This window comes from Pseudophryne corroboree, chromosome 1 (assembly GCF_028390025.1).
Source record: "Pseudophryne corroboree isolate aPseCor3 chromosome 1, aPseCor3.hap2, whole genome shotgun sequence".
NCBI lineage: Eukaryota > Metazoa > Chordata > Amphibia > Anura > Myobatrachidae > Pseudophryne > Pseudophryne corroboree.
Window position 1 is genome coordinate 423,618,011 of NC_086444.1, and position 144,179 is coordinate 423,762,189.

At 46.9% G+C, this 144,179-nt stretch overlaps 3 protein-coding genes and 1 long non-coding RNA gene across 5 annotated transcripts in view; 1 reads left to right on the forward strand and 3 right to left on the reverse strand.

The window, feature by feature from the left end:
- The window catches only part of P2RX2 (purinergic receptor P2X 2), a 290,430-nt gene extending 286,045 nt beyond the window's left edge, over positions 1-4,385 (reverse strand). Inside the window, exon 1 of the mRNA XM_063913402.1 lies at positions 4,313-4,385. The gene's annotated coding sequence lies outside the window, so the exon portion shown is untranslated. The remainder of the gene's footprint in view (positions 1-4,312) is intronic.
- The window catches only part of PLA2G3 (phospholipase A2 group III), a 41,882-nt gene extending 34,049 nt beyond the window's left edge, over positions 1-7,833 (forward strand). The window contains exons 2-5 of the mRNA XM_063941582.1: positions 1,379-1,482; positions 3,033-3,165; positions 7,129-7,263; positions 7,464-7,833. Of these exons, the coding sequence (XP_063797652.1) occupies positions 1,379-1,482; positions 3,033-3,165; positions 7,129-7,263; positions 7,464-7,833 (742 nt within the window). The remainder of the gene's footprint in view (positions 1-1,378; positions 1,483-3,032; positions 3,166-7,128; positions 7,264-7,463) is intronic.
- A 4,518-nt stretch (positions 7,834-12,351) lies between these two features.
- Positions 12,352-94,248, reverse strand: INPP5J (inositol polyphosphate-5-phosphatase J). 2 transcript variants are annotated; one of them, XM_063913407.1, is made up of 13 exons: positions 94,060-94,248; positions 70,378-70,921; positions 42,312-42,419; positions 42,107-42,215; positions 39,418-39,534; positions 38,618-38,793; positions 28,580-28,691; positions 17,659-17,768; positions 17,359-17,542; positions 15,132-15,269; positions 14,968-15,054; positions 14,752-14,856; positions 12,352-13,126 (listed from the first exon to the last, which is right to left on the reverse strand). In XM_063913407.1, exons 2-13 carry the CDS (start codon positions 70,866-70,868, stop codon positions 12,680-12,682), a joined length of 2,184 nt encoding a protein of 727 aa, XP_063769477.1. In that variant the 5' UTR covers positions 70,869-70,921; positions 94,060-94,248; the 3' UTR covers positions 12,352-12,679. The 2 variants fall into 2 exon arrangements, with proteins under 2 accessions (XP_063769477.1, XP_063769476.1); XM_063913406.1 differs by having other exon boundaries at positions 70,378-70,925.
- A 699-nt stretch (positions 94,249-94,947) lies between these two features.
- LOC134889847 (uncharacterized) lies at positions 94,948-114,957 on the reverse strand. Its single transcript, XR_010171295.1, has 2 exons — positions 114,253-114,957; positions 94,948-97,509 (listed from the first exon to the last, which is right to left on the reverse strand). It is a non-coding gene; the product is annotated as an uncharacterized LOC134889847 (long non-coding RNA).
- Positions 114,958-144,179: the final 29,222 nt, after the last annotated feature.

A 144,179-nucleotide genomic window follows, 5' to 3' on the forward strand; every position in this document is an offset into this window, starting at 1 on the left:
CCTGCTTGGCTGACATATAAGATTGAGTGAATAGTGATTGGGATACGGTTGGTGTAATAAGCAAGAAAATATATCCTTCTAAAGAATTATATAGTTTCCTAAATTCTAAAGGTGTATCATATAATGTGCTCATAATATTTAATTTTATTTCCTTTTAACTTCCCCTTGATGCTAGACATGTCCACTATCTGGAAAGTCTTGGGGGGAGGGTGCTGCTGCCATGGCCCATGGCTAGGGTATCCGTTCACATGGTCGACCATGTTATGGTCGACAGTCATTAGGTCGACCACTATTGGTCGACATTGGCATGGTCGACATGGACACATGGTCGACACATGAAAATGGTTGACACATGAAAGGTCGACACATGAAAAGGTCGACATGAGTTTTTTACTTTTTTTACTTTTGGGGAACTTTTCCATACTTTACGATCCACGTGGACTACGATTGGAACGGTAATCTGTGCCGAGCGAAGTGGCAGCGGAGCGAAGGCACCATGCCCGAAGCATGGCGGGCGAAGCGAGCCATGCGAGGGGACGCGGTGCACTAATTGGGGTTCCCAGTCACTTTACGCAAAAAACGACACCAAAAAAAGTAAAAAAACTCATGTCGACATTTTCATGTGTCGACCTTTCATGTGTCGACTATTTTCATGTGTCGACCATGTGTCCATGTCGACCATGTCAATGTCGACAAATAGTGGTCGACCTAATGACTGTCGACCATAACATGGTCGACCATTCATACCGGAACCCATGGCTAGACCTTACACCTCTGGTGCTGTCCATGTGGGGCCACTAGAACAAATTTTTCCAGGGCCGCTTTTTATTCCCAATCCGCCCATGAATACTGTTGAATACTAGATTTATGTTGTGGGTGTGAATCTTCTTTAATTCTAAGTGCAAATCAAAATAAGAGAGCACCTGCTAATCAACTGCCTGAATGTCATCACCCAGGACTGAAACAGTTAATAAAAAAAAAAAAATCACAAGGGAATAGGGTGACATTGTGGGCAGGGAAACCACTATATTACACATTACCTCATATCTCTTAAACTACTATAAAAGCATCATCTACAGCTGTCCTCTAATTCATGAGAGGTAGTAATTATGCCTGCTACATAACACTGCAGTTGCCTGGGTTCATGAGCAGTAATGATGCAGATGTTGTAGAGCTGTGTGAGCTCTGTGGACTATTATTGTATGGCAGATATTTTGTACAGTTTATACCAGCATTGCTGTATATGTCTATTCCGGAGATCCTTGTCTGTGCAGTGTACATAGGGTCTGTGGATCTCCAGTGTCACACATTTGGCTAGAACCATGCTGCAGAGAACCTGCTGGCTAGTGGCATTGCTTTACCTGTCTGCTTTATATAGTGTAAGTGGAGAGAAATACCAGTCCAGGCATAAACGCAGCTGGATGATGCCCGGGACACTGTGGTGTGGAGCTGGGAGCACGGCGGAAAACTTTACCAACCTAGGTGAGCTAAATACACAGCATACATACACTGGACAGCTTCAGTGACAAATATACACATTGTGACCTGCACACATACTGTACTTGCACATACAGCAAAATCAACTAAGAGTGTTCTACGGTAAAGCTCAGAAAATAAATCCATCTTGAAACAATCACTAATTCATTGTTCAGAAACACACATAATGCACGTGCACATTACACATAATGCACACGCACATTACACATAATGCACAAGCACATTTACTGGCCACAAAATTAGACTATAAAACTGTTTTGGAATGCAGTGAGGCTTTTCATGTTCCTAGTTCCTCTATTTAAACACATTTGGTAGGGAAATTTTGTTCGTTGAAGGTGGCAGGCACGTTCATTAATATTTAATACCCCTTTCAGACATCAGACCCAGGAAATTGCCGGGTCAAGCAAGCAGTCAAATTCCCGGGTCTGATCTCAATGACCTTGGTCAGGAAAAGGGTCGCAGACCCGGGACTTAGCCTCGGTTCTTTTGCATTCAGACATACCAAAGTCCCAGGTTGATTTGCGTTCATGTGCATCAACCCGGGATTTGGATGCAAGTCTGAAAAGGGTATTAGACTCTCATATCAGCTGATTTTTTAGTCTCTTCATGTGTAATCCATGACTTTATTCTTGCCTCTTTTCTGGGGTTTTTGATAAAATTTGATCATAAGTGCTTTTAAGGATACTGTTCTTCAACTTTTCTTACTCCATCAAATTGTTTCATAGTTTTATTTAGGCCATTCGTGCTATGCTACTATCTGTGTTCTAGATTGTGCGAAGTTAGCTTTCGGGAAAGTCAGTAACCCTATCACCAAGGAAGAAGGCCTTGGCTTGTTGAGAAAAAAAATATTCTCAATGTGATATTGCAAACAAAAAAAAAAGAAAAGAAAAGAAAAAGTCCTTGTTGAAAGACCTCTGTAACTATACTCACAATGGGGGTGATTAATCAAAGCTTGGTGAGAGATAAAGTAGACAAAGTACCACACGATCAGCTATCACTTTTCAAACACAGCCTGTAACATGACAGGTGGAAGCGTATTGGTTGGTACTTTCTCTTTCCAAGCTTTGATAAATGTCCCCCAATGTTATGTACACTCATATCCCATTCCTAGTACACAATAATAATTACGTATATGAATCACCTACTTCATTCTGATACATATTCACACGGTATACGGATACCGGCTGTCGGGATCCCGGTAGCTGAAATACTGACACCAGAATCCCGACACCCATTAGAACACCAACACCGGAATCCAGAACAGGTCAGGATCCTGATGCCGGAATCCTGAAGGTAAGCATAGCCAGGAGAGTTAGGGTTTGGCTTCATGAGGGTTAGGTTTAGGCACGACCTGGGGGGGGTTACATACTTACCTCGCCCCTTTTCGGGATCTTGACTATTGATACTGTGAACGCCGGCATCCCATCTGCCGGCCGAGATCGCATACTGATTCCATTCACACAAGAAGTCCTGCTAACATCACCATTACAGTATACATATTACACAGATTCACATTGTAATTTTTCTGCTCCTAGGTCTGTTCCGTGGGGTGGATCTTTGCTGCAGAGAACACGACCATTGTTTCCCACAAATCCAAGCATTTGAATATCAGTATGGGATTCGAAATTACCGTTTACACACGGTTTCACACTGTGACTGTGACGACAGGTGAGTGCTACACACCATGGGAGACAACTTTTTAAAATGATTGTGGTGCAGGGCAGAACTAATACTGATGGTGCCTGAGCACTCACAGAGCTGGCTCCAAGGTTACCCACCACTCCAATGCTTGCAATTAAATTAGCTGTTATGCTAATGTCCTTACCATATTAATGGGGCTTTATAACACCAAATATTCACTCACTTGCAGTGACCTTACTGTCTGTTGTATGAGAAAAGAGTGAGATGCAGCATCCACATTAGAAAGATGATCCCAAGTATATAAGCTGGATGATGAGGCAAATCAGTAAATAGTAAATACAAGAACAGATCCCACACAACAGACTTATACAACAGACACAAGAGTCATATAAAGCCATGAGTGGCTTACCCACCCTTATCATGCTGGAATCTGGTGTACCGGAACATAGCTTTTATTAGTAAGAAGATGCATCGCATTCTGTATCACCTCCTCTCCATAAATGTATGCAAGAAAAATAACTATGGTATTATGCAGAAATATATATATGATTAAGCATATGCATACCCTATGTACAGTACATAGTGTAAAATAAAAAGTATATATAATAGAGGACTGAAAAGTGTTTATAAAACCGCGGTGTAATGCAGAATAAGCAACTAATCAAAGAAATAAACAATCATTTAATTGTTTTCAATAAGGTGAAATGAACAACTAATTCTGATTCATGTGCAAAACAACAAATTCATATAATACTGTAAAAAATAGTGCATCCATTTTAGAGAAATCAATGTTCTGTAACATAAACTGTACAAGACACTATTTGGGCAGCCTAACTAGCTATGAAGGATCATCCTGTTGTCTGTGTAGAAAATGCAAAGAGAAACTATAGAGGAGAAATAGTGATAGCATTTAATAATAAAAAACAGCAGAGAACATATACAGTAGCGCCGTCTATTTTCAATAGGAAGCAGCAAGTGGCATAATATAAATTGAGAGCTCAACTACACTCAGGCTGTTATTTTGTGATGAATCTTTATTAAACCATTTACCACAGGTAGAAGACAAGAATCCATTATAAATAGATGTTTGTACTTTCTAAGAATAAAAAAAACAATAGTGTAGCATCATATTGTCATGTAAAACTATAATCTAATGAGTCAAGTGCAAACTCACAGGTTTACTGATAGTTATTTGTACAGATGCTGGAGAACCCTGCGCTTTGTCCTCCCTGGCTCCTGGCATTGACTGACGACTGAGCCACTTCCTGGGTCAGGTCTCATAAGTCACTGCTGGAGAGCACCTGATCTGGCTGTGTTTCTTGATTGGCTCATCATAAGGAATGGTGTTACTCGTGTCATACCAGTCATCATAACAAAAAATAATCCTCAGCGTTTGCAATCTTAACAGAATTGTACAAAGTTAAACATATCTCATTATCAGAACATTTTGTTCTGTCTGTATGAAAGTAGTAAATAATTAAAGACACGGATGAAAAGATTTTTAATTATTTGAATACTATTTTATTCATTTATTATATACTTCCTAATTTTGTTGTGCTTCTCAAAAAAATTGCATTCGGATGTCGTTATATGGAAACAAAATGTTCTGTATTGTGGCTTTTAACAGTTTTGAAGTCATACATATATATATATATATTGAGTTCACAAGAACACTAAAACAGATAAATGATAAAATTGGTATTACTAATACCCCTTTTACACTGACCTGAAATCCCGGATTATTGCACAGAAATACAGGATTTAGGTCAGTGAAAAAGGGCCCACCCGGGTCCAGTTACCTGGGAATGCTTCCCGGGTACAGTACCTGGCAGGGTTTTACCCAGGAACGTCCTGGGTATACTTGCTGACGTCCTGGCTGCTCTCTGCGGGAGAGAGCAGCCAGGTCGGCTCAGCAAGGGGGGGCAGTGCCAGGGCAATGACGTGTTACAGGGGTGGAGACGAGGGGCAGTGCAGGTGCGTGGTGGCCAAGACACATCATTGTAGTCACGCCCCCGCTATATAATGCCAAGTTTATCGCCTATATACAGAGGAGGGCGTGGCTATGATGACAAGATTCAGCAAGACTCGCAAAGTGGGACGGCCAGGTCCGGGGAAAGCACAAATGTAGGGAGACTTGTCCAGCCTTCCGTTGGGGCGGGATAGTCACCTGATTTTCGGGAGCCTCCCGGCGGATCTGGGAGAGTAGGCAAGTGTGGTCCTGGGTGAGTGGTAGTGTGAACGAGTAACCTGAGTCGTCCGGCCAGGGACCCGTTTACAGGATGGGGGGAGCCACTCTCCCGATGAAAGTGGATGACGCCATCTCCAGTCGAAAGCACTGTACCCGTCTGCAGTGTGAGCGGTGCCAATCAGGGAATAATCCATACTGGGGCCGTGGTGGAAATCAATCTTGGGTAGCGAGCAGGGATAGACCCGGTAACAATCTGGGTAACAGGGCAGTGTAAATTGGTGAGCCAGGTCATGAGACCCAGCTCATGTTAAAAACAGAGGGAGCCAGCTCACCAGCACTTGAGATGCAAGCGCTGGCAGAAAAGAAACACACTGCACATGGGTGCAGTGAGAAATGGGCCGACCTAGGAATAACACGGGTCGAGGCAATGGTGTAAACAGGGTCTGATCCGGGTTGGAACTGTGTACAAAAACCCTGGTCAGACACAGGTTTTTAGGTGTAAAAGGGGTATTAGTTTGTTACTAACACCCCTTTCAGATCAAAATGCCAGTTTGCACCCAGGATTTTGTATACAGATCTGACCAGGCTGAGACCCCTTTCAGACAGGTGGCTGGACCCGTCTTCTTACCGGGTCTTCCTATGCTGTAAACGGGTCCAGGGTCGGATCGACCCAGGTTACCCTTTTACACTGAGTCCTTCCTGGGTCCTTACTGGGAAAAACCCTGATCACTAGTGTTTTCATCCCACGTATATTTTTCAGGGTGTATGCCAAACCCCCTTACTGGGATGTTTTCAAACACAAGCCAGCTTGAGCACCCCAATATTTGTCTATGTATGGCATATGGATGAGGGTAATGTGACCAAACCCCAATCATTATAAAAATGTACCTATGAAGACTGCGGAACAATATACAACTTGAAGTGCACCGACAACCCCTATTCAATGGACGGCCACTGCTGTCAGCGGCTGCGCTGACAGCAGCGGCCAGGAGTGCAGATGGTGGCGGGCGTGAGCGGGATGGCGGCGGGGGTAAGCTGGGCCGCGGGGGGAGCAGAGATCGGCGGCCAGCGGGGGGAGCTGACTGCGGGGGGGACATGTCTGCGGCGGCGGGGGGAGGCGATGCAGGGAGAGAGGTCTCCCCGCAGCGCCTTCCCCCGCGCCGCCGCAGACATGTCCCCCCTGCAGCCAGCTCCCCCGCCGCCCGCCGAAATCTGCTCCCCCCGCGGCCCGCAGCACCGCTTGTCTCCTCACCTCAATCCGACTTGTTTTCAAGTCGGATTGAGTTTGTCGGAAAGGGGGCCAAAACCTGTCAGATTTGGCCCCATTTCCGACAGAAGCACGTGGATCGGCGGCTATTCCACCAATCCACGTGTTTTCCGACAAGTTGGGAATTCCGACTTGTTGGAAAAAAATCAGCCCCTACTGAATAGGTCGGAACCCCTTCCGACCTATTCGGTCGGAAGCTGCTGTCTTTCCGACAAGACGGCAGCTTCCGCCAGGTATTGAATACAGCCCTATGTCTCCAAAGTTTGCAAATGACCCTCAGAATTTTTAATGCTACCCATAAACACAACCGGTCAGATGCTGTTTTATGCAGCTGCTGAGCTCAGATAACGCAACGTAAGCAGTATCCCTATTGTGTGATTGGCAAGGTGGTTTGCTAGCCTAATTAGCCAACTACCTCTCTCAAGTTTAATATTCTATATCTACAAACTGCTTACCAACTCAATCTCTTGCTGTCCAGGTAATGAAACCTATTCATTTTTTAATGCCACTCTTGTTTTCGGTATTACCCATTTAGGTTTAGGCTCTGCCTTCAAGCTATCAATGACGCAATTTCCACACTTGTCGGCATCATGTTTTTCAACGTTTTGGAAATGCCCTGCTTCAGCCTGAGAGAGGAGGAACAGTGTGTGGAGTGGCACTGGTGGGGCGGGTAAGTGTGTACCATCCTCTCATTGCTGTGTATAATAATGATCCCAATGCCAGCTCTGTTTTACTATGAAAGCAGTCAGCTTGGTCTGGTCCCTACTCTGCAGCTACAGTGCTTTTAAGTGCTTAGGTCACAAGAAGTCCTTGGTGTGAGCAGTGTTAGTATGGCGCTGTATATTTTATGTTTCTTATATTTTTTTCCAGTTGTAAAAGAAATAGCATGGTACCTAAAGCTGAACTTCAGAAACCAGCCATTTTCAATGATACCAATCCTGAAGGCAATTACAAATTTGGCCCGTTGCCTCGCACAACTAGCCACCCACTTAAGTACCCTTCGCTATCAAACAAACTTCCATCTGACACGTCCTCCTCTCCATCCTTACGCAATGCTAAAGAAAGAAGACTGCAGAGGAAACTACGGAAGGCACAAAGAAAGTTTGAAAGAGCGAGAGGAGGAATGATAGAGGAAAGTTATAAAGCAGAAGAAACCCAGGGGACAGAAGTAAAAGGACACTCTGTTCTCAAGAAACGGACAAACAAGGCTTCTAAGAATAGAAAGTCACAACCCAAATGATGATAATCACAAAGAGACAGTTGGACAAAATGACAAATATTCACATAAATAATCATTTATTGAAGGTTAAAGAAAACAACTGACAACAGGAGCAGACATTTACTTCGGGAAGAGGTCTACTGAGAAATATGATTTTCAGTGAAAAGGACAGCTGGACAACCTATGTGACATGGCTCAGAACATGGCTGACCAGCTAGTAACCTGTGCAATAGCTGCGGTTCTTCCAGACTTCAATTATCAACCCTGCCATTTATATCAACCCCTGCAGACCCCATTATACAAAATTATTTTTATAGTATTTGGATTGTGAGCAAGTAGTTGTAGCTGCAACAGCACATGTGGCCATCTTTATGTAACACTTTGATACTGTAGCTCCATTCTAGAGCAATGATAAGGAGCTGCATAGTGCCTCTAATAAATGCTTACCAGGGCCTCCATCACGGGCGGGGGCAGTCGGGACTGCCCGGGTAGCAGCAGTGTGGATCGGGGCCAGGTCAGCTGCACTCCGGTAAGCAGCCACTTTGGTATTTAAAATTTGGAGCTTGCAGACTGACAGCCAATCAGGAGCTGTCACTCGGCTGTACTGTGACCTCTGCATCCAGATCTCTTCAACAGCATCTAGCGCACAGAATGGTACACTGCAGGGGGAGCGAAAAGAGAGGCTGGAGATGCTGAGGGTGGTGTGTGTGTTTGTCTATGGGACAGTGTGTGTGGGGGGGGGGAGGGGGGACTGTGTGTGTGTGTATGGGACAGTGTGTATGTATATGGGACAGTGTGTATGTATATGGGACAGTGTGTATGTATATGGGACAGTGTGTGTGTGTGTGTGTGTGTGTGTGTGTGTGTGTGTGTGTGTGTGTGTGTGTGTCTGTCTGTCTATAGGATAGTGTGTGTGGCTATGGTGCAATGTGTGTGGCTATGGGGCAGCGTGTGCGGTGAGGGGGCCCTGCCTATTGTGTCAGTCCCAGGCCCCACAATTTCTGCTGGCAGCCGTGATGCTTACACCTGAACAGACAGCCATGTGTCTTCCTAATACAATGTATCTACACATATCATATTGTAATGCTTTTGTTTTTACTTTTCAACATCAGAGATCCTAAAACCAAAGCTGTTGGGGTGGGCAGTTGTAGAACTTAATTGTATGACAGAAATGTTTCCGGTGGTAATATAGGCATGACATAATGATAAAAACTAGACAACTTTCTGATGACAAGTTGAAACTATTGAATTGCTTTTCATAGTGAGATATTTCTGAACCCTTTCCTTAACCGGATAGTTACTGCGTATTACTAGCATTTATAATGCTAGAAAAAATACATTCCAAAACCAACATTTTTGAGATGTATTTAGAGCTCACTTCCCAAGAATTTACATGTGGCTAATGTAGAATAGGGAAGAAGTCACTTTCCGAAACTGTAACGGTGCCACTAGATCAGGCATGTCCAAACTGCGGCCCTCCAGCTGTTAAGAAACTACACATCCCAGCATGCCCTGACACAGCTTTAGCATTCTCTGACAGCAAAACTGTGTCAGGGCATGCTGGGATATGTAGTTTCACAACAGCTGGAGGGCCGCAGTTTGGACATGCCTGCACTAGATAAACTGAGTTCTAGTATCAGGCCCATAAAATGCATTTAAACACCAGTAAGCAGGAGCCCTCAGAGCACAATATGAAGCACAATGCTACGTTTTCTGTATCAGAAACACTACCCTGGAAGAAAGGAACACATGTCTGAGTCTGGCTGTATATATCACTCATCAGGCAGCGTCTGAGAATAAAACTGTGTTGCAGTACTGGATGGTCTTTAGATGGGTGTAGTGCCAAATACCAATATGGTCTGAATGATGACATTCAGAATATTGACATAAACGTTATTTAGACATGCAGGGGCGTTTTAAGAGAACAGCGCTGTAGAGTCTGATTTCTCTACCGCACATGCGCAAACCTCTGGGAAAATGGTAGTCGCGCCATTTAAAAGGAGATTTCTGCAGCGCTGCTGCCATCGATGTGGGACTCAGGAGGGGTAAGTATTCAAGAAACGGGTGCACCCATTATAAGTACACCAGTGTAGACATGTCAAATGTGGATATTCACTATGTCTGCATTGCCAGAATACTGACATTGTAAATGTAGACAGTCGGCATGTTGTCACAGTGATTATAGCCCTACCCCGCAACACTAATGTAGACTGTAGATGTTCTTCCTCTGGACAGTCACAATGTCGACATTATGGCCGTGTCAAAAAAATTTCCATGTCAACATTGTGTTGTCGACATTGTGTATATTTACATAATGACTGCATACCCTGTTGTGCATATAATGTGAATTTAGAGATGGAGCAGGACTATGAGCTCACTCAGAGGGATCAGGGAGACTTCGCAATTTAGCCTTTAGGGTCCGATTATTTGTAATAAGGCCCCTGTCTAACTATGGAAGTTTGAGTTGTATTTTTGGCTTGTTGTAAAATGTATGTATGTTTATGTAAATATGTAACATATATGTACAATGTATATTATCACTCCTAAAATGTAAATATTTTTCTATCTGTCCCATTAAAAATCCATTAGTGATGTTTCATATGTACAAAGTGCTAGCTTCCTGCTTAGATGCTATTAGCGCTCACCACAATGGTACACAATTATTTTCTTCGTTAAAAGCGCCTTTTGTCTGTTTAATTGATATCTGTGAAGGTTCCACAAACCGCTATACACAAAATAATGCAGTCCATACAAACCACACACAGGAGGAGAGCCTCCAGCTTTCACAGTATGTGCATTTATCTGCTGCCGTGTCATGTGTATTACATCACATTACATAGAAAAGTGTTCTGTACATTCAGTCCATAAGGTACACCACTAGAAATGCAAAACAAATGATTAACACAAAAGAAAAGGACTTTCCAGGTTATGGTTGTGTAGTGCACGGGTGTGGTTCGTTTTATCGACAGTATCTAGGTCGACAATGTTTAGGTCGACCACTATAGGTCGACAGTCACTAGGTCGACATGGATGGAAGGTCGACAGGGTTTCTAGGTCGACATGTGCTAGGTCGACAGGTCTAAAGGTCGACATGAGGATTATTATTTTTTTATGTCGTTTTCTTCGTAAAGTGACCGGGATCCCAAATTAGTGCACCGCGTCCCCTCGCATGGCTCGCTTCGCTCGCCATGCTTCGGGCATGGTGCCTTCGCTCCGCTACCGCTTCGCTCGGCACTCTTTACCGTTCCAATCGTAGTCCACGTGGATCGTTAAGTATGAAAAAATAAAAAAAATGTGAAAAACTCATGTCGACCTTTAGACCTGTCGACCTAGCACATGTTGACCTAGAAACCCTGTCGACCTTCCATCCATGTCGACCTAGTGACTGTCGACCTATAGTGGTCGACCTAAACATTGTCGACCTAGACACTGTCGATCTTCAGACCGGATCCCGTAGTGCACATACCCACACAGTCATCTCTAGTGCAAAGCGCAGACTGTCTCTATACCCAGTGAGCCTGTTTGCTTTATACAATAAGTAATTCAGTAGTACAGTGCACATGATGGGTGAGGCTCATTTCTGACCACACATAGGAAAGGACGGATCAGTGCATTTTGGGGTTGTGGTCAAAGTTCCTCTCAAAGGGGGTAATTCCAAGTTGATCGCAGCAGAAAATATTTTAGCAGTTGGGCAAAACCATGTGTACTGCAGAGGGGGCAGATATAACATCTGCAGAGAGTGTTAGATTTGGGTGGGTTATTTTATTTCTGTGCAGGGTAAATACTGGCTGCTTTATTTTTTTCACTGCAATTTAGATTGCAGATTGAACTCACCACACCCAAATCTAACTCTCTCTGCAAATGTTATATCTGCCTCCCCTGCAGTGCACATGGTTTTGCCCAACTGCTAACAAAGTTCCTGCTGCGATCAATTCAGAATTACCCCCAAAATGAGATGGCAAGCTACGTGAATAAGCTATTTTACAATACATATTGAAACATAGGACTTAAATATCCAACAATAGATAGCGATTCCCAGTGAAAAATTAATATTATCATTTCAGTATCAGTGTCATAAATCATAGTATATTCCATACTTTAAATAAATTCATAGAATCACATATCCACTTGTATAGCTGTTCTCAATTCATCTCGACATTTCCTTCTTACTCTTCATTAATTAAAAACCAAGGATAGTTTTCTTACCCGCTGCCTGATAGCGGTTTCTCGTTCAAACTCCTGAATTATCCGCCTGAGCCAAACAATGGGGGTAATTCCAAGTTGATCGCAGCAGGAAATTTTTTAGCAGTTGGGCAAAACCATGTGCAGTGCAGGGGGGGCAGATATAACATGTGCAGAGAGAGTTAGATTTGGGTGGGTTATTTTGTTTCTGTGCAGGGTAAATACTGGCTGCTCTATTTTTACACTGCAATTTAGATTGCAGATTGAACTCACCCCACCTAAATCTAACTTTCTCTGCACATGTTATATCTGCCCCCCCTGCAGTGCACATGGTTTTGCCCAACTGCTAAAAAATTTCCTGCTGCGATCAACTTGGAATTACCCCCAATATTAGAGTCATATTATAGCACAAATGGTGTTAAGATTAACATATATATATTTTAGAGGTGGGTTATATTAAATGTCAATTTTAATGAGACTAGAATGACACCTAGTGGTGATCTCTGAGTATTGTAGTGATTTTAAAATTGACATATGGTGACACCATACATGTTATATACTAGGTCATAAAAATACCTCTATTTTACTGCCTAACTTTCAGATAAATAATAAACATTTATCCTAGTGCAAAGGATCCCACAAGCCCCTCTCTACTTAGCTTCTGCTGGCTCAGAGTTTGGTTTTGTCAGTCTGTTTGTTTTGAGGGAGTAGAGACTCGCAGGCTGGTATCTCTCCTAAGTGAATTAGGGGAGACAGGACTTGTCACGATTGGACTAAAGCCTTGGCCCACAGCTTCAGGTCTCACTGAGGGCACAGAGATGGTGTGGGGCACCTGAGGACTGTGCACTTTAATACCTTGCGTCTCACGGACAGGATCCCTAGATCGGGGCCTTTGAGGCCTTTCCTGTTTGGGACTCTTGGCCCTATGTGGGGATGGACTGCGACTCTTCTGACGGGACGAGCTGGGAAGAATAAGGTCGTGCAAACGTGCAAGGGCTGGACTTCTGCTCCGTGGGCTGGGGCTAGGGCTGCGAGATTTGGGTCGGAGCAGTACTTGCGTGCTGTTATCTTCCTCTGAACTGGAGTCTGAGCTGTCAGACGAAGAGCCTGCTTCAGAACCTGGCAGAGAGATCTGGTGCAGGGAAAGACATAGAGAGAGAAATAGTTGGACACTGAAAAATTACTATAGTGTGAGCTTGAGGATTTGAATACACTGTAAGAAAACTATAGGCTGTATGTACTAGTTGCTTCTGTACACACAGGCCCAGTGCTTGGTTTTTTCTTGGAACAAAGCGATACCTTATATAATATTGGGGTATAGTTAATAAAAAAAAAAGACATGAAGTATTCCCCATAGCAACCAATCAGATTCTAGCCATCATTTACAGCATATAGTACATTATATAAAACTATAGCTAGAAACTGGTTGTTATTGGCAACACCTCCATTTTTTTTTTTTTTTTTTTCGTTTTAGATGTTTTAGTCAATCTGCCCAATGGACTTTTAATTTATAAAGCAGCTCTGCTCAAAACCAGACCCCTGCCTGCTCAGAGTTGGTAGAAAATGTTGGTGCAGGGGTAGGGTGTCAGCAGCGCAACACTCAACATGATCATATGGTAATGTTTAATCTCTCACCCATGCATGCACACCCATGCTATAATCTGATTCCTCATGCCGCCATAACACCCTGCAGATGGTCCAGTATAAATATGGGGGAAAGGGTAGTTGGATGAATGAAAATTTGTTTGCATAAAACAAATATTCCCATGTGCACACCAATAATACATTTGTATGTAGAACCCTTACACATGTAATGGTGGAATGGGGCATATGCCAAGTACATAAGGGCATATTTACATACTGTACGTGCAACATTATTAGATGTGGACACATCCACATATAATAAACGTTTTAGGAGGCTGTTGTAGTGCGATCATGATGACAACCACCAGCAACAGTATTTAGCAGCATCTGATTGGCTATTTGCATATTGAGCCCTTCAGCTCTACTTAATTCATTAGCGATGCGACTATATTATATCAGCTATATTATATAAAGTCTTGCCCGTCTGTTCAGATTACACGTCATTTCCATTTGGACTGCTGCAGGAAAGAAGTGGAACAATGGCTGACAAATCTTGAAAGAAGTCAGAACTATGGCTACCTTGCTTTCTCCATATATTCGCTGGACAAATGTATACAACTTTATATGAGGATCCATAGGTTTAGCAACCTAGGGGGGTAATTCAGATCTGATCGCTGCTGTGCGTTTTCGCACAGCAGGTGGTCAGATCTGAACAGCGCATGCGTCAGAGCCGCACTGCACCGGCATGTTGCACAACAGAAACAGGCATCGGTGCCTAGCGACGGGATGGTGCGAAAAATCCAAATGCACGGGTGTTCACAAGGTGATTGACAAGAAGAGGCCGTTTGTGGGTGGCAACTATCTGTTTTCCAGGAGTGTCCGAAAAAACGCAGGCAGGACCAGTCGTTTCAAGGGAGGATGTCTGACGTCAGCTCCGGCCCCGATCAGCAGGATTCCATCGCACATGAAGAGTAAGTCCTGGGCTGCACAGAAACTGCACAAATTGATTTTTGGGCAGCTCTGCAAAAGAAGCGAACGCACACTTGCACAGCGCTTTTCCCCTCCCCCTGTAGGCGGTGACTATCTGATCGCAGGGCAGCAAAAAACACAGCCCAGCAATCAGATCTAAATGAAGCCCTAGGATTGTAAATCAGAGTAAATGCAAGTACTCACTTGGAAGGGCTCAGTAACACCAATTAAGGTGCCCATATTGTTGCTGTAATAAGCTAGGAGATATTCTCCAGTGCCCTTGGGAAGCGATTCTTCACTGAACATCACCTGAAATTACAGATATAGGTGCAGCTACTGGATGTCACACCATGAAGACTGTACTGTAATCAGCTTATATCTGATCGCACACCCTTATATTGAATACATGAGGTAAAGTACCTGGTGCTTGTGTCGTCCTCCATCTGTATCATCTTCAGCTTTCACCCACACATAAGACACATAATCTTTATGATGCCGAAATCCGACCTGAAGTTGACACAGAACAAGGTGTAAAACTTATGGAAGGGATCTGATGAGCTCAGAAATTTCCCAACGTGTCTCACCTTATAAAGTCCAATCCAGTCCCAGGAGCTCTTCATGAATATGGGAGACCACTGGTAGGTGACACAAGCATCTACAGGATGGAGCCACTCGTCCCGTACCCAAATGTGTACCAGTGGGGCAACAAGAGAGGCAGAAAACTGAGGAGGCACAAACAGGCAAACGTTTCACTAAAATATGATGTTCAGAGCCGTAACTAGACCTTTTGGTGCCCTGTGCCAGAAAGAGAACTGGTGCCCCCTCCACTGCATTTAAACTAGGGACAGTGCACAACACAGCGTGTGTGCCAAATATACAGGGGCGTGGCTTAATGAGAAAGGGGCGTGGCCACCGAATAATACCAATTCACATTACACCACACAGTAGTGTCCGTTATTCAACTTACACAGCACAGTAGTACTCCTTACACACAATACACCACACAGTAGTACTCTTATACATGCTATGCCACACAGTAGAGTAGTAGTGTGTCATAAACTATCCCCCCCCCCCCCACCTTCTCCCTCCCGAGCAGCTATGCTGCGGCTTAATTTTACTAAGCTGAGCAGCAGCATGTAGCAGTAGCCAGCTCCACTGAGTACCCGGATGCCAGTGTAGACACTGCAGAAGAAGAGGAGGGGGGCGGTTTAGAGCACAAGGGGGGGGGGGGAGAGAGACACTTATAGACTGCCCAGCGCTGCCTGCTGTAATATTAGTAGCGATACGTCTGGCATGGAAGGAGCCAGCCGCAACACTACTATTATACATTACAGCTGGTAGTGCTGCAGCTGGTGGCGGCGTTAGTCAATCGGGGTGAATGCGGACGGTATGCCCACACGCAAATGTAATGTGCTAAGCACCACCTGCACCACCCTGATGACCACCCTATGGCCCTGATGACGTTGGTCAAAATAATATAAAATAGCAAAGGGATGGATAGTTCTGGCACTTCTTGTATGTCCATGTGTATTTAATGTGCATTACTCGATGTACATATAGGAATATTTTTAACAAAATCAAATAAAAGCACACTGAAGTATAATATGGCCCTTTTAAGATAAAAATGAATACTCACCCTGTTGGGATGATATAAGGGTGTTGGACAGTTCTTACACTGATGTCCTTCGGTGGTGATCATGTATATATCACACTGTTACTATGTGGGCATGCCCAAGTATGTGGCAGCATAGGCATGCCCCACTGTGAATATCAGAGCCTCCAACATATTCTATGATGATGTAGAGCTGAAGGGAGTGTGAGTTTACCCCGACAGACGCTGTCCCCATTCTTTGCACTCCTGCTTGAGAAGCACAGTTGTTGCAGCTCTGCCTGAAATCCATAGTCCCATGTGTGTGTGAGCACCCCAGGTATTTGGTTTGTGGTCTTGGGACTGGAAGCACACTTCCCAGAGAGGGAGATGTGCCCCATGGTGATACAACTTTTCAGCAGTAAGTATAATGCTTCTTTAATACAAGGAGGATTTTGATGAGTACACTCCATTATTGGGCAACCCAAGGCTGTTACTAGCTTAGTCCACACATTATTTAAACAACATGGACAAATATACTTGTAGGGAGTTATACAATTAGTTCAGAGGCTATAACAAAGATTGGGTAGAAGCTGAAACTACAATACAGCTATAAAAACCCTTACATAGGTCTTATTACTCCACCATAAAGCTATACAGATTCCTAACCCATTCCCAAACCTCTACATGATTGACAGTAAAAGAGAATTCATGCCCATTTTTGACAAGGTCATTAAGTGTAAGGATTTGGGGAATGGCTCTGTTATCTGCCAGTGATGTCTAGGGTCAAATGTTTTGTTTCTAGTGGACATATACTTTATTCAGGGGCCGCCCCAGTATGCCATCTGTACAAAGTCCATAACAAAACTCTATATAATTCCAGAATTTTCAGTCATGGCTCCCTATAACATATGTTTACAAGATCCATATATTATCTGCATAAATCTTCTGCCCCCATGAAAACTACCATCACTTTGGATCCAATGACTACTTATATGGTTATGAGTTGTATGGCATTTATCCAGCAATCTACCATGCTTATTCTGTCCCCTCAATACTGTTGCCCGCACTTGTCTAGTCATAGAGGTGTGCAAAGATTGGTCAGTGCTTTCCTTGATAGCACTTTTACTTCTGTTCTCATTCTTAATCAAATAAAGCAGTAGATGTGTTATGACTATGTCATTCACTGGGGAATTACTGTGTGATAACAGTGGCAGTCTCACCTTCACAGAGAAGATAGCAGATACAGGCTTGTGGTCACTCTCTGTGTAGTGCATATGGCTCCCGTAGCTCAGCAGTGCCACCGACAGATCTTTGGATGCACTGCTGCTTGTGTCTGGCTGTGAAACTGGATGTTTCATTTTCCATAGAATACGGTCAGTCCAGGCGGGCTTCCTCTTTTTAGAGCTGAGGAAGAAATCAATCATCTATTCACTGCAGAAACATGAGTGCACTGTACTGGACAGACTGACACCTTATAGAGAGAGCTTTTTAGAACTTTGAAGATGTATGCACTTTCTTACCTAGTGTCATATGTATTAGTCCCAACATCATATTTGTATGTAGGAGGGAAGGTCAGAGGCCCCTCCATAAACCCAGACAGCACAGGCTCATAACTTTTTGCCATGTTCAGCTGTAAGCAAGATTAACATCCGTTATCTTACAGATCAGTGTAAGTTAGAGGTGACTTACATTTCTCTAGCCAAGTACTGCTGCCTTTTAGAAAAAACATCAACATATTTATTGGGCTTCAAAAGATACACAGTAACAAAATCGGTTAAAAGTAATAAAATACAGACAATCCCACTGGCATAGGTAAAGTAATAATGAATAATGATCAGGTCATGTGACAAAATATAGCACCAATATGTAAACTGCAGCCAGATTCACTGATTAATGCAGGCCATAGGCAATGATGCAGGTGAAGAACTGACCAATTGTTACAAAGAACTGAGTGACCCAAAAGACATCTCAGCCATATGGTTGTACATACAGTAACTGATTCAGTGAATAATCTGTTGTCAATGCCACCAGATACTCCATGTCAGTGTGCTGTGAATGTGGCGTACTACTGGTATCTTAGATTTGACCCAGCACTTATGAATCCACACCACTATTAAATTGTACAGTGGTGACTTCTGTTGAATGGGGCACCTAGTATTGCTGCTTGTTATTCACGACCCAGTGCAATATTGCTAGTTTATTATTTATCTGCCAAAATACTACATCACTTTCCACCCTGCATGAATTGGGACCAATATTTTGGCCTGTGTGGTGCGAAAACTTGAAGACAGGAGAGTGCTCCTCATTCATACTTAGCCCCTCATACCAACTAGCCATGTCTGCCATCAGCTACTAACAATGCATGTGTGGAAGCCATTTCCGACATCAGCCACAGCCCCCATAGGATTCTGTGGGGGATGCAATACTGTCAGATTTACCGCTCACAGTAAATTTTGTGAAGTATAGCCCCAGGCTACAACAGCACAATCTTTAGATGGCTTTAGCTACAGGAGACAAACTACATTTTGGAGTTTGGCAGCCACATCTAACGACATCTGAAGATGATCCTGTTGTAGCCTATGGGCTGCACTTCACTAGATTTACTGTGAGTGGTAAATATGACAGCATTGCATTCCCCTCAGAAACCTATGGGGGCTGCAGCTGCTGGCGGAAATAGCGGGACCACAGCAAATCCCTCATTCATACAATGGGACGATACTTAATAGTTGCAAAACACAATTTTTGGGGAATACAACGAAATATTTAATGATAAATAGCCCGTTGAGCTGATGTCCTTCTTGGATGCTATCCTGCTTTTGTTTTGTGGGGCCCTTTGCTTGACTGTCAAGCTCTCTAGTCTGTAGGTGTATTTATTTATTTCCTTGCCAACATTATTGGAACTCTGTTTACTATCTTTCATGACGCTTGACTGCCCCACAGATCACTCGCACCTGGGATAATTAGGCTTTACAATCAGGATGCCGGCCGTCAGTATACCGACAACGCCTTCCTGATCGTCAGTATGCCTGTAGCGGGGCGAGTGCAAAGAGTCCTCACTGCTCTCACCACAGGTTCTATTCCCACTCTATAGGTGTTGTGGACTCCCATAAGTGGGAATAGCCCCTGTTAGCCAGGATTCTGGCTGTCAGCATTGTCAGCGTTCGGGATTCCTGCATCAGTAACCTGACCGCCGGCAGCTGAACTGCATACTCTGCAGCTGCCAGTATGACAGATCTGTTACAAATAACAGGGCTTACCGATTCAGCTGCTTTTACTTTGCGTGCAAGTCTGATTCCCTAGACTGTCAGCACCTGCTTCTGCTGGGGACTTTGTCACCACTGCATCTTTGTATATGTAATGCACACACCTTGGTCCCTGAGCTGAGCCCTGAAGATACCTGCTCCTATAGGTCTGGCTGCTCATCTCTGACGTCCCTTTGATCACCGACCAGCAGCCTCCTGAAATAGAAGTGACTATCTCACATCACCTGATGCTGAGTGTTGATTTCCTTTTGTGCACTCTAGTACTGCCTCTATATGCTTTGGTCTCTTAATCTGGATTGCTTTCAAAACTGTGTGCCTTCTATAATACAGCCATGCTCGCCACAGGTTATATTCCTACTCAATTGGTGGCGTGGATGCACGAACCAAGTGGGATTAGCGGGCAGCAATCAGGATTCTGTCTGTTGGTAAAATGGCTGTGTTGGTCTCCTGAACGCCAGGATCCCGACAGCCGGCATTTTAACTGCATCCGTGTACCTTAAATCTCAATATTGACAAGGCATTCTGGAGTGAAACATACTGTCCAGTGACAGAAAGCTCCGTATCAGGCTCAAGTTATGTGTCCTCCTACAGGATAATGACCCAAACACACAGCTAAAAGTACCCAAGAATGGATAAGAAAAAAAACACTGAACTGTTCTGAATTGGCCTTCTATGAGTCCTACTCTAAATCCTACTGAACATCTATGGAAAGAGCTGAAACATGCAGTCTGGAGAAAGCACCCATCAAACCTGAGACAGCTGGGCAAGCTTGCTCAACAGTAGCCCAAACTAGATGCAGTCTCATTGGGAGCTACAGAAATAGCTTGAATGCAGTGATTATCTCTACAAGTTATGCAACAAAACATTAGGTTAAGAGTCCAATAATGTTTGTCCATGCCAACTTCAGTTGTTTTATTTATTTTTTATATTCTGTTGAATCGAAAAGTTATTTCAGAGAACAATACAGGTTCTACTCTTCTCATAGAAGGATACCAATAAATGTGTCCATGTTTGTATAATTTTGCCTGAACTGTACCTTATCTGACTGGTATTTTCTATATTAGAGACTCTAGTGGCCTGATGTAATGATGCCCGAGTTCAGCGGCCGTGCGGGATGCCGGCCAAACTCGGACATTTTTATAAAGGGGCAATCACTTACAAGGAGACAACATGCCTTGTAAGTAATCTCCCCTTTAAAAAACGCACGAGGTTTCGTTTCTACCCATGATTACACCAAACTTTATAATTCCTTTTATTGTAATTCCACCTTTGCCATCTAGTGGTCAACTTTATTAATGCGCACAACTTCTTTATCTTAGATTTAAACAGCCCCTCATGGCCAGAGCCATAACTAGACTTTTTTGGTGCCCTGTGCCAGAAAGAGAAATGGTGCGCCCCCCCACCCCCCCCCCCCACCACCCATTTTTCTAATAGGGACATAAGGCGCATGCCCCGCGAGGAGAAATAGAGTTATTGACGGTAAGTCCACCATAACTACATATTTCTCCTGCAGGGTCCACAGGTTATCCACAGGATAAACATTGGGATGTCCCAAAGCAAATTTAGTGGTGGGGACGCTCCTGATTGGACAGGAGAATCCTTCGCCCTATTTCAGCGTCATGAGAGGCAAAGGTATCAAAGGCATAATGTGTACTGAATGTGGCTGCCTTACATATATCGCTGCCTTCCATGTGGCTGCCTTCCATATATGTTCAGCGGAAGCACCACGTTGTGCTGCCTATGAAGGACCTACTTTACGAGTAGAGTGTGCAGAGACATAACCCAGAATAGGGAGATCAGCTTGAGAATATGCTTCTGAAATCGTCATTCGAAGCCACCTCGCCAGTGTCTGCTTGTCAGCAAGCCATCCTCTCTTGTGAAATTCGTAGAGAACGAAGAGAGTGTCTGTCCTTCTGATGGCACTGGTACAATCCACGTAGATCCTTAAGGCACGGACTATGGGGTAATTCCAAGTTGATCGCAGCAGGAACATTTTTAGCAGTTGGGCAAAACCATGTGCACCGCAGGGGAGGCAGATGTAACATGTGCAGAGAGAGTTAGATTTGGGTGTGGTGTGTTCAATCTGCAATCTAATTTGCAGTGTAAAAATAAAGCAGCCACTATTTACCCTGCACAGAAACAAAATAACCCACCCAAATCTAATTCTCTCTGCACGTTATATCTGCCTCCCCTGCAGTGCACATGGTTTTGCCCAACTGCTAAAAATTTTCCTGCTGCGATCAACTTGGAATTACCCACTATGTCCAATGATGCATCTCCTGCAGAAAGGTCCGACCAGGACCATAATTTCTTTGTTAAGGTGGAATTTAGAGACCAACTTAGGAAGATAACCAGATTTGTTTCTGAGAACCACTCTATCTGGATGAAAAATCAGAACAGGAGGATGGCATAACAATGCCTCTATATCTGAAACTCTTCTAGCTGAAGCAATAGCCAGTAGAAAAAGAGCTTTAGCTGTAAGCAATTTAAAATCCACTTGCTCTAGTGGTTCAAATGGGGCAACCTGAAGCACCTTTAGGACTAAACGTATATCCCAAGGCACTGCAGGAGGTTGGATGTGAAGCATTTCCTAGAAAAAAGTGCGAACATCCTGTAGGTTAGCAATTTTTGTTTGGAACCATACAGTCAATGCTGTCACCTGCACTCTCAAGGAAGCCACCCGTAAACTTTTGTCCATCCCTGCCTGAAGGAATGTTAGGACTCTGGAAACTCTGAAAGACCTAGGGTCAAATTTCCAGTCACTGAACCATTGAATATAGGCTTGCCATATTCAGTGATAAATACGAGCTGAGCATGGTTTCCTTGCTCTGAGCATTGTTTGAATTACATGTTGTGAGAATCTTCTTGCTTTCAGGATGGAAGTCTCAAGAGCCAAACTGTCAAAGACAGTCGATCCAGGTGCTTGTAATAGCAAGGACCCTGAGACAGTAGATCTGGACGTTGAGGTAGTAGGAATGGAGCATCCATCGACAGCCTCTGCAGATCTGTGTACCAATGTCTTCTGGGCCAAGCCGGAGCTATTAGTATCACGGTGCCCTTTCCTTGTTTTACCTTTCGCATCACCCTGGGCAACAGGGCGATCGGTGGAAACACATAGGCCAGAGACCATCTTACTGACAGGGCATCCACAAACGTTGCTCTGGGATCCTTTGTTCTTGACCCGTATGCTGGAACTTTCTTGTTCTGACGAGACGCCATGAGATCTATCTCCGGATACCGCACTTGTCTACCAGAGTCTGGAAGTCCTCGGGGTGTAAAGCCCATTCGTTTGCATGGCGTGTCGACTGAGAAAATCCGCTTCCCAGTTTAGGACTCCCAGAATGAATACAGCAGACAAGGCTGAATGTTGAAGTTCTGCCACCTTAACGTGCGGCTTACCTCCTTCATTGCTTTTTGGCTGCGAGGTCCTCCCTGATGATTGAGGTACGCTACTGCTGTTGCATTGTCCGAGTGAATTTGAACTGGTCTTCCTTGAAGAATGTCCTTTGCCTGAATGAGTGCCATATATATGGCCGGGAGTTCCAATATATTTATTGGCAGGCAACTTTCTTCCTCGGTCCACTGCCTTTGGAAGCAACTTCTTCCTGACACTGCTACCCAGCCCTGAAGACTGGCATCCGTTGTCAGAACTTCCCAATCTGAGATCCAAAAGGGTCTCCCTTTGTCCAGATGGGATGTCTGTAACCACCAGGCTAATGACCTCCTTACTTCCAGAGGAAGGACCATAGTCTGCATTTTTATTGTCTGATTTAACCCATTCTATTTGGAAAGGATCAGATGTTGTAAAGGCCTCAAATGGAATTGAGCATACTGCACCATGTCAAATGTCGACACCACAGATCCCATCACATGCATTGCTGCATGAATGGATACCCTTTGACTGTGTAGCAGCTCCTGGACCCTCGACTGAATTTTGGATATTTTGTTTAGAGGTGGAATTACTCTCTGAAGACTCTAATCAAACACAGCCCCCAAGTGAGTCATCCATTGTCATGGAACCAGGGATGACTTTGCCCAATTTATGAGCCAACCATATCTCTGCAAACAAGCTATTGTCTGTTGCAGATGACACTGAAGCAATTCCTGAGATTGTAAGTAGTCGAGGTATGGAAAATTCCTTATCTCCTGCTGACGGAGATAAGCCGCCATTACCACCATAATTTTGGTGAACACTCTGGGAGCTGTGGCCAGTACAAATGGTAGGGCCTGAAACTGAAAATGTTGCTGGAGGATAGCAAACCTGAGATAGCACTGATGGGACAGTGCTATAGGAACATGTAGGAAAGCATCCTGGATATCCAGGGATACCATAAAATCCTCCGGCTCCATGGCCAAAATAATGGAACGTGAAGTCTCCATATGAAAACGAGGCACCCAAATGTACTTGTTCAGCACTTTGAGACTGAGTATAGGCCGGAACAACCCATTTAGCATCTGGACAAGAAACAGGTTGGAATAAATACCTTATCCTCGTTGCGCAGGAGGAACTGGAATTATCCCTGACTGAAGCAACGGCTGAACTGCCTCTTGTAAAGCCCTGGCCTTCGTTTCCACTAAAGACGGGTTGGTACAAAAAAAACTTTGAGGAGGGTGTTTCTTGAAGGCAAATGCATAACCGTGAGATACCGCTTTTTGCACCCAGGTATCTGTGGTGGACTGCTGCCAGATCTACGCAAAATGAAGAAGTCGGACTCCCACCCTGGGATTTCCCAGGTGGAGGCCCATACCATCAGGCTGATGGCTTATCTTCTGGCTTGGAAGCTGACCCTCTGGTAGCCCAATGCTGTTTAGTATTACCAGACTTGTCAGATTGAGACTGTTTGCAATAACCCATTCCTTTTGCATATCCCTGGGTCCGAAAGGGCTGAAAAGCTGGAAATCTAGGCTTGGATTTGTGTGTGGAAGGAAACTTCACTTTCTTGGAGTCTGCTTCTGACTCCAAAATACTGTTTAATTCTTTACCATAAAGAATATCTACAGTAAAAGGCAAAGACTCCAGAACCTTCTTGGATTCTGAGTCAGCTTTCCATGTACGTAGCCAAACCGCTCTGCAAGCTGCTACTGCTGAGGCTGATGCTTAAGAGGCAATTGTACCCATATCCAAGGCTGCTTCTTCCATAAAAATAGCCGCCTGTTTAATATGTGCAATATGGGATTTTTGCTCTCTAGATGCCAATGAAAGATCATCCTCCAATGCATCAGCCCAGGCTGCCACTGCTTTTGCCATCCAGGCTGAAGCCATGGCTGGTCTTATGATTGCCCCAGACAAGGAGAAAATGGTTTTAAAAAACCCCATCTATTTTCCTATCCGTGACATCATTTAATGATGTTGAAGGCAGAGGTCATGTAGATTTTCGCACCAATCGAATGACATGCGTATCTACTTTAGGAGCCACCTCCCTGTTTAAACAGTCCCCAGCTAGAAGAGGATAATAGGAATTCCATTTCTTTGGAACTCTAAACTTCTTACTGGGTGTTACCCAAGCCTCCCTGCTTTGCACCATCATTAAGGATCGGAATACACAGAAACTGACAGAAATAGTAAAGTCAGCAATCACACTAGCAATCAGTCACAGGTTTTACATTAGTATAATAAGCAATATGAGCACATATTCAACTACAGACACATTTCAAGTACAGTATGTAGGAGAAACCTATTACTGCATTACCTTATATAAGACTTTAAACATATTCAGTCGCACAGCGAAAGAAACAGCAGCAATAGTTTAGACTCATATTGATCAGGCACTTATCCAACTACTCATACTTATTGGTAGGTAGAGACTTAATGCTGTATCACCTGGCTTGGGAGAGTGGGATACAGGGAGACTTCACCCCTGCTTCCAGGATCGATCAATACGTTAGTGAACGCTGAGTGGATCCAGACGCTAAAATCGCACACAAACGCCCAGTAAACCTACAGTGAACACAGATGCCCAAGTGAACACCAACGCACCAGTCACACAGCCGCATATGCTACGACTGGGTCCTTTTAGATACACAGCATCTCAGACGGAAGCGGGAAATCAGTTCATGGCGGGAAACCTTGGAGGAAACTGGTCATTAACCAAGGGGGAGGGGCAACCAGGGGAGCGTGTTACTCCCCACTGCTGACATCAACCCCAGGGATCGCGGCCTCACACCAATCCCTGGAGCCTATGATCCCTGGGGCCTAGCACTGGTGCGCCCAAGGTGGCAGCCGCATCAGCTACTGTTCAGTTGTCTCCTCCCGAAAACAGTGCAGCTGTGTCTTGTGTCTCCCCCGCTAAGCGGAACCGACACCTCACCTTCTCCCTGTGCTCCAGCCACAGCCTGGTAACGTCCGCTGGACTTGCTAGTACATCCGACACAGACACCCGCCGAAACAGCACTGTACACGTGGGTAAGTGTTGTCACGACCTGGCGGAGAGTTGTTGGAGTGACTCTTTTTAAGGTGCGTGTAAGAAACTTAAGAAAACTCACTCAAAAAACGTAAGACTATAAAAATAAATTAAATAACAAGCTTATGGCTGCCAAAATCAGCAGTCCAAAGATCGTGGTCCGGCTTCTGCCGCACCAACAAAAAAACTGAATTGCCTGAGCCAGGAGACGGGGATATAGGGGACTGGCCCGTTGCATTCTGGGAGGCCGAAAGCTTTGATCGTTGGTGCCAATCCGCTGACTCTACCTCATATCCCAGTGTTTATCCTGTGGATAACCTGTGGACCCTGCAGGAGAAACTATGAGATTTCTAACTATATGAAGCTACCTGTAAAAAAATAACCAGCACCATAATCGAGCAGATCCATGCAGTGTGCAGTCACACATCCAATCCTTTGTAGCCACACACTACATAGATCTGACAATCAGTAAAGCTGATCACCCCTTCACAAAGTACATGGTAATCTTAAAATAGTTAAAACTCTCCAGCTTGGAATCCTCTAGCTTTCTATCCAAGGGCAGATACTGTAGCTCAATAAATAGAGGTCTATTGGCAATGTCATAGGCAACGGGTTCGAATCCCGGGCACATCAGCATCGTGAAATGTAATAAAAGACAGTGCGACTGAACAACAAAGAGCTATCAAGTCAAGTCCATGAATGCTGTATAGATATTAGCGATAAAAGGGGTGGGGGTAGGAGACAGGGACGGTCAGAAGATGGTGGGCTTCAAAAAGAGGGGAAGCTGCAAGTGAAGCAATTAGATAATTGATAACTGATCTACTCAGCAGCGCTGTGTGCGGAGCACACTCCGCACACACCTAGTTACGGCTATGCTCATGGCACACCAGGTCCCATGAGAAGCTTCTAGCATCGGACGTCTATTTTGTGGTTTGTTTGTTTTTGTGTCTTGGCCGCAACGTGAAACGTCTAGGAAGCACCAGGAGACTGTGCTGATTTGATCATTTATATGCCATTTGTACATCTGTGTGCAACGGAGTCTCTAAAAATGTATATGAAGTGCTACAATATAGCAGCCTCAGGTTTTTTTCAAATACAAGTTCTGTTGTGCTCCATATACAGACTCAATATATAATATACAAGTGTCATATCTAATTAATCAGCCCTGTCTTCTCATGCATTCTGGTTGCGCTGCGTTGTGACTAAGTTGCATTATTGGCAAAAAATTACATCCAAAGAAAGCAGAGTTGCGTGGGACTTGGTAACACACCTATGCCAGGAATCTTGTGATACATGGCGTATTGAGGCTATGGGGTATATTCCAACCTGTCGGAAGCTGCCGTCTTGACGGAAAGACGGCAGCTTCCGACAGATTTTGGTCAGAAGGGGTTTCCGACCTATTCAAAAAATGCATTTTTTTCCCGAAAGGTCGGGAATTCCCGACTTGTCGGAAAACACATGGATCGGCAGAATAGCCACCAATCCGCGTGCTACTGTCAGAAATGGGGCCAAATCAAGTCGGATTGAGGTGAGGAGACGGGGAGCACTGTGGCGGGCTACAAGGATGTGAGGTACCTTGCCTGGCTGTCCCCAGGCTAGGCACCTCTCTCCGTGCAGCGCCTCCCCCCGCCGCAGACATCACTCTCCGCAGGCGCTGGCAGCTCCCCCCGCCACCATCCAGCTCCCGCCGCCGTCACCTGCCGCTGTCACCTGCCACCCACCGCCGTCACCTACCCCCCTGCCAGCTGCCGCTGTCTGCTCCCCCCACCAGAATAGCGCCACAGGTACGGCCAAATCCGACAGTCATATTTGGCTCAAATCTGACAGTCGGATTTGGCCGGCCATTAAATAGGGGTTGTCAGATCCATTCCGACAAATGCATGTTGGAATGGATCCGACTTTTATTGAATATACCCCTTTATGTATGAGTACACACCTGTAGTTCCCAATCAGCACATGCCCATCTCCGAGATCTAGAACAGTTTCCTCAAGCGCAATCATGGATTTGCCAGAGGAAATTTGAGGAAAAATTACTTCACAGAAAGGGTAGTGGACAAGTGGATTAGTCTCCCATCAGAGGTGGTAGAGGCCAAGGCAGTAGAGCAATTTAAAAATTCATGGGATAGACATAAGGCTACCCTTACAAAGAAATAAGGATCAAATTAGGTTGAGATAAAAATATCGTAAAAAAAGGGGGCAGACTAGATGGGCAAAGTGGTTGTTATCTTACGTCAAATTCTATATTTCTATGTTTCATTGTGACCCTTCTGCGCTGTAATTAGAGTAGATGGATATGAAATTTGATTTCAGTATTCTCCACGTAGGAATATTTCTCTTTTGGTTGTAGACTAACACACTCAAATCAACTATATACCCACCAGTGCCTTCAGATTATACACAGTTAATGATTTACATGGTGAGAGTCAAGATAGAAGTAGATATATATAAAAAAAATATTAATGCCATGCCGGGTTAGCGTCTTAATAGAGCTGTTTAGTCTTAAACATATTATATTCCCCATCATGAATGATCAGAAAACACATATAAAATAAACAGGTTATGACATGGGACTGGTAAAAAAAAAAAAGAAATGTGACATTAGGCACGGTAATAAATGTATCTATCTTAACGGATTTCATCTATGGCCTCAATCCAATTAGCTGCAACTTACTCGCGACTCTGAGTAAGTGCGGAGCAGTGGCAACATTAGTGGTAGGCTGGCATCCGATTGACCCCTACATGCCCCTTACTAATAGTCATCCTTTTTGCCCCCTCACCTGATCTTTCTCCCAGAGAAGAGACAGCTTGTTTCCTTGAATGGTAGACTTCACAAAATATAAATCAAGGTCATCTATTCGGAAATTCAGATCTCCAAACCAGAACACCAAGCTGAAGTGAAATACAAAAAAGTGTGAGATACAAGTGTATGCCACAGAAATATACAGACACTAGCAAAATAACACACTAAGGGTCTAATTCAGACCTAATCGCAGCAGCAAAATTGTTCTCTAATGGGCAAAACCATGTGCACTGCAGGGGGGGCAGATATAACATGTGCAGAGAGAGTTAGATTTGGGTGGGGTGTGTTTAAACTGAAATCTAAATTGCAGTGTAAAAATAAAGCAGCCAGTATTTACCCTGCACAGAAACAAAATAACCCACTCAAATCGAAATTTCTCTGCACATGTTATATCTGCCCCACCTGCAGTGCACATGGGCCCTCATTCCGAGTTGATCGGTCGCAAGGCGAATTTAGCAGAGTTACACACGCTAAGCCGCCGCCTACTGGGAGTGAATCTTAGCTTCTTAAAATTGCGACCGATGTATTCGCAATATTGCGATTACTAACTACTTAGCAGTTTCAGAGTAGCTCCAGACTTACTCTGCCTGTGCGATCAGTTCAGTGCTTGTCGTTCCTGGTTGACGTCACAAACACACCCAGCGTTCGCCCAGGCACTCCCACCGTTTCTCCGGCCACTCCTGCGTTTTTTCCGGAAACGGTAGCGTTTTCAGCCACACGCCCCTGAAACGCCGTGTTTCCGCCCAGTAACACCCATTTCCTGTCAATCACATTACGTTCGCCGGAGCGATGAAAAAGCCGTGAGTAAAATTACTTTCTACATAGCAAAGTTACTTGGCGCAGTCGCAGTGCGAACATTGCGCATGCGTACTAAGCGGGTTTTCATTGCGATGCGATGAAAAATACCGAGCGAACAACTCGGAATGAGGGCCATGGTTTTGCCCATTAGAGAACAAATTTGCTGCTGCGATCAGGTCTGAATTAGGCCCTAAGGCCTTTCGCTCAATCTGGTGTGTCCAGGTGCACAATCACTTATTGCTTTACTTTCATCTCCAAATTAGGCCCTTATCTGCACAATAAACAATAAATATCCAAGTACTTGAGGAACACAAGTGAATACCTGGGTGGATGTCTGCAGCAATGAAAAAAGGGGTGATTGCCAACCTCACGTAGAAACAATATTGAAAAGCACAAAGATCTGACATAAAGCAAATAATTATAAAATTCTGTATAGGAAAACTGATGCTAAAGCAGTATATGTCCAAGATACCAGCTGTTGGGATCCCGGCAGTCAGAATACCGACGCCGGAATCCCAACACCCGTCAGAACACCGACGCCAGAATCCCAACCATGGCAACATCCCGACAACCGGAAGCCCAAAAGTAATTTTAGCCGGAAGGGATGGGGCAGAGGTTCTCAAAAACGGTCCTCAAAGTATATCCATGCTTGGCCAAGGGTGACATAATTAGTACCTCAGTCAATTTGATTTAACCATCTATGCTGAGCCATGGATATACCTAAAACCTGGACCTTTGGGGTGCCTTGAGGACCACGTTTGAGAACCTCTGGGTTAGGGGTTGGCTGCAGAGGGGAATTGGGCTAAGTTTAAATGCCACCCGGGGTTGGGGGTTAGAGTTACGCTTGGGGAGAGGGGGTGTTAAGGTTAGGCTGCATTGGGGTAGTTAAGGTTAGGCACTAAGGGGGGAGAATTAGGGTTAGGCTGCGGAAAGGGGGGGTTAGGCACTGAGGGGGGAGGTTAGGTTAAGGCTGCAGTAAGGAAGGGTTAGGGAGGTAGGCGGTGTTAGAATACTTACCTCGCCCCTGTCGGGAATGTGACCATCAAGATGTCGGCATCCTGTGTGCCAGTCACGTATACTGATCGCACAAATGCAATGTTAGACTTTATTAAAAATAATAATTTGTATTAAATTTACAGTTTTATTGTATTTGTATCAGTATTCCTAGAAAGGTTTTTACATTTATATTTATTTGCTGTATGTCATGTTGGGCCTGATTCATGATTATAAGTAGAGCAAAAAAGCACACATCTGGGCAAAGCTACGTTGCACTGCAGGTGGGGCAGATGTAACGTGCAGAAAGCTTAAGATTTGGGTGGGTTATATTTTTTCTGTGCAGGACACGGGCATATCAGGAGAGGAGGAGGCCCATGTGCAGACTCCATCTGGGCCTTTTCCTCTCTTGCCAGCAGCGTTGTAGACTCTGGGCACTAGGCAGTGGCGTATCTAGAGAGGAAGAGACCCGTGTGCAGGTTCCGTCTGTGCCCCCTCCTCTCTTCCCTGTGGCAGTGCTGTGACTCTGGGAACTAGGGTCCCTAGGAAACCAGGAAAATGGCACTGCGCCATTTTCTCCGTGATTTCTGCAGCGCTACTGTTTTGCCGCAGTACTCTGGAGGGTAAGTATTACAAATAATGGCTGTAGGGTGTATGGTGTGGGCCCCCCTGGACCCTGTTGGCACGTGTGCACCGCATATGCTGCACCTATTATAAATATACCAGTGACACTAGGGTCACTAGGGAACTCGAGCGGTGTCCCAGAGTCTTGTGCGCATATGCGGGTCTCCGGGAAAATGGCGCAGCTGTCATATTCCCAGAGATTTTCTTACTGCGCATACGCAAAATGGCCAAGCCATATTCCTGGTGATATCTGCTACTCCGGAGGGTAACTATTGAAAAAAATGGGTGCAGGGTGTGTGGAGTGGGCCCCCCAGCACCCACTATAAATACACCACTGGTGCAGGGTAATACTGGCTTCTTTTGCATGTAGCTTACGAATGTTAGAGAACATTAATTTTACACTCTAATATATATATATGTATATATATAAATCTATCGTGAATCAGGCCCTTTATACACACGTCCACCCTGTGCACAATGGGGGTCATTCCGAGTTGTTCGCACGCAAGCTGCTTTTAGCAGCTTTGCACACGCTAAGCCGCCGCCTACTGGGAGTGAATCTTAGCATAGTAAAATTGCGAACGAAAGATTAGCAGAATTGCGAATAGACACTTCTTAGCAGTTTCTGAGTAGCTCCAGACTTACTCGGCATCTGCGATCAGTTCAGTCGGTGCCGTTCCTGGTTTGACGTCACAAACACACCCAGCGTTCGCCCAGACACTCCTCCGTTTCTCCAGCCACTCCCGCGTTTTTCCCAGAAACGGTAGCGTTTTTTCACATACACCCATAAAACGGCCAGTTTCCGCCCAGAAACACCCACTTCCTGTCAATCACACTACGATCACCAGAACGAAGAAAAAACCTCGTAATGCCGTGAGTAAAATACCTAACTGCATAGCAAATTTACTTGGCGCAGTCGCACTGCGGACATTGCGCATGCGCATTAGCGACTAATCGCTCCGTTGCGAGAAAAAAATAACGAGTGAACAACTCGGAATGACCCCCAATGACGGGCAAAGGACGTAACCTCTGTCTGTTGAACATGCATTCCAAATTTTTATGCATTTTGCCTGCTTGCAACCTGCTGATACGTGGGTACAAAAACAGGATTTTGATACCTACCGGTAAATCCTTTTCTCCTAGTCCGTAGAGGATGCTGGGGATGACATCAAGACCATGGGGTATAGACAGGATCCGCAGGAGACATGGCACTCTAAAGACTTTTCATTGGGTGTGAACTGGCTCCCCCCTCTATGCCCCTCCTCCAGACCTCAGTTGTAGGAACTGTGCCCAGGGAGACTGACATTTCGAGGTAAAGATTTTCTTAAATTAGTGGTAAGATATCTACCAACTCACACCCTCAACCATGCCGCACACATGGCATTCAACATAACACACGCCAACAGGCATGAATCAATTGCAGCAACATGCTGAAAACTAAGATAACACAACTTGTGTAACTAATAACTAAACTGCAGGTAAAGTTCGCACTGGGACGGGCGCCAAGCATCCTCTACGGGGGTGGTCTTCGGTATGCCGGCGGTCGGGCTCCCGGCGCTCAGTATACCGGCGCCGGGAGCCCGACAGCCGGCATACCGACACCTATTTTCCCTCGTGGGGGTCCACGACCCCCATAGAGGGAGAATAAAATAGTGTGGCGCGCGTAGCGCGCCACCTTGCCCGTAGCGTGGCGAGCGCAGCGAGCCCGCAAGGGGCTCATTTGCGCTCGCCACGCTGTCGGTAAGCCGGCGGGCGGGCTCCCGGCGCCGGGATGCTGGTCGCCGGGAGCCCGACCGCCGGCCAGCCGTAGTGAACCCCTTCACGGACTAGGAGAAAAGGATTTACCGGTAGGTATCAAAATCCTGTTTTCTCATACGTCCTAGAGGATGCTGGGGATCACATCAAGACCATGGGGGTCTATACCAAAGCTCCAGTACGGGCAGGAGAGTGAGGATGACCCTGCAGCACCGATTGACCAAACTTTAGGTCCTCTTCGGCCAAGGTGTCAAACTTGTAGAACTTAGCAAATGTGTTTGACCCTGACCAAGTAGCTGCTCGGCACAGTTGTAATGCCAAGACCCCCCGGGCAGCCGCCCAGGATGAGCCCACCTTCCTAGTGGAATGGGCCTTCACCGACGTCGGTAACGGCAAACCAGCCGTAGTATGAGCTTGCTAAATCGTATTTCTGATCCACGTGCAATAGTCTGCTTGGAAGCAGGACACCCAATCTTGTTGTGAGCATACAGGACAAACAGGGCCTCTGTTTTCCGTATACGGCCGTTCTAGCAACATAGATTTTCAAAGCTCTAACCACATCTAGAGATTTTGATTCAGTGAATGTGTCAGTAACTACTGGCACTACAATAGGTTGGTTTATGTGAAAAGATGAAACCACCTTAGCAAGAAAATGTTGTCGAGTTCTCAACTCTGCCCTATCTTCATGGAAGATCAGGTAAGGGCTCTTGTGAGACAAGGCCCCCAATTCAGACACCCGTGTTGCGGATGCCAAAGCCAGAAGCATCACCACTTTCCAAGTGAGAAACTTCAACTCTATCTTTTGTAGATGCTCAAACCAATCCGATTGAAGGAACTGCAATACCACGTTAAGGTCCCATGGTGCCACTGGAGGCACGAATGGAGGCTGGATGTTCAGAACCCCTTTCACGAAGGTCTGAACTTCTGGAAGAGAGGCCAATTTGTTTTTGGAAGAACACCGACAAGGCCGAAATCTGGACCCTGATTGATCCCAATCGGAGGCCCGCCTCCACACCATCCTGCAAAAATGGAGGAAACGCCCTAAGTGAAACTCTTCCGTAGGAGCTTTCTTGGATTCACACCAAGACACATATTTTCTCCAAATATGGTGGTAATGTTTCGACGTTACTCCTTTTCTGGCCTGAATAAAGGTGGGGATGACTTCCTTGGGAATATCCTTCCTGACTAGGATCCGGCATTCAACAGCCATGCCGTCAAACGTAGCCGCGGTTTGTCCTAGTACACGCACGGCCTCTGCTGCAGCAGGTCCTCTCGAGGAGGAAGAGGCCGAGGATCTTCTATGAGCAACTGCTGAAGATCTGGGTACCAAGCCCTCCTTGGCCAGTCTGGGGCAATGAAGATTGCTCGAAACCTTGTTTTCCTTATGATCCTGAGTACTTTTGGGATCAGTGGAAGTGGAGGGAAGACATACACTGACGGGAAAACCCACTGGGTCACCAGTGCATCCACTGCTACTGCTTGATGGTCTCTCGACCTGGAACAGTATCTCTGAAGCTTCTTGTTGAGGCGAGACGCCATCATGTCTATTTGAGGAACTCCCCAAAGACTTGTCACCTCTGCGAAGATTTCTTGGTGGAGGCCCCACTCTCCTGGATGGAGATCGTGTCTGCTGAGGTAGTCTGCTTCCCAGTTGTCTACTCCCGGAATGAATATTGCCGACAGAGCTTGTAGATGTTTTTCTGCCCAGCGGAGGATTTTTGTCGCCTCTGCCATTGCCGCTCTGCTTTTCGTTCCGCCCTGCCTGTTTATGTACGCGACTGCTGTTATATTGTCCGCCTGGATCTTGAAGAAGATGTACCGCTTGTTGAAGGCCGTTGTAAATGGCTCTTAGCTCCAGTACGTTTATGTGAAGGCAGGCTTCCTGATGTGACCAACGTCCTTGGAAGTTTTCTCCCTGAGACACTGCTCCCCAGCCTCGGAGACTCGCATCCGTGGTTACCAGGACCCAGTCTTGAATCCCGAACCTGCGTCCCTCTAGTAGGTGAGAGCTGTGTAACCACCACAGGAGCGAAATCCTGGTTTTTGACGACAGGATTATCTTTCGGTGCATGTGTAGGTGTGACCCCGACCACTTGTCCAACAGGTCCCACTGGAATACTCTGGCATGGAACCTGCCAAATTGTATGGCCTCATAGGCCGCCACCATCTTCCCCAACAACCGAATGCACTGATGGATCGACACACTCAATGGTTTCAATATCTGTTTTACCATGTTCTGGATTTCCAGAGCCTTTTCCACCGGAAGAAATACTCTCTGAACTCTGTGTCCACAATCATCCCGAGGAAAGACAACCTTGTCGTCGGTTCCAATTGTGACTTTGGGTAATTTATGATCCACCCGTGTTGTTGGAGTATTGACAGAGAGAGTGATATGTTTTGTAACAACTGCTCCCTGGATCTCGCCTTTATCAGGAGATCGTCCAGATAAGGAATTATATTGACTCCTTTCTGATGAAGGAGGACCATCATTTCCGCCATCACCTTGGTGAATACCCTCGGCACTGTGGAGAGGCCAAAGGGTTACGTCTGGAATTGGTGATGGCAATCCTGAACCGCGAATCTCAGGTAAGCCTGGTGAGGAGGATAAATGGGAACATGCAGGTACGCATCCTTTATGTCTACCGACACCGAGTAGTCCCCCTCCTCCAGACTGGCAATCACCGCTCTAAGTGATTCCATCTTGAACTTGAACCTTTTCAGATAACAATTCAGATCCTTTAGATTTAGGATCGGTCTGACCGAGCCGTCCGGCTTCGGAACAACAAAGAGGCTTGAATAAAAACCCCGCTCTTGTTGTGACAACGGTACCAGGACTATAACCTGGTCTTAACATAACTTTTGGATTGCCGCTGTTACTGCTTCTCTTTCTGGTGGAGAAACTGGCAAGGTCGATTTGAAGAATCGGCATGGTGGAACGTCTTGAAACTCCAGTTTGTATCCCTGGGATACTATTTGCAACACCCAGGGATCCAGGCCAGACAGAATCCAACCTTGGCTGGAGAGTTTGAGACGTGCCCCCACCCGAGCGGCCTCTTGCAAGGGAGCTCCAGCGTCATGCTGAGGATTTTTCAGAAGCAGGGGTAGACTTCTGCTCTTGGGAACCTGGAGCCACTGTGGGCTTCTTTCCCCTTCCCCTACCTGCAAAGAAGGGGGAACCTCTCGTCTTTTTGTATTTATTGGGCCGAAAGGACTGCATTTGCGGGTGATAGGTCTTTTTTGCCGATGAAGGCGCATGGGGCAAAAATGTCGACTTACCTGCGGTAGCTGCCGAGACTAACGCATCCAGGCCATCGCAAAATAAGGCTTCACCTTTATATGGGAGTGCCTCCATGTTTCTTTTGGAATCTGCATCCGCGTTCCACTGGCGAATCCACAGCGCCTGCCTAGCCGATATTGCCATGGTAGCGGCTTGTGAACTCAAGAGTCCAATATCCTTCATTGCTTCCAGCATGTAGGCGACAGCGTCCTTGATATTCCATAACTTAAGGAGTATCTCATCTTTATCAATCGTGTCAATTTCTGATGACACGCTTTCTGACCATTTTTCAATAGTGCGACTCACCCATGCGCAGGCAATAGTGGGCCTGAGTAGTGTACCATTGGTAACATAAATGGATTTCAATGTCGTTTCCATTTTGCGGTCTGCCGGCTCTTTAAGAGAAGCCGTGCCAGGAGCAGGGAGAATTACCTTCTTTGTCAACCTGGAAAGCGCACTGTCTAACACAGGGGGTGACTCCCATTTTTTTCTGTCCTCAGCCGGGAAAGGGTAAGCTATCTGAATCCTTTTGGGAATACGAAATTTCTTATCAGGATTCACTCACATCCCTTCAAACAGAGCATTTAGTTCATGTGAAGGAGGGAACGTGACTTTGGATTTCTTTTCTTTACATAAATAAGCCTTCTCCTAAGGTACAGGAGTGGTTTCTGTAACCTCCAACACGTCCCTTATAGCCATAATCATATATTGTATACTTGTTGCCAATTTATGATCTATCTCTCTGGAGTCACTATCGTCGACACAAGAATCTGAGCCCGTGTCGGTATCAGTGTTTACAACATTCGCAAACGGTCTCTTATGTGACCCAGTGGGGCCGCCCGCATAAGGAATAACAGCATCCTGAAAAATCACATCTTCCATAGATTTTCTCCAGCATGCAGCCTTAGATTCAGACTTATCTAATCTTCGGTTAATCAGATGCATACTGTCACGTATCTCTTTCACCCATGCAGGCTCTTGGTGTGCCGGTAGCGCCACCACATTACAACTCTGTGTCCCTAAAATGGCTTCCTCCGGGGAGGAACTCCCTGCCTCAGACATGCCTCACACGTGTACAGTACACTCACAGACACACTGGGACTTATTTGGGGACAGACCCAAAGTAAAATCTGTCAGAGGGACACAGGATAGGAGCAGCCAGTTCACAATCCCAGCACCACTATTGCCTGTGAACACAGTATGCCCACAGCCCAACAGCGCTTTTAAACAGTAATTCACACTATTAAAATGCACCACAATCGCTTTGTGCCCCCCCTTAATAGCACCCTGTACTTGTCAGAAGTGGAGGAGAGGACCAGCGTGTTCTCCGCAGCCTGAGGAGAGAAAATGGCGCTGAGCAGTGTGCTGGCTGCCTGAGGAAGAAGCTCCGCCCTCACAATGGCGCGTCCTTACACTCAGTATCCATGATATTTATACTGGCGGGGGTAGGGCTGTGCCAGCGGCATCTTATGCCCCCTTTTAGCCAGTTTGAGGTATATTTCTTGCTGCCCAGGGCGCCGCGCCCCCCCCCCCCAGCCCTGCACCCTGCAGTGCCTGTGTGTGTGGGCAGCAATGGCGCGCTGCGCTCCCGCCAGCCACGCCGCACCTCAGCCGTCACTTACTTGATAGAAGATCATTCTTCTCATACTCACCTGTCTTCTGACTTCTGGCTCTGCGAGGGGGGTGACGGCGTGCTGTGGGAGTGAGCATCTAGACACAGCTAGCATTCAGTTCCCTTCAGGAGCTAATGATGTCCTGTCAGCCAGTAGCAGAGCCATGAAACTCTTTAGGAAGTTGGTTCTGCTTCTGCCCCCTCAGTCCCACGAAGCAGGGAGTCTGATGCCAGCAGATCTCCCTGAAAATAAAAAACCTAACATAAGTCTTTTCAGAGAAACTCAGTAGAGCTCCTCAGAGTGCATCCAGTCTGCCTGGGCACATTTCTAAAACTGAGGTCTGGAGGAGAGGCATAGAGGGAGGAGCCAGTTCACACCCAATGAAAAGCCTTTAGAGTGCCCATGTCTCCTGCGGATCTCGTCTATACCCCATGGTCTTGATGTCGTCCCCAGCATCCTCTAGGACGTATATGAGAAATAAATGTATTATATAATGATGACAGGCATTTGAATAGATTTGTATGGGGCTGTAAGATCTGCTCTTAGACTTCCTCTTCTACCTAAACTACCTACTGATTTCCCTTTGCCTGTTCCTAGCATTGCTGATTTGCATGTGATGAAGTACCGTGTCCACCTGCTCGGGCATGTCACAGGATGTTTCATAGAATTACAGATTTCTGGCACTGACCGCTATAACTGCAGTTAGGATAAAATAAGTTATATGAAGCCATTGCTTTTTTTTGTAAAGAAGTGATACATAGGTTACTGACGGTAGTCCTAATCCTGATGCAGCAATTCTGATGCCCAAATGAAAACTGTAGAGATTCACCTATTTCCAAGTTATACAGGGAGCAACATGGGAATTAGAATGGAGATGTTGTATTAAGAAGTAAAAGCAGGTACCATCCCAATATCTATCTGAGATCTGTTTGTGTGTCTCAGATAAGAAACATACTCATGGTCCAGGACACCATTCGCCAGGGGACCCTGGAACTGCTGAAGCTGCAAGATGCTCTCAAAATTATCCACACGCTGGTCAGAATTCTCCATGTGAGCAGGCAAATGACAGTTCAGAAAGCACACCATGTGACCAAACAGGGATAATCGGATACTGACTCCACCTTTGTTACCCTATAAAAGTAAGGAAACATTGGAAAACAGAAAAATAGAAATTGCAAATGAAAATCATAAGTAAAGCACACTCTCTAGCTATTTAAGTGTCTCCCCTGGGATATCCCAAAGGTAACGTCAAGGTGGGCATCGCACGGAGTGTGGTGCCTCAACTGAAATCATCTCTTCCGTTTTCCCTACTGTACAATATTGCAATATGTAATTGGGAGGATGGGTGGCAGGGCCACAGTGATGCGATTCACTGCAAATAATCTCATCAAATCCCTAGACCGCCCATTTCGCTGGGAAAGTGAGAGGGATAAAGGAGTCTGATCTACTCTCTGAAGCATGCGAGAAAGCTCTGTGAAATTCAGGAGTCCCCCAGACATTCCTGGAGATAGAGTGACCATATTATCCCTTTTACCTGGGACGATCATGGATTACACAGGTTCTGTGGCTGTTTAAAACCAGCTGAAACGTAGGCTTGAAGTCAGCCAGCCACAGAACCTGTGTAATCCATGGGCGTCCCAGGGAAAAGGGATATATAGTCACTCTATTGGAGAGTACTATGTAAAGATTAGTGGAACACACACGTACATACTATTAGTGTAAGGAGTTCTCATGAAGAAGAATACATTTACTGACCCAGTAACCTCCCAGGCCAGTCCTTGTGCAGTCAGTCTGAACATCACGCAGGAAGGGGAGGTGGAAATACTTGGCAAATACTAGCAGCAGGCAGCCTTGCATCCTGACAGAGCTGACCTAAGACACATGGGAGTAAGCAGCAGTCACAAGCAAGTTTCTAACATGGAAATGTTCAGTGGAAAACTTTAAGCAAAGCACATCTTACACATATCAATGTGACTGCTACATAGAGCAAAGTAAACATTGGCCCTCATTCCGAGTCGTTCGCTCTGTAATTTTCATTGCATCGCAGTGAAATTCCGCTTAGTACGCATGCGCAATAATCGCACTGCGACTGCGCCAAGTAATTTTACAATGAAGATAGTATTTTTACTCACGGCTTTTTCTTCGCTCCGGCGATCGTAGTGTGATTGACAGGAAATGGGTGTTACTGGGCGGAAACACAGCGTTTTCGGGGCGTGTGGATAAAAACGCTACCGTTTCCGGAAAAAACGCAGGAGTGGCCGGAGAAACGGGGGAGTGTCTGAGCGAACGCTGGGTGTGTTTATGACGTCAAACCAGGAACGACAAGCACTGAACTGATCGCAGATGCCGAGTAAGTCTGAAGCTACTCTGAAACTGCTAAGTAGTTTGTAATCGCAATATTGCGAATACATCGGTCGCAATTTTAAGAAGCTAAGATACACTCCCAGTAGGCGTAGGCTTAGCCTGAGCAACTCTGCTAAATTCGCCTTGCGAGCGATCAACTCGGAATGAGGGCCATTGTGTCAAGATGTGAAATAAAATGTGAAGCATGTTTTGGATACAACATTGTTTTGTACAGATGTGTCCACATACATCTTTGCTATATCCCGCCATGTATGGCACAGTTTTGCATGCCATAGAATGAGATATTTAGCCATGCCTTGTTATTTTTCTTAATTTGCTTCTTTAATATGTTACTTTATACATATTCTATTATGGCAAACAAAAATTTTAAAATTCATCCACTCGATACTCGTGGAAAAACAGCTTAGCCGTGTTTTGCATGTTGTGCCAAATTTGTAAAAAAGCAAAGATGTAAGTGGACATACAGTAACTTAAATTAAGCTCTTCAAAAAACACACATCTGACACGTGATATTTTATTTCATGGAATCTATGCTAGTTAATAAATCAATAAAAGTACAGTTAGTGCTACAATGACCAGCACAGAGACGCATATTTGTAAAATCTATTTGTCTATGTGTTGGTGCAAATAAGCACCGATTATGATAATGAGTTCTTAACACACCCTAATAGAATCACACTGTGAGCCTGGTTTTGAGTTGGACGCAGTTACATCTGTCTTATGCTAATGCCATGGACGATTTTCTAAAAACTACGATGTCCACTTGCAGCGTCTTGAGACAGTACATTTCCATCTCAGAGTATCTTTAGACACGCCATTGGTGCACCATCACAACTTGCACAAGCACTATGCTCACTGTGCCACTGGCAGAGGGACCTCTGCTTCTTGTTTCCCTCCCACAGTGTCTGCCGTGCAGCCAATCACAGCTGATCGGTCAACCCGGTTGCACCCCTTACCCCACCACACGGCTGCAAAGATGAGTAGCCACTGGGGGAATGTAAAAAAGCAGCACTCATCTTTCCTGTGAACACCCGAAACGCTGCAGAGAGGAACAGCCGGGAAAATGTAGAGCCACAATGGTCCGATCATCGATTGTCTGATATCTCACCCACCGGTTTTTCATACCGATGTTTATTGGGGGAAAAAGTGTTGTTGTTTTTTTTGTTTTGCTTTTTAAGTAAAACAGTGTTGGATTTGTTTTTTAAATAAATGTTCCTTTTTTCATAAACAATTTAAATTAATTTAAATAAATCCTCTTAACCGAATTCAATCATAAAACTTGCTGAGCATTTTTGAAAAAAAATAAAATAAAATACTAGCCAGGTAAGTGGTTAAGGATTCATCACAGATCATACTGTATATTCAATCACATCTGTGTCTTAATTGGTGATAATACAATACACCATAAATCAGTTCTGCATAAACTTTGGTTATGTGTTTGACTAGACCACTGGTGGCTTCTTCAGGCAGTTTATATCTAATTGTTTTTTGATGGTTGAAATCCCAGAAAGGACTATGTAATGGCGATATGTAGCATATCGCCATTGACCACATTTCCACATTCATGTAGACACTGATGAATATTATTACAATGGCGACAAAACTGTGTGTCCAGGTGCAGTGCTCACTTATTTGATAGTGGGTCTCTGGTGGCATCTGGCAGTCAGGTGATGGTGATTTCCAGCTGTCAACTAGCAGTATCGGCAATAAGTAACACTAACCCCTATACCTAATCCTAACCATACCCTCCCACAGCCTAACCGCTAACCCTCCCCTCCTGCAGCCTAACCCGAACTGTTGGCTTTCTACTGAATGTTGACATTTCACATGTCGATACTGTGAACATGTCGATATCATAACTGTCAACACTGTGTTGTCAACATTATAACTGTCAAAATTGTGATTGTCAACATGGTGACTGCATCCTGAATGCGTGACGCATGGAAGGAAAACTACAAAGCAAATGGCAACAAAACAATTGTATATGAAATGAGTGTAATACCAAGGCTGACCACAAAATGAAATTGTAGAGAGTAATAGACAGACATTAATTTAAGTATCTTTCTGGTACGATTCTCACCAGCACGTAGCTGAAGGGGCTCAAGACGTCCATGAACATCTCACTCCACTGATCTGAAAACAAAGCATCCTTCAGACGCTTATTGATCATGGAATTGACCTCCTGTAACCTGTAGAGATAGATCATGGATAGAGTGATGTTATGGACTAGTTTTTAGTATTCATTAGAAGACTGGATAGGATTGGTGGAGAAATAGTCGTCTTACCCAATAACAAACATATCAGTCTTGCCATCTCCAGCATTAAGGCAGAGCAGGGAAGTGAGATCTGTAGGAGGCACGGAACAGCCGACATTCCATGTTATCACATAGAGCCTGCAGAAATACACAGCAGATACTATCACCAATATCAAAGTAGCACACTTTTGTTTTTTATAAATTCTTAATTTTCAAGTACCATAGTCATAGCAAAAAATCAGTATATATATCGTATAAAAACAATGGTACATAATAAAACATTAGAACAACAAAGAATGATGCTATAATTCTTAGTCAGTACTCCAAACTAACTAACGCCATATAAAAAAAAAATGGCACGCAAAAGGCATCAATCAGGTAACTAATAAAAAAGTAAAATGTAAGTAAAGGAAGGAAAAAGAGAAAAAGAGTTAGAAGGGAGAGATTCCACTCGTCATCGGACAACAAATTCTGGTGAGTCAGAGCCTCTTTTGAATAGCCTGATTGAACCTACTGTATGAGTTAATGTTAAAACAGAGGATGTCATCTACAACTAATCCTGTGACCTTGTCAATCGTATCAACCAAACAGTCAATCAGTGAGTGAGTCAGTGAGTGAGTTAGTGAATGTCTGTAGGTACTAAGGGGGTCATTCCGAGTTGATCGCTAGTTAAAAATGTTCGCTGCGCAGCGATTAAGTGAAAAAGCGGCACTTCTGTGCATGCGTAAGCGGCGCAGTGCGCACGCGCGACGTACTTTCACAACGGGTGATGTATTTTTACACAAGGTCTAGCGACGCTTTTCAGTCGCAATGGCAGCCGCAGAGTGATTGACAGGAAAGAGGAGTTTCTGGGTGTCAACTGACCGTTTTCAGGGAGTGTTCCAAAAAACGCAGGTGTGCCAGGAAAAAAACAGGCATGGCAGGCCGAACGCAGGGCGTGTTTGTGACGTCAAATCCGGAACTGAATGGTCTGAAGTGATCGCAAGCGCTGAGTAGGTCTGGAGCTACTCTAAAACTGCACAATTTTTTTTTTGTAGCCGCTCTGCGATCCTTTCGTTCGCACTTCTGCTAAGCTAAGATACACTCCCAGAGGGCGGCGGCTTAGCGTTTGCACGGCTGCTAAAAACAGCTATCGAGCGAACAACTCGGAATGACCCCCTAAGGCCTTATATGAGTAGGACAATTTGAACTCCAACCACCCAAACCAAATAGACATATATTCACCATGGTGGAGTAAATTTCATCCATTGCCATGTAGAAGTCCATATGTTGGCACCAGTCCCACATGGTAGGTGGAGAGGTCGAACGCCAGCGAACCGGCAATATCGCTCTTGCTGCATTATTCATATGCCTGAGTAGTGACTTTTTGTATTTAGCTATAGGTATATCTGATTGGGACAATAACCAAAAGAGCAGGAAAACCCAGTATCTCCGTAGCCACCTATCTGACATTATCCCAAAATGGGATGATCAAAGAACAATCCCACCAAATATGCATTCATGAACCCTGCTCCTGACCACACAGCAGAAAGGGAACACACCAGGGCAAAATTTATGAACAATAGTTGGGCAGCAATACCATCTCGATAACAGTTTGTACTGGGACCAGGCCCGGCGACAGGGGGGGTCATAGGGGACAACCGTCCTAGGCCCCATCGTTATGAGTGGCCCCAAAGTCCAGCGGCGGCAGCATGTCATAATAAATGTAAATAATTCTATAACTCGCGGCACCGCACCAGCCATGTGCGGCTCGCTGTGTGGTTAAGAGTTTTTATTTTATTTTTTTGCGGCTGAGGCGCCCCCCCCCCGAGCCGTGTGTTTACCCCTCAGTGCACTGCCCCAGCCAGGTCAGCTGTCAGCCTGAGCCAGCCAGTCCCCGGCCGTGCTGTGTGCTGTGCACTGACGTTGCACCAGTCACAAAGCAGGACGCTCGTCCGGACCGCCCCTCCTCTTCGAGTCCTCACCGTACGCCTCCCTCTCCCTATCTCTGCTGTAATCATGGGCAAAGTGATTCACTGAACTGAGTTGAGACACATGACTCAGTTCAGTGAAGTGTCTCGAGTCAGTATCTCGGCACATGAGTCATGACTCATTTGTATTTTAATGTATTGCAGAGACTGCACATGAATCAGTGAGTTGCCAGTGCTGGACTCATGGAGGGAGTTATTCAGCTGCAGTGATTGTGCAGTGTATCTGGGGGAGGCAGCTGCTTATGCACTGATTGTTAATAATATATTAACATAGATTCAGTGTTATGTTGATATATGATTAATAACCACTTATTGCATACTAGCAGAGCCGGCCCTAACCAATATGATGCCCTAGGCAAGATTTTGGCTGGTGCCCCCTAGCACCACCGCTGGTTCCACCTCTGACCTTGCACCTCTTTCCCAGCACCATCACCCTTCACCCACAGCAGTCCTTATTTTGGTGTTTGTACCCCTATATTTTAAATAGGAACAATTCGCACATTTGGCACACAGCCCAAAAAGGGGTGTGTTTTTACTGGCAAGGGGCATGGCCACACAATAGTGACCCCAATTCCAATTACGCCACACAGTACTGCAACTTTATTCACATTTGATCATGCGATAGTGTCCATAATTCATATTACATTCCACAGCAGTATCACTTTACCTTATAAACGTTACTCCTCACAGTAGAGCCCCTTATTCACATTACATCACACTGAATTGCTCCTTATTCACATTATACCACACAATATTGCTCTTTATTCACATTAGACAACACAGTAATGCCCTTTCTATACGCAACGCCACATAGTAGAGCACCTTATACACATAATGCCACACATTAGTAATGCATTTATACACATAATTCCACACAGTAATGCTTCTTACACATATGAGACACATTATTAATGTCCTTATAAACATAATGAGCCTTACACATTATGACAACCTTTATTAATGCCCTTTTACGCATAATGTTCCTTACACATATGCCGCACATTATTAATGCCCTTAAACACATAATGACACACATAGTGCCCCCTACACATTTGCTGCACATTTTTAGTGCCCCCATACACATGATACACATACAGTAGTACCCTGTTACACATATGCCGCAAATTATTAATGCCCTTATACACATAATGACACACATACAGTAGTACCCTGTTACACATATGCCGCACATTATTAATGCCCTTATACACATAATGACACACATAGTGCCCCTTACACATATGTTGCACATTGTTATTGCATTTTTACATGACACACATAATGCTCCTTACACATATTCCGAACACTACTGCACAACCAACCTACTCACATGCACACAGCACTCACACTGCCACTAACACTGTCATCTCTGCCTCTGCTTGGATACAGATGTGTCCTCATAAATCTTGCCTCAATGCTAACGTCGGGCACATTTTTATGAAAATGCATCTTATTTGCATTGCTATGTGGCTAGGATGCACAAGCAGCTTCTGCTGATTAAAATGATATGCAGCATGCCTATATACTGTGTGAGACTGTCGCTGTATCTGCATATGAAATGCTACATACAGAATATAGGCATGCCGCATATCATTTTAATCAGCAGAAGCTGCTGATGCCCCTAGGCATGCCAGATGCCCTAGGCAATTGCCTCGTTTGCCTATGCCTATGGCCGGCTCTGCATACTAGTTACAGAATATGCACATTACTTCTGGTTGAGGAGAGAAAGCTTAACAGCCATGAAACACATCATTCAGTCTGTAACTAAACCAAATAAAAAAATTTTTTTTTTACTTTGCATACTTTGCTAATTGGATGATTTTTAGGTGGGCTTTTTTTTAGGTGGGCTTGGATTTATTATATTATCCACTATCTAGCCTCCAGGGAGTTTGCCACCCACAATCACATTGAGCAGGAACAGTGAGTTGAGAACACTGTACCACAGGGGCTCCACCTCCTGCAGGCTTATGCTTCATGAATCAGATCCATCCACTGAGTCACTGAGTCTACACAGTGTACAACTGTCTCAACTCACAGGCAGACTCAGGATGAATCATGATTCATGAAATGGATCAGGCACAGCAGCACAGCACTCACTGACTTGTGAGTCGTGACTGCTCCCTCCCCCCTCCCACTGGGTGTCACCTGGTATAGCCTCTGGCCAATCACAGCTAAAGACACTCAGCAGAACACACTGACTGACTGAAGGACACACTGAGTTTCCTCCCTCTGGCTGAGAGAGGCTGCAGCTGTCTCGACTCATTAAACAGTGAGTGACTCGAATCATTCATACTTCCTGATGATTCGAGTCACTGTGTTGAGACAGTGAGTCAGTAGCCATCTCTACTCTGCTGTGTGAGCTGCGAGGAGCCGGAGCGCCAAGCAGGAGCAGCCTGGACAGTACTGCGGGACTCTGATCCTGGTCAATCAGTGGCACTGGCGGCTGTGTGTTGCTGCTGGTAAGGTTCTCCAACTCCAGAATGTTTAGGGATTTGGGTTTGGTTTGGGGCATTAGGATTGGTTTGGGGCGGGCTGCGGGCAGGCAGGCAGGCATATTATGCACATTATGCATGCAGCATTCTGCACATATGGATGCATCTGCATGCATGCATGACAGATGAGATCAGAGCAGAATGTCTGTGTGTGGTGGTGACTGGTCTTTCAGGCTCAGCTGTTGCTCAGCACAGACAGTACAAAATGCCTGGCCATTGTGGGTCTGGGAATCTTCATTTTGGAAAGGGATGATCCCATTATATCAGTATTGTTTAAGGCAGGCGGGGTTGGGATCAGGTGACCGGTAGTCGGGATCCCGGTGGTCAGCATACCGACGCCAGGATCCCCACGAGTGTGAATATGCCTGGCCTCCCTGTCGGCGTTCTGGTGTCAGGGATCCCGGCGTCTGTATGCTGACAGCCAGGATCCCGGCCACCGGGATCATAACTACATTCCAGGGAGGTGCATGTGATGGTCGTGGGGAAGAACATAGTGCAGACAATGTTTTTAGGGCTGGGGGGAGGGGCAGAGGTATTAGTGTACGGCGCCCAAGATTTCTGTTGCCGGCTTGGACTGGGACTCTACTACATCCATACTAGACGAGCAGACACTGTCCCAATTTCCTTGGATTCCCTTAAGAGTGAAACCTCTATCCCAGGATACTTGATATGACAGGATAGGGGGCAAAAGAGCCGTTAGGAGAATTTGATATATGTTGGATATAACATAGGTCGGGGTGTGCGATTGAGTACACAATTCTTCAAACGGGGTCAGATCCCTGGTTCATCCAACAGGTCTGCCCAAAGATAAGATAAAATGACAAGCCTGTAGATAAAACCAATAATCTGCTTTAGTTAGATCTGACTCCTCCAATAGCGTCTCAAAGGATTTGTTTGAACCAGTTGAAATCAAATGGCAGACTCTGGTAACTCCCGCTGACTTCCAAGATGCAGTGGTTCTACCTGAAGTACCTGGTAAGAAGAACAGATTATGCACTATGGGAGTCAGTGGAGACACTGCTGTTGAGAGGTCCAGTTTGTCCCTCAACCTTTTCCACATTGCCAAAGTAGGACCCACTGTCGGGTGATCAATGTAGCCCACTTTTTAAAATGGTTGGGTGTGCTCATATTCCCCCCATTCCACTTATACCTGAAAAATACCCTGCACCAACATGGGTAGTGGCTCAGCAGCACAAATATTTGGGGTGCACCAACATGGATAGTGGATGCAGCAGCACAAATATTTGGGGTGCACCAACATGGATAGTGGATGCAGCAGCACAAATATTTGGGGTGCTCAAGCACCCACAAAGCTGGTTCCGGTCAGTAACACAACTAAAAATTAATTTGATCTCAGCCTTTGTTATGGCCAGAATGTTATTATGTCTTTTCTGTTATTATGACATGAGCATAAATTATATATGCGTATCCTATTAGATATGTTATACAACAAGAGACACAAATATGTTCCATCTATCATTCTGTAATATGCCGAATAATGAAGCACAGAAGTATCAATAGTGCTAAAAAATAAACACAGAATATTCATAAAATGCTACTAGCAAATTAAAGAGCAAAACATCAACGCACTTCCAACGAAACATTAAATTCTTACTCACTAAAATGACATAATTATCAACAGTCGCACACTGCTCTAAAACTTGTCAGGGAACAAATGTGAGATCCAATTCTGTAGTACTAGCAAGTACAGGACAGGTAATACAAACTGGGATCATGATTCCTGTATGAGTCTTTCAGATTACCAGAGTGAACTTGTGTGAGCAGGGGTGTAGCCAGAACTTTGTGGACCCCATAGCAACATTTTGAAGGGGCCCCCGTCCCTATGCTTCTAGAGTGACACTTCTCTGCAACAGTTGTTAAGTTTATGCCCTATAATAGTGCCCTAGTTAATTTTCTGAACCATAGTAGAGCCTTATTTAATGTTATGCCTCATAGTAGTGCCCTAGTTTCTTTCATGAATCGCAATAGTGCTTAAGTTCACCCTATGTCACATTTCAGAGCTACTAGTACACATTATGCCGCACAGTACCCCCAATTCCCTGTTCAAATTGTGTCACATTACAGTGCTCCGGTTCATATTACATAACATTAAAATGCCCTCCAGTTAATTTTATACCACACTACAATGAGCAGGTCCAGGAGCATACCTAGATATATTGCAGCCCCCAAGGAAAAAGATTGAAAGGACCCCTATGTACCATCCAATGGCAAAAAAATTATATAACACATGTAACTGTGACAGGGAAGGTGGGCCCCCTCTCATCTCTGGGCCCCATAGCAGCTGCACTGCCTGCACCTATGGTAGCTACCCCTTTCAAAAAAAGTCTGAACCTCAGGGAGGGCAGCCAATTGTTTCTGGAAGAAATTGGATAAGGCCGAAATCTGGACCTTTACTGATCCCAACCTCAGGCTCATATCCACACCTGCCTGCAGGATGAGGAGAAACCGTCCCAGTTGAAACTCCACCGTAGGAAACATCTTGGACTCACACCAAGATACATACTTTTTCCAAATGCGATGGTAATGGTTAGACGTTATTCCTTTCCTAGCCTGTATCAGGGTAGGAATGACTTTGTTCGGAATGCCCTTCCGAGCTAATATCTGGCGTTCAACCTCCATGCCGTCAAACGTAGCCGCGGTAAGTCTTGATAAGCGAACGGCCCCTGTTGCAACAGGTCCTCCCAAAGAGGAAGAGGCCTCGGATCTTCCAGCAGTAGATCCAGAAGATCCGCGTACCACGCCCTTCTTGGCCAGTCTGGAGCAATGAGGATTGCCTGAACTCTTGTTCTCCTTATGAGTTTTAGAACTCTTGGAATGTGTGGAATTGGAGGAAACACGTACACCAACTGGAACACCCACGGAGACACCACGGCTTGCAGGTCCCTTGATCTGGAACAATACCTCCGAAGCTTCTTGTTGAGATGGGAGGCCATCATGTCTATTTGAGGTACACCCCAGAGATCTGTCACCTCCGTGAACACCTCCGGATGGAGGCCCCATTCTCCTGGATGGAGATCGTGTCTGCTGAGGAAGTCTGCTTCCCAGTTGTCTACTGCCGTAATGAAGATTGCTAACAGCGCCAACGTGTTTTTCTGCTCCGAGGATGATTCTTGTTACCTCTGACATTGCAGCTCTGCTCTTCATTCCGCCCTGTCGGTTTATGTAGGCCACCGTCGTTACATTGTCCGACTGCACTTGAATTGCTCGATCTCACTGCTCACACTGCTGTGTGCTGGGCTGCAGGGTGCACTCCTCCTGTGATTAGGCCATGCCCCATGAAAAGTACCTGGCCTCAGCCAGGTTCTCTACTGCCCTGGCTGGGGGAGACATGCCATGCTCCTGTGAGTGAGTACTTCTCATGTGCTAGACCCCCCCCCCCCCCCCCCAAAGAGGAGTGGCCATGCCTTAAGCATGCTGTGGTCACATCCCCTTAAGGGGAGGCGGGGGGATGGGAGGGAGAAATTTCTTGTACTGGGCCCCAGGATTTCTCTTGGCAGTCACATGAATACCACCCGGTTAGACAGTTGTTTAAAGAAACTGGCAGCATTTCCACTAGTGAGGACCCTAAACTATTATAAATAGTTGTCCAAGACATGGTTCTTCCTTTTACCCAGTTCAATCCGGAAGGAGTCACAGCGACTACTACTTCTCTTGCATAATTAATGAAATGAGAAGAAGAAAAGGGGTTCCATAAGGAAATGTCACGCTATAAAACAATTGTTGTGTTTCAGCACTATGGACACAATGTCAGTGTAGCGGGAATGTAGTGACTGTATCTCACAGCTACTACTTGGGGAGCATTGGTATTTAGCTGTGCATCAGTCCCTGACAGATGGTGTGCCATATCTCTGCTTTCCATAGCACTGAGGGTTTCATTATAGTGCTGAAATGCTGGAGATATTCTATTTGACCATTTAATAACAAATTAGAATTGAAAACAAATTAAGAAACCACTTGCAAAGTTATAACCAGAAAATATACCTATTCAAATATCTCAAGGACAAGTATATTCATATCAAGATGAAAAGTATTTAAGGCATAATCTCATTAACAGTAATGTGCATATTCATTTTACAATCAGTATTCAAAATCATATTTTGCAGTCCAGTTAAACATCATCAAATACTGTATAATATGACATGTCTGTATGGGTGTACTACGAACTTGCCGGCTGTCGGGATGCCGGTGCCCAGCATATCGGCGCCGGGATCCTGACAGCCGGAATGCCAGCAGCGGGGTGTGCGCAAAAGAGCCCTTTGCAGGTTTGCTGCGCTCGCCACGCTGCGGAAACGGTGGCGCGCTACGCTATTTATTCTCCCCCCAGGGGTGTTGTGGACACCCCAAGAGGGAGAAAAGTTGATGGTATACCGGCAGTTGGGAACCCGGCGCCGGTATGCTGAGTGCCGGGATCCCGACAGCCGGTCTAACGAGTGCCACCCGTCTGTATGTTTCATAAATATGTATGGAACGCTAATTTATCATCTCAGTATCTAATATGATCTCAACATACATACACCCCATTATTGGGCACTATTTTAATTGCTCCCTTTTTTCTACACCAATGCAGGCTCCTCGCCAGGGGCGTAGCCAGTACTTTGTGGGCCCCATACCAACATTTTGAAGGGGCCCCCATCCCAATGCTTCTAGAGAGACACTTTTCTGCAGCAGTTGTTCATTGTATGCCCTATAATAGTTCCCTAGTTCATTTTCTGAACCATAGTAGAGCCTTATTTAATGTTATGCCCCATAGTAGTGCCCTAGTTTCTTTTATGAATCACAGGAGTGCTTAAGTTCACCCTATGTCACATTTCAGAGCTGCCAGTACACATTATGCCGCACAGTACCCCTAATTCACATTATGATATATAGTGCTCCCCGTTCATATTGTGCCTCATTACAGTGCCCCGGTTCATATTATATAACATTATCATTCCCTCCAGTTCATTTTATACCACACTACAATGAGCAGGTCCAGGGGCATACCTAGATATATTGCAGGCCCCAAGGAAAAAGTTTGAAAGGACCCCTACGTACCACCCAATGGTGAAAAATGTATATAACACATGTGACAGGGAAGGTGGGCCCCTCTAATCTCTGGGCCCCATAGTAGCTGCACTGCCTGCACCTGTGGTAGCTACACCCTTGCTTCTCGCTGTAACCTGCACTCCTTGATCGGCACATATGTTACCCCTCTTCTTACCTGCAGTCTGCATGGCCAGCGCCGAATTTCCCCATTAGGCACTTGAGGAACATGCCAAGGGGCGGCACTTGGATGCATGTGTTGGTAACGTCAGCCCAAAAAGTACCAGTAACTGCAAAATGTTTCCACTGGGCCTAATTCAGACCTGTTCGCAGCAGCAAAATGTTTCTTTAATGGGCAAAACCATGTGCAGTGCGGGTAGGGCAGATGTAACAGAGAGAGTTAGATTTGGGTGGGTTATTTTGTTTCTGTGCAGGGTAAATACTGGCTGCTTTATTTTTACACTGCAATTTAGATTTCAGTTGAACACACCTCACCCAAATCTAACTCTCTCTGCACATGTTATATCTGTCCCACCTGCAGTGCACATGGTTTTGCCCATTAGAGAAAAATGTTGCTGCTGCACTTAGGTCTGCATTAGGCCCCATATGCCATCTTGAGTGGAGTGCAAATGGGTGGGACATGCACATAGTGCCCCTGTAAGCTGTCCCATTTAGTAAATATATATACATAATAAAAAATAAATAAAACAAATCATAGTTAGTGGCTTTTTTTAATTTTTTTATAATTCTATTAAATTGGCTATCATCAAATGAGGGCTTATAACCAGTCAATAAAAATAATAAAATTAGGCAGGGGGGTGGGGGGGAGTCAGGGGCAGACGTGCATAGAGGCACCCTCATCCCTAAATCCACCCCTGTGCATGGCCAGTATCTTCACACTGAGCCTAGCTCAGTGAGGCGCGATAAGCCTCACACCAGTTCACTCTGGTAATCTGAAAGGCAGCAGGAACAGGGTACCTAATTGCTCTTGTTAGTGGTTTTCCTGAGGCCAGAGGCGTCACCAGTGTCAATGACACCAGCGTGTCCGAAAAGAGGGTGTGCTTCAAGGAAAGGGGCATGGCCTCGCGGGCTGACCACGTTTTCATTGCTCTAAGGCAGGGGTGGGCAATTATTTCAGCTGAGGGGCCACTTGACATTTCCTGTCAATATCCGAGGGCCACACACAAAATAGCAGCTCCCCCCACTTGCAAAAAATATAGGGACGTGGCTTCATGTGGAAGGAGTGTGGACAAAAAATAATACAGACTGGTATTAGGCTGCACAATAGTCTCCATTATTCAAATTGCGCCACTTACACACATTACAGCAGGTAGAGCTCCCTTTTACACATTACAGCAGGTAGAGCCCCCTTTTACACATTACAGCAGGTAGAGCCCCCTTTTACACATTACAGCAGGTAGAGCTCCCTTTTACACATTACAGCAGGTAGAGCTCCCTTTTACACATTACAGCAGGTAGAGCCCCCTTTTACACATTACAGCAGGTAGAGCTCCCTTTTACACAGTACGGAAGGTAGAGCCCCCTTTTACAAATTACAGCAGGTAGAGCTCCCTTTTACACATTACAGCAGGTAGAGCCCCCTTTTACACATTACAGCAGGTAGAGCTCCCTTTTACACATTAGAGCAGGTAGAGCTCCCTTTTACACATTAACATTTTATTTAGGATAATTATTGCGCAGCAAGCAAATTATCCAGTGTCTTATGGCCCCTGGGGAAAGGTGTGACACAGTGATAGGACATGGGGAGTGTGACACAGTGACAGAACACGAGGGGTCACAGATAAGAGCCGGCACACACAGTCCAGTCTCCGGGGGCAGCCAGCATCTTCGGGGAAGCTGGACATGCCCCCGGAGCGAAAGAGAAAATACCCGCCAGGCCACACCCCTTTTAAATTAGGCCACACACCCTTTTTGGGCACCACACGGCTTGAGCGGGGGGGGGGTGTAATAGTACAGAGTGCGCCTTGGTGGGGTTGACAGTGACAGAACACCATGGGGGTGACACGGTGACAGAACACGGGGGGTGTGACAGTGACAGAACACCATGGGGGTGACACAGTGACAGAACATGGGGGGGTGACACAGTGACGGAACACGGTGGGGGTGACACGGTGACAGCACACGGGGGGGTGACACAGTGACAGAACACGGGGGGTGTGACACAGTGACAGAACACGGGGGGTGTGACACAGTGACAGAACACGGGGGGTGACAGTGACAGAACACGGGGGGTGTGACACAGTGACAGAACACGGGGGGGTGACAGTGACAGAACACCATGGGGGTGACACGGTGACAGAACACGGGGGGGGTGACAGTGACAGAACATGGGGGGGTGACACAGTGACAGAACACGGTGGGGGTGACACGGGGGGGTGACAGTGACAGAACAGGGGGGGTGTGACACAGTGACAGAACACGAGGGGGTGACAGTGACAGAACACGGGGGGGTGATGCAGTGACAGAACACGGGGGTGTGTGACAGTGACAGAACACGGGGGGTGTGACACAGTGACAGAACACGGTGGGGGTGACACGGTGACAGCACACAGGGGGTGTGACACGGTGACAGAACACGGGGGGTGACATAGTGACAGCACATGGGGGGGTGACAGTGACAGACCACGGGGGTGTGACACAGTGACAGCACACGGGGGGGTGACAGTGACAGAACATGGGGGTGTGACACAGTGACAGAACACGGTGGGGGTGACACGGTGACAGAACACGGGGGGTGTGACAGTGACAGAACACGGGGGGGTGACAGTGACAGAACACGGGGGTGTGACACGGTGACAGAACAAGGTGGGGGTGACACGGTGACAGCACATGGGGGGTGTGACACGGTGACAGAACACGGGGGGTGACAGTGACAGAACACGGGGGGTGACAGTGACAGAACACGGGGGGGGGGCTGGGGGGTGACACGGTGACAGAACACAGGAGGGTTTGGTACAGCGAGAGCTAAAGATCTCTCCCCCCAACCTAAAAACAGTCTGACGCCACTGCCCGCACACGCAAATACACAAACACACACACACACACACACACACACACACTTTCTCTCACTCACTTTTCCCATTAACTTACTGATCTGGCTGGCAGTGGCAGGAAGGATGGATCTGCAGCAGTCTGGCTCTTGTCCCGTGTAGCCCCGCCCCCTGAGGTCCCGTGTAGACCCGCCCCTTCATCAGCACGTAGCCCCGCCCCCTTTTCGGCTGAACACAGCCGTTGTCACTGGGGAGTCTGGAGGCGGGAGGAGGAGGCTGCTACAACGCAGCATCAGCAGGGGAGAGAGGCGCCGCTGGCAGCTTGGAGGTACTGCAGTGCAGAGCAATGACAAGCAGCTCAGCTGGTCGGGCCGCTTGTCATTGCTTGCTGGTGGGAGGCAGTGGGCCGGGCAGGATCGGTTTGCGGGCCGCATCCGGCCCGCGGGCCGTATTTTGCCCACCCCTACTCTAAGGGCATGTTCAGCATTCCCGGAGATGCTGGGCTGCCCATGGAGATTTGTCTGCCTGCACTGCCAGCTTCTACACTGTGACAGGAACCAAGGGCTGCACAATGTCACAATGCTCCCGGTTACTAAGGAGAAGCCGAAATTTTGGTGTCTCCCCACGGAGGGTGACACATGGGTGCGGCCTACAGTGACGCCAATGCCTGAGACCAAGACCCTAGACAGCTGCCCATGCCTCTAATGTCTCAGACTACCTTTGCTGCAATAGTGATTTTAATCCAATGGAAAAGTGTAGGTTGAAACAGTTAATAGAGATAATATATATTGTGGCAGTATCAGCATAAAGGGCGATAGTGAGCATGGATTCTGTGTGGGGCTGGATGGATCCGCCCAAACAGGAAAGAAAAAATAGGATTTTAATTACCTACCGGTAAATCCTTTTCTCGTAGTCCGTAGAGGATGCTGGGGTCCATTTTAGTACCTTGGGGTATAGACGGTTTTGCAGGAGCCTTCGGCACTTTAAGACTTTTCAACAGTGTGAACTGGCTCCTCCTTCTATGCCCCTCCTCCAGACCTCAGTATAGTAACTGTGCCCGAGGAGACGGGCAACTTCGAGAGAAGAATTTACATTAAACTAGTGGCGAGATTCACACCAGCTCACACCATACAAAACATGCCGCCTAACATGGCTTTCAACATAACCCATGCTAACAGGCATGCATAACGTAACAGCAACTGCTGTAAAACATCTTAACACATGAGAACCTGTGTAAAAAGATAAAACGTAATTCTGCAGGAAAAATGAGCACTGAGCGGGCGTCCAGCATCCTCTACGGACTACGAGAAAAGGATTTACCGGTAGGTAATTAAAATCCTATTTTCTCTTACGTCCTAGAGGTTGCTGGGGTCCATTTTAGTACCATGGGGATGTACCAAAGCTCCCAGTACGGGCGGGAAAGGGCTAATGTTCCTGCAGAACTGACTAACCAAACTGAAGGTTGTCAGCAGCCAAGGTGTCAAACCTGTAAAACTTAGCAAACGTGTTTGCCCCTGACCAAGCAGCTGCTTGGCAAATTTGCAACGCCGAGACCCCCCGGGCAGCCGCCCAGGAATAACCCACTTTCCTTATAGAGTGGGCCTTTACCGAACTCGGTAACGGCAATCCTGCCATGGAATAAGCGTGCTGAATGGTACCTCTGATCCAGCGCGCAATATTCTGCTTAGAAGCAGGACCCCCAATCTTGTTGGGGTCATAGAGGACAAAGATTCTGTTTTCCTTAGCCGAGCCGTTCTTGCAACATAAGTCCTCAACGCTCTGACGACATCCAAGGACTTTGAAACGGCTGAGGTGTCAGAAGCCACTGGCACCACCCCAGGTTGGTTGATATGGAAATAAGACACAACCTTTGGAAGAAAATGCTGACGCGTCCGCAGTTCAGCTCTATCTTTATGAAAAATCAAATAAGGACTCTTGTGTGACAGAGCCCCTAATTAAGCCACTCGTCTGCCTGAGGCCAAGGCCAACAGCATGACCACTTTCCAAGTGAGAAACTTCAACTCTACCTCTTGTAGAGGCTCAAACCAGTCCGATTTAAGGAACTGCAACACCACATTAAGATCCCATGGCGCAGCAGGAGGCACAAAGGGAGGTTGGATGCGCAGAACCCCCTTCACGAACGTCTGGACCTCAGGAAGGGAAGCCAACTGTTTCTGAAAGAAAATGGACAAGGCAGAAATTTGGACCTTGATAGACCCTAATCTCAAGACAGCATCCACACCCACCTGTAGAAATAGGAGAAGACGTCCTAATTTAAACTCCACCGCAGGAGACTTCTTGGATTCACACCAAGATACCTATTTTCTCCAAATACGATGGTAATGTTTGGACGTTACCCCTTTCCTGGCCAGAATAAGTGTGGGAATGACTTAATTGGGAATACCCTTACGGGCTAGGATCTGGCGCTCAACAGCCATGCCGTCAAACGCAGCCACGGTAAGTCTTGATAAACAAACGGCCCCTGCTGAAGCAGGTCCTCGCGAAAAGTAAGAGGCTGAGAATCTTCCAGTAATAACGCCTGAAGATCTGGATACCAAGCCCTCCTTGGCCAGTCTGGAGCAATGAGAATTGCTCGAACCCTTGCTCTTCTGATGATCTTGAGAACTTTTGGTATTAGTGGAAGTGGAGGGAACAGATATACCGACTGAAACACCCACTGGGTCACCAGTGCAGCCACTGCTATTGCTTGTGGGTCTTTCGACCTGGAACAATATTTCTGAAGCTTCTTGTTGAGACGTGATGCCATCATATCTACTTGAGGAACGCCCCAACGATCTGCTACCTCTGCAAAGACTTCTGGGTGGAGGCCCCATTCTCCTGGATGGAGATCGTGTCTGCTGAGGAAGTCTGCTTCCCAGTTGTCCACTCCCGGAATGAAAATTGCCGACAGAGCTTTTTGCATGTCTTTCTGCCCAGAGGAATAACTTTGTCACCTCTGCCATTGCCGCTCTGCTTTTTGTTCCGCCCTGGTAGTTTATGTAAGCTACTGCCGTTACATTGTCTGACTGGATCTGTATGGGACGACCTTGAAGAAGGTGTGCCGCTCGATGAAGGCTGTTGTGCACAGCTCTCAATTCCAGAATGTTTATGTGAAGGAGTACTTCTAGACTTGACCATCGTCCTTGGAAGATTTCCCCTTGCGTGACTGCTCCTCAACCTTGGAGGCTTGCATCTGTGGTCACCAGGATCCAAGTCTGAATCCAGACCTGCGTCCCTCCAGGAGGAGAGAACTTTGAAGCCACCACAAGAGTGAAATACTGGCTTTTGTTGACAGGATTATCCTCCGGTGCATGTGTAGGTGCGATCCGGACCACTTGTCTAGTAGGTCCCATTGGAACACCCTGGCGTGGAATCGGCCATTGTAGAGCCTCGTAGGCCGCTACCATCTTCCCCAGCAGGCGGATGCACTGATGAATTGATATGCGTGCTGGTTTTAAAACTTGTTTGACCATCCTCTGGATCTCCGGATCCTTTTCCACCGGTAGGAATACTTTCTGTGCTTCCGTGTCCAATATAGTTCCCAGAAATGATAACCTCATTGTGGTTCCAATTGTGATTTTGGAAGGTTTATGATCCAACCGTGCTGTTGAAGCACTGTCAGGGAAAGTGCAATGTTCTGCACTAGTTTCTCTCTGGATCTCGCTTTTAGAGGAGATCGTCCAAGAACCATCATCTCCGCCATCACCTTGGTGAATATTCTCGGAGCCGTGGAGAGCCCGAAAGGCAATGTTTGGAACTGGTAGTGGCAGTCCTGCACCGCAAACCTCAGGTATGCCTGATGCGGCGGGTAGATGGGAACATGTAAATAAGCATCTTTGATGTCCATCGATACCAGAAATTCCTATTCCTCCAAGCTGGAGATCACCGCTCTCAGGGATTCCATCTTGAATTTGAACCTTTTCAAATAAAGGTTCAGAGTCTTTAGGTTTAAAATCGGTCTGACCGAGCCATCCGGTTTCAGCACTACAAACAGGCTTGAATCCTGTCGTGACACAGGAACTAAGGAAATTACGTTGTCTTGACATAATTTCTGTATTGCGTTCAGCACTTTTGCTCTGTCCTGAACAGAAGCTGGTAAGGCTGATTTGAAAAATTGGCATGGGGGAAGGTCCTGAAATTCCAATTTGTACCCTTGGAATACTATCTGCAATACCCAAGGATCCAGATCTGAGTGAACCCAAACCTGGCTGAAAGACACTAGACGTGCCCCCACCCGATTGTACTCCCGCAGGGGAGCCCCAGCGTCATGCTGAGGTTTTAGCAGAAGTAGCTGTGGTGTTGTATATTTTTTACCTCTTCCTCGACCTCTTCCTGCGAAGAAGGGGGTACCCTTTGCCTTTTTGGACTTGTTGGGCCGAAAGGATTGCATCGTATAAGAATGAAATCCTTTCCTAGGTGGCGCAGCTGCGGAATGCAGAAATGCTGACTTGCCTGATGTAGTTGTTGAAATCATGGCATCCAGCTTGTCTCCAAAGAGGGCTTCTCCATTGTAAGGAAGCGCCTCAATATTCTTTTTTGATTCCGCATCAGCATTCCATTGGTGGATCCACAGTGCCCTGCGGGCTGAAATCGCCATAGCGGAGGATCTTGAACTCAGCAACCCAGTATTCTTCATAGCTTCAACTAAGTAACCTGCAGCATCTTTGATATGGCCGAGAGTTAGGACTATTTCATACCTGTTAACTGTGTCTATGTTAACAAGCAAGTTGTCAGACCATTTTTCCACAGCGTTAACTACCCACGCACAAGCAATGGTAGGCCTGAGCACCGTTCCGTTAGCCGTATATATGGATTTTAGGGTTGTTTCTAATTTACGATCAGCTGGATCTTTTAAAGGGGCTGAGCCAGGGGCAGGCAAAACAATTTTCTTAGACAGCCGAGAAACTGAGGTGTCTATCATTGGGGGTGTCTCCCATTTGTGCCTGTCTTCCTCAGGGAAAGTGTACACTACACGTATCCTTCTGGGAAGGGTACATTTCTACTCAGGGTTAGCCCAGGAATCTTCAAAGAACGCATTCAATTCCTTTGAAGGAGGAAAAGTCACAACCTGCTTTTTATTTAATTTCAAATAATCCTTTTCCTCAGGGACCAGTGTTGTTTCAGGAAACTCCAACACGTCCTTTATAGCGACTATCATACATTGTATGCTTTTGGCTAATTTGGGGTCTACCCCTCTCAAATCCCCAGTGTCGACGTCAGTGTCGGAATCTGTGTCTGTGTCCCCTTGCATTATCTGGGCCAGAGACTTTTTCTGGGAACTGGATGGGACCCGAGTGGATGATATGGAGGGGTCAGTAAACAGTGCATCATCCACAGACTGCCTCCAATATATTTAGTCTGTTGTTCAGACTCAGAGAATTTCTTTGCAAGCATTGACATATTCTTTTGCAACATTCTCACCCACTTCTGAGAGGGAAGGGCCACCAAATTACCCTCTTGTGCATCTAAAATGGGTTCTTCCTGGGAAGAATCCTCCCCATTGTCTGACATGTTACAACTTGTACACACACACACACACACACACACACACACACACACACACACCCCTATCACACAGGGGAGCTATTGGGGACAGACCCACACTAAAGTCTGTCAGAGAGACACAGAGGGATTTGCCAGTCCACACACTGCGCCTTATTGTGAATTGTGGAAATATTACCCACTTACAGCGCATATAGCAATAATAGGCCCACAGACCTAATTATAATGAACACGCTCTGCCCCTTCTATAACACCCTGTACTTGTATCAGCGTTGTCATGAGGCGAAACAGCGTTCAGGAGCTTCAAACTGGAGTTTCTGCAGGAGTAAATGGCACCCAGTGAGTTTTCTGGCAAGTCTGAGGAGAAGCCCCGCCCTGTAGAGCTCCACTAGTGTGCATCCAGTCTCCTGGGCACATTTTCGAAACTGAGGTCTGGAGGAGGGGCATAGAGGGAGGAGCCAGTTCACACTGTTGAAAAGTCTTAAAGTGCCGAAGGCTCCTGCAGAACCGTCTATACCCCATGGTACTAAAGTGGACCCCAGCATCCTCTAGGACGTAAGAGAAAGTGGCTGCAGAGTGGAGATAGTCCAGGGGACTGTGAAGTCAAGAAAGGCTGCTGTCTGTGTAAACAGCCCAGGTGGAGTTGAGGAATCCAGTCAGGCTGCCTGTGGTATCCAAGTAAAACTGTGGAGGCAAAGAGCGCATTGAGGAAGCCAGTGTCTAAGGCGGACATTTACTAAGCAGTGATAAGAGCGAAGAAGTGAGCCAGTGGAGAAGTTGCCCATGGCAACCAATCAGCACTGAAGTACCATCTATAATTTGCATACTATAAAATGATACAGAGCTGCTGATTGGTTGATGGGGCAACTTCTCCACTGGCTCACTTCTCCGCTCTTATCACTGCTTAGTAAATGTCCCCCTAAATCTGAGAAAAGACTATCAAATCTTTGTGACTATGCTTGTGATTTTGAGTCTGAGAAAGCCAGAAGGCCATGTATACACTTGCTGCATATTTTAGAGAGGGGCCAAGAAGTGAAGTAGTGCCCTGCATGGGGGCTAGGCAGTTTGTTTGTTTGTTTTTCCTTCTTTTTATTTAATGCTGATTGCTAACAGTAAAGCTCCATTTGTTTTGTTTAAACCTGAAAAGCTGTGTGCGACCTTGATTCAAACACTGCACCACTCACAGGCGTCACAAGGGAGGTACGTGCCACACCCAGGGAGTGACAAAAAAATGCCGCCTCCTCCTCCTCAGTGGCAGGAGCTGGGTGCTGCAGTGTGACATTAACCTGCAGCAACCGGCTCCTGTCACTGTGAAGGAGACAGTTTTTCAGGGTCCAGTCCAGCATCTCCGGGTTTGCTGGGCACGCCCCTGGAGTGAGGTAATCAGAGTCTTTCCGCTAGATCACACCACCTGCTCCTTACTAAGAGGCCACACCTCTTTTTCATCATGCGCATCTTCAGCACACGACAGATGCACTATTGGCTACACCTGGTGCTGCCACTGTCACCACTGAGCACTCTACCGATCTAATTACCCCAGATTGTCACAATATATGAATAAATGGGTAGATAAGGAGGTGGTATCACCATCCAATATGGGGATAAATACATGAGTGAAGAGAAACAAGTAAGTTGCTATCAGATTATGGGACCAATTTATCAAAAGAAATAGGCGGGATATCCCCCCAAAAAAGTTTTAGGGTTATATGCACAAAGTTCAAGTATCCCCTGAATGTGTTTAGGGAGGGACTGCAGCAGATAGCCAACATATTTAATCTTAGGTTTCCATGGAGGCTGCTCTTTGCGAGGTTTACCAATTTCCTGAAGCATTCCAGAGCTTGGTCCTGGTATCTTTAGATGGCATTAGTTACTGTAGCCTATGGCCTACTTTCCGCACAATTCCCCAGCAATGGCTACTCACACATGCGGTGTCTGATGACCGCACCTGCCCCGGATGCAGGAAGTAAACTTATCAAATAAGCAAGTACTTTTCTTTTAGACATCAGAGCCCCTGTCCTGGATGTGTTTTTAATACATTCCGGTAATACATAATTATAATTTGTTATTACTGTGATAAGGATCATGCATTGAGTGAAGTCAGCATGCATTTTAATGATAACAGAAACTTAGCTTTAACCATAACATCTCATAAGGCAAAATAGAGCATGTAGACTTAAGCTGGGTACACACTAGACAGTATGTCGACCAATCCCACAGATCTAAGGGACATATCAAGTACATCTTCTCTAGTGTGTACCCATGATATGCGCACTACTGCAGGTTCCTACAAATCCACCGCCCACCCCACTCCCGTCGGACGTGGCATTGGCAAGTGTGTATGCACTTGCGCATGTCGGGTCCCGTCAGCAGTGGTGTCAGGCTGGGTACCCACCTTTAGAAATGTTGAATGAGAAGGATAAAAACACACAAAAGATAGTATTAAAGCAGTGGACTGTAATGCTTATCTCAACAACCAGTATCCTCTGAAACTGTTCCAGAGGTACGGTTTTCCATCAGCGAGTAAAAATACTAAGTCAGGTTTTTAAAGAAAGAATATAAATCAAATCTTATTAAAAGAGCTTTAGGGCAGGCCAATAAATGAAATACGATGGAACTACTAGAATCCACAGCCAAGAGAAATACGCAAGGTAATAATAAGGAATATGCATTTGCACAAAATGTAATACTGCAGCACATTCAACTAAATCAATGTTACATGAAAAGTGGCATCGCCTCAAAGACAGCACATTCAACAGCTTGAATCATTTAGAAAAAAAAAGTAGGCTAAAACCTGGACAACTTCTAATCACAGTATTACACTATCTACTCCAAAAGGTGGCCATATACAAACATGCTGCTAACAATGCAAGTCCAGATGTATTATCTATATCTATGGATACACAGTGTTCTCTAGGAAAATAAGTGACATATCATCCATTAAAATACTACTACTACAGTATAGGATACCTAATGTATTGTACGACCTCACTTTTTCCTGGAACAAAGAAAACACTTAGATATTAAATATTGAGAACATACAAGGAATATAGAGGATTTTATGACATACTATCTTGCCTTCATTTACATGAATGTAACAACAATATAGAGGGCACCATATTGCAGCTGCTGGAGAAGGTATTACTGCATAAATAGGGATGATCCACATAAAAATGTGTCATACGCAGCCGTATGGAAACTGCATTGCTGCTTGTTTATGAGTTTGTTTATTTACTACCGCCACCACCACCAAATATTCCTTTCCACCCTCTTCCTCATTTTTTTGTGTTTCAAGCAATATCTCCCTCCCCACTCTGTTCCACTTCCTTTTTCTACTTCAATTTACATGTATTTTATAGATGGGAACTGCAGCATTTATTCATCAGTTACAATATAAAGAATTTATACATTTTATTACCAATTTTTATTTACAAATACATCATAGTTGCCTACCCTCCCTCATTCTGCAGGAGACTCCCTGAAATAATAACAATCTCCCTGACTCCCTGAATAGTCCAGCAATCTCCCTGATTGTAACGTACCCCTTTTATATAGCTGTTACATTCTTGGGGGGAAAAATAAATTAGAGCTACTGTACATCCATTCAAATGGGATCATCAGCGTCATTTCCCTGCATTGGTTATAAGGCACAATGATCCCTATGGCTACATGCAGTTATAATAAGATTTCTGATGGCCACTTGCAGTATATGTGTATACAGTATACTAACTTTGGGGCTCATTTACATTTGGATGTAATTCATTTTCATGACACGCCTCTCAGATGTAGCAGAACATTTTCATGCTTATAGGTTACTTTAACAATCTCCCTGAAATGCTTTTTCAAAAGTAGGCAAGTATGAAATAAATACATTGGAATTACATGGCTCTTAGTTCCCTTGGCCACGTCATGTTACTGATGCGTTTAGAGATGTGTACCACGATTCGCACCCAATATCACATAAACCTGCATGAAGTCTCCTGTAATGAATGACTTGAGCGTGCTGAGTGGGCGCTGCATTGAGTAATAATGAACATATGGGAACCAGGCTTCAGACACGACTTTATTTAACCATAACAGTAATCGTGCATTGTAACTTGTTTTTGCTGTGTACATTAAACGCTGCAGCCTGACGCACTGCTCACTTTCTATAGATACGCTTTTGAAAGCACATGGAGGGTGTTGATTGCAAAAGCAGCATACAGGATATCTAGATGAATGGTTCTATAGAAGATTTCAAGCATTCTACATTTTTATACAACACATTTAGATTTGATAAGTTGATATTGCTGAGTTGTGTCATAAAGTATCCCATTACTATGGAAAATGGGGGTAATTCCAAGTTGATCGCAGCAGGATTTTTGATAGCAATTGGGCAAAACCGTGTGCACTGCAGGGGAGGCAGATATAACATGTGCAGAAAGAGTTAGATTTGGGTGGGTTATTTTATTTCTGTGCAGGTTAAATACTGGCTGCTTTATTTTTACACTGCAAATTAGATTGCAGATTGAACACACCCCACCCAAACCTAACTCTCTCTGCACGTTATATCTGCCTCCCCTGCAGTGACATGGTTTTGCCCAATTGCTAACAAAAATCCTGCTGCGATCAACTTGGAATTACCCCCAATGTTAAAATGTTAATTGCCATTATTAAACCAATGGGGTGCTCTTCAATTTCTAAGTGTGAATAATGTATATATGGAATAATATATGAAGGGCAGCACACAGTATATGTGCCTGAATGTAAATATGGATGCTATTATGATTGCTTGTTGCTATTGGCAGAAAATGCTGATTGGCTGCACTGGCTAACACAGCCACAGACAGTATAATTACAAGGCGTACCTTACATGGCTCTTGGGTTGTGCTTGCTTACATGGTGTGACTGATGTACATCCTTTTACGCAAGCAGCGGATCAGAGAGTCCGTCAGTGGGTGTCTCTGTACAAATCCCTGCAGCAGCGTCCGTAGAATTATTATAGTTTTCTGCTGCATGCACATTAGCAGTATAGATGGCATTTCTGACCTCCTCTAAATCAACACTGTGACATAACATGTACTAGGGCACTACTGTGGCTCAGAAAACGATCTAGGGTGCTAATTATAGGGCATAAAATTAACAATTGCTGCAGAACGGTGTCTTTCTGGCTACACCCCTCTTCCTGGGAGTCTCCCTCTGTTGGGTCTCTCATTGCTGTCTGTCCTTCCTGAGACTTGGATTTGCACTGTGTGGTGTCCGCTATGGCCCTGCCCTTCTCTCTCACCAGCTGCCCGCCTCTGAGATAACTCCTCCCTGTGATAACGGTCACTTACTGGCTCCATGGCTCTAACTGTTACTAACTATAACAGTTTGACCAAACCAGGGCAGATCCAGGGGAAACGATCGGTGGAATTGCACGCCACCCTGTCACAATGCACAGGTGCCTCCCTCTGCAATCCAGAACATGCTGCTGTGTGCTGGTCTGCGGCGGGAGGGAAATGGGAGACTGCTGTCGCTGAGCGGCAGCAGTCTCTTCTCTCGCTGAGCAGCAGCAGTCTCCTCTCACTTCCACTGTATAGCAGTGCAGCAGCATATCAGGCAGTCTTCTCTCTCTCCCTGCCCAATATGCTGCTGCGTTGCCATACAGTGGTAGTGGTAAAAAGTGTTACGGGTGTGGGTCGCACTAAACGCTCAATGAGCATGATCGCACACCCACTCTGAAGGGGGTGCTAAATTTATGTTTATGCATCTTTGTATTTGAGTTATAATGGTAGAACTGTGGGGGTGATTCTGACCTGATCGCACGCAGGCGTTTTTTTGCAGTGCTTCGATCAGGTAGTTGCCGCCTACAGGGGAATGGGGTAGTTGATGTGCAGGGGTGCGAACGCTTGTGCAGAGAGCTGCACATATAAAAGTTTGTGTAGTCTCTGCACAGCTCAGGACTAAAGGGCCCTACACACTGGCCGATTTTTTGAAAGATATGAACGATCTCGTTCATAAATGAACGAGAACTCGTTCATATCTTTCAGTGTGGAGACTCCTGCGATGAACGATGCGCGGCCCCGCGCTCGTTCATCGCTGGTCTCCCGTCGGCTGTGCATGCAGGCCAATATGGACGATCTCGTCCATATTTGCCTGCACTTCAATGCAGCCGCGTGACGGGGGGAGTGAAGAAACTTCACTCCCCCCGTCACTGCCCCCCCGCCGCCGGGTCGCTCGTCGGCCGTATCCGCCGTCGGGCAGCTCGGCGGCGGGTCGGCCAGTGAGTAGCGCCCTTTACTCAGCCGCTGCGATGATCCGGCCAGGAGCTGACGTCAGGAATCCTCCCTCCAAATGGCTGGGCACGCCTGCGTTTTTCCGGACACTCGCTAGAAACGGTCAGCTGACACCCACAAACAGCGTCTTCCTGTCAACCTTCTTGCGATCGCCCGTGCGATTGCTTTCTTCGTTAAACCTGTCTCTGTCTGCATGCGCAGTTCTGACCTGATCACAGCACTGCGAAAAAATGTAGCGTGCGATCAGGTCTGAATGACCCCCTGTATTCTTACCCAAGATAGCAAAGGACTACTACTGTGTGGCATACTGCGTGTTATGGTCACTACTGTGTGGCATAAGGGGCACTGGGGGCCAGTATGTATACTGGGGGAACTTCTTTTTAAAACTCCTGCATTGCTCCTGGGGCACAAGTGGCCTATAACATAAATCAGGCATTCCCAACCACGGTCCTCAAGGCACACCAACAGTGCAGGTTTTAGGGATATCCAGGGTGCAGCACAGATAGTTAAATCAAAATAACTGAGCTACTAATTAAGTCACCTGTGCTGAAGCCTGGATATCACTAAAACCTGCACTGTTGGTGTGCCTTGAGGACCGTGGTTGGGAATGCCTGACATAAATAATGGGTAGGAAAGTGTAATCTGGGATGGGGGCTCTAAAAATTACAAGCGTACCAGGCCCCAAGATTTCTGTTGCCAGGCCTGCTAACACTAATGAATTTCAAGATATATATATATGATGAGGGGAAAACCAAAATCGGTTATGAAACCATTAGACTACACCAGCCTCCAATCCTATAAGGCATTAGATCTCTGTGCACTGCCTCTTCTCTCAGACTCTATTCTAGAGTGATGCAAGATAGAGACACTCCCATTTAATGCACAGACATTTAATATGTCAACACTTTGCAAAGAGATTATTATATGTAGAGTTATACCAGCAGCAATGCAAAAAATGCAGCCAAACCTCCGGCAATGCCGTTTTCTGAGGTTTGGCCACTTATTGCATATGCACCAAGCTCCGGAATGTGATACATTCCAAAACTTGGATGTATTGAGTAATACTATCTTTAAATGGCATTGCCCTATACAAGCCTATGGGATTCTTCCCGTGATTTCCCCTGAGAGGGATCCAATCGGTTCCCTCCCAACACAGAAGGAGCGCAGGATACATCTGTATGACCGGGTTGGGTACGAAAACCCGGCAGTTGGTATCCCAACACATCCCGGTAAGTATATTCTTGCTACCCCTAACCCTAACCGCCCCCTCCCACAACCTAATCCTAACCTTCCTCTCCTGCAGCCTAACCCTAACCGCCCCCTCCCACAGCCTAATCCTAACCTTCCTCTCCTGCAGCCTAACCCAAACCACCCCCTCCCACAGCCTAATCCTAACCTTCCTCTCCTGCAGCCTAACCCTAACCGCCCCCTCCCACAGCCTAATCCTAACCTTCCTCTCCTGCAGCCTAACCCTAACCACCCCCTCCCACAGCCTAATCCTAACCTTCCTCTCCTGCAGCCTAACCCTAACCACCCCCTCCCACAGCCTAATCCTAACCTTCCTCTCCTGCAGCCTAACCCTAACCGCCCCCTCCCACAGCCTAATCCTAACCTTCCTCTCCTGCAGCCTAACCCTAACCGCCCCCTCCCACAGCCTAATCCTAACCTTCCTCTCCTGCAGCCTAACCCTAACCACCCCCTCCCACAGCCTAATCCTAACCTTCCTCTCCTGCAGCCTAACCCTAACCGCCCCCTCCCACAGCCTAATCCTAACCTTCCTCTCCTGCAGCCTAACCCTAACCGCCCCCTCCCACAGCCTAATCCTAATCTTCCTCTCCTGCAGCCTAACCCTAACCGCCCCCTCCCACAGCCTAATCCTAACCTTCCACTCCTGCAGCCTAACCCTAACCGCCCCCTCCCACAGCCTAATCCTAACCTTCCTCTCCTGCAGCCTAACCCTAACCGCCCCCTTCCACAGCCTAATCCTAACCTTCCTCTCCTGCAGCCTAACCCTAACCACCCCCTCCCACAGCCTAATCCTAACCTTCCTCTCCTGCAGCCTAACCCTAACCACCCCCTCCCACAGCCTAATCCTAACCTTCCTCTCCTGCAGCCTAACCCTTACCGCCCCCTCCCACAGCCTAATCCTAACCTTCCTCTCCTGCAGCCTAACCCTAACCACCCCCTCCCACAGCCTAATCCTAACCTTCCTCTCCTGCAGCCTAACCCTAACCGCCCCCTCCCACAGCCTAATCCTAACCTTCCTCTCCTGCAGCCTAACCCTAACCGCCCCCTTCCACAGCCTAATCCTAATCTTCCTCTCCTGCAGCCTAACCCTAAACGGCCCCTCCCACAGCCTAATCCTAACCTTCCTCTCCTGCAGCCTAACCCTAACCGCCCCCACCCACAGCCTAATCCTAATCTTCCTCTCCTGCAGCCTAACCCTAACCACCCCCTCCCACAGCCTAATCCTAATCTTCCTCTCCTGCAGCCTAACCCTAACCGCCCCCTCCCACAGCCTAATCCTAACCTTCCTCTCCTGCAGCCTAACCCTAACCGCCGCCTCCCACAGCCTAATCCTAACCTTCCTCTCCTGCAGCCTAACCATAACCACCCCCTCCCACAGCCTAATCCTAACCTTCCTCTCCTGCAGCCTAACCCTAACCACCCCCTCCCACAGCCTAATCCTAACCTTCCTCTCCTGCAGCCTAACCCTAACCGCCCCCTCCCACAGCCTAATACTAACTCTAATCTCCTCCTAGTTCCTAACCCCACCCCTATCCCTAACTCACTCCTCCCACTGCCTAGGCCTAACCTACGCCTAGTGCTAAATCCAAACCCCAACCTCTGTACTTACCTCCAGGATGTGTCGGGATTCTGGCCATCAGGATCCTGTGGTCGGTCTCCTATCGGGATCCCGACTGCCGGAATTTTGACCGCATCCCGGGTGACATACAGTATTTAGGGACAGGAAAGGTGACAAAATGGTTGGAATATTTTGGTGGGCTTTGTATGTTAATATTAGGCTTTTAATGATATCATGTCTGTGGAATAACACTGAGTAACACTCAGCTCAGACATATGTAAGTTCCAAATGAGAAATGTATATGCCAGGCTGCAGCATTCACCTTAGAATGAAGTGAAAGTCTACTAAGCAGGAGACCACAGACATGTTTGTAGTCTGGTCAGGATACAATAAAGGCAAATGATTGAGGTGATAGCTTGTTGGACAGATGGAATTAACACCGATTGATAAGGCTAATATCACTGGGTTCTTATGTTAAAAAGTGCTTGTTGCTATCTATGAACACAAATAGCACTGTATAACTAATAGGAAGTAGTGGCACTATCCAAATTTCCTATGCCCATACCGCTTGTGGTGCTTCTGCAAATTCTCCAGGTCATGATGCCAAGCGCTAATGTCCCAGCAGGGAGCAACAGCATCTGGAACATTACTCACAATGCACTGCTTCTGCTCCTTCTCCACCCTTTCCTACCACTCTCAGCCTCCTACTCTCTACCGCCTCCCTTCAGCTCTCCTCCTCGTCCCTCTTGCTCTCTAGAGTCTGCACTGATCACAAGGGCATAGGGCCTTATTCAGACCTGATTGTAGCAGCAAATTTGTTCTCTAAAGGGCAAAACCATGTTGGACTGCAGGTGAGGCATATATAAAATGTGCAAGGAGAGTTAGATTTGGGTGGGGTGTATTCAAAATGCAACCTAAATTGCAGTGTAAAAATAAAACAGCCAGTATTTACCCTGCACAGAAACAATATAACCCACCCAGTTTTATCGCAATAAAGCTCTATTATTCTTTTATTTACCTAAAATCCTCTCCAGCTTTGTTTTGTTCATTTCCTGCTAGGGTCCCACTGAAAGGTGATTGGTCTGTCTCCACTCGGCCTGGATGAGTACAATGAGAACTCACATGAGGATCCTGAAGTCTGTTTGGATGTACACCGGGATGGGATCTGCCGATGTGTGGTGAGCTTCTGGGACTAGGAGCTGGAGAATGGCGAGGTGAGGATGGTGGAGGAGATAGTGGCCTATACTGATGAGTTGGGGATAAGAGACCAGGACAGGATCCCTCTGGTTGTGATCTGCCAGACTCATCTTTGGGACTAAGTGGAGAACCTACAGGATGGAGTCTCAGAGACCCTTCTGGTTGTGATCTATCAGGAGCAGAAGAGCCAACTGGAGCTAGAGGACGGATAGACAGTTGTCCACCCAGAAGGGAAGGCTGTGTGCCACTGGATCCTTCAGGTTGGGATCTGCCGGATCCTGCAGGACTGAGCCGAGGAGAGGTCAAAGACATAGGCCTTGGAGATAGCTCTGGCGAAGGTGGAGCCACAAACACACAATCGGAATCTACCTTGAAGAAACAAAGCCAAAAAATGTAAATATGGATCTGTCGACATTTTGAAAATGATTATATTCAAGAAGAACTGTAAGTAACTGCCTACATAAAAAAATGGACGTACATTTAAAGTCCACTTGCAGATATACTAGCATGTAACATGACTCTCTTCCCTAATTCACAGATGTCTTTATTCACCTAGCGTGTTTGGGCCATACGGCATGTGACCCCCTGGTGCGACTTAGACCCTAAATTTAGGTCTTATTCGCATTGTAGCTGCACACAAACTCACCCAAAGTGTACTAGGGACAAAGTATTACTACTTTGTTGCAAACAAATTGGTAGAAAACGTGTTCAAGGTGGCCGACTAAGCATAACAATAGGTGACGGGGGGGCATGGCGCGGCCACTCTTACAGTATCTGAGCTCTGTCTTTTGCCTTTCTTACCCAGATTTGTGACATAGTCACACAGAGAAGTACAAGCGATGCCAGCCGCAGCAGTCAGTGTGCCCTTGCAATGTACTGTTGCTGTCTTAGTGATGAGATTAAAATGCATATTAAAGAATAAGAAGCTTGGCGCAGACAAATTGTCAAACAGGGGATTTGAAGCAATTTTAGCAAAGGTGTATGTGGACATTATGTATAAAATATATAGATATAGACTCTCAATATTAGTACAAAGATTATAACGCTCCCCATAAACATAAATAAGAAGGATATGAAAAAAAGGTAATACTATACTTTAATAAAAAAAAAATAAAAAAAAAATAAGAATTTACTCACCGGTAATTCTATTTCTCGTAGTCCGTAGTGGATGCTGGGGACTCCGTAAGGACCATGGGGATTGGCGGCTCCGCAGGAGACTGGGCACAACTATAAAGAAAGCTTTAGACTACTGGTGTGCACTGGCTCCTCCCACTAAGACCCTCCTCCAGACTTCAGTTAGGATACTGTGCCCGGAAGAGCTGACACAATAAGGAAGGATTTTGAATCCCGGGTAAGACTCATACCAGCCACACCAATCACACCGTATAACTCGTGATACTATACCCAGTTAACAGTATGATAACAACTGAGCCTCTCAACAGATGGCTCAACAATAACCCTTTAGTTAGGCAATAACTATATACAAGTATTGCAGACAATCCGCACTTGGGATGGGCGCCCAGCATCCACTACGGACTACGAGAAATAGAATTACCGGTGAGTAAATTCTTATTTTCTCTAACGTCCTAGTGGATGCTGGGGACTCCGTAAGGACCATGGGGATTATACCAAAGCTCCCAAACGGGCGGGAGAGTGCGGATGACTCTGCAGCACCGAATGGGCAAACTCTAGGTCCTCCTCAGCCAGGGTGTCAAACTTGTAGAATTTAGCAAACGTGTTTGACCCCGACCAAGTAGCTGCTCGGCAAAGTTGAAGAGCCGAGACCCCTCGGGCAGCCGCCCAAGAAGAGCCCACCTTCCTCGTGGAATGGGCTTTTACTGATTTAGGATGCGGCAGTCCAGCCGCAGAATGTGCAAGCTGAATCGTACTACAGATCCAGCGAGCAATAGTCTGCTTTGAAGCAGGTGCACCCAACTTGTTGGGCGCATACAGGATAAAGAGCGAGTCAGTCTTTCTGACTCCAGCTGTCCTGGAAACATAGATTTTTAGGGCCCTGACTACGTCCAACAACTTGGAAGCCTCCAACTCATTTGTAGCCGCAGGCACCACGATAGGTTGGTTCAGATGAAAAGCTGATACCACTTTGGGGAGAAACTGGGGACAAGTCCTCAATTCTGCCCTATCCATATGGAAAATCAGATAAGGGCTTTTACATGACAAAGCCGCCAATTCTGATACACGCCTGGCCGAAGCCAAGGCCAACAACATGACCACTTTCCACGTGAGATATTTCAAATCCACGGTTTTCAGTGGCTCAAACCAATGTGACTTTAAGAAATCCAACACCACGTTGAGATCCCAAGGTGCCACTGGAGGCACAAAAGGGGGCTGAATATGCAGCACTCCCTTAACAAAAGTCTGAACTTCAGGTAGTGAAGCCAGTTCTCTCTGGAAGAAAATCGATAGAGCCGAAATCTGGACCTTAATGGAACCCAATTTAAGGCCCATAGTCACCCCTGACTGTAGGAAGTGCAGGAAACGGCCCAGCTGAAATTCCTCTGTTGGGGCCTTCCTGGCCTCACACCACGTAACATATTTTCGCCATATGCGGTGATAATGGTTTGCGGTAACTTCTTTCCTAGCTTTAATCAGCGTAGGAATGACTTCCTCCGGAATGCCCTTTTCCTTCAGGATCCGGTGTTCAACCGCCATGCCGTCAAACGCAGCCGCGGTAAGTCTTGGAACAGACAGGGCCCCTGCTGCAGCAGGTCTTGTCTGAGCGGTAGAGTCCATGGGTCCTCTGACATCATTTCTTGAAGTTCCGGGTACCAAGCTCTTCTTGGCCAATCCGGAACAATGAGTATAGTTCTTACTCCTCTTCTCCTTATTATCCTCAGTACCTTTGGTATGAGAGGAAGAGGAGGGAACACATAAACCGACCGGTACACCCACGGTGTCACTAGAGCGTCCACAGCTATCGCCTGCGGGTCTCTCGACCTGGCGCAATATTTTTCTAGCTTTTTGTTTAGGCGGGACGCCATCATGTCCACCTGTGGCCTTTTCCAACGGTTTACAATCATTTGAAAGACTTCTGGATGAAGTCCCCACTCTCCCGGGTGGAGGTCGTGCCTGCTGAGGAAGTCTGCTTCCCAGTTGTCCACTCCCGGAATGAACACTGCTGACAGTGCTAACACGTGATTTTCCGCCCATCGGAGAATCCTTGTGGCTTCTGCCATTGCCGTCCTGCTTCTCGTGCCGCCCTGTCGATTTACATGGGCGACCGCCGTGATGTTGTCTGACTGGATCAGTACCGGCTAGTTTTGAAGCAGGGGTTTTGCCTGACTTAGGGCATTGTAAATGGCCCTCAGTTCCAGAATATTTATGTGCAGGGAAGTCTTCTGACTTGACCATAGTCCTTGGAAGTTTCTTCCCTGTGTGACTGCCCCCCAGCCTCGAAGGCTGGCATCCGTGGTCACCAGGACCCAGTCCTGTATGCCGAATCTGCGGCCCTCTTGAAGATGAGCACTCTGCAGCCACCACAGCAGAGACACCCTTGTCCTTGGAGACAGGGTTATCAGCCGATGCATCTGAAGATGCGATCCGGACCACTTGTCCAGCAGGTCCCACTGAGAGGTTCTTGCATGAAACCTGCCGAATGGAATCGCTTCGTAGGAAGCTACCATCTTTCCCAGGATTCGCGTGCAGTGATGCACCGACACCTGTTTTGGTTTTAGGAGGCCTCTGACTAGAGATGACAGCTCCTTGGCCTTCTCCTCCGGGAGAAACACTTTTTTCTGTTCTGTGTCCAGAACCATCCCCAGGAACAGTAGACGTGTCGTAGGGACCAGCTGTGACTTTGGAATGTTTAGAATCCAGCCGTGCTGTAGTAGCACCTCCAGAGATAGTGCTACCCCGACCAACAACTGCTCTCTGGACCTCGCCTTTATCAGGAGATCGTCCAAGTACGGGATAATTAAAACACCCTTCTTTCAAAGGAGTATCATCATTTCGGCCATTACCTTGGTAAAGACCCTCGGAGCCGTGGATAGACCGAACGGCAACGTCTGGAATTGGTAATGACAATCCTGTACCACAAATCTGAGGTACTCCTGGTGAGGATGGTAAATGGGGACATGCAGGTAAGCATCCTTGATGTCCAGTGATACCATGTAATCCCCCTCGTCCAGGCTTGCAATAACCGCCCTGAGCGATTCCATCTTGAACTTGAATTTTTTTATATATGTGTTCAAGGATTTCAAATTTAAAATGGGTCTCACCGAACCGTCCGGTTTCGGTACCACAAACATTGTGGAATAGTAACCCCGTCCTTGTTGAAGTAGGGGTACCTTTACTATCACCTGTTGTGAATACAGCTTGTGAATTGCCTGTAACACTGCCTCCCTGCCTGAGGGAGTGGTTGGCAAGGCAGATTTGAGGAAACGGCGGGGGGGAGACGTCTCGAATTCCAGCTTGTACCCCTGAGATACTATCTGAAAAATCCAGGGATCCACCCGTGAGCGAGCCCACTGATTGCTGAAAAATTTGAGACGGGCCCCCACCGTACCTGGCTCCGCCTGTGAAGCCCCAGCGTCATGCTGTGGACTTAGAGGAAGCGGGGGAGGACTTTTGCTCCTGGGAACTGGCTGTATGCTGCAGCTTCTTTCCCCTACCTCTGCCTCTGGGCAGAAAGGACGCGCCTTTAACCCGCTTGCCCCTATTGGGCCGAAAGGACTGTACCTGATAATACGGTGCTTTCTTTGGTTGTGAGGGAACATGGGGTAAAAATGTAGACTTCCCAGCTGTTGCTGTGGAAACGAGGTCCGAGAGACCATCCCCGAACAACTCCTCACCCTTAAAAGGCAGAACTTCCATGTGTCGTTTGGAATCTGCATCTCCTGTCCACTGCCGAGTCCATAACCCTCTCCTGGCAGAAATGGACATTGCACTAATTTTGGATGCCAGCCGGCAAATATCCCTCTGTGCATCCCTCATGTATAAAAGTGCGTCTTTTATATGCTCTACGTTTAGCAATATAGTGTCCCTGTCTAGGGTATCTATATTTTCTGACAGGGAATCTGACCACGCAGCAGCAGCACTGCACATCCAGGCTGACGCAATAGCTGGTCTCAGTATAACACCTGTGTGTGTATATATAGATTTCAGGATAGCCTCCTGCTTTCTATCAGCAGATTCCTTCAGGGCGGCCGTATCCGGAGACGGTAGTGCCACCTTCTTTGACAAGCGTGTGAGCGCTTTATGCACCCTAGGGGATGTTTCCCAGCGTGACCTATCCTCTGGCGGGAAAGGGTACGCCATGAGTAACCTCTTAGAAATTACCAGCTTTTTATCATGGAAAGCCCACGCTTCTTCACACACTTCATTTAACTCTTCAGATGGAGGAAAAGCTACTGGTAGTTTTTTCTCTCCAAACATAATACCCTTTTTTGTGGTACCGGGGGTAACATCAGAAATGTGCAACACATTTTTCATTGCCTCAATTATGTAACGTGTGGCCCTACTGGAAGTTACATTAGTCTCATCGTCGTCGACACTGGAGTCAGTATCCGTGTCAACTAGAGATGAGCGCCTGAAATTTTTCGGGTTTTGTGTTTTGGTTTTGGGTTCGGTTCCGCAGCCGTGTTTTGGGTTCGAACGCGTTTTGGCAAAACCTCACCGAATTTTTTTTGTCGGATTCGGGTGTGTTTTGGATTCGGGTGTTTTTTTCAAAAAACACTAAAAAACAGCTTAAATCATAGAATTTGGGGGTCATTTTGATCCCAAAGTATTATTAACCTCAAAAACCATAATTTACACTCATTTTCAGTCTATTCTGAATACCTCACACCTCACAATATTATTTTTAGTCCTAAAATTTGCACCGAGGTCGCTGTGTGAGTAAGATAAGCAACCCTAGTGGCCGACACAAACACCGGGCCCATCTAGGAGTGGCACTGCAGTGTCACGCAGGATGTCCCTTCCAAAAAACCCTCCCCAAACAGCACATGACGCAAAGAAAAAAAGAGGCGCAATGAGGTAGCTGTGTGAGTAAGATTAGCGACCCTAGTGGCCGACACAAACACCGGGCCCATCTAGGAGTGGCACTGCAGTGTCACGCAGGATGGCCCTTCCAAAAAACCCTCCCCAAACAGCACATGACGCAAAGAAAAAAAGAGGCGCAATGAGGTAGCTGTGTGAGTAAGATTAGCGACCCTAGTGGCCGACACAAACACCGGGCCCATCTAGGAGTGGCACTGCAGTGTCACGCAGGATGTCCCTTCCAAAAAACCCTCCCCAAACAGCACATGACGCAAAGAAAAAAAGAGGCGCAATGAGGTAGCTGTGTGAGTAAGATTAGCGACCCTAGTGGCCGACACAAACACCGGGCCCATCTAGGAGTGGCACTGCAGTGTCACGCAGGATGGCCCTTCCAAAAAACCCTCCCCAAACAGCACATGACGCAAAGAAAAAAAGAGGCGCAATGAGGTAGCTGACTGTGTGAGTAAGATTAGCGACCCTAGTGGCCGACACAAACACCGGGCCCATTTAGGAGTGGCACTGCAGTGTCACGCAGGATGTCCCTTCCAAAAAACCCTCCCCAATCAGCACATGATGCAAAGAAAAAGAAAAGAAAAAAGAGGTGCAAGATGGAATTGTCCTTGGGCCCTCCCACCCACCCTTATGTTGTATAAACAAAACAGGACATGCACACTTTAACCAACCCATCATTTCAGTGACAGGGTCTGCCACACGACTGTGACTGATATGACGGGTTGGTTTGGACCCCCCCCAAAAAAGAAGCAATTAATCTCTCCTTGCACAAACTGGCTCTACAGAGGCAAGATGTCCACCTCATCATCACCCTCCGATATATCACCGTGTACATCCCCCTCCTCACAGATTATCAATTCGTCCCCACTGGAATCCACCATCTCAGCTCCCTGTGTACTTTGTGGAGGCAATTGCTGCTGGTCAATGTCTCCGCGGAGGAATTGATTATAATTCATTTTTTTTTTTTTTTTTAAACACATTTTATTGGATGGATCACAAATTGGTTACAATAATAACAGAACACCCAGACAAAATGGGCATTTAAAGAACAAATGTAGCTACAATAAATTGTTACATCAACTGAGTGGATCCTTTTTTTTTTTTTTTTTTTTTTGTAAGAGATTAAAGTTAAGGCATTTGAAGTGGGTAACTCTCGGCAACGGAGTGGCCATCCGTCAAAGAGAGTTAGCGGAGGAAATAAGAAGAAAAGAATACACAGAGAGAGGATAGAGGGGGTCAGAAAGGTGGAGGGGACAGAGCATATCAATTCAGAAAAGAAGGAAGGGGGGTAGAAGGGGGTGGAGGGGTGGCCTTCAGAGACAAGAGGTGGGCAGATCAGCGGTGTGCCATGTCATGTTGCAAATGGGGAGGGAGCCTGTTGTAGGCCTAGCCACGGGGACCATACTTTATCAAATTGCTTTGATGTGTTGCGTATGACAGCGGTCATATATTCCATTTTGTGGACATACCAAATTCGGGAGATTATCACCGGCATTGGGGAGGGAGTCGGGCTCTTCCAGTCCGTGGCTATTTGGCATGTCATTGCCGATACTACATGTCGAAATAGCTTGTTTTGGTGTCTGTTAAGAGTAGGGAGGGTCATGGGGAGCAAAAAGTATTGGGGGTCAGGGGGGATGGAGGTGTCAAATAAGCGCGAGAGCAAGGTGATAAGTTCACCCCAAATTTTAAAGATTTTTGGGCAGGTCCACCATATGTGTAAGAATGAGCCAACATCCGTACATCCCCTCCAGCAGCTATCTGGAGTGTCAGGAAACATAGTATGTAGACGGGAAGGAACATAATACCAGCGGTATAGTAATTTGTAGATATTTTCTTTGATTCTCACACATATGGAGCTGGAGGCTGCATTATCCCAGATGTCTACCCAATCTTCATTATCTATAGTAAATCCCAGCTCCTTTTCCCATGCTAACTCATGGGGGGTCCGGGGTGAAGTGGGGTCATCGCTAAGTAGAGCATAAATATCTGAGATGAGGCCCTTGGTGCTGGTGCGTTTCCAGCTAATGTATTCGAAGGGGGATAATTGTCTGTGGAGAAGGGTATTGGTAGTGGTGGAGTGGAAATGTCGAATTTGCAGATAACGAAAGAAGTCTGAGGTAGGGATTACCGTTCCTTCTCGGACATCTGCAAATTGTGGGAAGGTAGCATTTGAGGTGATGTCGTTAACATATAGCAAACCACTCGAGCGCCAGGAAGTATGCGAGGTTCTACACATACCTGGGGGGAAGGCTGGATTATGAAAGAGCGGGATTAACGGGGACGGGTATGGGGCCAAACTGAACCGTCTGTTTGTCAGGTCCCATGTTGCTAGCGAGCGACTTACTACAGGGTGTGAGAGGGCTGTCCGGGGGCGTTGGTTCCGGTGGAGCCATAATAGGGAAGATAGTGTAGCTAGACCTGTCTCCTCTGCCTCGATCCCCACCCAAATCTTCCGCGTCCCGCCCTCGTTGCACCATTGTGCACATTGAGAGAGTTGCGCAGCATAAAAATATTTCTGAAAGTCCGGAATACCCAGGCCCCCATTTCTGGTGGGGCGCTGAAGCAATTTGAGTCTAACGCGGGGACGTTTATGATTCCAGATAAAAAGGGAGGATTGGCGTTGTAATGTCTTAAAGACGTAGGTAGGAACATAAATCGGGAGAGTCTGAAATAAATACAAAAGTCGAGGGAGCACGCTCATCTTGACGGAATTTATTCTGCCTATCCATGAGATGAAGTAGCTGGACCATTCCAGCAAATCTTCCTGGATTGTCTGCAATAAGCGGGGATAGTTTGCTTGGAAAAGCTGATGGTGATGATGGGTCAGGTACACACCGAGGTATTTGATTTTCTTTGCGTACCAGTTACAGGGAAGGATAGTTTGAAGGTCTTGTTTGAGAGCTGCTGGGATATGAAAGTTGAGGACCTCTGTTTTATTAATATTTATTTTATAACCAGATAACTGTGAATACGAGCTGATCTCAGATAAGAGAGCAGGGAGGGACTGGGCTGGGTCTGTGAGGGAGATCAGGACATCATCAGCATATAACGCTATCTTGTGTTCGGATAGGCCTGTGGATATTCCGCGGATAGTGGTGTTATCACGGATCTTTGCTGCTAGGGGTTCCATGATTAGTGCGAAGATTAAAGGGGAGAGGGGGCATCCCTGCCTGGTACCATTGGTAATCCCAAAGCTGGTGGATGAGACACCGTTAACCAAAACCTGGGCCGATGGGGAGCGGTAGAGTGCTTTAATCCCCTCTAGGAATTTTCCAGAGAATCCCATTTTGTCTAGGACCGCAAAGGCAAAGGACCATGAGATGCGGTCGAAGGCCTTCTCTGCGTCAAGAGCCAGAATGAGAGAGGGAGATTTCCGTTTTTGAATTGAGTAAATTAGATCTATAGCCCTTCTAGTATTATCAGACGCCTGGCGTCCAGGGATGAAGCCGACCTGATCCGGGTGGACCAGACCGGGCATCAGGGGAGCCAGACGGTTAGCTAATATTTTCGCATATATTTTCAGGTCGACATTCAATAAGGAGATTGGCCTATAATTTAAGCAACTGGTCGGGTCTTTGTCAGGCTTTGGGATTACCACTATGTCGGCCCGGGTCGTCTCCGGCAGGAAGGAGGCTCCCTCAAGAATATCGTTAAATAGGGAGGATAGGTGTGGGGCAAGCTCTTTCGCGAACAGTTTATAATATTGGGCTGTGAAGCCATCCGGGCCTGGTGCGGCTGATGAGCGCATGGAACGTATGGCGGCTATTGTCTCCTCCACCGAGATCCGACTATTAAGGGTTTCTAACTGGGTGTCAGATAAGGCTGGGAGGGGGGTATCAGACAAGTATGCGCGTGCTCCCCCAGTCTCGTCAGATGACAGAGGGGGCAGGTCAGACAGGTTATAAAGGGAGCTATAAAACAGGCGGAAATCTTCGGTCATCACTTCAGGGTCATATGTATAGGTTCCCCTCTGTGGCGAGTATAACTTATCTATTGCGCCCAACGCCTGCTTGCGACGTAGTTTGTTGGCCAGTAGGGAGTCTATTTTGTCCATTTTATCATAAAAACGTTGCTGCAGTTTCCGAAGAATTAGTGCTGCGCGGTTAGAAAGGAGGGTGTTAAGTTGTCCCCGGAGGGAATCGATCTGAGGGAGCAGGGAAGCGTCGGGGGATGCCTTATGTTTGGATAGTAAGGTGGCTATTTCTGATTCGAGGGAGGCGATCTCCTGCGCGTTTTTTTTCCTAATCGCCGACGATTTCGCCAGCAAAGCGCCGCGAATCGTGGCTTTGTGAGCTTCCCAAAGGACATTAAGTGAGATGTCAGGAGACATATTTTCGGTGAAATAGTGTGTGATTGCCAGTCTAATTTCCTCTAGTGCAGAGGGGTGTTGCAAGAGCGAGTCGTCAAGACGCCATTTATATTTCCGGCGGGGCGTGCGGTATATATCTATGAGGAGGTAGACCCCAGCATGGTCTGTCCATGTCAGTGGCGTGATGCCCGCATCAGTAATCAGAGGTACGAGGGCCGAGGAGATGTGAATCATATCGATCCTGGAATAGTGTTGGTGCGGAGCTGAGAAATGGGTAAAATCTTTGGTGTGGGGGTGTTGGGCACGCCAAGTGTCACAAAGGCCGTGGTGTTTCATGGTGGCGGTGAGTGTACGGGAGGCCCGAGGTAGGGTCGTCATGGAAGCGTGAGGTGGAGGGCCGGATCTATCTAACGACGGGTCGATTATGGTATTAAAATCGCCACCCATGATAATGCTTCCCTGTGCTTCTCGTGACAGGCGTTTAGAGAGAGAGTCAAAAAATAGAGATTGGTCTTGGTTGGGGGCGTAGGTGGAGACCAAGGTGAGAGCCATAGAGCGGAGGGTACCCATTACCATAAGGAACCGTCCGTCTGGGTCTGTCACTGTCCTAGAGTGGATAAACGGGATGTTGCGGCGAATTAAAATGGCCACACCACATTTTTTACAGTCTGCCGAGGCAAAGTAGGACTGGGAGAACCATTTGCCCTTAAGCTGAGTGTGGGAACCGGTGAGATGTGTTTCCTGAAGGAATGCTATGTCGACTTTCTCACGTCTGCAAGCACTCAGAAACACAGTACGCTTCCTAGGGGAGTTCAGGCCATTTACATTGACCGAAAATATTTTAAGGGACATGGCTATTCACGTGAGGGAATATGACAAATTGCCAAACATGATCCAATAACTTACAGTTTGAGCCTGGAGGAGGCCACCCCTCTGGGTAGAGCATGAAAAGGAGCGGGAAGGTCAAGCAGAGGCCACAAGAAAAGGGAGAGGGGGAAGAACATAGAGAAGAAAAATCCCAAACGGGGAAACATCCCTGAAATTGTGGGTCCCATTCGGGGGCCGCAGGGAAAAAAAATTGTATAAGTAACAATGTAAGCAACAATAAGGGATTGTGGGGGGGTAACTGAGATACCATGTGAGAGGGTGTATGTCACCCGGGCCACAAGGGTTGAGAATGGTCGTGGCCATTTTTCATTTTTAAAGAACAGAGTATAATATAGAACCCAGAGAACTGTGTCCAAGCAGTAAAATTACAAACAAAAAGTTAAGGGGGGAAAAAAAAAAAAAAAAAATAAAGGGGAGGGGGGGGGGGGGGGGGGAGAGAGAAAAGAAGAAAAAAAAAAAAAAAAAAGGGGGGGGGGGGGATACCATAGGAGTACAAATTAATTAAACTTAACTATAACAGCAATAACAAAGAATAGTTACGACATTAGATTTTGGACGGAGGTCAAATCTTCCGCAGCCGTTGCTCGTTTCAGGGCTGCACCAATTTTTCGTGGACAAACCGTAGCGGGGGTCACACCAGGTCAGGGAGGGTCGCTGTCCACAGTGCGTTGTCGTGTCACCCTTGTCCATTCAGGCAGGGGGGACTGAGAGTGTGGCGGTTTAGATGATGAGGCCGCCATGTCGGCTACAGATGATGCAGGGAGGAGATCCAGCTTTGCAAGCAGTTCCTGGCCTTGAGTTAAAGTCTTGACAGAGTGAACAGCGTTGTTGGCCGAGACGTGGAGTTGAAAGGGGAATCCCCATCTGTATCTGATCTGGTGCTGTCGCAGGACCCGGGTGACCGGTTGGAGGTCCCGTCGTTTTTGGATAGTGGAGGGAGCCAGGTCCTGAAAGATCTGTAGCTGCATGCCTTTAAACAGGATCTCTGGGGAGTCTCGGACGGAGGATAGGATTTTCTCTTTTGAGCGGAAATAATGGAAACGGACAATAACATCCCTGGGCGGTTGAGCAGGAGACGGTTTAGCACGAAGTGCTCTATGTGCCCTGTCACAGAGACACTCTTCGTCCGTGAGGTCTGGTACGAGGTGTATGAAGAATTCTCTCAGAAATGACGGCAGCGAAGGGCCGAGGACCGATTCTGGAACACTGCGTATGCGTAAATTATTTCTACGCGAGCGATTTTCCTGGTCCTCTTGTCGCTCTTTAAGGGTCTCCATTTCCTCGTGTAGCCTAGTGAGCTCTCTGTCAAGGCGATGTTGGGAGCGGCAGAGATCGTCGGTCTTTGTTTCCAAGGCGTCTGTTCGGTTGCCAAGGGCTGTGAGATCCGACTTAAATTCTGCAATGGCGTTCGAGAGTTCCTGTTTGAATGCAGACTGCACTCCCTCCAGTAGGCTCGACATTACCGCCTGTATCTGGGGATCGATACCCACTTCCGAAGAGCACGGAGAGGGAGGGGAGCTCGAGGTCATGTTGGCGTTCTGCGGGCCCTTAGATTTTGAGCCGAAGAAGTTAGTCGGGGCTTGCGTTACTTTTTTGTTCTTGGACATAATGGCATGTATGAAAAGGGGGGTGGGAGTGGGAGAGAAAAAGGAAAAGGGATCAGAAAATTATTGGATGATGGACACAGTCCGTAGATTGTACAGTGAGCGAGTAATCCAGGCAGGTCAGGCTGTTGGTCCACTACTCCGTGCCGGGTTCCTATGAGGATGGAAAACAAGTATTGCAGCTCCAGGGAGCCCGAAGGACGGAGGGGGAAGCCGCAGCAAGTACGTAGAGAGTAATCGGGGGTCCAAACTGCGACGTATTCCGGGTTTCAGTTAGTGTAGAACAAGTAGCTAACAGTAACGGCCGCCAGAGGGGGATGGATTTGCCAGCTTTAGGTACTCCAGCAACGGAGTTGGGAGTAAAGTGCCAGGGAGTATTATATATAAAGTCCAGCTACTTAATTATGGCACGGCGTAGTAGTTTATTGTGTTGCGTTATATCATCTTGAGAGTGTTTCGGGGATGTATGGATCCGATCGTCACAGTATTGGAGCCGTAACCCTTTCAGGTGCTATCCCTGCATCTGGGGTGGATCGCAGCCCGACCTTTCACATAGTGGCCCGGGCACGCATGGTGGGTGTTAAAGCATTTTCTGGTCGTCTCCACTACGGGCGGAGGTGAGGTCCGAATCTATAGTCCTGCAGGAGTGAGGAGAGTGTGATATAGTGCAGCTTATCTTAACTCTGGCAGGTTGCCAGGAAGCAAGATGGCGGCCCTGGACTCCTGTCACAGGCTTCTATGGAGCAGGGGGGCAAATAAGAAATGGCTTCTGTGGCAGCAGTAATTACTCACTGTATTCCGGATGGGCTGTGCACTGAAGGGAATGCAGCCTACCTGAGTGTTATATTGACATCCAGGGCTGCACACAGGAGTGCACAGCTTACTCCAGACTGTGTCCCCGGAATCCAAGATGGCCGCCGCAGCACACACAGAGCTGCTTCTCTCCCTTCTTTTATCTTCTGTGGGGCTGTGTGGGGGTCCCCCCTACTGCTGCAGGGAACAGCAGGCCCTAGGGAGTGCAGGTAGGAGATGTGGGGACGTCAGGAGGGGTCCCTTGTTGGTTTCCGGCCCGGTCGCGGGGCACCCGCGCCGTGGAGCTCAACTTGCGGGTCGGCCCCAAACTCCAGTCCCCGGCTTTCCGGCTCGCCTAGGCCACAACCCGCAGGGACAGAGCAGGCTGTCCCCCGGCTCCGTGACCGTCGGCGGCCGGCTCCAGGGGGTCTCAGGCAGACAGGGGAAGCCCGGTGCCAGCAGCAGGAGGCACTTTGCAGGGGTTTTATACCGCTGGGCCCCGGAGCTCTTCAGGAACACGTCCTTGCTGTGCAGACGTTAGGCCACGCCCCCCGATTATAATTCATTTTAATGAACATCATCTTCTCCACATTTTCTGGATGTAACCTCGTACGCCGATTGCTGACAAGGTGAGCGGCGGCACTAAACACTCTTTCGGAGTACACACTTGTGGGAGGGCAACTTAGGTAGAATAAAGCCAGTTTGTGCAAGGGCCTCCAAATTGCCTCTTTTTCCTGCCAGTATAAGTACGGACTGTGTGACGTGCCTACTTGGATGCGGTCACTCATATAATCCTCCACCATTCTATCAATGTTGAGAGAATCATATGCAGTGACAGTAGACGACATGTCCGTAATCGTTGTCAGGTCCTTCAGTCCGGACCAGATGTCAGCATCAGCAGTCGCTCCAGACTGCCCTGCATCACCGCCAGCGGGTGGGCTCGGAATTCTGAGCCTTTTCCTCGCACCCCCAGTTGCGGGAGAATGTGAAGGAGGAGATGTTGACAGGTCGCGTTCCGCTTGACTTGACAATTTTGTCACCAGCAGGTCTTTCAACCCCAGCAGACTTGTGTCTGCCGGAAAGAGAGATCCAAGGTAGGCTTTAAATCTAGGATCGAGCACGGTGGCCAAAATGTAGTGCTCTGATTTCAACAGATTGACCACCCGTGAATCCTTGTTAAGCGAATTAAGGGCTCCATCCACAAGTCCCACATGCCTAGCGGAATCGCTCCGTGTTAGCTCCTCCTTCAATGTCTCCAGCTTCTTCTGCAAAAGCCTGATGAGGGGAATGACCTGACTTCACGTGTGGCAAGTTCAAAGGGCATCAGAACCTTGCACAACGTTGAAATCATTCTCCACTGCGCCTGAGACAGGTGCATTCCACCTACTATATCGTGCTCAATTGTATAGGCTTGAATGGCCTTTTGCTGCTCCTCCAACCTCTGAAGCATATAGAGGGTTGAATTCCACCTCGTTACCACTTCTTGCTTCAGATGATGGCAGGGCAGGTTCAGTAGTTTTTGGTGGTGCTCCAGTCTTCTGTACGTGGTGCCTGTACGCCGAAAGTGTCCCGCAATTCTTCTGGCCACCGACAGCATCTCTTGCACGCCCCTGTCGTTTTTTAAAAAATTCTGCACCACCAAATTCAAGGTATGTGCAAAACATGGGACGTGCTGGAATTTGCCCATATTTAATGCACACACAATATTGCTGGCATTGTCCGATGCCACAAATCCACAGGAGAGTCCAATTGGGGTAAGCCATTCCGCGATGATCTTCCTCAGTTGCCGTAAGAGGTTTTCAGCTGTGTGCGTATTCTGGAAACCGGTGATACAAAGCGTAGCCTGCCTAGGAAAGAGTTGGCGTTTGCGAGATGCTGCTACTGGTGCCGCCGCTGCTGTTCTTGCGGCGGGAGTCCATACATCTACCCAGTGGGCTGTCACAGTCATATAGTCCTGACCCTGCCCTGCTCCACTTGTCCACATGTCCGTGGTTAAGTGGACATTGGGTACAGCTGCATTTTTTAGGACACTGGTGACTCTTTTTCTGAGGTCTGTGTACATTTTCGGTATCGCCTGCCTAGAGAAATGGAACCTAGATGGTATTTGGTACCGGGGACACAGTACCTCCAACAAGTCTCTAGTTGGCTCTGCAGTAATGATGGATACCGGAACCACGTTTCTCACCACCCAGGATGTCAAGGCCTCAGTTATCCGCTTTGCAGTAGGATGACTGCTGTGATATTTCATCTTCCTCGCAAAGGACTGTTGGACAGTCAATTGCTTGGTGGAAGTAGTAAAAGTGGTCTTACGACTTCCCCTCTGGGATGACCATCGACTCCCAGCAGCAACAACAGCAGCGCCAGTAGCAGTAGGCGTTACACGCAAGGATGCATCGGAGGAATCCCAGGCAGGAGAGGACTCGTCAGAATTGCCAGTGACATGGCCTGCAGGACTATTGGCATTCCTGGGGAAGGAGGAAATTGACACTGAGGGAGTTGGTGGGGTGGTTTGCGTGAGCTTGGTTACAAGAGGAAGGGATTTACTGGTCAGTGGACTGCTTCCGCTGTCGGCCCAAGTTTTTGAACTTGTCACTGACTTATTATGAATGCGCTGCAGGTGACGTATAAGGGAGGATGTTCCGAGGTGGTTAACGTCCTTACCCCTACTTATTACAGCTTGACAAAGGGAACACACGGCTTGACACCTGTTGTCCGCATTTCTGGTGAAATACTTCCACACCGAAGAGCTGATTTTTTTGGTATTTTCACCAGGCATGTCAACGGCCATATTCCTACCACGGACAACAGGTGTCTCCCCGGGTGCCTGACTTAAACAAACCACCTCACCATCAGAATCCTCCTGGTCAATTTCCTCCCCAGCGCCAGCAACACCCATATCCTCCTCATCCTGGTGTACTTCAACACTGACATCTTCAATCTGACTATCAGGAACTGGACTGCGGGTGCTCCTTCCATCACTTGCAGGGGGCGTGCAAATGGTGGAAGGCGCATGCTCTTCACGTCCAGTGTTGGGAAGGTCAGGCATCGCAACCGACACAATTGGAGTCGGACTCTCCTTGTGGATTTGGGATTTCGAAGAACGCACAGTTCTTTGCGGTGCTACTGCTTTTGCCAGCTTTAGTCTTTTCATTTTTCTAGCGAGAGGCTGAGTGCTTCCATCCTCATGTGAAGCTGAACCACTAGCCATGAACATAGGCCAGGGCCTCAGCCGTTCCTTGCCACTCCGTGTGGTAAATGGCATATTGGCAAGTTTACGCTTCTCCTCCGACAATTTTATTTTAGGTTTTGGAGTCCTTTTTTTACTGATATTTGGTGTTTTGGATTTGACATGCTCTGTACTATGACATTGGGCATCGGCCTTGGCAGACGACGTTGCTGGCATTTCATCGTCTCGGCCATGACTAGTGGCAGCAGCTTCAGCACGAGGTGGAAGTGGATCTTGATCTTTCCCTAATTTTGGAACCTCAACATTTTTGTTCTCCATATTTTAATAGGCACAACTAAAAGGCACCTCAGGTAAACAATGGAGATGGATGGATTGGATACTAGTATACAATTATGGACGGGCTGCCGAGTGCCGACACAGAGGTAGCCACAGCCGTGAACTACCGCACTGTACTGTGTCTGCTGCTAATATATAGACTGGTTGATAAAGAGATAGTATACTCGTAACTAGTATGTATGTATAAAGAAAGAAAAAAAAACCACGGTTAGGTGGTATATACAATTATGGACGGGCTGCCGAGTGCCGACACAGAGGTAGCCACAGCCGTGAACTACCGCACTGTACTGTGTCTGCTGCTAATATAGACTGGTTGATAAAGAGATAGTATACTCGTAACTAGTATGTATGTATAAAGAAAGAAAAAAAAACCACGGTTAGGTGGTATATACAATTATGGACGGGCTGCCGAGTGCCGACACAGAGGTAGCCACAGCCGTGAACTACCGCACTGTACTGTGTCTGCTGCTAATATAGACTGGTTGATAAAGAGATAGTATACTCGTAACTAGTATGTATGTATAAAGAAAGAAAAAAAAACCACGGTTAGGTGGTATATACAATTATGGACGGGCTGCCGAGTGCCGACACAGAGGTAGCCACAGCCGTGAACTACCGCACTGTACTGTGTCTGCTGCTAATATAGACTGGTTGATAAAGAGATAGTATACTCGTAACTAGTATGACTATAAAGAAAGAAAAAAAAACCACGGTTAGGTGGTATATACAATTATGGACGTATATACAATTATGGACGGGCTGCCGAGTGCCGACACAGAGGTAGCCACAGCCGTGAACTACCGCACTGTACTGTGTCTGCTGCTAATATATAGACTGGTTGATAAAGAGATAGTATACTCGTAACTAGTATGTATGTATAAAGAAAGAAAAAAAAACCACGGTTAGGTGGTATATACAATTATGGACGGGCTGCCGAGTGCCGACACAGAGGTAGCCACAGCCGTGAACTACCGCACTGTACTGTGTCTGCTGCTAATATAGACTGGTTGATAAAGAGATAGTATACTCGTAACTAGTATGACTATAAAGAAAGAAAAAAAAACCACGGTTAGGTGGTATATACAATTATGGACGGGCTGCCGAGTGCCGACACAGAGGTAGCCACAGCCGTGAACTACCGCACTGTACTGTGTCTGCTGCTAATATATAGACTGGTTGATAAAGAGATAGTATACTCGTAACTAGTATGTATGTATAAAGAAAGAAAAAAAAACCACGGTTAGGTGGTATATACAATTATGGACGGGCTGCCGAGTGCCGACACAGAGGTAGCCACAGCCGTGAACTACCGCACTGTACTGTGTCTGCTGCTAATATAGACTGGTTGATAAAGAGATAGTATACTCGTAACTAGTATGTATGTATAAAGAAAGAAAAAAAAACCACGGTTAGGTGGTATATACAATTATGGACGGGCTGCCGAGTGCCGACACAGAGGTAGCCACAGCCGTGAACTACCGCACTGTACTGTGTCTGCTGCTAATATATAGACTGGTTGATAAAGAGATAGTATACTCGTAACTAGTATGTATGTATAAAGAAAGAAAAAAAAACCACGGTTAGGTGGTATATACAATTATGGACGGGCTGCCGAGTGCCGACACAGAGGTAGCCACAGCCGTGAACTACCGCACTGTACTGTGTCTGCTGCTAATATAGACTGGTTGATAAAGAGATAGTATACTCGTAACTAGTATGTATGTATAAAGAAAGAAAAAAAAACCACGGTTAGGTGGTATATACAATTATGGACGGGCTGCCGAGTGCCGACACAGAGGTAGCCACAGCCGTGAACTACCGCACTGTACTGTGTCTGCTGCTAATATAGACTGGTTGATAAAGAGATAGTATACTCGTAACTAGTATGACTATAAAGAAAGAAAAAAAAACCACGGTTAGGTGGTATATACAATTATGGACGGGCTGCCGAGTGCCGACACAGAGGTAGCCACAGCCGTGAACTACCGCACTGTACTGTGTCTGCTGCTAATATAGACTGGTTGATAAAGAGATAGTATACTCGTAACTAGTATGACTATAAAGAAAGAAAAAAAAACCACGGTTAGGTGGTATATACAATTATGGACGGGCTGCCGAGTGCCGACACAGAGGTAGCCACAGCCGTGAACTACCGCACTGTACTGTGTCTGCTGCTAATATAGACTGGTTGATAAAGAGATAGTATACTACTAATATTATATATACTGGTGGTCAGGTCACTGGTCACTAGTCACACTGGCAGTGGCACTCCTGCAGCAAAAGTGTGCACTGTTTAATTTTAATATAATATTATGTACTCCTGGCTCCTGCTATAACCTATAACTGGCACTGCAGTGCTCCCCAGTCTCCCCCACAATTATAAGCTGTGTGAGCTGAGCACAGTCAGATATATATATACATTGATGCAGCACACTGGGCTGAGCAGTGCACACAGATATGGTATGTGACTGAGTCACTGTGTGTATCGTTTTTTTCAGGCAGAGAACGGATATATTAAATAAAACAAACAACTGCACTGTCTGGTGGTCACTGTGGTCGTCATTCACTAAACTCTGCACTCTCTTCTACAGTATCACAGCCTCAGGTCAATCTCTCTCTCTCTCTCTCAACCCTAATCTAAATGGAGAGGACGCCAGCCACGTCCTCTCCCTATCAATCTCAATGCACGTGTGAAAATGGCGGCGACGCGCGGCTCCTTATATAGAATCCGAGTCTCGCGATAGAATCCGAGCCTCGCGAGAATCCGACAGCGTCATGATGACGTTCGGGCGCGCTCGGGTTAACCGAGCAAGGCGGGAAGATCCGAGTCGCTCGGACCCGTGAAAAAAAACATGAAGTTCGGGCGGGTTCGGATTCAGAGAAACCGAACCCGCTCATCTCTAGTGTCGACATCTGTGTCTGTCATCTGAGGTAGCGGGCGTTTTAGAGCCCCTGATGACTTTTGAGACGCCTGGGCAGGCACAGGCTGAGAAGCCGGCTGTCCCACATTAGGTATGTCGTCAAACCTTTAATGCAAGGAGTCGACACTGTTGCGTAATTCCTTCCACAGCACCATCCACTCAGGTGTCGACCCCGCAGGGGGTGACATCACGTTTACAGGCATTTGCTCCGCCTCCACATAAGCCTCCTCATCAAACATGTCGACACAGCCGTACCGACACACCGCAAACACACAGGGAATGCTCTGACAGAGGACAGGACCCCACAAAGCCCTTTGGGGAGACAGAGAGAGAGTATGCCAGCACACACCAGAGCGCTATATAACACAGGGATCCCACTATAAATGAGTGTTTTCCCTTATAGCTGCTTTTTTATATATCAAATATATATATCTATACTGCGCCTAAATTTAGTGCCCCCCCTCTCTTTTTTACCCTTCTGTAGTGTTCAGACTGCAGGGGAGAGCCAGGGAGCTTCCTTCCAGCGGAACTGTGAGGGAAAAATGGCGCCAGTGTGCTGAGGGAGATAGCCCCGCCCCTTTTTCGGCGGACTTTCTCCCGCTTTTTCTGGAATACTGGCAGGGGTAATTTTACATCTATATAGCCTCTAGGACTATATATGATGTAGATTTGCCAGCCAAGGTGTCATATATTGCCCTCAGGGCGCCCCCCCCCCAGCGCCCTGCACCCATCAGTGACCGGAGTGTGAGGTGTACATGAGGAGCAATGGCGCACAGCTGCAGTGCTGTGCGCTACCTTGGTGAAGACCGAAGTCTTCTGCCGCCGATTTTCCGGACCTCTTCGTTGCTTCTGGCTCTGTAAGGGGGACGGCGGCGCGGCTCCGGGAACGAACACCAAGGTCGAGTCCTGCGGTCGATCCCTCTGGAGCTAATGGTGTCCAGTAGCCTAAGAAGCCCAAACTACCACCTGTTAGGTAGGTTCGCTTCTTCTTCCCTTAGTCCAGGCTTTCCCAACCACGGTCCTCAAGGCACACCAACAGTGCATGTTTTAGTGATATCCAGGCTTCAGCACAGATTACTTAATTAGTAGCTCAGTTATTTTGATTTAATCATCTGTGCTGCAGCCTGGATATCACTAAAACCTGCACTGTTGGTGTGCCTCGAGGACCGTGGTTGGGAAAGCCTGCCTTAGTCCCTCGCTGCAGTGAGTCTGTTGCCAGCAGATCTCACTGTAAAATAAAAAACCTAAATATACTTTCTTTCTAGGAGCTCAGGAGAGCCCCTAGTGTGCATCCAGCTCAGCCGGGCACAAGAATCTAACTGAAGTCTGGAGGAGGGTCTTAGTGGGAGGAGCCAGTGCACACCAGTAGTCTAAAGCTTTCTTTATAGTTGTGCCCAGTCTCCTGCGGAGCCGCTAATCCCCATGGTCCTTACGGAGTCCCCAGCATCCACTAGGACGTTAGAGAAAGTTTTGTTAACTGAATCTAGTTGTAACAGGCAGGTTATACACTGTGTTAAATGTATAAAGGGGAGATGTATGAATCCTTCAAGAGAGAGAACGAGTAGAAATTGCCCATAATACCTAACCAGCTTCTAGCTATCATGTATTTATCACAGTCTATAAAGTGACAGAATCTGATTGGTTGCTATGGGAAACTTGTCCACTTTAGCGCAGGGCATATATTACACAATTATATGGGAGATTTACCTAATATCGGTGGATCGCCTATATAATTGTGCTGTGTATTGGCTGGTGCGTTTATCACCTTGCACATATCACTGGTTTATCACTTCCTTATGCCTTCTCCAGGTTAATACATCTGCCCCACTGTGAGATATCACACAGTGGGGTATGGATCATTAGGTTGACCCTAATTAGGTTGACAGTCAATAGGTCAACCCCATATGGTTGACATGGAAAAGGTTAAAATGGTCAAAAGGTCGACAGATAATGGGTATACAATGAAACGATCGTCAGGTACAAAAGGTCGACACATCATTTTGTTTTTGGTGTCATTTTCTCTGTCAAACCCCAATTAGTGTACGGAGTCTTTTTTCATGGCTCGCTTCTATTGCCATTCGTAGTCCACATGGATGATAAAGTATGAAAAAATTGAAAAGACTGAAAAAAAAGCCCTTAAAAAGTTGTGTCAATCATATGTGTGTCGACCATTTTGTCATGTAGACCATTTGAACCTGTCGACCTTTGGTACCTTTCGACCATAAGCACTGTCGACCTTTTATTTACATGTCGACCATTTAGTGGTCGACCTTTTTACTGTCGACCTATAGACCGGATACCCTCAAAGCTGGGTTACAGGCTGTCAGATGCAATGTCTCTTGGTCTGACGAGCAATACTCTGTATGCCCAGCATATCTCTCTCCAAGGTTTGATACATCTCCCCCTAAGTCTCCAGACCATGTTTTAAAACACTGTCAGTGTCTGGTAGTATGAGGTTGATAATATGGTATGTACTTGTTGTTATAGTCCAGCAACTGTACTGAAAACTCCACTTCTTTACAGCTAGTAATAAGTAACCACATTTCTAATGTTATTTGTTGCTCTGCAATATACCCTTCAGTTCACACAGTATTTCACACAGTAGGGGGCATAGAGCCGCAGTGTGCTACCTCCTTATCTGAGTCACACTTGTCCTCTGCAAATAATGTTTCTATAAATAAACTTTCAGCTTTCCCAACAATCCTGCTGGTATGAGCTGGTGACATTAAGCAGAGCAGGAGGAATAGTGACAAGGTGAAAGGTGTTGCAATGACAGAAAAGTATACAGAATTCCGAGACAGCAAAAGTGTGACAAAGGAATCTACAAAGGGGACAGCATGAGGACATGGAGATGATGGAAAGAAGATGCAATGAGCATGAGAATCAGTACTTTGTATAGCTACGTTGGTGCATACAGTAATGCAAGCTATTTGTATGATTGTGGAGTATAACACTAGGCATCTGCTTAGATATGTAACTGTCAACCAGTGAATAACACTGACTTGTACTCAGTGGTAATGTCATTAGCTGGTGTTCACAGTGATGTGCAATACATTATCACCCCCCTCTGCATGCCCAAGGTCAGGGTCTGTCTAGTGATGTGCAGATTTGCATGCATATAAAATGCACAGCTATGTAACACACTGTAGTCAGCCTCTTAGCAACGCTGTCACTTTTCATGGCTCCAGATGCTGACTAGACATGTTTCTGTAAAGCAGACAGCGCGGACTTTCAATACAATTAAATGTGATGAATGCACATAGCTATGAACATCTGTGGGTAGTCCTAATAATAATGCATGTTATGATATGAGCAGTAGCCACGGTTACAATAGTGTGCTGCAGAGCTCCCTTCTAGATCAGCAGATATATTTATTTTAGTCTCTAGTGCATGGTACAACCTATCATTACACAAGGTTAGGAGATCACCATGTGACAGTGGGTGTGATAGAAGTTACCTGTGTGCCAGCGCCATCATGTGCCCTGTATGTCCTCCCGTGGTACCTGTGCTCTGCTGCTGCCATAGCTGCTGCTGCCCAGCAGATGCTCTCTTCCTCCTCCTCCGTCTCCCTGGCTGGCAGCCCCTCACTAGCAGGTGACGTCAGGGTATCAACCTGCAGGAGGATTTTAAAGGGACAGGCAGCTGAATCCCATGACCTGCTCTTGTCACATACCAAGTGGGAAATAATAACACAACATTCTCCAGTCCTGTAAATCATTAACACAAAGGTTTTATTTGTTTTGTTTTACAATGGCAACTATTGCCTTTATATTTTGTAAATCCTTTGCATCCAACACTACTAGGGTTAAACATAGCCAGCAGGACTATTTAACCTAAACTCTCACCTGCCGCTGCATAGCTGATGAGGCCCTCTGCATAGGAAACAAGAGCCCTGGGAGGAGACTGGCAGCACTGCTACAGGAAGAGACAATACATGAGGAAACTAGACTTTTCTGCTTTACCCATGAATCTTCACGTTTAGAAACTTTCATCCACATACTGTAATTATATCTCACATAGAATGCATATGTAAGCGCTATCCATCATAGTGCTTGGCAGCCAGGTGTGCTGGCAGAAGCAGGAAACCTCAGTGCTGAACCTTTATTACTTAGAGGTGGCATGCTGACTACTATAATAGACGCATATATTGATCCGGCAGTTTAATTTTATTATAATGACTTTGTACTTGCAAACATTACACAACTGGGTCTCATTGAGAGATAGATGCATTTTTGCTTCATACAGTGAAAGGATATCAGCCTCTTCTTGTACCCCTCGATTTGATGGCCACTGACGTCAGTGAGAGCAATCCTTAAAATTACAGATTATACACGACACCATGTAATTAAGAATCACTCTCCGTTTATTGTTCATAACAATGGTATATAAGGCATCATTGTCTAGGGAGGGATTGGAATGTCCAGGGAGGGGTAGGCAAAAGTAAATACTTTATTGGTTTAACTTTACTGCATAGGAGGGATAAAACAGGCTACATGGGGGGGGATGTAGGATACAGCCTAGTACTTCATCTAGGGGTGGTGATTTCACACAGTTCCCAACAAACTATGGGTGGAGCTATATTCATTTTATGCAATGCAAGCTAAATCCAAGGCAAAAGAAAAAGAAACAATATTTACACAATGCACACTGACAGAGGAGATTTAACCCTTCAATCCCCTCTTAGAATCATGATTGTTATATGACATGATTCTTAAGTGAGGCTCCTTTCTTGTTCCTCCAGTTCTTGAGATATTGGGCATAATCGTCGGGTCCCTTACTATCAGAGGAGGTGACAGGACTGGTGGTTATATCATAGTACATCAGGGCCTTATCAATGCCTTTGGAGGTAAGTTTCTTTCCACAGGGAATTACACAATAAACTATAATGCCTAAAAGAATTAAAGTTACAAGTATGAATATGCTTATTTGCACAAGAGCCTGTTTCCAATTTTCAAACCACCCAAAATATTGGCTCCATGGGTTATCAATACCTGAATTTTTCTTAAGTTCTATGGATAAGGTTTCTAACTTGTTTATGGCTAAAGTAACCTTACCGTTGGGACCAGTGTTGTCAGGAATATATGTACAACAGCCTTCCACCTTACTAATGTAAACACATGTACCGCCTTTTTCTGCTAGAATCATGTCAAGGGCCATTCTATTTTGGAAGGTCATTTGGGAAGTGGCTTCTAGCTGTTCAGCTATACCTTTAAGAGCATCTTTGGTATCATTAACAAATCTTTGTTGATTATAATATATATAATTAATCCAGGCTACGTTTTTATTTACAGTTACTATAGGGAACAATGATTCAAAACCCGCAGCCACCTCATCTCTAGCTTTGAACTCATTTGGAACACCTCTTGGGACCCCTATAGCATCAATGTATACGTGGGGGTCAAAGCTACCTCCTGGGAGTGCTCTTTTCTTTCGATTAGCAGGAGTATTAGAGGGAGGAGTGGGGTCATCGGTGATCATTAGGAGTGGCATTATGACTTTGGCCAGGGCACACTCACCATACCATGGTGTGTCTAATTTACTTCTAAGTTTCATATCCCCACATATGTAATAAATGTCGCCTAATGATCTAGTTTGGTTGACTAAAACAGTTGTTCTTTTATTTGCACAGTACCCTGGTGGGAAGGTTTTTAAATTTCTACCTGTGGTAGTGTTAGATGTGTAACAGGTATAGTTTCCAGGATATATGGTTATGGTGCTTCCTGGGTTGGGATTTTTTGACAATATGGGATATTCCCTTTTCCACATTTCGCACTGACTGTCATTTGTTTTGGTGTCATTAAAAAGGCTGAAAAAACAATGTTCCTGTTCTAGGGGTATATTAAGGGGCACTGTACCTAGGTGGGGCCTAGATTTGCCACAGACATAGCAGTTACTTTTATTATGTTTGCTAGCACTATACTTCATCCATTCTAACCAGAAATTGATGTCAGAGAAACCAGTTTCAATAGCTAGGGTGTCTTTAAAGGTGGGATTGTTAACGGCCATCATATCCTTGAAGGTGGTTATATGAGGTTTCAAGAGGTTGGGGCGTGGTTTAGGGGGCTTGAGCTGGGCATACTTTTCATTGTTAAGCATATCCTGTAACAAGAATGGTGTAAGGGATGGGTTTAAAAAAAAGGATTCACCTAGGACATAGGTGCCTGCATCAGTAGACTGGGGATGTTTTATGCTTAATATGAATTTACTATCACATCTGTTTTGTCTATGAAGGGTAAGACGGGTAAGCAGGGACTCACCATATTTGTCTTTTCTTGAGAGAGCCTCTTTGGGCTGGTATCCATAACTATGGCCAGAATTCCATCCCACTGATCCCCAATACGCACATTTATTTCCCCAATATTTACTAGTAACACAAATATAGGCTTCAGTGGGGGTATTACGTGTACCATACTGATCACACTGCCAGGCATAATGTTTGTTAAGACAGGGAGCAATGGTACAGAAATCTATTTTATAGGCGGCAACCTCAGTATTGGAGGAGTTATACCAAAATGTGTAGGTGCCGGATTTTTGTGTAATGTCTACTTCAGCTGTAGCTTGGCAAGTGAGGACCATTAGGATTATCAACATAGTCCCCAGGATAGAGGTAGGGGACAGGTTCCTCATCCTCCTCTGTTCTTCTGTCTTCGCTAGGTGGGAGGTCAGGGCTGTCTGCCCCCGTTCGTACCTCGCTGGAATCACTTGCTTCCCTCTCTAGGTCTGGTCTAGGAACCTTTTTCACTCGGGATGCATGGATCCAGGTGGGGCTTTCCTCTGTCAGGACTGCTGTTCTGGTTACTGCTACGACCTCTGTCTCTGGACCGTAGGTGAAGTCTCCTGGGTTCTTGTTCCTGGGGAGCACCTTCACCACGACTCTGTCTCCGACTTTAAAGGGGTGTGTAGGTTCCTGTGGATTCAAAGGGTTTTTACAAACAACCTCATGTTCAATTTCATTCAGTTTTGTTATCAGGGACCTGACATACTCTTCTCTGATAAGTTCTAGATCTCCCTCCTGTATTACTAATGGTTTCTTAGCCCAAGGTGTAGGGAAGGGCCTACCCATTAATATTTCAAAGGGGGAGTAACCCAAAGTCTTTTGTGGTGTCATTCTAATTTCTGCCAAGATAATGGGAAGGACTTGCTTCCATTTGTGGAAGGTGCCTCCTGTGGCCTTCCTAAGCTTGTCTTTGAGGGTCCTATTCATGCGTTCTACGACCCCTGAACTCTGCGGGTGATACGGGATGTGGAACTTCCATTCCACCTGCAGGGCCTTTACCAAGGCCTGTGTAATTTTTGCTGTAAAGGCGGAGCCTTTATCACTATTGATTTGCAATGGGCACCCCCATCTGGGGATGATTTCCTGAGTTAGGATCCTAGCAACTGTCTTTGCATCCTCAGATTTAGTGGGGAATACCTCTGGCCATCGAGAGAACATGTCTACAATGACCAGGGCATATTCCTGTTTACCAGTACCTGGGATATGGGTGAAGTCAATTTGCAGGTGTGTAAAGGGTGTGGTGGGGTATTCAAGATGCTGATGTTTTGCCTTGTCAGGGTTGTTGGGGTTGTTTCGCAGGCAAGTGATGCATCTACTGACATACTGATCTACTAATGACTTGGCATCCGTGACATAGAAATCATTACGTAAGAGTAAGGTAGTTGTTGCCTTACTGTGGTGTCCTATGCCATGGTAGTGGGCAATAAACAAGGGTGCACTGGACTGGGGTATACAAGGTTTCCCCTCTTTGCAGATTAATCCTGTTTTAGGATTCTTCTGCAAAACTGGGTAAGTCCAGTCAGCTAGGTCGGCAGTGGAGGCTGAGGCCTGTAACTGGGTGATCAGGTAATGGTTGTCGAGAGCTGGGGGGGTCATGATGGACATGTGGGCCTGGGTGATGGGCTGTGAGGCTGCATGTTTGGCAGCAGAGTCAGCAAGGGCATTTCCAAGGGAGACTGCATCCTTTCCCCCCGTGTGTGCCCTGCAATGGAGGATTGCAATGTCAGAGGGTAAGGTTATGGCATGCAGAAGGTCAGAGATGAGTTGGGCATGTGATATGCCTTTTCCATCAGCTCCAAGGAAACCACGGCGTTGCCAAATGACCCCATGGTCATGCACGACGCCGTACCCGTATTTGGAGTCAGTGTAGATGGTGACTGGTTTATTCCGGTAAAGGTGACAAGCCCTTGTGAGAGCAATGAGCTCTGCAGCCTGTGCTGACTGGTAAGGAATGGGCTGTGCTTCCAGAATAATGTCAGGGAGAGTGACAATAGCATAACCCGCTTGGTACGTGGTGTCATTGGGTCTGCTACAGGAACCATCTACAAAAATGACATCCGCGTCGGGGACAGGGACAGGGGACATGTCCAGTCTGGGGGATGTTTCTGACTCAATGGAGGCTGAGCAGTCATGGGGTTCAGGAGGGTGGTCTTCAGGACCTTTGAGCCCCAGGAGAGCGTTGAGAATGGGTGCAGGACCTGAAGAGTTGGTGGCATACTTAATGGTGAGGGAGGGGTTGTTCAAAAGGAGAACCTCATATCCACTAAGGCGCTGAGCTGACATGTGTTGTGTGTGTAACCCTTTTAAAATGGTTAGAACATCATGAGTGGTGTGAAGTATTGTTGTGTGGCCTAGGGTGAGTGTGGTGGCCATTTCAGTTACCATTGCACAGGCTGCAAGTGCCCTGAGGCAAGCAGGCATACCTTGCACAGTGACAGGCATTACTTTGGAAAAAAATGCCACTGGGCGCAACTTTCCTCCATGAAACTGTGTGAGCACCCCCGCCATGGTTTTACAATTGTCCCTTGCAAACAAATGAAAAGGTAGTACATAGTTGGGGAGGCCAAGTGCCGGACTTTTCATTAACATACACTTTAAGCTTTCATATGCAGTTAACATTTCTTGTGACCATTGTACAATATTAGGTTTGTCTTTCAGTGTGGCTTGTCTCAAAATGTTATCATAATAGGAACAATCAGATATCCACTGTCTGCAGTAATTTACCATACCCAGAAAAGACAGCAGTTCTCTCTGGGTAGTTGGGGTGACCAGGCCCAATACAGACTGAATGCGCTGTGGACTGACTTTCCTTTCCCCCTGAGTGAGCACAAAACCTAAGTAATCCACATGCTTCTTACACCATTGCATTTTTGTTTTGGACACCTTGTGTCCACATTCACAGAGCCAGTTTAACAGTGATATACCATCCTCCCGGCAGGCCTCCTCAGTTTGACTACAGAGCAGCAGATCATCTGCATACTGTAGCAGGACTGAACCATGGTGAGGTTGCCAGGGCCCCAATGTGGCCTGGAGTACAATGCTATAGACAACGGGTGCGTCAATATAGCCCTGGGGTAAACGACACCAGGTGAGTTGCTTGCCCTCAAAAGAAAATGCAAAAAGTAACTGTGTCTGTGCATCCACTGGAATGCTAAAAAATGCATTTTTTAAATCAATCACAGAAAAAATTGCAGCATCTGCAGGGATAGCTGAAATGAGTGAGTTAATGTCAGGTACAATGGGTGCTATGGGCACAATGAGTTGGTTAATTGCCCTGAGGTCTTGTACAAACCTTACACTACCATCTGACTTAGCAACAGGGTTGACTGGTGTGCAGTAAGGTGAGATTATGTGTCTGAGAATGCCTTGTTGGAGAAACTGTTGTATCATTGGTCTAAGACCTTCAACCTTCTCTTGTGACAAGGGGTATTGCTTTTGATAGACAGGTTGTGTGTCAGGTTTCAGGGTTGCTCTATATGGTGTGCAAGGAATGAGGCCAGTGTCATAGGGACCCTCCGACCATAGAGCAGGGTTCACTTTGTCAAAATCAGGTGTAATGTCTGTTGCCTCCCACACCGGTAGGTGTGGGGACTCGACCTCCAGGCCACTGCTAGTGGGTGAAGGGAGAATGGAGATTTCGAGTTTGCTAAGAAGATCCCTTCCCAGAAGATTAATTGGACATTCAGGTATTACAGTGAAATTGTGTTTACCCATATACGTGCCTCCCGTGGTTCTGACACTAAGGGCATCTGTCAGGTAAGCATCTGTGGGTATCCCATTGATTCCCATTGAAGGAGCAGTCTTTTCCAAATGACCATCGTACAGGTCGACACACAAAACACTAGTAGTTGCCCCGCTATCTACCAGGAAAGGGATTGCTCTCTTTCCTATAATCAAGGTTAGTAGCGGTGGGTCCTTCCAGTGTCTGGTGAGTTGGGCAAAGGCTGGGATACCCTCCTCCGGGCCCCGTCAGTGGGAGGGGTCCTGCCAGTCAACTCGGAATCGGACATGATCCTGAAAGGGGTTGTTGTGTGACTGTCGGGGATGATCCCGGGAGGGAGCCGGAGCTTGGGGCTGTCGGTGGTTTTGTGGGGGACAAGGGCAATCCCTTGCCCAGTGATCGTCCCTTCCACAGTTGAAGCAGGAGGTTTGTTTCCTGCTGGCAGAGTCAGGGGGGTGGGGTGGCCTGGCTTGTGGGTTTTGATATCGGGCTGGATTGCGGGGTGGGCCAGTAAAGTGCTGCTGGCGTCTATCTCCCCGGTTTCTGTGATTTTGGTAATTATGAGTTGGGGCATTCTGCAAGGGTTTTTTTAACATCAAAGCATCCTGCAGCTTCCTTTTCATATAAGTGCTTTTCAAATTCCTTAATATTATCAGAGGTCCAGGAAGAAACACCTTGCTTAACAGGGACCATAACAGATGGCAACAAGTTATTTACAAAGGTAGAAATTAGTAAATGGTCTGTATCTACAAGAGTAAGACCTGCATCTTCAGACCAACACTTTTTAAACCTCTTCCAAAACTCAGTGACAGTTTCAGTGGGCTTTTGTTTACATGCTACGGCAATGGGAAGAGAAGCCCGGGTTTTAAAAATCTCTTTCATATGGGTCTCAATTTCCTTCCACATCTCCGTTACACCGTCCCCAGTATTGAGAGGGTAGCGAACGGCATCGTTAAGGATGGTAGGAGTGTTTATGGTGGGAATCTTTTTCCAATCCCACCCGTTGTAATGGTCTATAACCCCATCTATGATCAGCTTCATATCTTCTTGAGTATAGCTGCGTCCTGTGCAAGCCTTTTTCAAGTAAGCTATGCAGCCGTCGGGTGCAACAGTGGGTTTGGGACAGTTCTTAACAATTCTGTCTAAATCCTCTATTTCAATGGGTTTCTTTAACAACTGATCCCCTACTGTCATGAAGGGCAGGTGGGTGGCGACACCGAGGAAACCAGTGCCGGATCGCGTTGTGGAGGGGGTGAGAGGGTTGTCAGTAGCAATAGTTAAGTCAGCGTTGCGGCGGGAGGCGGTTTGTCTGTTAGGAGTAGGGGCACTAGGGGCGGGGGTGGTTACGTCTATGTGGAGGGTACTGTCAGGGGGGGCTATTCCTCCTGAGCCTCCTTCTCCTTCCCCTTCCCCTCCTCCCCCTCCCCTTTGCATCGGCATTCGTGACAAAGCAACTGAGCTTCCTTCTCCTTCCCCTTCCCCTCCTCCCCCTCCCCTTTGCATCGGAATTCGTGACAAAGCAACTGCAGCTAACAGATCTGTGTCTTTTAAGGAGGGGTATAGGGGATTGTAAGGCGGGGGAGAAGAATTTTTCAGAAACTTGTTGCTTCTAAATTCCTCAGCTTTATGCAGTCTGGAAGTTACAGATTTTATTCTACGCTGTTTCTGCTTGATATTCTTGTCATACCAATGAGGTGCTATCGTGAGCCATTGCTCTCCTCCAGCACGCATATATGTCATGTCCCATTGTGGGTCATGATCGTACCATGGCCAGGCTTCCTTGTCTTCCAGACAAAGACCTTTGACCATGTCCATATAAAAGGGATAATTAATACCGTCACGGGGGAATGGACTGGGGCTGCCAACTTTCTCTGTCCATCCTGCTAAGTTATCCACCCAAGGGTTAACTAAATAATAATCTGTGGTGGAGTTACGGGCAACATATTCCTTACATGTTTCTCCTGGTAAAGGTGGGGGGTAAATGACTGTCTTACTCTGACCCCCTCCCATAGTAAAGAATACAATCTACACCAGCTTTCTACGCAATTTCTACAACAACTTATAACAACTGTCTATGCAATATCACAACAAAAATGCAGTTTAAAAAAAAACCTTCTATACAACTTCACAACAAAAAGACTTTCTATGCAATTTACAAAAACTTTCTATGCATGCATTAGTTAACACCAGTTAATTAGTCATTGACAATATCACAATATTATCTGTATAATGAGAACATGAAATCTTTTGACGGGTACGCTTACCTTCGTACAAGATGTCAGAAAAAATACAGCGTTTTAAACAGGAAGCAAGAAAAGTGTTTTGAGTAAAGATATCTGGCAGACGAAAACTTACCAGCCGTCTGGACCAAACATAAGAACTTATCACACTACAAACATACAAGAATATAGGCGATCAAATCGGGGTATTTTCTACGTTACGTATAGACCCCAGGTCTATTTTTTAAGTATCCCAGATACTAACGTCTTTGGAGAATTGCGCTTTTCTCAGACGTATCTTTAAGTCCCAGACATTAAAGATTATATGGTATCCCTGATACCTGTTTTATGTTTTTACATAAAACTTCGTAATATTAAGTCCCGGACTTAAATATTACCTTGTCACGTGTTCCCGGAACACGGAGCGAGTTCAAATTCAGTGTTTGAACGCAATCCCTTACGGAAAAGACAGACAATGAATTCTCTATCTTACCGATTCGGGGGCGATCAACTGAATCCAGGACTGAGCCCCCACTTGAAAGGATATCAGCCTCTTCTTGTACCCCTCGATTTGATGGCCACTGACGTCAGTGAGAGCAATCCTTAAAATTACAGATTATACACGACACCATGTAATTAAGAATCACTCTCCGTTTATTGTTCATAACAATGGTATATAAGGCATCATTGTCTAGGGAGGGATTGGAATGTCCAGGGAGGGGTAGGCAAAAGTAAATACTTTATTGGTTTAACTTTACTGCATAGGAGGGATAAAACAGGCTACATGGGGGGGGATGTAGGATACAGCCTAGTACTTCATCTAGGGGTGGTGATTTCACACAGTTCCCAACAAACTATGGGTGGAGCTATATTCATTTTATGCAATGCAAGCTAAATCCAAGGCAAAAGAAAAAGAAACAATATTTACACAATGCACACTGACAGAGGAGATTTAACCCTTCATACAGATGCAGGAAAAAAACAACAATGCATAAATGGGGACTTTTGTAGAGCTCAGTATCTCCTGATTTATTTATTTATTTTTTTGGGGGGGGGATTGGGAAAAAACTGGAATGTTCCAGACCCCAGAACGGCTAAGCCAGACTGGCTCCCTGCAGTGACCTCTGCCACTGTAGAGCTTGTAGGAGGTGTCCTGTCCAGGGGGTGTCTGTGACAGCTGTCACCGGGGAGGGAGAGCTTACAGCCTCCCCATATGGTCCAAATCGTCTCGGTTTTTACCCCATCTACAGACCATATGAGGAGGCTGTAATCGCTCCCTCAGTGGTGACAACTATCACAGACACCTCCAGGACTGGACACCCCTAGTTGAGGACACACAATACCATACCCTCCAACATTTTACACATAAAAATCCGTACAAATTAGAAAAGGGGGCGTGGCTACACCACTTTTCCAATACTTTCAATGGAAGCTTGGAGAGCTAAAATTCGGTACAGACCATAAAAAAAAGGTACTGTACCTGCTAAAAAGGTACAGTTGGAGGGTATGCACTACAAGCTCCACAGTGGCAGAAGTCGCTGCAGGGAGCCAGTCTGGTCCAGTGTTTAAAGATGTGGACAGTTCCGGTTTTACCCAAACCCTAATATATGCATTTCTGTACTGCACATGTGAACCGTCATTAGATACATTTTCTCACATCTTACCAAAACTACTCCTTGTGCTTGGAGAGGCAAAATGGAGGATAGGTGAGGTGGGAAAGCAAAGGCCAAGTACATTAAGTGGGTGAGCATTGACTGCCCAATATTCATGAAGAGCACGGTGAGGGGAGCTGCTCAGCCGCACCCACCATGTTCCTCAGCCCCTGACTTAAGCATCTGTGGGTGAGTAAATTGAGTGTGTCCCGGGTCCCAGTGAGAGACTATGCGACTATGTGCCTGCTCATGTGCACTGTGCCATTGGCTGTTCTGAGCTGCTCCATATCCCAGAATTGGAACATTTACACAGAGGCACCAGAAACACGGAAAGTAGAATAATCACCAGAACGTTACAGATAGGATTGTGTCGCATAAGAAAGCCTGGAAGCGGAGTACAGAGTGGGAGGAGGAGGTGAGAAAAATATATACTCACCAGAACCTTTCCCTGCATTTTAGCCATATTGATCATCAGCTTTTTCTTTGTTTTGGTTGCTCCTGGTTGTGTGCTGAGGAACTTCCTGGATAGGTCACCTGACACTGCATAAAGCCACGCCCCCCTCTATGAGTTAAATCTGATAGCTTCCTCCCCCTGTGCTTTTAAGTCCGTATTATTGGCCACAGGGCCTAATTCACATGTGGTTGGAGTGAGCATTGCAGCAATGCTTTCATACAGTATGGTAATGCAGGAGGAGGTGTCATGTACTGTATACGTAGATGCCTCCTGCATACATTAGTGATCAGTGCTGCAGCATCGGAATACTTGACTTGAGTGACCCATGGAGTAATACAAGCCGGCTCCTGCAGCTCCGACTAGGAGGCCAGGAAATCTCTGTCTCCCGATGGAGATCCTGGCCTCGATACTCGACCAAAACGGAGGAGACACACCTCCGTTTCGGGAAATGGAGCCTGCTGTTGCCCCCTCCCCCAAACGGTTGCAGACAGTCAATCTCTTGACGTCTGTAGCCGTAATGCGTCCAACGATGCAGGACCCGTACTTCATATGCGCAGTATGAGTCAGACGCATGTGCATTACTTTGCAATATGTGCCTCAGATTCTTCAGAATCTGAATTAGGCCCACAGTGCGGCCCTGACACCAGCTCCATTCAGTGTCTAACTGTGCAGAGGGGAGGCTGAGCTCATACCTGCCTCACCTCTGGTTTCTCCCTGACAGTCCCTGTATTTCCAGTGGAGCACTGCAAATGCATAAATATCTTCCCTGTATTCTAATAATTGTTATAGGCAAAACTCTGGAGTATACTGGAGTATGACAAGTGAGGCTCTGCCGCCCCTGCCTGCACTTCACTGCTGCACACAATTATATACATGTTACATGCACGTTATGTACTAATCTAATGCATTTACTGTATAACATTTGCAGCTTTCCCTGGGCTCTGCTAACAGCTAGCTGTGTAGTATTTAAACTAAACTCTCAGTTACAGTAACTTGAAATGTACTCAAGGGTGCTTATTCACCCAGACAAAAGCGCGAAGTGTGGAACCGTAAAAAGGTAAAGACATAGGGGAGAATAAATATAGGAAGGGTCTGAAATAGGTAGAGGAGCTGAGGGAGCATGTTCATCTGTACCGAGTTCATTCTGCCTATTCATGAAATGAAATGTGTCACAACTGAGGGCCTGAGCTGACGGGAGGCAGCCTCAGTTGTAGGGGCTGAGATGTAACGGAACCTGGGAGGTTGTATCAGACCCCTAGACATGTAAGTAACATGTAGAATAACTGCCCGAAGGCGTGACCACGACAACCAGGATAAAAGTCAATGATGTTTATTATGACATACTCCGTAACACAGCAGCAAATAAGAAAACATAAAACTCAGCAGGGAAATAATACAGTTCCTGGGTACTACAGGGTGGCAAGGACCACAGGGCTCTGGTAGTATGAGATAGTTCTTAATAATCTTCTAGGTGGAAAGTCCTTACCAGGCCCGACTGTAGCAATGGAAATAGCCCAGGATCGTACCAGCTGGAGTTCCAGGAAAAGCTGGGCTGCTGTGGGTAAAACGGCTGCTGTGGATACTGGCTGAAACCAGACTGATGTTGACACGGAGTGAATACTGGCTGGAACCAGTTAAATAATAAATGTAGCTTGAGAGCGATGAAATATGAAGTGATGTTTGGAGCTTGAGAGCGGTGAAATAATAATGCCGGTGATAAATGATAATCTGCAGAAAAGGGTACCGGCACTTTAAGAAGAGCTGACCTCTGCTGGAAGCTGGATGCTGAAAGCAGGTGGATCTGTAGCTGGAAGCAGATGAATCCAAATGGATAGGAGAGTCAGGCTACACCGCAGGTGGAAATGCTGGTGCGGGTCTCTTTAGTGGAAGTGTGGAGATAGGAACTGGAACCTGGAAAACAACCACAGGAGAGAGACAAACTGGAACTAGGTTTGACAACCAAAGCACTGATGCCTTCCTTGCTCAGGCACAGATTACTTATACCTGCAGCAAGGAAGGGATTGGCTAGGCAATTATGCAGATTAACAATGCAGACAGCAGATTGGTGGAAATGAACACATGACAGAATCCAAGATGGCTGCGCCCATGCAGACACTTGGAGGGAAGTTTGGTTTGTAATCCATGTGGGAATTAAAACAGTAATGGCGGCGCCGGCCACAGGAGACAGGAGACGCCAGACTGATAAGTGCACACCTAACCACGCGGGCACAGCGGAGGCCGCGGCTGACGTAATAACCACTCTGACATTCTGCATGTAGAAACTCAGGAACAGCGGCGGAGGCCGCGGGAGACGCCATTCCGGATGTAACAGGCGTTGCGGTGACCGCGTCTCAGAGTGACAGGAGAGGAGGCAAGAATGTGGACATCAGTATAACAGATGGGATCCGGTCCTGGAACGCTGAGCCAGCCTTAGGAGGCATCTGAAGGGTAAGTAATGGCGTCCAGATACCCGGATCGTGACAGCAACCCCCCCCCTTTAGGAGTGGCCCCAGGACACTTCTTTGGCTTTTGAGGAAACTTGGAATGGAATTTCCGGACCAAGGCAGGAGCATGGACATCAGAAGCATTGGTCCATGAGCGTTCCTCAGAGCCGTAACCCTTCCAGTCAATAAGATACTGTAGTTGACCGTAACGGTGACGTGAGTCCAGGATCTTGGCCACTTCATACTCAACGCCTCGTTGAGTTTGGACTTTCGGAGTTGGAGGAAGTGAGGAATGAAACCGATTCAGGATCAGCGGTTTCAACAGGGAAACATGGAATGTCCTGGGTATTTTTAAGAAGGGAGGTAACTGAAGTCTGTAAGCAACAGGATTGATGACTTGCTCAATTTTGAAAGGACCAATGTAGCGAGGTGCAAACTTCATACTGGGAAATCTTAACCTCAAATTCTTCGTGGATAACCATACCCGATCACCCACCTTGAGAGCAGGAACCGCTCTATGCTTCTTGTCCGCAAACTTCTTATACCTGAACGATGCCTTGAGCAGAGCTGCTCGTACACTCTTCCAGTTGTTTGCAAACTGATGCAAGGTGATATCCACTGCTGGAACAGAAGTTTCTGGGAGCGGTTGGAATTCAGGGACTTTAGGGTGGAATCCAAAGGTGGTGAAGAATGGTGTTGAAGAAGATGAGGAATGATACTGATTGTTATGACAGAACTCGGCCCAGGGAAGTAATTGAACCCAGTCATCTTGAGAGGAAGACACATAGATGCGGAGGAAGGCCTCCAAGTCCTGATTCACCCTCTCAGTTTGACCATTGGTCTGAGGATGGTAAGCCGTGGAAAACTTTAGTTTGACTTGGAGGACTTGACATAAACTTCGCCAGAATTTGGCTGTGAATTGAACTCCTCGATCTGAGATAATTTCTTCAGGCAGACCGTGGAGTCGGAAGATCTCTTGTATGAACACTTGAGCCAACTTGGAAGCTGACGGAAGACCGGTGAGAGGAATGAAGTGTGCCATCTTGGTGAACCGGTCAACTACCACCCAGATGGTATTAAACTTGTTGCACATGGGTAAGTCTGAAATGAAATCCATCGACAGATGGGTCCATGGTCGACGGGGAACAGATAATGGAACCAGTTGCCCCGCAGGCGACTGGCGGGATACTTTATGTTGGGCACACTTTGGGCAAGATGCAATAAACTCGGTGACGTCCTTTTTCAGAGTTGGCCACCAATAGGACCTAGAGATAACCTCCAGGGTTTTTTGGATACCTGTATGTCCGGCAAAACGGGAAGCATGGGCCCAATGCATGAGCTTCCTCCTTAGCACCGGCTTCACAAAACTTTTCCCTAGTGGGGGCGTAGAGTCCATCCCTACCGTGGAGAATGCCAACGGATTAATAATAGGATGCTTGTCTGAAGACTCCGACTCATTTTCTTGCTCCCATGAGCGGGAAAGGGCATCGGCCTTACGATTCTGAGAACCCGGACAGAACTGGAGTTTAAAGTCGAACCTGGAAAAGAAAAGTGCCCATCTGGCCTGACGAGGGTTGAGACATTGTGCGCCTTTCAGATATAAAAGATTCTTGTGGTCCGTAAGTATGGTGATTGAATGAGAAGCTCCCTCCAACAGATATCTCCACTCCTCTAGAGCGAGCTTGATGGCTAGCAACTCCTGGTCGCCAATGGCATAGTTGCGCTCAGCTGGGGAGAACTTCCGGGAGAAGAAACTGCAAGGGTGTAAATGGCCATCTTTAGCCCTCTGAGATAACACCGCTCCTACTCCAACGGAGGAGGCATCCACCTCTAAGATGAAAGGAGAGTCGATGTCGGGCTGTTTCAAAACTGGTGCAGAGATGAACCGTTGTTTTAAAAGATGAAAAGCTTGCGTAGCTTCTTCAGACCACTTGGACGGGTTAGCACCCTTCTTAGTTAATGCAGTAATAGGCGCCACAATGGTGGAAAAGTCTCGTATAAACTTTCTGTAATAATTGGCGAACCCTAAGAACCTCTGGACCCCTTTGAGGGTTAAGGGTATCGGCCAATTCTGAATTGCTTGTAGTTTCTCAGGATCCATCTCTAGTCCGGAACCGGACACAATGTAACCCAGAAACGGAATGGACTTGACTTCAAAGACGCATTTCTCTAATTTGCAATAGAGATGATTGACACGGAGACGGGACAGAACCTCTTTTACCCAAAAACGATGTTCCTCTAAATTGTTGGCAAAAATGAGGATATCATCTAAATAGACCACGACATGACGGTATAAAATGTCTCTGAAGATCTCATTGACAAAATGCTGGAAGACAGCTGGAGCATTGCTCAATCCGAAGGGCATGACGAGGTACTCATAATGTCCGTCACGGGTGTTAAAGGCGGTCTTCCACTCGTCACCCTCACGGATCCGGATGAGATTGTATGCACCTCTCAAGTCCAGCTTTGTGAAGATGGTAGCTCCGCTAACTCTGTCAAAGAGCTCAGTAATCAGGGGTAGTGGATAGCGGTTCTTGATGGTAATGTCGTTCAGACCTCTGTAATCGATGCACGGCCGCAGACCACCATCTTTTTTCTTTACGAAAAAAAACCTGCGCCGGCTGGAGAAGAGGAAGGTCGAATGAACCCCTTTGCTAGGTTCTCTTTAATGTATTCCTCCATAGAATGCGTCTCAGGCAGAGACAACGGGTAAGTTCGGCCTCGAGGTGGAACCTTCCCTGGAACGAGATCAATCGGGCAGTCCCATTCTCTATGAGGAGGAAGGATATCAGCAGAAGCTTTACTGAACACATCCGTGAAATCTTGATATGGAGGAGGTGGAACATCAGACGACCTGGAGGAGGAAGAACAGACAGGCAATACTTTAAACAAACATGTCTCAGCACAGGAGGGACCCCATGCCAGAATCTGCGTAGTCGTCCAATCAATGGATGGATTGTGAAGACGGAGCCATGGAAGGCCCAGGACCACAGGATGTGTGGCTCTTGGAATCACTAAAAAAGAAATAAATTCGGAATGAAGAACTCCCACTCTCAGACGAACTGGTAGAGTCCTTAGGGAAATAACTGCATCAAAAATCTTGCTGCCATCCACGGCAGTTAAGGAGATGGACGAAGGAAGTCTCTCGGTGGATAGGGACCACCGTTTAACATAGGCTTCGGTAATAAAGTTCCCAGCTGCTCCGGAATCAAGGAGGGCAATGACGTTCCGGTAACGTTGAGCAATTTGGAGCGACACTGGGAGATTACAATCATGAGGAGATGGAGAGGAGATCATTACTCCTAGCCGGCCCTCTCCTGGGCGAGCTAGGATTTGGAGTTTTCCCGGGCGTTTGGGACAGGCATTAATGGTGTGAGACGCAGCTGCACAATAAAGACAAAGAGACTCAGAGAGACGTCTTCGGCGCTCAGCAGGAGTTAAACGGGAACGGCCAATTTGCATGGGCTCGTCTTTAGATGGTGACAGTTGGCGAGGAGGAGGAGCAGAAGATTTTGGAGCAGATGATCTTCCACGCTCAGTTGCTCTCTCTCTGAAACGTAAATCAACTTTCGTGCAGAGTGAGATTAGCTCATCTAACTTGGAAGGTAAGTCTCTGGTAGCTAACTCATCTTTAATACGCTCAGATAAGCCATGCCAAAATGCAGCATACAGGGCCTCGTCATTCCATGCCAGTTCGGATGCCAGGATCTGGAACTGTATAAGATATTGTCCTACAGTACGTGATCCCTGGCGTAAACGGAGAATCTCAGATGAAGCTGAAGTTACCCGGCCTGGCTCGTCGAAGATACGCCTGAATGTTGACACGAATGCAGTGTAGGAGGATAGCAGGGTGTCGGACCTCTCCCATAACGGTGATGCCCAATCAAGGGCTGAGCCACTGAGAAGAGAAATAATGTAGGCAATTTTAGTACGGTCACTGGGAAAATTGCCAGGTTGTAGCTCAAAATGAATTTCACACTGGTTGAGAAATCCCCTGCAGAATCTTGGAGATCCGTCAAATTTTGCTGGCGTTGGAAGATGAAGACGGGGAGCAGAAATGGGTAAGGTGGGTGGGGTTATAGCTGGAGTCACTGTGGTTGACGCACTGGACGCGCCTGATCCACGGAGGGTTGTCTGAATCCCATCCAGCCGAGTAGAGAGATCCTGGAGACAGCGGACGATGTGGCCCTGTGCAGCCTCCTGATGTTCAAGTCGGGCTGCCAGTTCTTGCATCGGCCTGGCCGCTTGATCCTGGTCTCCGGCTGGATTCATATGGTCAGTGCTTACTGTCACAACCGAGGGCCTGAGCTGACGGGAGGCAGCCTCAGTTGTAGGGGCTGAGATGTAACGGAACCTGGGAGGTTGTATCAGACCCCTAGACATGTAAGTAACATGTAGAATAACTGCCCGAAGGCGTGACCACGACAACCAGGATAAAAGTCAATGATGTTTATTATGACATACTCCGTAACACAGCAGCAAATAAGAAAACATAAAACTCAGCAGGGAAATAATACAGTTCCTGGGTACTACAGGGTGGCAAGGACCACAGGGCTCTGGTAGTATGAGATAGTTCTTAATAATCTTCTAGGTGGAAAGTCCTTACCAGGCCCGACTGTAGCAATGGAAATAGCCCAGGATCGTACCAGCTGGAGTTCCAGGAAAAGCTGGGCTGCTGTGGGTAAAACGGCTGCTGTGGATACTGGCTGAAACCAGACTGATGTTGACACGGAGTGAATACTGGCTGGAACCAGTTAAATAATAAATGTAGCTTGAGAGCGATGAAATATGAAGTGATGTTTGGAGCTTGAGAGCGGTGAAATAATAATGCCGGTGATAAATGATAATCTGCAGAAAAGGGTACCGGCACTTTAAGAAGAGCTGACCTCTGCTGGAAGCTGGATGCTGAAAGCAGGTGGATCTGTAGCTGGAAGCAGATGAATCCAAATGGATAGGAGAGTCAGGCTACACCGCAGGTGGAAATGCTGGTGCGGGTCTCTTTAGTGGAAGTGTGGAGATAGGAGCTGGAACCTGGAAAACAGAGAGACAAACTGGAACTAGGTTTGACAACAAAAGCACTGACGCCTTCCTTGCTCAGGCACAGATTACTTATACCTGCAGCAAGGAAGGGATTGGCTAGGCAATTATGCAGATTAACAATGCAGACAGCAGATTGGTGGAAATGAACAGATGACAGAATCCAAGATGGCTGCGCCCATGCAGACACTTGGAGGGAAGTTTGGTTTGTAATCCATGTGGGAATTAAAACAGGAATGGCGGCGCCGGCCACAGGAGACAGGAGACGCCAGACTGATAAGTGCACACCTAACCACGCGGGCACAGCGGAGGCCGCGGCTGACGTAATAACCACTCTGACATTCTGCATGTAGAAACTCAGGAACAGCGGCGGAGGCCGAGGGAGACGCCATTCCGGATGTAACAGGCGTTGCGGTGACCGCGTCTCAGAGTGACAGGAGAGGAGGCAAGAATGTGGACATCAGTATAACAGATGGGATCCGGTCCTGGAACGCTGAGCCAGCCTTAGGAGGCATCTGAAGGGTAAGTAATGGCGTCCAGATACCCGGATCGTGACAAAATGGCTAGACCAAAGAAATCAAATCCGACTTCATTTGATCTAAAATAGGGGGGAAATTAGCCTGAAATAGCTAGTGGGTATGGCGGATAGAGTGAATTAAATCTATGGCTCTCCTAGTATTGTCAGATGCCTAACGACTAGGAGTGAAACCCACATGATCTGGGTGGACCAGATGTGTAAGAAAAGGGGCTAAACGATTGGTCTAAATTTTTGCATACGTTTTACAGTCTACATTTAGCAATGAAATCAACCTGTAATGAAAGCATAGTGTGGGGTCTCTGTCAGGTTTTGGAAATTGTGATATCAAAAGAAAAAATGGGAGACTGCGCTCACTGGCAGGGCCGGATCTAGGGGGGGGGGGTGAAGGGGGCGAACGCCCCCCCTAACACAGTCATAGCCACGCCCACTTTTGAGCAGAAGAGAGCTCTCCTGGGAGAGCCTGAAGCAGAACGATGTGCTGCAGCTTATAACACAGCAGCACAGAGGAGCCAGGAGAGCAAGGGTTACAGAGCATTTGCCCCTCACTTGCTGGTGTGTGGGTACTAGGGCTAATAAATACAATTACCCCATAGCACAGTCACATGTATATAGAACAAGCACAAAGCTCTATCTCAGTCTCACTCAAATAGTTATCAGAATTTAGAGAGGAGGAGTTAGGATTGCTGATGGGAGGAGTTGGGACTGTAGAGGGAGGAGTCAAGATTAAACAGTAAACCGCCCCCCCCTAAAGAAAAGTCTAGATCCGTCCCTGCTCACTGGTGGGGGAGGGAAATGTAGGGAATTGGTGCTGCTAGACCTGGAGGTGTCCAACCTCCTACTGAATTATGAATTGGATATGGTCAGCGCACTCAGATGTGAGGATGTGTGTGAAGATTTGAAGGCTGAGAGGAGGGGGGAGGGGGGGAGGAATATTGATTTAGTCAATGACTGTGTGTGAAATGATTAAAGAAATGAGGACTATGTTTGTACTGATTTGAGATCTGATATTTGTGGGTAAAAAAGTCTCTATCAGGTGTGTCATGCAGACCACCCTTTGTACAGTATACCCTCCTAAACGGTATACCATGATCTGGATTGACCCCTGATGGGTGAATGTCAGGTGTTCCTGTTAGGGCACCTTTACCATAGGTGGATATGACCTATGTATTTAGTATGAGTATAATAGTTTATCAGTGTTCGTGGGGTATGAGACTGTTGCGGCGTTCCGCTAGTCTGACCCTTGTATTGCTGATGTCTATGTGCACCACTATGAGGAAAACAGGTTACAGGCTTGGTTCTTTTACTTACCGCCGGGGGTGCGTTCAGCGCGCCTGTGCCGGCTCAGCTTCCGTGCCTGTATCCTCCAGTGCTGTTGTCTACCAGTCCGTGGTGTCTCGAACACCGTGCGGTGCAGCAGCTGCTGCACTCGCCTGCTTAGGGTCCTGTTGGTCACTTCCTGGTAGCAGCGTCACGGGTTTTGGAAATTACCACTATATCGACTTGTGCAGAGGAATTCTATGACTCTTTATACTCTCAGGATGAAACGAATTTCAGCAATAAATCTATATTTTGGGATTGGCTACAGACTACTAAAATGCAGTTTGATTACCTCCTCCAGTGGATTACTTCTGCTGAGGTATTCCAAGCGATCAATGGTTTGAAACCCCAGCTTTTTGCCGTGGAACTGGAGCCATTGGTTGTTACCTTCTAAATTGAAGTATCTTGGTATTTACATCCTAGCCAAGTTGTCTCAACTTTCTTCCAAGATTGAAAAAATAGGTACCCAGCTTTCTAATTGGGTGGATCTCCCCTTTCTCTCCTGGGTCGAGTGGCAGTGGTTAAGGGCATACTGTTACCTACACGGTCTTATTCCCTATATATGCTCCCCCATCACAGTCTCTAGATCTGATGCCATGCCTAAGCTCTTCCTTTATTTGGAAATGTAAGAAATCATGCTTGCCTCGGCAGTGAGCTTTTTTCCCTAAGCATCAGGATGGCCTGGGTGTCCCCGATGTCTTTGCCTTTGTTTGCTTGGCTCTTTTTCTGTAAACTCACTGACTGGCTTCTCATAGTTATTTATTAACAGGGTTTTTTTTTATGTAGTGCTGCATACTACGTTGCGCTTCATTATTTAAAACAACAGTGAGGAAACAAAACTGGGTAACAACACACAGATGGGTGGTCTTCAGTTTGCCGGCTGTCGGGATTCCGGCGCACAGTATACCGGCGCCGGAATCCCGACACCCAACATACTGACACTTTTTCTCACTCTTGGGGGTCCACGACCCCCCTGGAGGGGGAATAGACAGCGTGGCGCACGTAGCACCCCACCGTGCCCGCAACGTGGCGAGCTCAGCAAGCCGCAAGGGGCTCATTTGCGCTCGGCCAGCTGTTGGTATGCCGGCGGTCGGGATTTCGGCGCCGGTCTGCTGGCCGCCGGGAGCCCTGTTCGTAAGCTTACAAGCCATAATGACTATTACACAAATGCTCTGCTGGAGTAACAGCTTTCCCGGCCCTTACACTTTGGCTGCCCTTTTACAAACTCACAATCTTTGATCCCTCCCCACCTTAGTGACACCTATTCAGCGTGGGTTTCTGCTAACCATAGGCTTCGGTGTGATTCCTGCAACTCTTCTTTTATGACACTATTGGGTAATCCTGCTTTTCCTCTCTCTGCCTCCAATCCCGGTTTCAAGCTGTGGGCCGTACAGGGAATTATGTCTATTAAAAATGTGTTTTATCTGGAGGGCGCCTAATGAGTTTTCACCAGCTACAAGAGCAAATTACCCTTCCACGTTCACATTTCTATACTGTATGTACCTCCAGGCTAGACATTACATACATTCTCTCTGGATGCCTCCTACCACACTCTGCACCTATTACTTTACATGAGTTGCTAGGTTTTCCTCTCATCCACATATTTAAAATCAGCTACTTACATATTGTTTTACAAAAAAATAGGAAGGGTATCTATAGTCCATTCCCTCCGTTCACAAGTTAAAATACTCTAGAGTTTTGAACATACAGGATGATATCTTTTATGACAGATTACTTAATGTGCCTTATATCCCCCCTCCCTTATTGCCTCTGTTTTAATATATCTTTATATACATATCCTTCCCTACCAGAGGCACTGTGATTTACTGTGCCTCTTTGTGCATATACATACCCTACATCTCACCCATCTCTGTTCCACCCCAGGATGGCTCTTGTTCCATTTTGACTGTCTTTTCCAGTTTTCTACCATCTCCTTGCTTCTGCCCTACTCTTCATAGTCTATTCTCCTGTCATACTATTGCTATGTTGTCAGATGTTTTGTTTTTTTCTTAGTACAACCATACTGCATTTTCTCTTTTTCATCTTATATAGGTTTTCTTATTGTAAAATCTTTATTGTACAATGTATTGTCTGCTTCCAATTAGCTAATTATAATAACATCGCTTTAGTATAGCAGAAGTGCACCCCTTTCCCCTTCTCTGTTTTTTTGGTTAATGCTTTATCTTGTCAGTCTTGTTTTATTACATTTTATATATAGTAACAGGGGTCCTCATTCAGATTGGATCACTAATGAGACAGAAATTGCGATTTTTGAAGAAACGCATGTGAAGAGCCGCCCAAAAAGGTAAAAATAGGATTTTGGTACTTACCAGATAAATCCTTTTCTTTGAATCCATAGGGGGCACTGGAGTACTCTTGGGATATGGACGGTTCCACTGGAACTAGGCACTGAACAGTTAAACTTTGACTATATCTCCCCTCCATATCCCAGAGTACCTCAGTGTTTTTTTACTGAGCCGAACTGGAGCTATAAAGGTTGACATACATATAACAAAAAAAAATGGACAACAATAAAGTTGACACAAACAAAAAATTACAACTAACAGTTGACACCAACCCGACAGAATTTCTAATTTGAAATAGTCGGTAAGAGTGTGTTACCATAATACTCCCTGCACTTACCACAACCAGGTAACAACTGCTCTGGGTGGGCGTCCAGTGCCCCCTATGGATTAAAAGAAAAGGATTTATCTGGTAAGTACCAAAATCCTATTTTCTTTTTCATCCACTAGGGGTCACTGGAGTACTCTTGGGACGTACCAAAGTTTCCCCCGTGGGCGGGAGAGCTATTTGGCACCTGTAACACTAAACGGCCAAAGCTAGATGCTGATGCCGCAAAAGTATCAAACTCATAAAAGCGCACAAACGTGTGCACTGACGACCATGTAGCCGCCCGGCAAAGCTGTGTCGTAGAAACTTCCCGACCAGCTGCCCATGAAGTTCCCACAGAACGTGTGGAATGAGCTGTTACCGAAGTAGGCGGCTGTAACCTAGCCTGAAGATAAGCCTGACGTATGGTCAGTTTTATCCATCTGGATAAGGTCTGCTTAGAGGCTGGCCAACCCCTCTTGGCAGCATCATAGAGAACAAACAACGTATCCGTCTTACGAACCGTGGACGTTCGAGACACATAAACGCGTAAAGCGCGTACCACATCCAGAGTTTCAGAATGTCCTGATAACACAGGAACTACTATTGGTTGGTTGATGTGAAAAGATGACACTACCTTTGGTAAGAAAGTGGAATTCGTCCGAAGTTCTGCTCTGTCATCATGAAACACCAAATATGGCGGCTTGCATGACAAGGCACCCAAATCTGAAACCCGCCTTGCCGAAGCCAAGGCTAGAAGAAAAAATGTTTTCCAAGTGAGAAATTTAATATCCACTTGTTGTAAGGGTTCAAAATGAAAAGACTGTAAGAAATCTAAAACCAGATTCAAGTCCCATGGCGCTGTAGGTGGAATGAATGGAGGCTGTACTCTGAGGACACCCTGCATAAAGGTGTGTACTGATGGCAAAAGAGCCAATCGTCTTTGAAAGTAAATTGACAAAGCAGATATCTGCACTTTTAGTGTGGATAGACGTAGACCTCCATCTAACCCCATCTGTAGAAATAACAAAAGATGGGATACCTATATAGGCACGCCAAATTCTGTAATAATGAGCTGCCGTAACCGGCTTTCTAGCTCGTAACATGGTTGGAATGACTGATTCTGGAATACCCTCTCTTCTTAAGAGGGCGGTCTCAACAGCCACCCCGTCAAACGCAGCCGCGCTAAATCGGGGTAAAGAAACGGACCCTGTTGTAACAGGTCCGGACGTAGTGGGAGCGGCCAAGGATCATCTGCGAGTAATCCGCGAAGATCCGAGAACCGAGCTCTCCGTGGCCAATGAGGCGCCACTAGTATGACTGTGACGAACTCTCTTTTGATCCGTTTTAGCAATAGCGGCAGCAGCGGAAACGGTGGAAACAGATACACTAGACTGTATGGCCACCGGACTGTGAGAGCATCCACCGCCACTGCCTCTGGATCTCTCGTTCTGGATACATACTGGGGCATTTGATCATTGTGGCGAGATGCCATCAAGTCCACCTGCGGGTAACCCCACCTCTGGACCAGCATGAGAAATACTTCTGGATTTAATGCCCATTCTCCTGGATGAAAATCCCGACGACTGAGATAATCCGCCTCCCAGTTGTCCACTCCCGGAATGAACACTGCCGACAATATGACCTGGTGGTATTCTGCCCAATTGAGGATTCGAGCTACTTCCCGCATTGCCATGCGGCTTCTCGTTCCGCCTTGTTTGTTGATGTATGCGACCGCCGTCGCATTGTCTGATTGCACCTGAACCGCCTGCGCCTGCAGGATGTGCACTGCCTGTCGCAATGCATTGTAAATTGCCCGGAGTTCCAGGACATTTATGGACAGCAATCTTTCGTGATCCGCCCAGAGACCCTGGAGCTGAAGATTCTGAACTACAGCTCCCCAACCTCTGAGACTTGCGTCTGCCGTGAGAATTATCCAATTCCAAGTGCCGCACTGTTTCCCTGCGGTTAGATTCTGTACCCTGAGCCACCAGAGTAGAGACACTCTGGTCCTTGGAGACAACCTTACCCTGTGGTGAATCTGTAAGTGTGAGCCCGACCACTGTGCGAGCACATCCAGTTGAAAAGGATGTGAGTGAAATCTCCCGAACTGAAGTGCTTCGAAAGCCGCCACCATTGTGCCTAAGAGGCGAATGCACAAATGAACCGAGACTGTGCGTGGCTTGAGCACTAATTGTACCAGATGACCAATGACCCGTACTTTCTGTTCGGGTAGGTAAATCCTTTGGTCTACCGTATCGAGAATCATACCTAGGAATTGAAGTCGTTGGGACGGAACTAGATGTGACTTCTTGAAGTTGACAATCCAACCGTGGTGAAGCAGAACATTGTATGTCAGCAATGCCTGTTGAAGGAGTATTTGTTGAGACGGAGCTTTGATGAGCAGATCGTCCAAGTATGGAACTATTATCACTCCTAGAGATCTGAGATGAGCTATCAACACAGACATCACCTTGGTGAATACCCGAGGTGCTGACGAGAGGCCAAACGGTAGAGCCTGAAACTGATAATGGTTCTGTCGTATTGCAAACCACAAAAACCTTTGATGAGGAGGCCAAATCGGAATGTGTAAGTACGCATCCTTGAGATCCAGCGCAATCATAAACTCCTGTGGCTCTAGACCTGCAATTACTGATCGTAGAGATTCCATCTTGAATCTGTAGTAAGTGACGTACTGGTTGAGGCCCTTTAAGTTCAATATTGGCCTGACCGAGCCATCCGGCTTCGGTACTACAAACAGACTGGAATAATAACCCTGACCCTGTTGGTGCACAGGGACCGGAACCAAAACTGCTGCGTCCAGCAAAGACTGAATGGCAGTCTGCAGAATCGCCCTCTTGTCGTCCGACCGAGGCAGTCCTGTCCTGAAAAACCGCATTGGCGGGAGACAGTCGAACTCTATTTTGTAACCTGTTAAAACTAGATTGCGGATCCACCCATCTGTGGACGTCTGAAGCCACGCCAACTGGAATGACTGAAGACGTGCTCCTACAATAGGAGATCCAAGATGGGCTGGGAGCCCGTCATGCCACTGGCTTACCGGTGACTTTAGTATCCTGACGAGTGGTATTGGCTCGTTGGAAACTACGTCCCCGACCTCGTCTACCTGGTGTGGCCGTTCCCCTGCCACGCCCGCGAAAGGACTGAGGTGTAAAAGATTTGAACGCCGGTCCAGAATATCTTTTTCTAGGCACTGTTGGAGGTAATGGTAAGAAAACCGACTTTCCTCCCGTGGCCTCAGAAATCCATTTGTCCAATTCAGGACCAAATAACCTCTCGCCCTCATAAGGTAATGCTTCTATTCCTTTTTTGACCTCTGCCTCAGCTCGCCAAGAGCGTAGCCAGAGCGCACGTCGTGCTGTGACTAGTGATGAAGAAAGGCGAGAAGTAAGCTGACAGACGTCAGTAGAAGCTGTACATAAATAGTCAGCCTCTTCCCAGATTTGATCAGTGAGAAGTATAAGATGATCATCAGTTAAGGCAGATCTGAGTTCTGTTATCCATACCATTAGTGCTTTAGTTACCCAAATGCCACTCAACCCAGGTCTAAGCAGCACTCCTGCCGCTGTATACATGGACTTCAGCATAACCTCTATTTTACGGTCCGAAGGGTCCTTGAGTGTAGTTGCAGCTGGTACTGGTATGGTTAATTTCTTTGTAAGTTTAGACACAGATGAATCCACCAACGGCGGATTCTCCCATGTAGCTGTCATAGACTCTGGAAACGGATAGCTAGACCTAACTCTGTGAGGTACAGAAAACCGTTTATCCGGATTCTTCCTTGTTTCTAGTAACATTTTATTAAGAGATTCTGACACAGGAAAATAAACTGGAGTTCTTTGTCGTTTAGTAAAAACGACCTCATCATTTGTCAGAGGCTCCTCAGTTTCTGTAAAATTCAGAGACTGACGCACTGCTCTGATGAGATTATCAATACCTGGCCTGTCAAAATCGTCACCCTCTGACTGCTGGTCTACTTCGCCCTCCTCACCCATATCTTGTAAAGTGAGGTCTGGCGAAGAATCATCAGACATTAACATAGCAGCCGATAGCTTATAGGAAAAATGAAACTTATCCCCTTTAGTCAAAGAAGATCTGGACCTTTGGTAAGGCTGAGACCCCTCAGGAAGTTCTAGCGGTCTCACCCTAGATTCAGATCTTGCCGCCTCTCGCTCCTGCCGAGAGGCGGCCAACTCTGATTGCAATCCAGCTAAAACATCTGCTAATATAGCCCATGGCGGGTCCGGGGTTGAAATGGGATTTGAAACCGGAGCAGGAATTGTATTTGTTTCAGAATTTACAACACATACTTTACATGTGGTAAATCCATCAGGTAATACACCCTTACAGGCATTGCAGTAAACCTGCTTCTTGGACTTTGCAGGTGTCTTACTCATTATGCCAAAAAAAAAAAAAAACCAATACAAAGACAAAGAACCTGTGCGACTTAGTAAATAGCACTAAGGTGTCTCTATATCTCTGGCCAAATGTGCCAGTAATATGTCTGATCCCAAAATCCCCCTAACGCCCCAGCGCCTTCAATGGTGGAGAGATGTATACAGGAAATTCTGAAAAGAAACAGGAAAAACAGGAAGCATGGTTTATATATGTCCCCATGCTCACAGAATATCACAAAGTGCAAACATTAATCTATGTAGCAGATTATACTTAAATGCATATATTCCTGTTACTTATCTATACAGCGCTGCTGGCTCTGTGTTAGGTCATACATACTTTCAAAGAAGTATGCCTCCCCCTCTCCCCCGTGCTCCGTGTACCGCTACTCTGTACACGGAGACCGGCCTTGTGCGCCCTCCGGAAGTGCATCGGAGCAGACGATATGCCGCGTGGAGCGGCCTCCAAAGACCAGCGTGGCTCAGCGCAGCGGAAGAGACATTAACACAGCGGCGCTGGAAGCGGCGGCGGGCAGCGGCGCGGCACAAATACACACACAGTAATCCCACACAGCGGGGCGGCAGCATAAGCTGACCGCCCCAAACAACATACCTGGACCCTGTGGTGAGGGCAATGACGGGGCTTCTCTGTAAGCACTGTCAGCCTTTTACTGCAGGTGTCCTGCACGTGGAAGTGAGGGAGCTCTTTTTAGAGAGGTCCGACACCCACAGCTGCAACAGCAGCTTTCACTATCCCAAACCCTCGCCTTCTTGGAAGGGGGAAAGGGATGTTTTCAAAAAATAATCAAAGAAAAAATCAATAATTGTGGATCCACTTCCACAAGCCTAGTTGCTCTGTGAGCACCGAAAAAACACTGAGGTACTCTGGGATATGGAGGGGAGATATAGTCAAAGTTTAACTGTTCAGTGCCTAGTTCCAGTGGAACCGTCCATATCCCAAGAGTACTCCAGTGACCCCTAATGGATGAAAAAGAAAGACGCCCATTGATGCATTCACAAATTTGTGTATGCATTCGTATAATTGTGATGCCTATGCAGATATCAAGTACCATCAACAGATCTGGTTGACCCATGCATATACAGGATATATGCGGCTACAGTCGCAGTGGCGGAATGTTTTTAATCGCAGCAATTGCAGCTGACGTCAGATGCATGCCCCAAAAACAGCCAAGACACGCCTGTGTTTTTCCAACCACTCCCCACAAACACCATGTAAACTCCCACAAACTATCACGTTTCAGTTTTATGCAAACTGTTTTCAAGACAGTTTAAAAACAGTTTGAATAAAACCAGGACTGTTTCTAGCCAATTTGGCTCCCAGTGCGAGATTTAAAAATGCGCCCCCCATTGACATAAAAAAATGTGCCCCCCCCCCCCCCCACACACCTAGATAAAAAAAAAACTTGCACGCGCACCCGACAAGGGGCGTGGCCTCATCTGAATGGGTGTGGCCTCATTTAAATGAGATGGCCTCGTCTGAAAAGACTACGTCACAATCCAGTTTTTGACCCTGCTCCAACAGATCACGACCACCACAGGAAAGAAAAATTCTACCATATTAAGCCCCACACAGTAATGCCCCCTGCACCATATTATACCACACACTGCAATGCCCTTGATACATTAAATCCCCACACTACGGCAGGCAAGAGTCCCCATTTCACACATTACGGCAGGTGTCCCCATTTTACACATTGAGTGGGAGAGAGAGAGAGAGAGAGAGAGAGAATACTTACAGAGGCGATTACCGCTCTTCGGCCCGCCTCACCAGTCGCTCCTCGCGCCGGCCTTTCCCTCTTCCTAACTTGGATCCCCCTCTGGACTCCGCTCGGGGGGGGAAGTCTCGCGGAGTGACGGGGTTGCGTCGTGACGTAACGACGCAACCGCGTCATTCCGTGAAACTCCGCCCCCGAGCGGGTTACTCGGGGAGAAATAGGAGGGGGAAGCAGGGAGACACAGTTAGTGCCGCGGCGGGCGCCCAGTGCGGTTGCACTGCTCGCCTGCCCCAAGAAACGGCCCTGAATATAACTGAAACGTTGATAAGGAGGCTTATACTGTTGTGTGAAATTATTGCACCTTGAGTGCTGCACCTATAGAGGAACTGTAATTATTTTCAGTGGTGGCACCGGGTCAAGATATGTGAGTAACTGGAGTGGCGGACCTAGGAGTATGTGTGTGTGTGTGTGTGTGTGTGTGTGTGTGTGTGTGTGTGTATATATATATATATATATATATATATATATATCAGTGTTTTTCAACCACTGTGCAGTGTGCCCTGAGCAGTCTCCAGGTGTGCCGCCACAGAAGCACAGCCAGGCCCGTCAGTGTTTTGCCGCTACTGAGGCCCTGGAATGATCAATACTGGTGGGTTTAGTGGTTGCAGAGCCAGTTCTAATTTTTGGCCCAGGCAGTGTTGGGCTCTTCTGGCTTTCTCAGATGTGGCTCAGGCGTGACCTATGGAGAAGCTGCGACATGACATCCTAGGACACACAACTGCACCATGCATCACCATTATATTTGAGTGTGCTTTGGCAATATTTAAATCTTGTTCAGTGTGCTGCAAGATGTAAAAGGGTGAAAAGCAGAATCATCACCATGTTGTTATAAAAACGCCCCAAAAGCGCCGAAAGACGTGCATTGGTGGAGGGTCTGCTGGGGGGGCCCCAGTTCGCTACCCCTCCCCAGTATGCCTTTGCTATAGCCAGTGGCAGTATGCCATCTTCAATGGCCAGAGTGCCAGAGTCTTTGCTCTCTAGTGGCTAGCATCATCTTCCCAAATATCACTGGAATGATGGCACTGGCCGGGGAGGGGACACCTGCCTCCTAAGATTGTTCTACCGGGTAGGTGTCATCTGAATTGGGGGTACTATTGTGTGAACATACCCATCCTTGTGAGACCATATACCTTTTTGTTTTGCAACTAGGGGGGTGCCTAATCCCTTGCACTGGTCCTGGCTCTGCTTAATGGGGAGGGGGGAATGAGTTCCACCACCACTCCAAGACCACTTTAAGCACTGCCAGGTACAATGTATAAATACAGAAATTTTTCTGCACTTGAACAAGGGGTTCTTTTAGCCTGAAATGTCTGCTTCTTCTGTTACGTTTGCCTGCTTTATTAAAAAAAAAAAATCTCTGTTGAGCATGTTTTGGTGCAACAATTCACTGCCATGTAGACTTACTTTTGCGACAGAAGAACTTGCCACTGCTGTGAGCCTGTGTAGCAGACTGTAACTAGGGCACCCGAGAACGGGTGAAGGGGGCGTGGCGAAATGGCAGGAGGAATGGCAGCGCCTCCTAAACACCCCCTCTCCGGAAGAATAGCTTTCTTGGCGCTGGGAGCCACTCAGGGGGCAGTGTTGAACATTTGTCCTCCTCAACGGTGGCCAGACCGTTTTTTGGGGTTGCTGCGTGATGTCACACACAGCCGTTCCGATAAAGAAAATGGTGGCAGTGTGGCTCCATATGCAGGGGGCATCTCCTATTCCCTGTTCAGAAATGCGATTGCAAATAGATTGCGATCACAATGTTGGGCGGGACTTGGGGGGTTATTCAGGTCTGGTTGCATATTCTGCTAATAAGCAGAACCTACATCCTGGTTTTGGCATGCTGAATGTCCTGCCCAGTGGTTCATGAACTTTTTTGAATCATGACTCCCTAGAGTATCAGAATTAGCTTCACGGCCCCCCTAGGCCAAAGTTTCTTATTGAGACATTCAGGAAAAAATATAAAATGAAGTAAATTGTGTATATAATATGTCATCCTTAGGTTCAGTTATGTGATGAGGGACTGGTTTTGCCAATTTAATTAAGTATAAATAATTTTAATTGGTCCTGGACCACCAAACTACGGGCACCACTGCAAGGCCCCCCTTACCCCCCCTTCCTCCTTTCCTGGGGCACCCAAGGGTGTCACGGCCCCAGTTTGGAAACTACTGCCATAAAATAAACTTTTTTTTAACTACATGTAATACATCTTAAATCTCAGTTCCTATAAGGGTTTAAATCCTTGTATACAGTAAACTACACATATTTGAAGATCCTACACCGGGCACAAGTAGTCATTCAGGTGCGTTGGGTATGGTTGTCCGGCAGCCGGGATCCTGGCGGTCAGCATACCTACATCAGGATCCCGGCCGCCAGAATGCCGGCAGGGGGATGAGCAAAATGAAGCCCCTTGTGGACATGCAGTGTTCTCCACTCTGCGGGCTCGGTGGCTTGCTGCGCTCACCAGAGTGGACACCCACAAGTGGGAATAGTCCTGGGCCCCCTGCCGGCATTCTGGTGGCCGGGATCTCGACAGCGGTATGCTGACCGCCGGGATGGCAACTACATCCCATTTAGATGACTATGTGGGAGTTTTATCATTATTATCCTATTTGTATGTAAAAAGTGTTGAAAAGGGGAGAGCGCTACTGTGCAGATTCCATACTGTTCCTCCAGGGAGGCTTCACTCCCTGTACCAAGATGGCTGCTGACCTAAATACTGCACATAAGTGCAGCGCCATCTTGTCAGTGTCTTAGAGCATCACAGTGGGAGACAGTAGTTTTTCACTTAACTCCTCAGAGACTTGAGATTATCAGAGATCCACAACACTTCCAGTGATCCTGCACTGCTACCTGTTGCATACATTCATCAGCTGGGGAGCCGAATGACACCCCTCTCGTCTCAACCTCCGCTCAGTGAGAACCAGTGTGTAACAGTGATTATGTGGGATTCATATAAATATTTTATGCAATTCACAATATGAGCTTACCATCTTCGGAGTGTTGGAGAATTATTATACATTTTTATTTTTAATTTTTTTGTCAGATAATTTTTTTTTTGTTAATTATTTTAAAAAGTGACTGGACCCTCTTTTGTTATTTCCTCCTCAGCTCACATTGCAATTGTTATAAAGGAGAAAATGATCTAAAAGCATTTATAGAGTAAGATCATTTTCTCACTGTGTAAGCTGCAGAACTAGGTGTCCTGTTAGTTGCTTTTCATTTTACCCTTGTAAGCCTTACTGCAATATTTTTGTCTCCCCAAATATGTGTAATTTCTTCACCTTTTGAGAGAATTTATCAGTAAAGACAACTTCAAGCAAAATATGTGTCTTGTGAGTGAGCGGCTGAGATAGAGTGAGTGTGTGTGTGGGTGTGTGTGGGTGTGTGACTGTGTGTGTGTGTGTGTGTGTGTGTGTGTGGTGCTGCGTTTTTTTTGTTTTTGTGTGAGTGACTGCGATTCTGTATGTGAGGTAGAACTGCGTTTTGTGTGAGTGTGTACTAGGGGCTGCCCGGTGACGCTGCTGCGGCTGAGCCGCAAATTGCTGCCCCCACAGCCTGTCGGAGGGACCAGAACCTACTACTGCTGCCGCCGGTAGGAGCTGCACACTGGGGCTGGAGATCGCTGCTGCGGCTATCAGAGTAGCGTGACGGAGGGACCCGGAGACTGCTGCCGTTGCTGCTGCTACTACTTGAGGAGCTTGCTGCAGAGAGCCGGAACTACTGCTGCGATAAAGAAAGAGATCGGGGCGCACAAGGATAGATAAGTATAAGCTTAACTACATTACTGTATAAGTGACTGTTCGTTTGTTTGTTTTTGTCCTTTTGTATCTACCCTTGTCCTTGATTGTATTGTATTATCAATTACTGTTCTGTTGTTGGATATTGCTTCTCTTCACAGCTAGGCTATAGTACTGTTTTGTAGTGCATAGATTGTGTCCTTTTACTATATTTTATTTATACTTAATTTGTACTTAATTTATCCTATAATTGTCCTTTATTTATTTATTGTCCCTTATATAATGTCCTATATATAGTTGTCCCCCTCTTTTTTATCTTCTAAAAGTAACAGGGAGTTAGCACTAATTAAAAATGGGGGTGACCGCAAATCAGAATTTCACTCAGTACGTGTCGTGCATGATGTATGCGCACATGGCACAACAGACCGAGTGTGGGTACATCTGTACGAGATGTGAGCGAACGGCCGCCCTGGAAGCCCAGGTAACTGATCTAGAGCGGACCGTTACGCGACTGAGGAGTATTCACAATCTTGAGCAAAGTTTAGAACGGTGGAGGAGTTGCAGGGGGTTCACTGGTAGACAAGGATGATCAGGTAGACCGCTGAGTCACAGTTAGAAGGAAGAAGAAGAGGGGGAGACAGGACATCTCCGATCTGCCAAACCCCAACAAATTTGCGCGACTGGACGAAGATTCTGAGGATGGCAGTGATGAAATGACGGAACCGGAGGAGACTGTTCTCTCTAGCAACCAAGGAGCCATCCCCCTGGTACAGATGGGAAAAAAGTTAGTGAGGTACCTAGTCAGATTGTGGTGGTAGGGGATTCTATTATCAGGAGGACAGACAGGGCAATCTGCTACCAGGACCGTGATCACCGTACAGTCTGTTGTCTTCCGGTTGCTCGGGTACGGCACATCGCTGACCGGGTAGATAGATTGTAGGGAGGGGCTGGCACCAATGACAAAGTTAGTGGTAGGTGAGATGTCCTTAAGAAAGACTATAGGGAATTAGGAAAGAAACTTAAGGCAAGAACATCTAGGATAATATTTTCCGAAATATTACCAGTGCCACCCGCTAGTCCAGGGAGGCAGAGGGAGATTATGGAGGTAAATGTGTGGCTTAGAGACTGGTGTAGGGGGTGTGGTTCATCAAATCGACAGTATCTAGGTCGACAATGTTTAGGTCGACCACTATAGGTCGACAGTCACTAGGTCGACATGGATGGAAGGTCGACAGGGTTTCTAGGTCGACATGTGCTAGGTCGACAGGTCTAAAGGTCGACATGAGGATTTTTTTTTTGAGTGTGTTTTCTTCGTAGAGTGACCGGGATCCCAAATTAGTGCACCGCGTTCGCTCGCCATGCTTCGGGCATCGTGCCTTCGCTCCGCTACCGCTTCACTCGGCACAGATTACCGTTCCAATCGTAGTCCACGTGGATCGTTAAGTATGAAAAAATTCAAATAAAGAAAAAAAAATGTGAAAAACTCATGTCGACCTTTAGACCTGTCGACCTAGCACATGTCGACTTAGAAACCCTGTCGACCTTCCATCCATGTCGACCTAGTGACTGTCGACCTATAGTGGTCGACCTAAACATTGTCGACCTAGATACTGTCGATCTTCAGACCGGATCCCAGTGTAGGAAGGAAGGGTTTGTGTTCTTGGAACACTGGGCAGACTTCTCAGTCAGGCGCCATCTTTTTTGTCGCAATGGATTGCACCTAAATGAGGAGGGGGCTGCGGTGCTGGGGGGGCAGGATGGTTAGAAGGTTGGAGGAGCTTTTAAACTAGGAGCCCTGGGGGGAGAGTTTAACTAGTAGCTATGGGTCAAACAGGGAGAACAGTAAGGATGGGGGTAGTGAACAATTTGGGGGTGGAGAAGGGGGGGGGGGGAGCAAAAGAATAGCCGGCAAGGGTATTTGCATGGGTATTGACACCGGAAATACTGACACAGGTATTGCCTAAGATATTCCCAATTTATTACCTAACGACGAATATGGCTCAACAATACAGTATATAGAAAATGATGTCCATAGCATAAGGGAAGATACTAACATCAGGGTGGGGGGATTTAGAAAGTCTTAATAGGTCAAATAGAGATAGTAGTGAGGAAAGCTGTAATAAGTTTAATGAGGGTGGAAAGGGAGGGAGGAGAATGACAGTCGGTAAGGGTAAGTCTTGAAGGGCACTTGTAAATATAGATAAGATACCAGTAAAACAAATGGGCAAGGGAGATGCAAAGCTAAAATAGTTGCTTGCAAACGCAAGAAGACTATCAAGTAAAATGGGGGAATTGGAATGGCTTGTATCAAAATCTCAGTATGATATTATAGGTATTATGGAAAATAGGATTTTAATACCTACCGGTAAATCCTTTTTTCTCCTAGTCCGTAGAGGATGCTGGGGACTCCAAAAGGACCATGGGTATAGACGGGATCCGCAGGAGACATGCACACTAAAAGACTTTGACTGGGTGTGAACTGGCTCCTCCCTCTATGCCCCTCCTCCAGACCTCAGTTATAGGAACTGTGCCCAGGGGAGACGGACATTTTGAGGAAAGGATTTTTGTTAAACTAAGGGCGAGAGACATACCAGCTCACACCACAAACACACCGTACAACTGGATTAGCAGGTATACCAGATAACAGTATGAACTAACAACAGCAACAAGCTGAACATAACTGATACACAACCTTTGTGCAACCAAAAACAACAAGTATCAATACAACTGCAAGAAACAGTCCGCACTGGGATGGGCGCCCAGGATCCTCTACGGACTAGGAGAAAAGGATTTACCGGTAGGTATTAAAATCCTATTTTCTCTTACGTCCTAGAGGATGCTGGGGACTCCAAAAGGACCATGGGGTCTATACCAAACCTCCAGACCGGGCGGGAGAGTGCGGACGACTCTGCAGCACCGATTAAGCAAACATGAGGTCCTCCTCAGCCAGGGTATCAAACTTATAGAACTTAGCAAAGGTCTTTGAACCCGACCACGTAGCTGCTCGGCAAAGTTGAAGTGCCGAGACCCCTCGGGCAGCCGCCCAAGACGAGCCCACCTTTCTTGTAGAATAGGCCTTTTTCTGACTTCGGCAACGGCAACCCAGCAGAAGAATGAGCGTGCTGAATCGTATTACAAATCCAGCGTGCAATAGTCTGCTTGGAAGCAGGATTTCCAATCTTGTTGGAAGCATACAGGACAAACAGCGTTTCCGTTTTCCTAACAAGAGCCGTCCTGGCGACATAAATTTTCAAAGCTCTTACGACATCAAGAGATTTTGGGACTGCCACAGCCTCTGTAGCCACAGGTACCACAATAGGTTGATTTATTTGAAACGAAGAAACCACCTTCGGCAGAAATTGTTGACGAGTCCTCAATTCCGCTCTATCCACATGAAAAATCAAATATGGGCTCTTGTGAGACAAAGCCGCCAATTTTGACACTCGTCTGGCAGACGCCAAAGCCAAAAGCATGACCACTTTTCAAGTGAGAAACTTTAACTCAACCTTTCGCAAAGGTTCAAACCAGTGAGACATAAGAAACTGTAACACCACTTCAAGATCCCACGGTGCCACAGGTGGCACAAACGGAGGATGGATATGCAACACTCCCTTCACGAAAGTCTGAACCTCAGGAAGGGCAGCCAATTATTTTTGAAAGAAAATAGATAAAGCTGAAATCTGCACTTTGATGGAACCCAATTTCATGCCTGCATCCACGCCTGCCTGCAAAAAATGGAGGAAACGACCCAAATGAAACTCCTCCGCAGGAGCCGCTTTGGTTTCACACCACGACACATATTTTCTACAAATACGGTGATAATGTTTTGCCGTGACCTCCTTCCTAGCCTTAAGGAGAGTGGGGATGACCTCCCCGGGAATACCTTTCCGAGCTAGGATTTGGCGTTCAACCTCCACGCCGTCAAACGCAGCCGCGGTAAGTCCGGAAATGCCCCTGCAGTAACAGGTCCTCTTGTAGAGGAAGCGGCCAAGGATCTTCTACTAGTAACTGTCACAATCCTGACTGTAATTCTCATATTTGGTGACTTACCCCTGCTTTCTGTCCTGGATCCTGTGTCTTTTCACTCACGGAGTTAAACAGCTTGTCAGCACTGAGTTTCCTGAGTTCTCTGCCTGAGAGGTAATAGTTAATTAGCTCCACCTGTAGTGATCTCCTGTGTGAGGCTGAATTCAGTAATCTGAAGTTCAGGCTTCAGTGTTCTCTCGGCCTGCTAGGCCTCGCTGCACTTCACAGCCTCCTCTAGAGTAGTCACATGACAGTGACTGTTTACCTGACCCGGAGTTGTCCAATCCTCTGCCAGCCTGAGACTCTCTACATCACCTAATCCTGCCCACCAATCATCAAGGACCAGGAAGTATAAATCAGGAGGCTGAGTTGGAATCTGGGCCAGTTCCTCGTGTCACATACAGCCTTGTGAGAGTCTTTATGCTGAGCTCCCTTAAGGTAACCATTGTACCTAAGTTCCTGTGGAAACTCTGTTCCCTTGTTCCTGTATGGTTACTTGTGTGTTGCCATTTGATTTCACCATTTCCCTGAGTCTCAATGTAAAGGCACAGCTGCAATGTTTCGTCTTAAAGGCACAGTACTGAATTCCATGTTCTCCACTGAAAACCACAGCTGTCGTGTTTCAGTTTTACTACTGTTGTAGTTGGGATCTCCAGAGCTCAGTACTTCCGTGCTTCCAACACCTCCGTGCCTCCGTGCTTCCAGCATCTCCGTGACTCAGCACCTCAGTGCCTCAGCACCTCAGTGCCTCAGTACCTCCGTGCCTCAGCACCTCCGTGCCTCAGTACCTCCGTGCTTCCAGCACCTCCGTGCCTCCGTGCTTCCAGCACCTCCGTGACTCAGCATCTCCGTGCCTCAGCACCTCCGTGCCTCAGTACCTCCGTGCTTCCAACACCTCCGTGCCTCCGTGCCTCAGCACCTCAGTGCCTCAGTACCTCCGTGCCTCAGCACCTCCGTGCTTTCAGCACCTCCGTACCTCCGTGCTTCCAGCACCTCCGTACCTCCGTGCTTCCAGCACCTCCGTGACTCAGCATCTCCGTGCCTCAGCACCTCAGTACCTCCGTGCCTCAGGACCTCCGTGCCTCCGTGCCTCAGTACCTCCGTGCTTCCAGCACCTCCGTGCCTCCGTGCTTCCAGCACCTCCGTGACTCAGCATCTCCGTGCCTCAGCACCTCCGTGCCTCAGTACCTCCGTGCTTCCAGCACCTCCGTGCCTCCGTGCTTCCAGCATCTCCGTGACTCAGCATCTCCGTGCCTCAGCACCTCTGTGCCTCCGTGCCTCAGCACCTCCGTGCCTCAGTACCTCAGTGCTTCCAGCACCTCCGTGCCTCCGTGCCTCAGCACCCCAGTGTCTCTACGCACTCCAGTGTCTCTACGCACCCCAGTGTCTTCACGCACCTCAGTGTCTCTACGCACCTCAGTGCCTCTACGCACCTCAGTGCCTCTACGCACCTCAGTGCCTCTACGCACCCCAGTGCCTCTACGTACCTCAGTGTCTCCAAGTACCTCAGTGTCTCCAAGTACCTCAGTGTCTCCAAGCACCTCAGTGTCTCCAAGCACCTCAGTGTCTCCAAGCACCTCAGTGTCCCCAAGCACCCCGTGCCCTTTAGCACAGTTGTACCTGTTATTCTTCACTGATTCATCAGCGCCTTTCCAGTTCTGTCTTTCAGGAGACCTTCAGCGCCCACACGTGCTTCCTGTCTGCCGACCTCATCCTGCATGAGGAGAACCTGGATTCGGCCATCTCTGCCGCGGTTCCTCTTCCCAGTCACCGGAAGAGACCCCGAGTCCACAACACTTCCAAAACCAGGTCAGTGGTGGTATTCGTGTAGTCCTCCAGTCGCCCGCGCAGACTTCGCTAGCACCGGGTTCACAAAAACCTTAGTCATGACAGTAGGAACTGGCCCCATGGACCCGGCCGAAAGTGTTTGTCTGACGCAGGACCTCCTAAGCAATATTGCAGGACGCTTGGAAGGTCTGGAGTCGACTCAGCATCAATTGGCACAGTGTCTGCAGCGGAATTCTTTCTCCAGAGATTCTCTGACCTTCTGCTCTAAGACTCCTGACCAACTGCAGATATTCTACCAGATGTTATTACAGTTACAAGAACTTTTGCCTAGTATTCTCTCTGTAATGCCTGATCTCCTCAGGAATACTACCAACGTTGTTGATCCTGTTTTGTCCCAACCAGTTAATAGAGTCTCTTCCTCTGTGCAAGGAAAAGTTGTTCATCAGAGCTATCCACGGCCCAAGCTCTCTGAAGCTGAACGTCAGCGGCGTAGGGAGCTACACCTCTGTCTTTACTGTGGAAATTCCGGTCATTTTGTTAAAGACTGCATTCTTCGCAAGCCAGGGAATGGTGACAAATCGCAGTATCACAGTGCTCATGTCTACAAGTCATCCACAGTAGCCGATCCTGCTACTGCTGACGGGGGTATCAAGATGGCTACTCGGAAAGAGACACAAATTTATGACTGGGGTCCGGTGATTAAAAGACCTTATCCCAAGTTGGGTGTCCAGAGAAGAATATTCAAGCCATTTAGAGTCACAGAGGAGTCAGAGTGTCCAGCCCCAGGAGGGGCGTCTTCAGAGTGTCCAGCCCCAGGAGGGGCGTCTTCAGAGTGTCCAGCCCCAGGAGGGGCGTCTTCAGAGTGTCCAGCCCCAGGAGGGGCGTCTTCAGAGTGTCCAGCCCCAGGAGGGGCGTCTTCAGAGTGTCCAGCCCCAGGAGGGGCGTCTTCAGAGTGTCCAGCCCCAGGAGGGGCGTCTTCAAAGTGTCCAGCCCCAGGAGGGGCGTCTTCAGAGTGTCCAGCCCCAGGAGGGGCGTCTTCAGAGTGTCCAGCCCCAGGAGGGGCGTCTTCAGAGTGTCTAGCCCCAGGAGGGGCGTCTTCAAAGTGTCCAGCCCCAGGAGGGGCGTCTTCAAAGTGTCTAGCCCCAGGAGGGGCGTCTTCAGAGTGTCCAGCCCCAGGGGGGGCGTCCGTGTCTTCAGCCCCAGGGGGGGCGTCTTCAGAGTGTCCAGCCCCAAGAAGGGGTTCTTCAGAGTGTCCAGCCCCAAGAAGGGGTTCTTCAGAGCGTCCAGCCCCAGTGAGGGGTTCAGAGCGTCCAGCCCCAGTGAGGGGTTCAGAGCGTCCAGCCCCAGTGAGGGGTTCAGCGCATCCAGCCCCAGGAGGGGGTTCTTCAGAGGGCACAGCCCCAGGAGGGGGTTCTTCAGAGGGTCCAGCCCCAGGAGGGGGTTCCGAGGGTACAGCCCCAGGAAGGGGATCCGAGGGTCCAGAGCCAGAGGGTCTACAGAGTGCTGCCCAGCCAGAGGGTCTACAGAGTGCTGCCCAGCCAGAGGGTCTACAGAGTGCTGCCCAGCCAGAGGGTCTACAGAGTGCTGCCCAGCCAGAGGGTCTACAGAGTGCTGCCCAGCCAGAGGGTCTACAGAGTGCTGCCCAGCCAGAGAGCCTTCAGAGCGCTGCCCAGCCAGAGAGCCTTCAGAGCGCAGCCCAGCCCCGTGAAGAGAGGGCTCTTGCCTCAGCCCAGCCCCGTGAAGTGGGGGCTCTTGCCTCAGCCCAGCCCCGTGAAGTGGGGGCTCTTGCCTCAGCCCAGCCCCGTGAAGTGGGGGCTCCTGCCTTGGTTCAGCCCCGTGAAGAAAGGACTCAGTCCGTCCCGGTTCCAGCCGGTCCAGCAATACTCCAGGCCCAGCCTGGTCAGTCCGTCCCGGTTCCAGCCGGTCCAGCAATACTCCAGGCCCAGCTTGGCCAGTCCGTTCCGGTTCCAGACGGTCCAGCAATACTCCAGGCTCCGCCTGGTCAGTTCGTTCCGGTTCCAGCCGGTCCAGTGTTACTCCAGGACCAGCCTGGTCAGTCTCCTTTGGTTCCAGCCAATTCAAGCATCCCCGGATCCAATCCAGTCCTACTCGTCCAGTCAAAGATTTCTCCAGTTTCAGCCTCTAAGCTTTCGTCTGATGGTTTACCACCTATTTACTTCGATGGAGATTTACTGCAATATGCCGCTTTGGTTGAACAATTTCTGTCTCGGATGGAGTCTGATCCTTCAGGTGCAGTAACTCCTTCCAACGTTACTCGATATCTGTTCCTGGCATTCAGAGGAAGAGCTTTGGAGTGGGCCAACATGCTTTTTGAGAGTAATGATCCTGTGTTCCATGACTTACAGAATTTTAGTAATGCTGTGGTTAAAGAATTTGGTCCTAAACCTATGGAATCTGACTCGGTAAAGAAATCAGGCTCTAAAGGGAATGCAGAAGGAAGTTTGTGCTGTCCTCCCAGGGATAATCTAAGAATCTCCTTCAGTAAGAATCCGACCATTAAAATTGCTCATGTTGGAGTCTCTCCTAGCCCAGAGAATTTAAATCTCCAGTGCACCTCATTTTCATCTGCAAACTGTGTATCTATGGGAGATTCATATCTTCCATTAGACTTGGACTCAGACTCTGAATTTGATCCAGTCCATGATGCTACTCCTTTCTTGGGAGCCCCCATGTTTTCTAAGGAAGGTTTTTCTTTACAGGAGATCCCGCGGTCCTTGGTCAAAACCAAACGTTCCCATAAGAAGAAGAGGCATCAACGAAGGTCCTAAATTCTTCTGTATGAATTTCTCAAGTTCCCCTAAGATTAGATGGGTGTCCGGAGTCCACCCTCGAAGAGGGGGATACTGTCACAATCCTGACTGTAATTCTCATATTTGGTGACTTACCCCTGCTTTCTGTCCTGGATCCTGTGTCTTTTCACTCACGGAGTTAAACAGCTTGTCAGCACTGAGTTTCCTGAGTTCTCTGCCTGAGAGGTAATAGTTAATTAGCTCCACCTGTAGTGATCTCCTGTGTGAGGCTGAATTCAGTAATCTGAAGTTCAGGCTTCAGTGTTCTCTCGGCCTGCTAGGCCTCGCTGCACTTCACAGCCTCCTCTAGAGTAGTCACATGACAGTGACTGTTTACCTGACCCGGAGTTGTCCAATCCTCTGCCAGCCTGAGACTCTCTACATCACCTAATCCTGCCCACCAATCATCAAGGACCAGGAAGTATAAATCAGGAGGCTGAGTTGGAATCTGGGCCAGTTCCTCGTGTCACATACAGCCTTGTGAGAGTCTTTATGCTGAGCTCCCTTAAGGTAACCATTGTACCTAAGTTCCTGTGGAAACTCTGTTCCCTTGTTCCTGTATGGTTACTTGTGTGTTGCCATTTGATTTCACCATTTCCCTGAGTCTCAATGTAAAGGCACAGCTGCAATGTTTCGTCTTAAAGGCACAGTACTGAATTCCATGTTCTCCACTGAAAACCACAGCTGTCGTGTTTCAGTTTTACTACTGTTGTAGTTGGGATCTCCAGAGCTCAGTACTTCCGTGCTTCCAACACCTCCGTGCCTCCGTGCTTCCAGCATCTCCGTGACTCAGCACCTCAGTGCCTCAGCACCTCAGTACCTCCGTGCCTCAGCACCTCCGTGCCTCAGTACCTCCGTGCTTCCAGCACCTCCGTGCCTCCGTGCTTCCAGCACCTCCGTGACTCAGCATCTCCGTGCCTCAGCGCCTCCGTGCCTCAGTACCTCCGTGCTTCCAACACCTCCGTGCCTCAGCACCTCAGTGCCTCAGTACCTCCGTGCCTCAGCACCTCCGTACCTCCGTGCTTCCAGCACCTCCGTGACTCAGCATCTCCGTGCCTCAGCACCTCAGTACCTCCGTGCCTCAGGACCTCCGTGCCTCCGTACCTCCGTGCTTCCAGCGCCTCCGTGCCTCCGTGCTTCCAGCACCTCCGTGCCTCCGTGCTTCCAGCACCTCCGTGCCTCCGTGCTTCCAGCACCTCCGTGACTCAGCATCTCCGTGCCTCAGCACCTCCGTGCCTCAGTACCTCCGTGCTTCCAGCACCTCCGTGCCTCCGTGCTTCCAGCATCTCCGTGACTCAGCATCTCTGTGCCTCAGCACCTCCGTGCCTCAGCACCTCCGTGCCTCAGTACCTCCGTGCTTCCAGCACCTCCGTGCCTCCGTGCCTCAGCACCCCAGTGTCTCTACGCACTCCAGTGTCTCTACGCACCCCAGTGTCTTCACGCACCTCAGTGTCTCTACGCACCTCAGTGCCTCTACGCACCTCAGTGCCTCTACGCACCTCAGTGCCTCTACGCACCTCAGTGTCTCCAAGTACCTCAGTGTCTCCAAGTACCTCAGTGTCTCCAAGCACCTCAGTGTCTCCAAGCACCTCAGTGTCTCCAAGCACCTCAGTATCCCCAAGCACCCCGTGCCCTTTAGCACAGTTGTACCTGTTATTCTTCACTGATTCATCAGCGCCTTTCCAGTTCTGTCTTTCAGGAGACCTTCAGCGCCCACACGTGCTTCCTGTCTGCCGACCTCATCCTGCATGAGGAGAACCTGGATTCGGCCATCTCTGCCGCGGTTCCTCTTCCCAGTCACCGGAAGAGACCCCGAGTCCACAACACTTCCAAAACCAGGTCAGTGGTGGTATTCGTGTAGTCCTCCAGTCGCCCGCGCAGACTTCGCTAGCACCGGGTTCACAAAAACCTTAGTCATGACAGTAACTCCTGAAGATCCGAATACCAGGCCCTCCGTGGCCAATCTGGAACGACGAGTATTGCCTGAACCCTTGTTCGTCTTATAATCTTCAACACTCTTGGAATGAGAGGAAGAGGAGGGAACACATACACCGACTGAAACACCCACGGAGTTACCAGGGCGTCCACTGCACTGGCTTGGGGGTCCCTCGACGTGGAACAATACTTCGGAAGCTTCTTGTTGAGGCGAGACGCCATCATGTCTATTTGAGGAATTCCCCAATTCCTTGTCACTTCTGCAAATACCTCTTGATGAAGAGCCCACTCTCCTGGATGGAGATCGTGTCTGCTTAGGAAGTCTGCTTCCTAGTTGTCCACGCCCGGAAGGAAGACTGCTGACAGAGAGCTCACGTGCTGTTCCGCCCAGCGGAGAACTCTTGTGGCCTCCGTCATTGCCGCCCTGCTCTTTGTTCCACTTTGGCGGTTTACGTACGCCAGCGCTGTTATGTTGTCCGACTGGATCAGGACAGAGAGACCCTGAAGAAGGTTCTTCGCCTGCAGGAGGCCGTTGTAACTCTTTGTGGCTCTTAACTCGAGAACATTTATGTGGAGACAAGATTCCTGGCTTGACCATTTTCCCTGGAAACTTCTTCCTTGTGTGACTGCACCCCAGCCTCGGAGACTTGCATCTGTGGTCAGCAGGACCCAGTCCTGGATTCCGAATCGGCGTCCCTCTAGAAGGTGAGAACCGTGCAGCCACCACAGGAGATAAATCCTGGTCCTGGAAGATAGACTTATTTTCCGGTGCATGTGCAGATGAGACCCGGACCATTTGTTCAGCAGATCCCACTGAAACACCCGGGCATGAAACCTGCCAAACGGAATGGCTTCGTAAGCCGCAACCATCTTCCCTAGCACTCGAGTGCATTGATGAATCGACACTCTTGCCGGTCTCAGAAGCTCCTTGACCATGGACTGGATTTCCAGAGCTTTGTCCGCCAGAAGAAACACTCTCTGTAGTTCCGTGTCTAGGATCATGCCCAAGAAGGGCAGCCGAGTTGTCGGGATCAACTGAGACTTTGGCAAATTTAGAATCCAACCGTGATGTCGCAGAACCGACAGGGAGAGTTCCACATTTCTTAACAACTTTTCCTTCGATCTCGCCTTTATCAGGAGATCGTCCAAGTACGGGATAATTGTGACCCCTGCTTGCGAAGGAGTACCATCATTTCCGCCATTACCTTGGTAAAAACCCTCGGGGCCGTGGAAAGCCCAAACGGCAACGTCTGAAATTGGTAATGACAATCCGGCACCGCAAATCTTAGGAAGGCCTGATGAGGGGGATATATCGGGACGTGTAAGTAGGCATCCATTATGTCGACTGATGCCATAAAATCCCCCCCTTCTAGGCTGGCTAAATACATAAACAGTAAAAGGTTAAAGAAGGAGAACATAGGCCCACTAAAAGATGAATTGGGAGCTTTGATAAACGATGATAAAATAAAAGCTTAAATACTGAACAATTTTTTCCCCTCAGTATTCACCAGGGAGGATTAGACGGTGAGAGTAGTGCATACCGATAGTGAAGGTAATGACTCTTGGTTTGATGCTTGTTTAAGTGAGGAAGTAGTCCTGGAGAGACTAAACAACATAAAGATTAATAAATCACCAGGCCCAGATGGTTTTCATCAGAGGGTTATTATGGAGCTTAGGTCGCAGCTAGCAAAACCCCTATATATGATTTTCCAAAGTTCAATTATATCAGGCATGGTGCATAGCTGAGGTAGTGCCTTTATTTAAAAAGGGAACTAAAAATAATCCTGATAACGATAGTTAGTTTAACCTCTATAGTGGGTAAAATATTGGAAGGTATTTTGAGGGATAGCATACAGGATTATCTGCAGGTTAATAAGATTATTAGCAAAAATCAGCATGGGTTTGTATGGGACAGATCATGTCAAACTAACTTAGTCAGCTTCTACGAGGAAGTGAGCGCGAATCTTGACCAGGGAAAAGCAGTGGATGTGGTGTATTTAGATTTTGCAAAAGCATTCGATACAGTGCCTCACAGGAGACTGATCATCAAGTTAAGGGAACTCGGCCTAAGATATACTATTTGCACATGGATAAGTAATTGGCTGGATAACAGAGTACAACGAGTAGTGGTCAACGGGATGTTCTCCAGCTGGGCACCAGTAGTCAGCAGAATACCACAAGGGTCCGTACTTGGCCCTCTACTGTTCAATATATTTATCAATGATCTAGGAATAGGCCTGGAAAGCACAGTGTCAGTCTTTGCAGATGATACCAAACTGTGTAAAGTAATTCAGAAAGCGATGTGGAGTCTCTACAAAATGACTTATTTAAACTTGAAACCTGGGCGTCTAATTGGGGAATGAGGTTCAATATAGAAAAATGCAAAGTTATGCATTTTGGAACAAAAAACACAGATGCATCCTACACTCTAAATTGGGAAAATGTAGGAGTAACCGTGGTGGAAAAAGATTTGGGGGTGCTCATAGATAATAGGCTTAGTAACAGTACACAATGTCAAAATGCAGCAAAAAAGACAAATAAAGTGCTTGTGTGTATAAAACGGGGCATTGAGACAAGGGACAAGGATGTAATCCTGCCACTGTACAAATGTACATCCACACCTTGAATATTGTGTTCAATTTTGGCCACCATATTATAACAAAAGATATCGGGGAACTAGAAAGGGTTCAAAGGCGAGCTACTAAATTGATTAAAGGGTTAGAGACACTGGAATATGAGGAAAGGCTAACTAGTTAAATGTGTATAGACTAGAAAAGAGGGGTCTAAGAGGAGGCATTATTAATATATTCAGATATGTAAAGGGTCATTACAAGGAGTTAGCAGGGGATCTGTTTATTAAAACGACTCTGTATAGAACACGTGGGCACTCGCTGAGACTAGAGGAGAGAAAATTCCGTACACAACAGAGGAAAGGGTTCTTCACGGTAAGGGCAATAAAGATTTTGAACTTCCTGTCGGAGAAGGTGATAATATCAGACTCTATAAAAGCATTTACAAACGGATTGGACACATTTTTAACTGGAAAACGTATCCAGGATTATAGCATTTAGCATAGTGACATTAATATCTGGGAATGGTAGAATCATAGTTGTCAATTGGTACTAAACCATTACTTCAGCAGGTGCTTTATAATATGAACAGCTTAACACAGAATACAGGTTGAACCCGATAAGTATTTTGCCTCTTTTCAATCACACTAACTATGTAATATTTAAAAAATAAATGTCTATTTTATTTTAAGTAAAATTCTTCTTTTTCTTCTTTTTCTTTTTCTTCTTCGATGTGGGCTCATGCGCAGGGCCCATCCTGCACATGCGCCCACATTTTCTGGGGCGCCCCGCAGAAAATGTGATCGCCTCTGCCTGTCAATCAGGCAGGGGGGCGGCAACTCTCCGTTTGCAAGGCAGAGACGGAGCATTGTGGGGGCGTGGCTTTAAAAAGGGGACGGCGACGGAGAAACGGGGCGCGTGATCAGGGCAGCTGCACGATGTCACATGATGCGATCACAAAAATGACAACGGGCCACAGTGAAATTGCAGTGCGGCCGCAATTCTAACGTGGTCAAGGGGGGATGCAGCGTGCTGGGCGTCCTTGCCCTGCAATGGGTGGTCCCCAGCATGTAATCCATAGGATTGCAAATTCTGTTACTTAGCAGAATTTGCAATCCTTACTGAATTAGGCCCATTGATCACAAAATTTATTTGTAAACAGTTTTTCTTCAGGGACTAACACAAAAGATGCTTGGGGCTACTAAAATGTGGGTACGCCATGTAAAGCTTCCCATGGGTCAGTGGCGTCACAACAGGGAGCGACCCCGCACCCGAGTGTCACCCGCCAAGGGGTGACACCAAAGTGCCGACTCCTCTTCAGTGACAGGAGCCGGGTGTTGCACTGTGACATTACATGCAGCACCCAGCTTCTGTCACTGTAGGAGCCAGCACCGCGCACACACTAGTCCCCAGGTGCAGCCCGCAACCCCCAGGACACCCGGAGCAACAAAACGGAGATTCCGGCCACAAGGCCATGAACCTACCCACAAGACAATGCCCCTTTTCGTTGTTGCGCACAGTATTACCTCCTCCCTCCTCGTGTCACCAGTGACAGTGACGCCTCTGCCATGCTTGTAGCAGCAGTCCTAAGATCTACATCTGCAGCCCTGTGACTTGTTGATCATCGTAGCGAAGCAGATGCTTACAGGAACTGCAAGAACTTGTATTTAAAAGAAAAATTGATAAGGGGATAAGTGGTAGACGCGGTATAAACTAGTGATGTGCACCGGAAATTTTTCGGGTTTTGTGTTTTGGTTTTGGGTTCGGTTCCGCGGCCGTGTTTTGGGTTCGGACGCGTTTTGGATTCGGGTGTTTTTTTCAAAAAACCCTAAAAAACAGCTTAAATAATAGAATTTGGGGGTCATTTTGATCCCAAAGTATTATTAACATCAATAACCATAATTTCCACTCATTTTCAGTCTATTCTGAACACCTCACATCTCACAATATTATTTTTAGTCCTAAAATTTGCACCGAGGTCGCTGGATGGCTATGCTAAGCGACCCAAGTGGTCGAAACAAACACCTGGCCCATCTAGGAGTGGCTTTGCAGTGTCACGCAGGATGGCCCTTCAAAAAAATACTCCCCAATCAGCACATGATGCAAAGAAAAAAAGAGGCGCAATGAGGTAGCTGTGTGACTAAGCTAAGCGACCCAAGTGGCCGACACAAACACCTGGCCCATCTAGGAGTGGCACTGCAGTGTCACGCAGGATGGCCCTTCAAAAAAATACTCCCCAAACAGCACATGATGCAAAGAAAAAAAGAGGCGCAATGAGGTAGCTGTGTGACTAAGATAAGCGACCCAAGTGGCCGACACAAACATCTGGCCCATCTAGGAGTCGCACTGCAGTGTCACGCAGGATGGCCCTTCAAAAAAATACTCCCCAAACAGCACATGACGCAAAGAAAAAAGAGGCGCAATGAGGTAGCTGTGTGACTAAGCTAAGCGACCCTAGTGGCCGACACAAACACCTGGCCCATCTAGGAGTGGCACTGCAGTGTCACGCACGATGGCCCTTCAAAAAAATACTCCCCAAACAGCACATGATGCAAAGAAAAAAAGAGGCGCAATGAGGTAGCTGTGTGACTAAGCTAAGCGACCCTAGTGGCCGACACAAACACCTGGCCCATCTAGGAGTGGCACTGCAGTGTCACGCAGGATGGCCCTTCAAAAAAATAGTCCCCAACAGCACATGATGCAAAGAAAAAAAGAGGCGCAATGAGGTAGCTGTGTGACTAAGATAAGCGACCCAAGTGGCCGACACAAACATCTGGCCCATCTAGGAGTGGCACTGCAGTGTCACGCAGGATGGCCCTTCAAAAAAATAGTCCCCAAACAGCACATAATGCAAAGAAAAATGAAAGAAAAAAGAGGTGCAAGATGGAATTGTCCTTGGGCCCTCCCACCCACCCTTATGTTGTATAAACAGGACATGCACACTTTAACGAACCCATCATTTCAGTGACAGGGTCTGCCACACGACTGTGACTGAAATGACTGGTTGGTTTGGGCCCCCACCAAAAAAGAAGCAATCAATCTCTCCTTGCACAAACTGGCTCTACAGAGGCAAGATGTCCACCTCCTCCTCATTGTCCGATTCATCACCCCTTTCACTGTGTACATCCCCCTCCTCACAGATTATTAATTCGTCCCCACTGGAATCCACCATCTCAGGTCCCCGTGTACTTTCTGGAGGCAATTGCTGCTGGTGAATGTCTCCACGGAGGAATTGATTATAATTCATTTTAATGAACATCATCGTCTCCACATTTTCTGGAAGTAACCTCGTACGCCGATTGCGGACAAGGTGAGCGGCTGCACTAAACACTCTTTCGGAGTACACACTGGAGGGAGGGCAACTTAGGTAGAATAAAGCCAGTTTCTGCAAGGGCCTCCAAATTGCCTCTTTTTCCTGCCAGTATACGTACGGACTGTCTGACGTGCCTACTTGGATGCGGTCACTCATATAATCCTCCACCATTCTTTCAATGGTGAGAGAATCATATGCAGTGACAGTAGACGACATGTCAGTAATCGTTGGCAGGTTCTTCATTCCGGATCAGATGTCAGCACTCGCTCCAGACTGCCCTGCATCACCACCAGCGGGTGGGCTCAGAATTCTTAGCCTTTTCCTCGCACCCCCAGTTGCAGGAGAATGTGAAGGAGGAGCTGTTGACGGGTCACGTTCCGCTTGACTTGACAATTTTCTCACCAGCAGGTCTTTGAATCCCTGCAGACTTGTGTCTGCCGGAAAGAGAGATACAACGTAGGTTTTAAATCTAGGATCGAGCACGGTGGCCAAAATGTAGTGCTCTGATTTCAACAGATTGACCACCCGTGAATCCTGGTTAAGCGAATGAAAGGATCCATCCACAAGTCCCACATGCCTAACGGAATCGCTCTGTTTTAGCTCCTCCTTCAATGTCTCCAGCTTCTTCTGCAAAAGCCTGACGAGGGGAATGACCTGACTCAGGCTGGCAGTGTCTGAACTGACTTCACGTGTGGCAAGTTCAAAGGGTTGCAGAACCTTGCACAACGTTGAAATCATTCTCCACTGCGCTTGAGACAGGTGCATTCCACCTCCTTTGCCTATATCATGGCCAGATGTATAGGCTTGAATGGCCTTTTGCTGCTCCTCCATCCTCTGAAGCATATAGAGGGTTGAATTCCACCTCGTTACCACCTCTTGCTTCGGATGATGGCAGGGCAGGTTCAGGTATTTTTGGTGGTGCTCCAG

Bases quoted from the DNA above. Each gene is read 5' to 3' on its own strand.
- INPP5J (XM_063913406.1), bottom strand. From the start codon at position 94,125: ATGGCAGCAGCAGAGCACAGGTACCACGGGAGGACATACAGGGCACAT. The intron at 38,794-39,417 runs GTCAGTAAATGT...TTACTTTTATAG, and splicing joins CTGGCCTGGGAGGTTACTGG to GGTAACAAAGGTGGAGTCAG. The intron at 15,270-17,358 runs GTGAGACTGCCA...GTGCCTCCTCAG, and splicing joins CTGCTATCTTCTCTGTGAAG to TTTTCTGCCTCTCTTGTTGC.